The 144,179-nt window shown below is 44.2% G+C and overlaps 1 protein-coding gene and 1 long non-coding RNA gene across 7 annotated transcripts; one reads left to right on the top strand and one right to left on the bottom strand.

Annotated features, from left to right (window-relative positions):
• Window positions 1–28,691: 28,691 nt before the first annotated feature.
• Window positions 28,692–82,855, bottom strand: LOC123390715 (transport and Golgi organization protein 1 homolog). Of its 6 annotated transcripts, XM_045075209.1 has the most exons (16): window positions 82,153–82,855; window positions 60,415–60,478; window positions 54,584–54,715; window positions 50,443–50,464; window positions 48,622–48,710; window positions 48,319–48,393; window positions 47,318–47,381; window positions 47,025–47,151; window positions 44,350–44,451; window positions 36,624–36,684; window positions 36,481–36,516; window positions 36,334–36,401; window positions 36,116–36,210; window positions 35,083–35,147; window positions 31,972–32,125; window positions 28,692–28,870 (listed from the first exon to the last, which is right to left on the bottom strand). In XM_045075209.1, exons 5-16 carry the CDS (start codon window positions 48,688–48,690, stop codon window positions 28,866–28,868), a joined length of 921 nt encoding a protein of 306 aa, XP_044931144.1. In that variant the 5' UTR covers window positions 48,691–48,710; window positions 50,443–50,464; window positions 54,584–54,715; window positions 60,415–60,478; window positions 82,153–82,855; the 3' UTR covers window positions 28,692–28,865. The 6 variants fall into 6 exon arrangements, with proteins under 6 accessions (XP_044931144.1, XP_044931141.1, XP_044931146.1 ...); XM_045075206.1 differs by lacking the exons at window positions 60,415–60,478; window positions 82,153–82,855 and adding an exon at window positions 57,900–58,064; XM_045075211.1 differs by lacking the exons at window positions 60,415–60,478; window positions 82,153–82,855 and adding an exon at window positions 50,216–50,296 and having other exon boundaries at window positions 54,584–54,643.
• Window positions 82,856–84,226: 1,371 nt separating this feature from the next.
• LOC123390714 lies at window positions 84,227–109,419 on the top strand. Its single transcript, XR_006605294.1, has 3 exons — window positions 84,227–84,716; window positions 84,949–85,077; window positions 109,378–109,419. It is a non-coding gene; the product is annotated as an uncharacterized LOC123390714 (long non-coding RNA).
• The last annotated feature ends 34,760 nt before the right edge of the window (window positions 109,420–144,179 follow it).

Below are 144,179 nucleotides of genomic sequence, written 5' to 3'. Positions count from 1 at the left end.
GCTTAGTGGTTTAAAGCATTTGCCTTTGGCTCAGGTCATGATCCCAGAGTCTTGGGATCAAGTCCCACATCAGGTTCTCTGCTCAGTGGGGAGCCTGATACCTCCTCTATTTCTCTCTCTCTCTCTGCCTGCCTCTCTGCCTACTTGTGATCTCTGTCTGTCAAATAAATAAATAAAATCTTTAAAAAAAATACAGACTATAGACATACAAATGTAAAGTAACAGATAACTTTGTTTACCCACCCAAATATTCCTACTACATAAATCACTGACACCCATTACACTATTTTAATTTTTTTTTTCCTTCTTCTTCCTTTTAGAAGAATTTCCAGTCAGGTCAGGGTATATGAAAGTCCACTGAATCAAGACATCATCTAGCACTATGATCTTGAATGTGAGACTTTCTTTTCAACCTTGCCAATAAAGTGTTTCGGGACACATAGGTGGCAGTGTCAAAATGCAAAGCTAGACAGAGCTACACATGCGTTATGAATTTACTGCATGTCTCTTTAGATCATGTTTTCAATGAAAGGGGATTTAGACACGGTAGATGGATAAAATCATTTCCATCAGTCTGGTAAGGAATCAATTTTACCTTCGAGTACTAATTGCCATCTCTTCACTAGCAGAAGAAGGCTTGGTGAAGTAGACGTTTCTGCTTGGATGTAAGAGAAGGCTGCAGGGGTTGAAAACATCCACCTAACATCCTGTGTCAGGATGCTCGTTGGACATAAGGATAATATCTAAGTGTATAATTACCATACATCCATTTCAGATACTTATTTTGTACATACTTCTATATGATATGTACTTGTATCATTATGTATCTATTTCTACATTCAGATGGTTTAACCATCTAAATCTTCTGCATCCTTACTGATTTGGGGTCTGCTTTTTATCAGCTGCTGAGTGAGGGCTGTGAAAATTTGCCTCACGGAGGATTTTATTTTTCTTGGAGTATTTTTTTTAAAGACTGTTTTATTTAGAAGAGAAGGCATGAGTGGGGGGAAGGGGAGATTGAGAAGGAGAAGCCGACTCCCACTGCATGGGGTGCTGGATGTGCGGCTCCATCAAAAGTCCCTGGGATCATGACCTGAGCTGAAGGCAGATGCTTACCTGACTGAGCCACCCAGGTGCTCCTCTACTTGCAGTCCTGTCAAACACTCCTTTATAGGTTTGACGTCTATGTAACTAAGATCCACAGTATTACTTTCCTGGGTAAACTATAGCTTTTTTCATTTTGTACCAACTTTCTTTGTATCTAGCAATGCTTTTGGCCTGATATTACTATAGTCAGAGCAGCATTTCCTTCATTGCTGTTTGCATGGTTCATTGTTTTCCCACTGTTTTATTTTCCAAATATCTATAACGTTAATTATTGGAGGATTATCATATCAAAATTTTACAATGGTTGGTCGGTTGGTTGGTTGATCAAGTTGTGGATTTTTATCTGATCTTCCTGTCCATTCGCATTCATTGGGACCCTTTTCTCTTCAACTTAACATTCACCATCTCATGATCTGCTCTTTATTTGTCCAGAATTCTCTATTTTTGCTTCTTTTGGAAATCAGTTATTATCTGATATCATACACTTCACTTTGATTCTGCCCCATGAGCAACATGGGAATAGCCTAGTTTTACTAGAAGGAAGTGGTGTTAAGTTCCCCATGGTTCCCACAGTCCATGTCTTGTTCTCCAACATCATTTCACCCAAAGACCTTAGCATCTACTGAAAACTGGTGGCTGAACTTTTACATATGCTTTTGCAAGATGATTTCTTCTTTCCACTTTCTACTTCTGTCTTTATTTCTGAGCAATCTTTTGCTTCTCTCCAATCCTGATTCTAAAGGTTCTCTTAAGTAGTACTCTAGATTTACAGATTATTATTCAGTGTTGGGAAAGCACTCCTGCCGTGATACATTTTGGTGCAGGTTGTCTTGATTTGGTCAATGGTGACGCTTTCAAGCTGGCTCCTGCATCCTTTTCACATGAAGATATCCTCCTTCTCAGTCCACACAGTTTCAGGCAAAGAAACCCAGAGGCTGAGGAAGAATTCCCATCTGCTTGGGTAAAAAAGTCTCTCAGTCTATACCAGAGTCCAGGAAGTTTGGGAAACAACCTGAAGGGTCTGATCAAGGTCCTAGTTGATAAGTAACCTCATCAGAGGTGGACTAAAAAGGCCCTGACCTGAGGTCAATATGGCGTCATCCCCCAAGACAAGCACTCTGACTACCCTTTCCTAGGAGGGCCTGATTTTTTTTTTAATATTTTCTCTCCTCCATGGAGAATATTTTGAGTTCTATTAGGATTGAATACCCCGTTTCTCCCTTCACCAGTAACAATCAAGTGGCAAGTGGCGCTACAAAAGCTTAGAGAGTCTTGAGTGGAAGGGAAGTCTCCCTCTTGGTTGATATCCTAGTTTCCTCCCTCCCTAGCTGTGTGCCTGTCTCTGAGCCTCAACGTACTCACTTCCAAAATGGGGAGGACAATGAGATTTATGTACTGTAGGGTACTGTCCCCTGAGAACAGATTGATTGATAAAGGTCTTTGGAGCATACCTGACATAAACATTCAATAACCATGACATCCCATTACTTACATTTCCTTCCCTCGCATTTTTTATCTCCTGGCTTCACAGCTGGATCATCTTTCAGGCAAGGCCTAACCAGACTATATCTCCTGACCTCTACCCTCCCACAAATATGCTGGTGCTCTTTCCGGTGCCCAGCAAAGGCCTACAGTTTAACATATTTGTGATTAATTCAATCCCGTTCTTTGCTATAGACTAATATCCAGGCAATCCAGGACTCCAGACTGTGTCCCATTCCCCCTTTTAGGGCCAGGATATGAGGGAAGGTAGAGAAAGATCTTCATTTATACTCACGCCCCCTCCTACTAATCAGAGGAGAGGAGGAGAGATGGTGGATGCAAGGAACCTCTGACACCTGAAGGGTGGGAGTCTGGAGCCAAGATGGATCTTGGGGAGAAGAAAAGGAGGAAGGGACACAGAAAGTGGGAACAAGGGAGGTGGGGATGGATGGGAGTGAGTCGAGGACTGGATACAAAGATAAGGATGGGGCATGAGTTGAGGGTGAGCACATAGCCAAGAAGTACCATTATGAGCAAAATGGGAGTCAAAGAGGGACGTTCAAGGAATAGGATGTTTGAACTCAGTAACAGTACCACTGATAATGATACTACGGTAAATGTCTCCTTCAACCAGTGTGCTCCACTTTATGCGACAAGTTGAATAATCTCAATATTATCTAGGTCACTCTACTGCCTTGCATGCATAGATTTTAAGTTCTCCTACGCAAGGGAAAAATGTAAGTTGATTTTCATGACTGAGCTTTGAGATCTCCCAAGAATGTTTGTGTTTTAAAAAGTAGATCCTCTCCTGGGGCACAGAGGGACAACACCCACCATTGTTGGCAGCACCAGGAGCTATGAGAGTTTGGGTGCCTCAGAAAGTGACTCTAAGACAAGGATGTGAGTACAAGTAGTTTCTCTGGAAGGATCTTTGGTGGGAAGAAATGACGGGAGCTATGATGTGAAGAAGGAGGGCAGCCAACACACAAGACAGGGTGTTAGTTTAGAGGTCCCTGCTTGGGCAACTCTGTCTCCATCCAGTGGGAACGTTTTAAATACATGCAGAACAGCCCTGAGTCATCCCATCCAAGTGCAAAAAGACCTGCATGGGATGAGTGTTGCTCTTATGGACATTGGTTACCTGGCTCCCGAGCTCACTGCCATGGCCAAAGGAGCCAAGGAAGGCAATGGACACCCTCAGGCAAAGAGCTGCAGGCAACTGCGGGAGGCAGCCACTGTGTGTACAAGACAGGGCTTGCCAGTGAAGACACCAGAGGGCACCAACCCTCTCCTCTCCTCTCCTCCCTATCATGACCCATGGGATCTGAAATACTGAGAAATTAGTGTAGTGCTGCCCATCATACACCAAGTGACTGCCAGGATGCCTTACTTTCCTGATCACTTATAGTCCCAACACTGATACTTCTTAAATAACAAGTAACTTCTGTCCCATGACTACTCCAACCCCACTCTTTCACTCCAGAAGTTTCAGTTCAAGCAACTCTTCTTCCAAGCACTGTTCAAATCTTGCCAGGAACAAAGACATGCACCTTTAACAAGGGATGGAGGATTATCGAAAGTCTATACCTTGTGCCAAGAACAGCGAACAATTTTGTCCTCCAAGAAAAAATTCCCATTCCTTGGAGTCTCAGAAGGCATCGGATTTAAGAGTGCTCACTATCCTTGAAATCATTATTAATAAGCACAGCTTTACAAGCTGAACAGCAATTGACAGTATATTGTGGTAGTGACAAAATAAAAAAATGTAATCATGTTCCCATCCTATAAACATTAACAATTAACTATGCATCTTGAAATCAACCATACATACATACATATACATTATTCATATATATATATACACACACATATATATATATATATACATATATATGAAAGATTTTTTATTTATTTACTTGACAGAGAGCGAGATCACAAGTAGGCAGAGAGGCAGGCAGAGAAAGAGGAGGAAGCAGACTCATGAAGCGCAGACAGCCCAATGAGGGGCTTGATCCAAGGATCATGAGATCATGATCTGAGTCAAAAACAGAGACATGAACCCACTGAGCCATCCAGGCACCCCCCCCCCTTTTTTTTGAGAAAGAGAGAGGGAACAAAGTCTGAATGGGTGGGGTGGCATAGTGGGAGAAAGAGAAACTTTTTTTTTAAGATTTTATTTATTTAATTGACAGAGAGATCACAAGTAGACTGAGTGGCAGGCAGAGATAAGGGAGAAGCAGGCTCCCCACCAAGCATAGAACATGTTGTGGGGCTCAATGACAGGACCCTAAGATCAAGACATGACCTGAAGGCACAGGATTAAACCACTGAGCCACCCACGCACGGGAGAGGGAGACTCTTAAGCAGACCCCATGCTCAGTGTGGAACCTGATTTGGGCTTAGTCTCATGACCCTGAGATCATGACCTGAGGCAAAATCAAGACTCTGATACTTAAGCAACTGAGCCACCCAGGCAGTCTCCCTATCAACTCTATTTTATCCCCTCAGTAACCTCTAAATAGCCTTTGTTGGTATTAACTGTTCTAGTATTATGACCATGATTGTTCTCCCCATGAATAATTAGCCCCTAGAATGCCAGGCACCAACTTCCCAGAGCACCATGGGATGACACATCCATTCTAGATTAGAAAACTACATTATGATAGAATACATAATGTTATATATGTTTTACCTTAACGTAAAACATCTGTAATAGCTCCTTCTGTGATTTCTATATTGTTGTGTATTACTCAATTTCTGTAACATGAATGCTATTATTTAAATAAACAACAGAAGAGAATAGGTGTCCATTACTACTAAGTAATGGTAGCACTAATTATGCAACATTATGTATTAAAAAATAAGAAAAACAATGATTATGAATAAACTTTAAAATAGGTTTAGATTTACCAACAAAACCAAATAGGAAAGACAGGACTGAACATTTCCATACACCTAGCAAAGTTTGCCAACTATTTTCCTTTTCTTTTAATTCCATTATGGTTCACATACAGTGTTCGTTTCTAGAATACAACAGAGGGATTCAACACTTCCATGCATTCTCCATGGCTCATCAGGACAAGCAGCTCCTTCATCCTCATCACCGACTTCACCCATGCTGGCAACCATCACTTTGTTGTCTGTCGTGAAAAGTCTGGAAAAAAAAAGACCTGAGACTGAGGCAGAAATCCATCAAAATCCTAGAGGAGTACACAGGCAGCAATCCCTTTGACTTCATCCACAGAAACTCCTTACTACACACACCTACAAAGGCAAGGGAAACAAAAGCGAAAATGAACTTTTGGGACTTCATCAAAATCAAAAGCTTCTGCGCAGCAAAGGAAAACCATCAACAATCAAAGAGGCAACCCACAGAATGGGAAAAGGTATATGCAAATGACACTACAGACAAAGGTCTGTTATCCAAGATCTATAAAGAACTTCTCAAACTCAACACCCAAAAGACAAATAGTCGAGTCACAAAATGGGCCAAAGATGTGACGATACAGTTCTGCAAAGAAGACATACAAATGGCTAACAGATGCATGAAAAACTGTTCATCATCATTAGCCATCAGGGAGATTCAAATCAAAACCACACAGATACCACCTTCCACCACGTAGAATGGCAAAAACTGACCAGGCAAGAAACAGCAAGTGTTGAAGAAGTTGGGAGAAAGGAGAACCCTCTCAACTGTTGGTGGGAATGGAAGTTGGTACAGCCCATTTGGAGGTTCCTCAAAAAATGAAAAATAGAGGATATGATATTTCACACCAGGGCTGAACCTGTTCGAAAAATTGTATGTGGCCAAGTGATTCATGTTGGCTGGCTCACTTGTTCTCAGGATACCTCATTTTTCTCTCCCTCCCCTTCATCCTCTTTAGCAGTAATAAGATAATGAGATAATAATAAGATAATAATAAGATAATGGAGCAACTGCATTCGAATATTTCAAATTTAAAAAGACATTCCACTTCCCCTTTATCCTCTACAACATTAATAGGACAATCAAATATTTCAAATTTAAAAAGACATTCTAGCCGGGAAGAATGTAGAGTGAGTTCAATGAGTTTCAGGCTGAAGGAAAAAGATGTGACCATGAGGTGGCACTAACATGCAACCCCCTTTCCGGGGTGACTGACAGGATTGCAAGAGGGGTGGTCCATCACAGTAATAATCCTTCCAATACTGGGGATATTGAACAGGATACACATGTGCCTAAGTAATGCCTTTCTGCAGCCTGGCTGGGGGAGCGGGGTCTCTGCATCAGGGATTTAGAAAGCCAACAGTTGTTCAGGGTCTTTTAGAGCTGAAGGACTAATCTGGATTGCTTGATTGGCTCACTGACTTTATTTATGATAAGAAAATATTGGTCACAGTTTCACGACATAAAGAATTGAGGCAGGCAGTCAATAACTAAACATCTGATCTCCAGGATTATGTTTTTAAAAGTCTGCATGTGTAGAAAACAAATCTGACTTAGGCACCAACCACAGGTCTTTAGCTCATGGGTTGCAGCTGCCAATACACAGGGGCCATCTCTGGATCACCGATATCACAGAACAGAAACAGAATCTGTTACAATGATGATGTAATATTTCATCATGAAGGTTTTTTTTCTGAACAAAGTTCACAAATTACTCAAACTCATAATTTATTCCATTATGCTTTGTAGCAAATGAAAAAAATATTTTTAAATGAAAGATTATTTTGGGAGTGATTTAGATGTTACGTTTTGTGCAATAAAAAAATTTACATCTTAGGGGATCACAAGAAAATATTGAAAACACAAACTCTGGAAGGATTCTAAATTTAGAGTATTATAGATTATTATAATGTCTATATGCCTAATCATATAGTGATAATAAGATCTAGTCTTATATGTATAAAAAAATTCTAAATATTTGTAATGCTATTACAACATTATGTTAGACCTGAACCACTATTGAGAATATTCAAAGAAAAATGCTATCCCCTGGTTATTGATGGGAAAAAAGATAAAGCCCATCAGTGAGGAAAAGCTTCAGTTATAAAAGATGTCATATTAAGAATGTCATAAGGCGGCACCTGGGTGGCTCAGGGGGTTAAGCACCTGCCTTCTGCTCTGGTTATCTCTCAGGGTCCTGGGATCTAGCCATGTAGCAGGCTCCCTGCTCAGCAGAGTCTGCTTCTCCCTCTGCCTAACCCCCTCCATGCATTCTCTCTATTTCTCTATCTGTCAGATTAATAAATTCCTAAAAACAAAGAATTGGGTCATAAAAACAGATGATACCTTTGTTGATTTTCTTACCATGGAGAAGAAAAAATGGTATATTAATTTATGAAATCAAAAAATGGTTAAAAAAAGGATACCATCATAAGATTGCTTATATCCATACACTGCATGTTAACTAAGTAGAACTTAAATAAAAATTTGAAAAGAAAAAGTAATTGCCCATATCCAGACATAAGATAATGGAGCAACTGCATCATGTTTGGAAAAGAATGGAAGACATTTTTTTCTTCTCCCACAATGATTACGTCCACTTGCACCTTGCTCAGCAAATAACCTTAACTTAAGAGGGACGTCATCTCCATTTAGGAGATACAAACATTCATCTTTCATATTTCATATTCCAATATGCAAACTTTCAAAATTTAATACTTAGGAGATATGATTTTTCCAAATTCAATGAACTTGAGAGATATTCTCAGACCTTAGTCATGAACAGAGAATCTCGAATAAAGAAATACACTATAATTAAGTGAAATCTTACGATGCATATAGATTACACTTCTTTTGTGAGATGTCAAGGTGGCATGATAATTTCAAATGGGTTGGAAACGTTAACAGAGATGTAAACAACAAATCCTGAAGGGACACAAAGCTGCATGCTCAACAGAAGGTCTGCTTTCTTTACAAGTCACAAAGGAACCTTGAAAGTATGTGTGAGGCATGGAAAACTCAGGAAGGGCTATGAATATGATATCTGAATTAGAAATAAGCAAGAAAGGAAAAGAAAAAAGTGGGAAGTGCATGAATCAGTGGAGCTAAGCAACTATTTTAATATCTTCAACAAACAGGAGCAGCTTTTCTGTAATCACTGATTCACAAATTTTGCTTAGTACAATCTTCCGCATAATGAGAAGTGGTCTTGACACTTGTGAGCGAAGAGGGAAGTGGGGGGAGGTGAGGGAGAGAGAGAATCCCAGATAGGCTCCACACTCAGCACCGAGCCCAACTTGGGGCTCAATCTCAAAAGCTCGAGATCATGACCTGAGCATGAATCAAGATTCTGCTGCTTAACCCACTGAGTCACCCAGGAGCCCTTGTAGGTTCTTTATGTACTTCAACTCCTATTGCTCTAATGACATCAGAATCCAATATGCTCTCTCTATGACAGATTAAAATAAAAGCTGAGGCCCTGAGAAGGCCCCACTGAGAGCTGGTATTTGGACTGAGAAATCTGGAATGCAGGCAAATCTGGACACTGGGACTGAAGTCCCAGAGAAGTGCACAGCTATAGGCAGGGTGGTGATGCAGATGCGGAGGCCTGGTGACAGGGCTCCAGCTAGGGTGGCTCCTGGCCAACCCTGACTCTCCCACTAACAGTCTGACTCGGGCTGAGGCCAGGGCGGCCACCCTTCATTGGTTCTTCATCTTGTCTTCATGTTTTCTCACTGGGGGACTTAAAATCCTGTTAGAAATATTACCCCTCCCAGGGAAGCCCTCTTGAACTATACACAGTGACCAGGAAACCCATTCTACCATGCAGGCTCTCCACCAATTTGCGATGTTTCACTAGTTTTACAATTTCCTTGTACATTACTGTCCTCTATCTTCAAAGTTAGTCTCACACAGTGACCACGTATTGTGGGGACTCATTTGGAAAAATCTACATAGACTTTTCAGCTCCCTGGGTCAAAGGGATTGCTATCCTCCAAAATCTCAAGTCCACCCCTTTTTGGAAATCAGAGTCCCTAGTTGCAGATAGTCACTGGACACTGCGTTCGACCCCTGCCTCTCTGGACCCCCAGTGGGATGTATTTCAATAAAGCAAAGATCGAGTTGCCTCTATTCAACCTAACCACACTGCAGTAGATCAGACTTTTTCATAGTGCACTCCCAGGGGACACTTACGTTGACCGCCACACCTTGCAACCTGGAGATTCTGTTGGGAAGGATCTCCACAAAGATTCTCTCCAACATCCCCCGAGAAGTCTCTCTCCAATACTGCTAATAAAACCTTGCACTCCCAAAAACTCCAGGGAATGGACGCTTGGGTCCACGGGACACCTTTAAAGGAAGAACCAAAGCCTGACTTGACTTATACATCATCTGGTCACAAGAAGGTTAATACTGCACCAACTGAAATACAAATCATCTGGGGAGACAGACTTCCCCACATGTCTGGACCAGGCCTGCATTCCTCTCCTCACTATTGCTCCTTCTCCATATTCTGTGCAAAGAACACGTCATTTTCTGCATCTCTGAGTCTCTTGAAAAAGGAAGAAACTTCTTTGGATTATGCCCTTTCCAGAAAACACTAATTTTGATCTTGTGAGCATTTCTAGACATTTAGATGGTTCAGAATTCAAAAGTCATTCCTTTACCTCTACTATTAACTGAATCCTGATTCTAATCCAAATGCATGGTTTCTGAACTTACAACATAACAGATCACTTTTGATAACACACAGAGTTCTAAACTGTTCTTTTGAAAAGAACAATACTGTTTGGAAATGTCCCGGAAGTATTCCTAGTCTTACAACACGTTCTCTAATGAACGCTTCATGTTTTTCAGTGTACTCTATGTCACCAAACACGCTCCCTGATTTCATTCAGTGCACTCTGACAGTATTTCACTATTTTGCTCATAGCCACTCGTGGAGGACACTTCCAGGAGGCATACAGGATTCTGAGTTGGCCTTCATATGGAGAAACCCTCCCTCCTTCAGTCCAAACAAGTGCCAATATATATTTTTAGCTGGTTCCTATCATATGTAGAGTCCTGGTTTAGAAACAAACATATGGTTAGGAATTGTCTCCTTACTTTGGTCCTGTACTTGCTGTTCCTCAAATCCTTTGTGTTAACACCATGCCCAGTGAGGTGATGCTGGCTCACTGGTTTCAATCTTGAGGAGATACAACCTAACAAGGGGAGTGGGAGAGAGTTTCTCCCTTTTAAACCTCTTTGTTCCTCAAGGCTCACTTGAGTAGTTTGCAACTGTCATGCACATTCAACCAACATGGGATATGCCAACTAGAAAAGGCTTTGCTGGCACTGAAACACAAAACCACTAACTACAAAGAGCTTGACTGTTGATTTGAAATTCCTCCAAGGAAACTTTCCTGAAGTTTTAATTTATAGTACAATTAACTCACACACACTGTTGTATTCATTTCAGGTGTATAATCATGATTCAGAACTTCCATGCAATAGCTGGCATTCATCACAAGAATACAACTCAGTCCCCATCGTCTGTTGAACCCATCTGCCCCACCAACACCTCCTTTCTGATTACCAACAGGTTGTTCTCTATTTAAGAGTCTGTTTCGTAGTGTGCCTCTTTTTAATTTCTCTTCGCTCATATGTTTTATATCATAATTTCCACAAATGAGTGAAATCGTATAGTACCTACCTTTCTCTGACTGACTTATTTCGTTTAATCAGACGGGGCAAAGTCATAAGGGGAATGTCACAGCAGAGGGAAGAGGTTTTGGTAGGGGGTGTTATGACACAGTACCACTCCAAATAAATGGGGAACCAACAGGAGGACATGGACTTGATCTTGCACATGGGTGTCCCACTATTCCAGCTAGCGGAACTCTGTTCTCATCTCTCTATCCAGCCCCCCACCTCCTCCAACAGGCCCCACCCATGAAAAGCCAGAAAGATTTGTACTACCAGATGCCTCCAATGCACTTCTGGTTCTTAACAGCCTTTCAAATTGCCCCCTGTCTCTGACAAGAGTGAACCTCTCCGATGTTCCCCAATGTGCCAAAGGATCAGTCACCGCTTCTTTGGCCTACATTCAGTTTGCCTTCCTTCTCAACAAACCCAACATTTGCTGATACTTTTAATCTTGAAGGTTATAAACTGGACGACACTTTGTTTTTACCTGGGGCTCTGATTGCAGCCGTAATCTGCAAGTTGGTCCCAAGTGCATTCTTCTAAGACACCCTGACAGTCAGCAAGTTGTGTTTTCAGCTCCCTACTACATGCTGCTCCTGTTCCTCTTGAGTCGGGATTTCTCCCAAGAAACAAGCCTGCTTCTGTAACAAACCAACCATGGCATCTCCGGTATGGCATCCCCGTGACCCCTCCATCCAGGGATCCTTGAGTAAAATAGGTGTTGTTCAAATATCCTCGAGGAAAATGAGGACCAAACCGTGGGAACAACACCAAAAATGTAACAATGAGGCGGCTTACCTACCAGCAGGTTTCGGGAAGCCGCCCAGAGCCCCCTCCTCAGCCTTCAGCCAACAGGGCCGCTTCTGCATCGCACCACAGGAGGCACCAACCTGCTGCAAAGCCCCGAGGGTCTCTCCAGGGTAGCATCAGAACTGGCTGCAAATGCAGCCCTGGCCCTCTGAGGGGCCCTGGGCCCTCAGCTGGTGGCAGAAACCCTTCTGACTGTGAGGAACGCAGCGGCAGATGATGCCATGGCGAACCTTCTGCTCCCTAAGTCTGCCGTGGTGCATGTGCAGATAGATAAAGCGCCTCTGCTGGCTTGAGGCGCTTGGGCGCCCTCTGCCCGCTTCCCTGGGAATCCCTGCAATGCTCTAAGCTGGGGCTGCTCAGCGGGAGGCACTGAGGCTACTCTGGTTCCAGGGAGCCTGTTCTCTACACCAGGGCAGGCCTCTGTGTCAGCGCCTCAGACACAAACAAATCACTTCCTTCTTTCTGTGTGAGTGAAGAATGAACCGAACTCGACAATGTCACTACATAATGTGTAGTGCTTGCACCACTGCGTTCAATAATAAAGACTACTGACATATAAAATGGAAAGTTACAGGGGCACCTGGTTGGCTCAGTGGGTGATGCCTCCACCTTTGGTTCAGGAAATGATTTCAGGGTCCTGGGAATGAGCCCTGCATCAGGCTCTTGGCTCAACAGGGAGCCTGCTTCCCCCTCTCTCTCTGCCTGCCCCTGCCTACTTGGGATCTCTGTCAAATATATAAATAAAATATTTTTTTTTAAATGTAAAGATAGATGCGTTTGCCCACCAAAATTGTCATACTACACAATTACACTACTGTAATTTTTCTTTTCTTCTTTTTCCTCTTAGGAATAATTTCCAGTCAGGTCAGGATATATGAAAGTACAATGATACGAGACATCATCTAGCACCATGATCTTGATAGTTTATTTTGACCATGCCAATAAAGTGTTCAATGACACATAGGTGACAGGGTCAAAATGCAAACCTAGAGGGAGCTTCACATGTGTTATGAATTACTGCATGTCTCTTTAGATCGTATTTTCAATGAAAGGTGCTTTAGATAGGGTAGATGGATGAAATCATTTCCATCAGTCTGGTAAGGAACCAATTTTACCTTCGAGTACTAATTGCCATCTCTTCACAGGCAGAAGAAAGCTTGGTGAAGTATGACATTTCTGCTTGGTTGTAGGAGAAGGCTGCAGGGATTGAAGCCATCCACCTAACATCCTGTGTCAGGATGGGCAGTGAACTTGAGGATAGCAACCCCTCATCCTACTGCACATTGCTAGCTCCAGAGGGAGAAGATGGACCTTATTCTCAATACTCTGGGTTGAGATCAGCTGTGCCTCTGTGTCAGTTCCAGGCTGCAGGACCTGGGGCCTGGTTCTGGAACTTGAGATAGGCCCTGCTGGTGCAGGAGGAATTCAGCAGGGACAGGGGCAGGGAGAGAGATGGCTCAGGGCCACCTCCCCACAGGGCAAGCACTAGACACTACCTGCCAAAGAGCAGCATGCTCTCCCTCAAGCCACCTCTCTCCCTGACAGATCCTGAGGCTGGGTCCCACATTTCCAGGCCAAATGACGGGGACTCACCTTCCCAAGTGAAATGGCCACTGGAGGGAGATTGGAGCCCTGGGCTTAGAGAACTCTGATGCTCAGGATTCCTGCCTTTTCTTGCCCCAACACTGAAAGCCCCTCCTCCGTGGGCCATGGTTCCCCCTCCACACTCCTGGGCCACGTCCCACCTGTCTTCATGCAATTCCCCTTTGTCCCTTCCTCTCGCTATCCCTGTTACCTCTGACTCTTCCTCTCCTACTTTCAGACACCTGGTGGTGCCACACTGTCTGGGTGCTGTCCAGAAGTCCATTGACAGAAAAGCATATGATGAACCTGTTGACTTAAATTAGTAAGTGTCATGGAGATCCCACACAGAGCAAGCATGAGAATCAGCTTGTCATTTTCCATGTATGTACATAATGTAAGCTCCACACTGACACCTAATGAAGTTACAGAGATAAGTGGCGTTTCTAGAGATGTTTTAGGTGTAATAACTTCTCTGTTAATATGGGATGATTTGAACACCATAAATCTTTCTATCCAAAGTTGAATTCCCAGGACTGAAGGAAGTCTATATTTTTAAAACATTTTTTTCCATTTATTTATTTTCTGCATAACAGTATCATTATTTTTTCACCACACCCAGTGCTCCATGCAATCCGTGCCCTCTAGAATACCCACCACCTGGTAGCTTGACCGCCCACCGCCCCGCCACTTCAAACCCCTCAGATTGTTTTTCAGAGTCCATAGCCTCTAATGATTCACCTCCCCTTCCAATTTACCCCAACCCACTTCAAACTCCCCATGTCCTCCATGCTTCTTAATATGCTCCACAAATAAGTGAAACCATATGATAATTGACTCTCTCCACTAGACTTATTTCACTCAGCATAATCTCTTCCATGTTGCTACAAAAGTTGGGTATTCATCCTTTCTGATGGAGGCATAATACTCCATAGTGTATATGGACCACATCTTCCTTATCCATTCATCCGTTGAAGGGCATCTTGGTTCTTTCCACAGTTTGGCGACCGTGGCCATTGCTGCTATCAACATTGGGGTACAGATGGCCCTTCTTTTCACTACATCTGTATCTTTGGGGTAAATACCCAGGAGTGCAATGGCAGGGTCATAGGGAAGTTGTATTTTTAATTTCTTGAGGAATCTCCACACCGTTCTCCAAAGAGGCTGCGCCAACTTGCATTCCCACCAACAGTGGAAGAGGGTTCCCCTTTCTCCTCATCCTCTCCAATACATGTTGTTTCCTGTCTTACTAATTTTGGCCATTCTAACTGGTGTAAGGCGATATCTCAATGTAGTTTTAATTGGAATCTCCCTGACGGCTAGTGATGATGAATATTTTTTCATGTGTCTGATAGTCATTTGTATGTCTTTATTGGAGAAGTGTATGTCCATATCTTCTGCCCATTTTTTGATATGATTGTCTGTTTTGTGTGTGTCGAGTTTGAGGAGTTCATTATAGATCCTGGATATCAACCTTATGTCTGTACTGTCATTTGCAAATATTTTCTCCCATTCCGTGGGTTGCCTCTTTGTTTTCCTGACTGTTTCCTTTGATGTGCAGAAGCTTTTTTTTTTTTTAAAGATTCTATTTATTTATCAGAGAGAAAGAGGGGGAGAGAGCAAGCACAGGCAGACAGAATGGCAAGCAGAGGCAGAGGGAGAAGCAGGCTCCCTGCTGAGCAAGGAGCCTGATGTGGGACTCGATCCCAGGGCGCTGGGATCATGACCTGAGCTGAAGGCAGCTGCTTAACCAACTGAGCCACCCAGGCGTCCCAAGAAGCTTTTGATTTTGATGAAGTCCCAAAAGTTCATCTTTGCTTTTGTTTCCTTTGCCTTTGGAGACATATCTTGAAAGAAGTTGCTGTGGCTGATATCGAAGAGATTACTGCCTATGTTCTCCTCCAGGATTTGGATGGATTCCTGTCTCACATTTAGGTCTTTTATACATTTTGAGTTTATCTATGTGTACGGTATAAGAGAATGGTCAAGTTTCATTCTTCTACTTATAGCTGTCCAGTTTTCCCAGCACCATTTATTGAAGAGACTGTCTTTTTTCCTCTGTATATTTTTTCCTGTTTGTTGAAGATTATTTGACCATAGAGTTGAGGGTCCATATGGCTCTCTACTCTGTTCTACTGGTCCATGTGTCTGCTTTTATGCCAGTACCATTCTGTCTTGGTGATCACAGCTTTGTAGTAAAGCTTGAAATCAGGTAACATGATGCTCCCCCATTTAATTTTTGTTTTTCAACATTTCCTTAGCAACTCGGGGTCTCTTCTGATTCCACACAAATTTTAGGATTATTTGCTCCAGCTTTTTGAAGAATACCGGTGGAATTTTGATCAGAATAGCATTAAAAGTATAGATTGCTCTAGGCAGTATAGACATTTTAACAATGTTTATTCTTCCGATCAAAGAGCATGAAATGGTCTTCCATCTTTTTGTGTCTTCTTCAATTTCTTTCATGAGTGTTCTGTAGTTCCTTGAGTACAGATCCAAAGAGGTAATTTGGTTAGGGTTATTTCCAGGTATCTTATGGTTCTTGGTGTTATTGTAGATAGAATCAGATCTCTAATTTCCCTTTCTGTATTTTCATTGTTAGTGTATAAGGAATCCACTGATTTCTGTACATTGACTTTGTATCCTGCCACATTGCTGAATGGCTGTATGAGTTCGAGTAGTTTGGGGGTGGGGTCTTTTGGGTTTTCCATATAAAGAACCATGTCATCTGCAAAGAGAGAGAGTTTGATTTCTTCATTACCAATTTGGATACCTTTTATTTCCCTTTGTTGTATGATTGCTGTTGCTAGGACTTCTAATACTATGTTGAACAAGAGTGGTGAGAGTGGACATCCTTGTCGTGTTCCTGATCTCAACAGGAAGAACGCAAGCTTTTTCCCATTGAAGATGATATTTGCTGTGGGTCTTTCATAGATAGATTTGATGAAGTTCAGGAATGTTCCCTCTATCCCTACACTTTGAAGCATTTTAATCAGGAACGGATGCTGGACTTTGTCAAATGCTTTTTCTGCATCAATTGAGAGGACCATGTGGTTCATGTCTCTTCTCTTATTAATTTGTTCTATCACATTGATTGATTTGCGAATGTTGAACCATCCTTGGAGCCCAGGGATGAATTCCCCCTGGTCATGGTGGATAATCTTTTTAATGTGCTGTTTGATACTGTTTGCTAGGGTCTTGTTGAGAATCTTAGCATCCATATTCATCAGTGATATTGGTCTGAAATTCTCCTTTTTGGTAGGGTCTTTGCCTCGTTTGGAGATTAGGGTAATGCTGGCTTCATAGAAAGAGTCTGGAAGTTTTCCTTCTGCTTCAATTTTTTGAAACAGCTTCCGGAGAGTAAGTGTTATTTATTCTTTGAAAGTTTGGTAGAATTCTCTGGAGAATCCATCAGGTCCTGGGCTCTTTTTTTTTCTGAGGGTTTGAACACCACTTCAATCTCGTTACTAGATATTGGTCTATTCAGGTTGTCAATTTCTTCCTGGTTCAATTTTTCTAGTTTATAGTTTTCCATCCATTTCATCTAGGTTGCTAAGTTTATTGGCTATAACTGTTGATAATAACTTCTGATGATTGTTTCAACTTCTTTGGTGTTCGTTGTGATCTCTCCCTTTTCATTCATAATATTATGTATTTGAGCTTTCTCTGTTTTCTTTTGGATTAGTGTCGCCAATGGTTTATCGATCTTATTGATTCTTTCAAAAAACCAGCTTCTAGTTTCATTGATACGTTCTACTGTATCTATGGTTTCTACCTCATCGAACTCAGCTCTAATCTTGACTATTTCCCTTCTTATGTGTAAAGGTGGTTTGATTTGTTGTTGATTCTCCAGTTCTTTAAGGTGTAGTGAGAGCTGCTGTGTTCTGGATTTTTCAGTTTTTTTGAGGGAGGCTTGGATGGCTATGTATTTCCCCCTTCGGGCCGCCTTTGCTCTATCCCATAGGTTTTGGATGGTAGTATCTTCATTGTCATTGGTTTCCATGAATTGTTTTAGTTCTTCCTTGATCTCCTGGTTGATCCAAGCATTCTTAAGCAAGGTGGTCTCTAGCGTCCAGGTGTCTGAGTTCCTGCGGAACTTTTCCTTGTGATTGAGCTCCAGTTTCAAAGCATTGTGATCTGAGAATGTGCAGGGAATCCTCTCAGTCTTTTGGTATAGGTTGAGTCCTGATTTGTGACCTAGTATGTGGTCTATTCTTGAGAAGGTTCCGTGTGCACTTGAGAAGAATGAGTATTCTGTTGTTTTAGGGTGGAATGTTCTGTATACATTTATGAGGTCCATCTGGTCCAATGTGTCATTCAATGCCCTTGTTTCTTTATTGATTTTCTGCTTGGATAATCTGTGTATTTCTGAGAGAGGCGGGTTAAGATCTCCAATGATTAGTGTATTCATATCAATATGACTCTTTATCTTGATTAACAGTTTTCTTATGTAATTGGCTGCTCCCATATTGGGGGCATAGATATTTACAATTCTTAGATCATCTTGGTGGATAGTCCATTTCAGAATGATGTAGTGTCCTTCTGGATCTCTGACTACAGTCTTTAGTGTTTAAAATCTAATTTGTCTGATATGAGAATTGCTACCCCAGCCTTTTTTTGAAGCCCATTGGCATGAAAGATGCTTCTCCATCCCCTCACTTTCAGTCTACGTGTATCTTTAGGTTCAAAATGGGTCTCTTGTAGACAACATATGGATGGGTCCTGTCGTTTTGTCCAGTCTGCAACCCCGTTCCATTTTATGGGCGCATTTAGGCCATTCACATTGAGGGTGATTATTGATAGATACGTTTTTATTGACATCATGTTACCTTTGAAGTCTTTCTTTTTGTAGATTGTCTCTATATTTCTGTTCAATGCTATTCTTGGGCTTTTTCCTCCTTTAAAGAAGCCCCCTTAATATTTCCTGTAGTATCGGCTTGGTGGTTGCGTAGTCTTTTAAGCCTTGCCGATCCTGGAAACTCTTTATCTCTCCATCCATTTTGAATGTCAGTCTTGCTGGATAAAGTATTCTTGGATGCATGTTCTTCTCATTTAGTGCCCTGAATATATCTTGCCAGCCCTTTCTGGCTTGCCAGGTCTCTGTGGACAGGTCTCATGTTATTCTGATGGGCTTTCCCCTGTACGTAAGGATCTTTGTCCTAGTGCTTTCAAGAGGTTCTGCCTACAAATATAATTCTTCATTCTTACTTTTAGGTGTCTCGAGGACTTTCAAGAATCTGTAATCTTGGGGGGAAACCTTTCGGCCTCTAGTACATAAACTCTGGTTCTATTCATGACATTTGGAAAATTTTCATGAAGAACTTGTTCCACTATATCTTCTAGACTTCTTTCTTTCTCCTCCCCTTCAGGGATTCCAATAATTCTGACGTTGGAATGTTTCATGGCATCATTTATTTCCCTGATTCTGTTTTTGTGGCTTCTAAGCTGTTTGTTCCAGGCTTCCTCCTGATCCTTTCTCTCTGTTTGTCCTCCAGATCACTAATTCTATCTTCTGTCTCAGTTACTCTAGCACTGAGAGAATTTAGATTACATTGGAACTCATTGAGACCATTGTGAAGCTCATCCCTGGTAGCTTTCAGCTCTTCCCTAATATTGAAATCATTGTCTCTGAGCGTTTTCCATTCGGCCCTAATCAATTCCGTTTGGTCACCCATGGCTTTCTCCAACCTAGCTATTTCTTGGATAATTGTTAGCCTGAATTCTCTTTCCAACATATTGTCTATGTTGATAGCCATTAGCTCTGTTGCAGAAGGTCCATCCTCTGTATTTTTCTTCTGTTAGGCATTCCTTCTCCTAGTCATTTTGGTGAGAGATGGCTGAACAGGTGTAGCTGGGTTTATTGACTGTGGTGCAGTCAAGGTGCACCCTGGAATGCTTCTGAGCAATCAGGGTTCCCTCCCCACCCAAATGAGAGGAAAAAGAAAAGAAAAAGAAAAAAAGAGAGAGGGAGAGAGACAGGAATGAAAAGTGAGATCAAAGAGAAGGCTTAGCCAAATGGGTCCTAGGTAAGATTTATGAAGTATACAAACAGACACAGACAAACAAAAAGACTGATAAAAGTATATGACAAGAGAAAAAAAAAAATATATATATATATATTTGCATATATATATGCAAATAAAGGAAGAACCTCATCAAAAAGAACCCTACATATAAGATTTATATACTATCAGGATAAACACAAAATTACAGAAACACTGGTGGAAGAAAAAGATGGGAGAGTGGTTGTAAATTCTCAGTGTGGGTAAGGAAGGTTGTTTTGATTCTTCCTGGATTTGTCTTGATATCTTTGTTAAAGGACTCAACTTTCCTAAGATAAGGACGGATTAGGAATTGGTTTACCTATAGGGGTGGCATTGATTGGGGAAAGGGGCTTACCTTGAAGTTTAACTCTATATAAATATTAGAAAATAAAAATTAAAAAAAGGAATAAACTAAACTAAACTAAAATTTAAAAAAAAGAAATTAAAAAAAATAGAAATGCAAAAGGAAAACACAGGTGTATGTATCAAAAAGTTCAGGTTAGAAGGTTATTATGGAATGTGATGTACTGCACATCTCACTGTGACAGTAAATAGGTTAAAAAATTATCTATATAATAATAAAAAAATTAACTATATAAAAAAATTAGCCAGTATAGTGGGATCAAATTAATAATAAAAATTGTCCTATGAAGTAGTGGTGGTTGTTCTCTTGTCATCTATTTTTTTTTCCCTTTATGGGTTGGTTTTCTGGGGGAGGGGCCCGCCACGTGGGTTTTCAGTCCCTGAAGTTCTCTCAGCTAAGTACTCCTGCCCCCCTCAAGGGGGTGGGCTCTGAGGAAAACTGTTTTTTTTAGGCTTTTGTTCTCTGGAGGTTTTTATATTTGTTCACTTTTGTTTTTCTCTCTTGCCTTGACCGCTTTTGATGGTTTTTGTAGGTTTAGAAGGAAGCAAACTGCACCCTGACCTCCCTCTCAGAAAGAAGCCTCAGTCTGGCTCCAGAGCCCATATAAATCCCCCCTTGGCCGCTGGCAGAGCAGGTTCCCAGTCGTGGTCCCTGGGGACTCAGGATTTTTCGCTGTCTGGGCAGCTCCAGACTGCCAGAGAAGTTCCAAGCAGTGATCACACACAGATTTTCCTGCTGGCCAGGGCTTGGAGTGCCTATTCTTTCCGGTCCTAGAGCACCTGGCTGGCGTTTGTGTGCACCTCTCTCAGGGGAGGGTGCGGGGCATGACTTGGACTCTGATGGCACAGCAGGGCACTTGCGTGGGGACTGAAAAAGACTGTGCTTCTGTTGGCTGGCGAGCCTCCCAGCCCTTCACGGGAGCCGGGCGCACTCTCAGGCCCACTGGTGGTTCAGGGACCGAGACCTGGTTTCTCTGCTGCAGTCTCTCTGGCTCTGTGCCAGGGGTAACTGTCCTGGGTCTGGGGACTTAAGCCCCGACCCTAACAACCCAATCCCAGCAATTCCCTGCCCCCCCACCCCCCGTGATCCTTTGCTCTTTTTGAGTGCTTTCTACCAGATTCTGGAGTTAATGCTGGTCCCCAGGTGCAGGGCACTCTCGTATTGGGATATTACTTTCCAATGCGTCGCTTCTGGTGGCTCCATTTGTTTATCTTCTGATATCTGTCCGACTTTCCCACTCCACTTTACCTGCCCACTGGCGTCTTCTGCTCCAGTTGAGATCTAGACGTGTATAATTCTTATCTCAGGCTGATTTGGTGGGTGATTGGAGATCTTTGGAAGGTAATCAGCTCACTTTAGGGTGCAGGTTGAAAGGGCGCCTCCTCCTACTTCCCCGCCATCTTGTCTCCCCCCTGGAAGTCTATGTTAATACCACATATGCAGTATCATTTTCATTCATATCATACCGGTTATTCCTATGAGATTCCCTTTTGCAGTTTTATTCAAAAAGCTATTCAATTTCCAAATATATGGGAAAATCCTAGTTATCCTTTCTTGATTAATCCAGCACATTTGCAATTATGATGAAAGAACAACTCTTGTGGTTTTCATTCTTCTGAAATATATTGAGACTTCCTTTATTTCCAATGTATAATTATAGTTGAATTCAATTCCTTCTTTGAAATAGACTAATATCCAGGCAATCCTGGACTCCAGACTGGGGCCCATTCCCCCTTGGAGGGCCAGGATATAAGGAAAGGTAGAGCAAGACCTTCATTCATACTCACACCCCCTCCTACTAACTAGAGGGGATCAGGAGAGATGGTGGACCCAAGGTACTTCCAACACATGAAGAGTAGGAGTCTGGAGCCAAGATGGATCTTGGGAAACCTTGTAGAGCAGAAAAGGAGGAAGGGACATGGAAAGTGGGAGCAGGGGATGTAGGGTTGGATGATAGTGAGCCTAGGACTGGATCCAAAGATAAGAACTGGACATGAGTTGAGGGTGAGTATATAACCAAGAAGTACCCTTATGGACAAAATGGAAGTCAAAGAAGAACCTTCAAGAGATAGGATGTTTGAACTCAGTAACAGTACCACTGATAATGATACTACAATGTATGTCTCCTTCCAGCCTGAGCATTCCACTTTGTGTGACAAGTTGAATAATCTCACTATTATCTAGGTCACTCTATTGCCTTGCATGCATGGATTTTCAGTTCTCCTACACAAGGGAAAAATGTAAGTTTATTCTCATGACTGAGCTTTGAGATCTCCCAAGAATGTGTGTGTTTTAAAAGGTAGATCCTCTCCTGGGGCACAGAGAGACAACACCCACCATTGTTGGCAGCACCAGGAGTTATGAGGGGTTGGGTGCCTCAGAAAGTGACTCTAAGACAAGGATGTGAGTATAAGTAGTTTCTCTGGAAGGATCTTTGGTGGGAAGAAATGATGGGAGCTATGATGTGAAGAAGGAGGGCAGCCAACACACAAGACAGGGTGTTAGTTTAGAGGTCCCTGCTTGGGCAACTCTGTCTCCATCCACTGGGAACGTTTTAAATACATGCAGAAGAGCCCTGAGTCATCCCATCCAAGTGCAAAAAGACCTGCACGGGATGAGTGTTGCTCTTATGGACATTGGTTACCTGGCTCCCGAGCTCACTGCCATGGCCAAAGAAGCCAAGGAAGCCAATGGACACCCTCAGGTAAAGAGCTGCAGGCAACTGTGAAGGCAGCCACTGTGTGTACAAGACAGGGCTTGTCAGTGAAGACACCAGAGGGCACCAACCCTCTCCTCTCCTCTCCTCTCCTCCCTATCATGACCCATGGGATCTGAAATATTGAGAAGTTAGTGTAGTGCTGCCCATCATACACCAAAAGACTGCCAGGATGCCTTACTTTCCTGATCACTTACAGTCCCAATGCTGATACTTCTTAAATAACAAGTAATTTCTGTCCCATGACTCCTCCAACCCCACTCTTTCACTCCAGAAGTTTCAGATCAAGCAACTCTTCTTGCAAGCACTGTTCAAATCTTGCCAGGAACAAAGACATGCACCTTTAGCAAGGGATGGAGGACTATCGACAGCGTATACCTTGTGCCAAGAACAATGAACACTTTTGTCCTCCAGGAAAAAATTCCTATTCCTTGCAGTCTCGGAAGTCATAGGATCTGAGGCTTAAGAGCACTCACTATCCTTGAAATCAGTATTAGTAAGTGCAGCTTTATAAGCTGAACAGCAATTGACAGTAGATTGCAGTAGTGACAAAATAAAAAATCTAATTATGGTCCCTTCCTATAAACATTAACAATTAACTGTGTATCTTGAAATCAACCATTTATACATACATACATGCATATACATATACATATACATATATTTTTTTGAGAACGAGAGAAAAAAGACTGAATTGGTGGGGTGTGCTAGAAGGCGATGGAGAATCTTTTTTTAACAAGGTTTTATTTATTTATTTGACAGACAAAGAGATCACAAATAGAGAGGCAGGTAGAGAGAAGAGAGAAGCAGGCTCCCCACCAAGCAGAGAACATGATGTGGGGCTCGATCCCAGGACCCTGAGATCAAGACCTGAACTGAGGGCAGAGGATTAACCCACCGAGCCACCCAGACACCCGAGAGGGAGAATCTAAACAGACTCCATGCTCAATGTGGAGCCTGATTTGGGATTAGTTTCATGACCCTGATATAATGACCTGAGGCAAAAATCACGACTCTGATGCTTAACCAATTGAGCCACCAAGGTGGTCCCCCCATATCAACTCTCTTTTAGCCCCTCCAGTAACCTCTAAATAGACTTTGTTGGTGTTAATCATTCTAGTATTACAGCCATGATTTTTCTCTCCATGAGTAATTAGCCCCTGGAATGGCAGGCACCAACTTCATAGAGCGCCATGTAAGGGCACACCCATTCTAGATTAGAAAACTACATTATGATAGAATACAAAATGTTATATATGTTTTACCTTAACATAAAACATCTGTAATTGCTCTGTGATTTCTATATTGTGTATTACTCAATTTTTTTAACATAAATGCTATTATTTAAATAAAACAACAGGGGTGCCTGGTGGATCAGTGCGTTAAGTCTTTGCCTTTGGCTCGGGTCATGATCTTGGGGTCCTTGGATGGAGACCCACATCGGACTCTCTGCTCAGCGGGGACTTTCTCCCCCCCACCATCCTGCCTATCTGCCTACTTGTGATCTCTCTCTCTGTGTCTAATTAATAAATAAAATGTTTAAATAATATAAATGAATAGATAAATAAATAAAACAATAGAAGAGAATAGGTGTCAATTACTAGTAAGTAGTGGTAGGAATAATTATGCTACATTATGCATTTAAAAATTAAAAAAAAGATTACTAATAAACTTTTCACTTTGTAATAGGTTTAGACTTACCAACAAAACCAAATAGAAAAGACAGGACTAAACATTTCCATACACCTAAAACAGTTTGCAAACTATTTTCCTTTTTTGTAATTCTTTAATTCCAATATGGTTCACATATATTAGTTTCTGGAATACAACAGAGGGATTCAAGACTTTCATGCATTCTCTAGGGCTCATCAGGACAAGCAGCTCCTTCATCCCTATCACCTACTTCACCCATGGTGCCAACCATCACTTTGTTATCTGTCGTGAAAAGTCTGAGTCTGGATAAAAGAGCTCAGACTGAGGCAGGAATCCACCAAAATCCTAGAGGAGAACACAGGCAGCAACCTCTTTGACCTCAGCCACAGTAACTCCTTCCTAGATGCACCTCCAAAGGCAAGGGAAACAAAAGTGAAAATGAACTTTTGGGATTTCATCAAGATCAAAAGCTTCTGCGCCACAAACGAAAACCATCAACAAAACAAAAAGGCAACCCACAAAATGAGAGAACTTATTTGCAAATGACACTACAAAGGGCTGGTATCCAAGAACTATAAAGAACTTCTCAAACTCAACACCCAAAAAACAAATAATCGAGTCAATAAATGGGCAGAAGATGGGACCAGACACTTCTGCAAAGAAGACATACAAATGGCTAACAGATGCATGAAAAACTGTTCATCATCATTAGCCATCAGGGAGATTCAAATCAAAACCACACAGATACCACCTTCCACCAGGTAGAACCGTAAAAACTGACAAGGCAAGAAACAACCAGTGTTAGAGAAGTTGGGAGAAAGGAGAATCCTCTCATACTGCTGGTGGGAATGGAAGTTGGTACAGCCACTTTGGAAAATGGTGAAGAGGTTCCTCAAAAAATGAAAAATGAAGGATACGATATTTTACACCAGCGCTGAACCTGTTAAGAAAATTACATGTGGCCAAGTGATTCATGTTGGCTGGCTCAATTGTTCTCATGATACCTCATTTTTCTCTTCCTCCCCTTCATCCTCTTCAGCAGTAACTAGACAATCAAATATTTCATTTTATAAAGACATTCCAAGAATGTCATAAGGGGGGCGCCTGGGTGGCTCAGTTGTTATGCATCTGCCTTTGGCTCAGGTCATGATCCCAGAGTCCTGAGATCAAGCCCCACATTGGGCTCCCTGCTCTATGGGAAGCCTGCTTCTCCCTCTCCCACTCCCTCTGCCTGTGCTCTCTCTCTCTGTAAAACTAATAAATACAATTAAAAAAAAAAAGAATGTCATAAGGGGAGCACCTGGGTGGCCTTAGAGCCTCTGCCTTAGGCTCAGGTCATGGGTTAGAGCCTCTGCCTTAGGCTCAGGTCATGATCCCAGGGGTCTGGGATTGAGCCCTGCATCGAGCTTTCTGCGGAGCAGGGAGCCTGCTTCCTCCTCTCTCTCTGCCTGCTTCTCTGCCTACTTGTGATCCCTCTCTGTCCAACTAATAAATGGAATCTTAAAAAAAAAAATGTCATAAGGGTGTGCCTGGGTGTTTCAGAGGATTAAGCACCTGCCTTCTGCTATGGGCATTTCTCAAGGTCCTGGGATCTAGTCATGCAGCAGGCTCCCTGCTCAGCAGAGTCTGCTTCTCCCTCTGCCTAACCCCCTCCATAAATGCTCTCTCTTTCTCTGTCTCTCAGATTAATAAATAAAATCCTAAAAACAAAGAATTGGGTCATAAAGATAGATGATACATTAGTTGATTTTCTTAGCATGGAGAAAAAATAAGGATATATTAATTTATGAAATCAATAAATGGTTAAAAAAAGGATACCGTCAAAAGATTGCTTATATCCATACACTGCATGTTAACTAAGTAGAACTTAAATAAAAATTTGAAAAGAAAAAATAATTGCCTATATCCAGACATAAGATAATGGAGCAACTGCAGCAAGTTTGGAAAAGAATGGAAGACATTTTTTTCTTCCCTCACAATGATTACGTCCACTTGCACCTTGCTCAGAAACTAACCTTAAGAGGGACATCATCTCCATTTAGGAGATGCAAACATGCATCTTTCATATTCCATATTTCAATATGCAAACTTTCAAATTTCATACTTAGGATATATGATTTTTCCAAATTCAATGGACTTGGGAGATATTCTCAGGCCTTAGTCATAAACAGAAAATCTCCAATAAATACACTATAATTAAATGAAATCATATAGATGCATATAGATTACACTTCTTTTGTAATATATCAAGGTGGCATGATAGTTTTAAATGGGTGAGAAACGTTAATAGAGATGTAAACAACAAATCCTGAAGGGACACAAAGTTGCATGCTCACCAGAAGGTCTGTTTCCTTTACAAGTCACAAAGGAACCTAAAAGTACTTGTGAGACATGGAAAACTCAGGAAGAGCTATGCATATGATATGTGAATTAGAAATGAGCAACAAAGGAAAAGAAAAAAGTGGGAAGTCCATGAATTGGTCGATCTAAGCATCTATTTTAATATCTTCCACAAATAGCAGCAGCTTTTTTTCAAATGCTGATTCACAGATTTTGCTTAGTACAATCTTTCGCATATTGAGAAGTGGTCTTGACACTTTGAACAGAAGAAATCTCAGTGGAATCCTGCGAAAGAGCTCTTCCTGAACTCTTTAACCAATTTAAAACTGCTGAAGATTGTTACCGACTCATGACAAAATTAGAAAACATAGCAAATCTCAGTTGAAAAGAGATAAGCAGGGGCACCTGCATGGATCAGGTCTTGATGTCAGGATCCTGGGATCGAGTCCCACGTTGGAGTCCCCACTCAGTGTTGAGTCACCTTCTCCCTCTGCCTCTGCCTCCCCCTCCTCACCACTGTACTTGCATAAAATCATTAAAAAAGAAAACAGAGAAAAGGAGATGAGGTAAAAGGCACGTTTTGAAGATATTATTGATGAGTTTCCTTCCAATGATCACGAGAAAGGATCAATAAAACAATTCCTGTTTTCCTTGTAAATTTAACCTTAAAAAAATGAAAGGTTTATGGAATCAGGGACCTGTCAAGTTTGCACTTCTTTTCCAACTACTGTAACATTGTTGGAAAAAAATAAACACTGAAAAGTAATAAAAGCATCAGTGCAGGACAGTCTGTGCTTTTACCTGGGGTACTGGGTCTAGCAGAACTCAGAGAGCAGAATCCCAGCTCCTCCTTCTAGAAGGTCCTGAAGGTCAATGGTTTTTGCATTCCTGGCCCAACCCAATGTAGCTCCAGTTTCTCTGAAGCTGAGTCACGATTTCTCCCCAGAAACAAGTCGGCATTGGTAAAAAACCAACCACAGTATTTCTGTTGCAGTGTCCCGTGACCTCTCAATCCAGAGACCCCTGAGTAAAATAGGGTCTTCAAATGTCCTCAGGGACAATGAGGACCAAACCCTGGGAAGAGCCCCAATATGTCATTGCCTGTACTTTCTCACCTACCAGCATGTTCTGGGGAAGCTCCCAGAGCCCCCTACTCAGCACTCAGCCAACAAGGCCGCTTCTCTGTCACACCTCAGGAGGCAGGAATTTACTGCAAAGGCCCCAGGGTCTCCCCAGGGCATTGGGTGAACCAGCTGGAAATACAGCTCTGGCTCTCTATCCTGGGGCAGTGAGAATGGAGCTGGACCCCATGACCTGGGAAGAAGGAGGGCTTTGCAGGATCCAGCAGCTCTGCTGCAGAAGGGATTGGGAAAAAAGGGCCTAAAAGGGGACAGAAGCATACACACCCAAATCCTCCTGCTGCTGAAGAAGGGATGGGTCTCCTGTCAGGGACCTCTGCCCTGCCCACCCCTCAACAGTGAAACTGTGGGAGGACTGTGGGGCATCATGGGTCTTACCACAAACACTGCCACCATCAGCTCCACTCAAGGTCTCCCTGTGGTTGGGGGGCAGCTGGTTAGGTGAAAACCCTGCACAAAAGCTGGTTTAATGCAGGGCCTCCTCACCAGGCTCTCAGGGCCTCACAAGACCTTCATTCTCTGCTCACTGTCACAGTAGACCACTGCATAGGGACAGCCACCTGTCCTGCTGATCACTACCCCCCTAAAAAAGCAGGTGCCATGTGCTCAAGAGGATCTGTCACCAGAGTTAATACAAACACCATCAGATCTAAATTCAACCTGGGCCCCCTCCCCAGAAAGGTTCCTGGGGTCCCTTGCAGTAGAAGTACCACGAAGGGTAATCTTGCTCTATCCTCCATTCCCCACTGCTGCCAGGGTGTTATCTGTCTGAAGGCTTCACCCTGTGCCCTCGAAGGAGAGGGACTGTAGGTCCCCCCGAAGGGAGATGCTGACACAGAGACAGAACCATGAACAGTTTATTGGGGAGATACCAGGAGAGACAAAGCACAGGGTAGAGGATGGGCAGGGAAAGCATTCAGACCACCAGGAAGAAACATTCATATCTTGACTAGATATAAAAACTCATTGGAGCCTGGTTGTTGGAGGTCAAGGAAGTCTTCAGATTACAAAATGATTACCCTGTAAGGCAAGAGGATTTGGGTTAGTACAATGGGAACTTATGTTTTCCTAAATGCTCTCTGCCTTCCATACTGTATCTGAGGCCTTGGATGAACACTTGGGTGTGTGGCCACATCTGTGAGTCTGTATGTAATAGACAATAACTGTCTTCACATCTCACGTAGAAATATCTGATTGTACCTGTTCTCTTAAGTATATTTTACTACATTGTGGCTAGGACCTGACATTTAATAGAAAAAATGAGGCTCTTTGCCTTGTCTTTGAAATGAGAATTGCCACTACCGGGGCTGAGGTATTACACTCTTAGTGTATTTTATGGACTTAAACAAACATTTTTTGATGCTCATTGGCATGGAGCTATTTTCATTTAAACAGTGAGAATGGTGAATGGTCAGAGCCCAGATTCTTTGCCAATTATTATTATTTTTTTTTTTTCTTTTGAGACAGAGACAGAGAAAGCACAAACTTGTGAGCGAAGAGGGATGGAGGAGAAGTGAGGGAGAGAGAGAATCCCAGATAGGCTCCACACTCAGCACCGAGCCCGACTTGGGCCTCAATCTCAAAAGCTCGAGATCATGACCTGAGCAGGAATCAAGATTCTGTTGCTTAACCCACTGAGTCGCCCAGGCGCCCCAGCAGTTTCTTTATGTACTTCAACTCCTATTGTTCTAGTGACCTCAGAATCCAATATGTTCTCTCTATAACAGATTAAAATAAAAGCTGAGGCCCTGAGAAGGCCCCACTGAGAGCTGGTATTTGGACTGAGAAATCTGGAATACAGGCAAATCTGGACACTGGGACTGAAGTCCCAGAGAAGCGCACAGCTATAGGCAGGGTGGTGATGCAGATGCGGAGGCCTGGTGACAGGGCTCCAGCTAGGGCTGCTCCTGGCCAACCCTGACTCTCCCACTAACAGTCTGACTCAGGCTGAGGCCAGGGCAGCCACCATTCACTGGTTCTCCGTCTTGTCTTCATGTTTTCTTGCTGCGGGACTTAAAGTCAGCCAGACAAGAATCCCCAAAGGCCAAGTTAAATTTCCAAATCTCCACGATACTCTTTCACATGGTTCAGAATTTTCAGAAATTCAGGGAAACAACGCTCTTCACAGACTATGAGTGAAGGGATTCATGGCAAAAACGACATTCTGAGACAAATAACGGCGTGATCCACACTGTGTGAGTGAACACATGCTGCAGTCGGTGTGGACGGCATGGTGTCTTCACACTCACTCTCAAGCTGCTGGCCTGCCAGGAATGGCCTCACCCTCCCTGAGAGAAGCCCAGCCTCTCCCTGAGCACCTCGGGCCTTCTGGGCATCCACAAACTCCTGTTTCTGTGTGACTCAGGGCTCCCTCCCTTCTTTCTGGATACATCTCTAGTTCTTCCCTTATACAGAACACATGGTCTATGTCCTGTCATCAGTGTGTCCCTCACTTCTCTCAGACACACACCTTCAATTCCTCACATTAAGGCCTCATCCCTCCCGGAGCACAGAGCATCGTCTCCATACCATATGTGTGTGAAACCTGCTGTGCCCAGCATTCGGAGAAGGGCAGGTCTCTGCCACCACAAGGAACCTACAACCCTCTCAGTATGACTGGAAGACAGGGTCCATCGATTCTAAGTACAGAACAACCAGAAGAAAGTTACCATGTCTTTAGCAGTCTTCACTCCCTCATGCCACGAGAGGCCTGTGGGCAGCACCGCTGGTCCTTGTAGAGGACGCTCCAGCATCTGTATCTGACTCACACCATGGAAAAGACAGAAGCTTCTCCACCTGGAAGTGACCGAGCAACATTCCAGCAAACCCTCTACACCTGACTCCGGCATCTGCCACTTTTTCTTTCATTCTCACCTCCCAGAGCATTATCCACAAGTTTCTAAGCTACAGAGGACAAGGGCAGACCCCTACGCTAATGAACAATGAAGGGACCACTTCCCTGTGTCAGGCGTTTATACAACTAAGGAAATGACAGCTTAAACCCTACACACTGCAGATGAAGTGAGAGGTGTTTCATCCCTCCCAGAACAACGTATGTGGATGCTGGATGTGTACGAAGGTAAGAGACAGATGTCTGCCATTGTGCAATGGAGACACTTCCTTCCCAACAATGGCAACTGCCCACTGCTTAGTGTGCGCAAATAGCCAGGCACAAGCACGTGTGTCCTGAAGAACTTCAGAATCATACAGCGTCCCCAGCCTGGTTTCCCCTTGAATGTCAAGCCCTGAACACACTCTGCCTTTGCTCCACTGACACAACCAGAAGGTGATGATCTGGAAATAGATGCCTGTAAGCTCTGCATGAAGACTTGCCACTTTGAACGGGAAACGACACCACACACAGACCCCAGGATATACCCAACACACAGAGGTCAGGACACTGTGCTGCCCAGAGAGGAACAGGACTCCAGAAATGGGTACAACTGAAAACGCCCCAGCATTTACTTGGTTCTTCTCTGGGACCTTCTCGGGCATGGTGCTGCTATTGTCCCCTTGAGCTCCACAGGCTTCTGATTGGGACCGAAGGCCGAGAAGGGACAGAGGTGGTTTCAGACTGACGATCACACAGGATTCAAGCCAACCCTCTACCCCTGCCCCAGCCTATTCCCCTCTCTCCTTCCGGAGGGTCCACTGTGTTTCTCACAGGACTCCCCGGACCCCTGTGGACGAAGGCGGGAACTGTCCATCACCCTCGCAGATACAACCACTCTTCCTGGGACATATGTTTCCAGAACTAATCTATAATGCTGGACAACTGGGGGTCTCCACATGTGAGACTGATGTGAAGGTTGTGCTTCGTCCAGCCCAGAGCCCAAAACATTGTGTCTGTGTAGTGTACCTGGGCAATGCTTCTATGTCTGTCCTCTGTGGAATGTCACTTTTCTGCTCCATAGTAGACGCCTGCTGCCCAGTTCTGTATGTTGAACCAGACAGTCCATGAGATGGACGTCAGACAAAGTGGAGGAATGTTACCATGTCCTCACTTGGGCTTATTGCTGCATTGCAAAGCCTTGTGGTACCACCTCTCCATCCTCTCCACCGACAGAAGTGGTTCAACTATGAATAAGCTCTATGACCCATGTCAATTCAGATCAACTCACCTTGTGGTGGAGGAACGAAGTGTGGCCGAGGCCCCCATGTCCACCACTGTGGAGGTGGATGAGGAGGAGGGAAGTCTGGTACATTCCACCCCATGTGGTAGGGCATAGGGAGGAGCCCTGGGCAATGAGGGAACTCTCTCACACCTCTAGTGACCTGCAGAACAGACAAGAAAATATTTTAGCAAAACAGACAAAAGTTGCAACACCAAGAAAAGAAACCAAAAGAAAGAGCTCCCAGCATCCGGCTCCTTCTCCAATACCACCTTCCAGGAGAGCTGCATCATGCTAGAAAACTTACATGTCCCTCCCAGCTGGGGCCAGTACAATGAGGGGGGAGACGGCAATGGCTGTTACAGGAATAGCCTGTCACCACACATCACTGCCCATGTCGGCCCACATTATCCAGCAAGAAGTAGTGTCTTCAAGATGAAAAAGGATCATTGCAAACTAAAGCAGCACATTCCAGACACGGAGGCATCGACATCCTGAACAATACTTCCTCTATCCTCCTCAGCCACCAGAGAAGATTTTGCTTTGGGCAGAATAGAGAGAATGTGACGAAACTGAATGCCCTTTCTCCACAAAGTTTCTGAGCCACTTGAGGGGAATCATTGGCGTATAAGTCCCTGACTCTCCCCACGCTGCCTCGCTCCTGACAAAGGGGTCCTCTACTCTCTACAGTTTCTGTCCATGGCTACAAAGACACTTGAGGAATTAGGGCCTTGTGGTCTGACAGGGGCACTGGCAAAGTGTCGTCCGAGGGACATGATATCAAAAACCTTTATTTACACTGAGCTGCTGTGCTTGTCTTTTTTTTTTTTTTTAATATTTTATTTATTTGACAGACAGAGATCAGAAGCAGGCAGAGAGAGAGAGAGGAAGGGAAGCAGGCTCTCTGCTGAGCAGAGAGTCTGATGTGGGGCTTGATCCCAGCACATAGGATCATGACCTGAGCCTAAGGAGAGGCTTTAATGCATTGAGCCACACAGGCATCCCCTGTGTTTGTCTGAAAACACAGTCATTGGGAAATTTCAACCTACTGAGTTCCAGAGTAATTTTGTACAATGGGAAATGAAGATGGGAAGGCCATATAATAGAATTCACAAAAGGTTATATGCTTCCCAGTGGAAAACTCCACACGTGTGATGAGAAAAGAAATAACCTCTCACAGTAACTTAGGACCAAAGGACCTGTTCCTGGAAACCCAGTTGAAGGGCTGGGAGGCAGTGATCATGCACGTAATCACTGATGTCCCCCTTCAGAACATGTGACCCAGTGTGCGATTATGACAGTGCACATAAGAGCTTTGACACTTCAAAATACTTGTAGAAAGGGTCTTAAGTGGGCTGGTTCTGCAAGGCACGTTTTCCAGCAGAAGTAAAATGGAGATGACTTGTGAAACATGCCCTGAGAACATTGCAGTCTGCAAAGGAGACAGTATAAAATGCAGAGAGAGTTTTCCCCAGTTTCCATTTGTGAGGATTACCAGACCCATCTATCCCCAGCATGAGCACAACACCAGTGCACCTGAACTTAACCTAAAGGGAGTCGGGCTGGCCAGAGCACTTCACTGTGAGGGAGGGGCCCTCCTCCCCCAGTTACTTCCCCGGAGTGCACTGTGGGCAGGCAGGGGTACACATCCGCATACACATCTTCCCACCACCATGTTCCAATACTATAGCATCTGTGCCAGAACACCTATCCGCCCCCTGGGTCTCACCTAGCACCTGGGGTGAAGACATGCCATGGGGAAAACTACTGTCACCACATGTTAATATAGATCTGCACACCTCGACAGAGACAAGAGTGTGACACCAAGGATAATCAACTAAGGAAAAAACTCCATTCACGACAGGCCAGTATCTACAGCTGGGACCACACCTCCCCCATCACAGCAAACAGAGCAGCTCCTTCTATACATTGAGAACAAACACAATGATAGGCCCTGGAAAGCCTGTTGTCCACACGTGGAAGTGCATGTGCTTATGGGTCAACTGGAAGCCCACCAGCATCCCCCCTGAATAGCTCTGCTTCCCTCCCTGACAATGGGATCTCCTACACTCCACAAGGGCTGTCCATGGCCACAGACACTGCTGAGGAGATAGGAGTGTCCGGAGTCCTGCAGAGGACCTGGAAGAGTGCTTTCTGAGAGTAACAGGACCCCTTTGAGTGAGCGAGACCAGCTCTGTGGATCTATGTCCCCGACATTCGGACAGTCCTTAGCTCAGGCACAGAGCAAATGCCTAGTCTTTGGTGCTGAGACCCACTGATGGGCCGATTCGAAACCCCCAAATGGGAACCAGTGTGTCTGGAGAGCACAGGCAATGCTCCCAAGATGGGTCGGGAGAGACCCTATGAGTTGGCACAGCCATCAGACCCCATCAGAACCCGCTCATGGAAGCACAAGTAAAACATGTGTGAGGTGTGGGCCTTGCAGAGAGTCACTGGGATTCCCTCTTCAGGGCTGCTGCTCCAGGGGGTGTTTTCTATGACACACCTGGCACCTGCCAGAGTTCATCATCATCTCACCCAGGGGCCAACTGGAGGGATTCCAGCTGTCGTCTTCATCCACTCAGATGGGATGCACGGGAGGTCACAGCTCACCTTTTCCACAAACGCTCAAGCTGCCCAAAGCATGTGGGGCAAGTGTGACGCGGTCCTGGCTTTTCCCATGTTCCATCTGAGGACCTCTGCAGATACCCTCCCAGGTTAGTCTCCTGACCCGAATACTAAAAATGCTCCAGCTCCCGCAGGAAAGCAAACCGCAAGGAGTCAGCCGGACTAGATGACTTCACTGTGGGGTGAGATGTCACCCTCCTCGAGTTATGTACACACATACATACAAGCACGTCCACACAAACACACACATACACACACAGATGCATGAGGTGAGCATCCTACCATCACGTGTCTCAAAGCATCTACAGCTTTGGGAGGAAGCACAAAATTGAAGATCTCTAATGGAGCAGGCAGAGGCTCCTGGGTGAACAGCGTGCACTCTGAAAGGGATGATCGCAGGACACACACCAAGGCCACAGGCTAGGACAGGGACCTGTCCACACTGCAATCCATTTCAGAAACGGACACAACTAAAAATGCCCAAGCACTTACCGTATGCATCTCTGGGTTGCTTTGAGGGCTAGTGCTGCTGTTCATCCTGGGAACCACTCTAGATGCTAGATCAGGCAAAGGTCAGAGTTTTATATTGGTTTCGTGCCCTCCATGCCTTCCTCTCCCCATCTTGCACTCTTTCCCACACTTGGGTCCCTTATCAGAGGGTTTCACCCGTGACTCAAGTGAGTCCTTTGCAACGAGAGACACCAGTCTCCTCTTGCCTGAGACACTCCAGGGCCCTGGTTCCAGTGTTTCTGTAAGTAACCCATCACGTGTAAACAGGTCGGGGTACAACTGGCTATCAACACTAAAATTGGGGTGCTCAACACACATCAGAAAAAAATCACTTTATCTTCATAGATTAAACACCTAAGTGAGAATAGCCTTGCGTGGGGACATCCACAAACCCTCAACATGAACAGCCCATGTTCTCTTCTCAGGCCACAGGTGGATGGTTCATTTGTCCATCCTGCAGTTGGGACCTAGAATGCGTGACTAGCCAACAAATAAACATTTCAGGGAAGAAACAGACTTTGACATTTGTATAGTCACGAAAAAAGAAATCATAGACAGATTGAGCAATAAAGCAATGGCATTGCACCAATGACATGAGAGGAGTAAAATATATTTCATTGCTCAATATGGTCCTATAGATGACAAATAAAACAAAAATATAGAAACCTCCATAATGAGTAAATAAATGCCCTTTTTCACAAATAGTCTTTTTTTTTTTTTTTTCAAGGTTTGACCACTGAGTCAAGGTGGGAAGGGCGCTCGTCTCGCACCTTCTCAGGCTCAGCTCTTCCGAAGGGGGTAGCAGGGGGAAGGTGTGGAGCGGTGTGAGCTCCACCTGTCATGGGGCAAGTGTCCTGCTGCCTGGGGACATATAAGAAAAGCAACCTCCTGTCACCCCTTCAGACAACCTGCAGGCTGGAGGTGGACACACAGCAATCACCCACAGGAACAGGAAGGACACCGTGTGGTTTCACAGCAGAAATCAGGCTGCTGCATTTCACATCGTGCTCCCTACCTTGCCACACAGGCTTCTGCGACTCAGGCCTTCCCGGCATCAGTTCCCGCCTCACGGATCCCACAGGCAGCATCTCCCTTTGCATCATGCGCAGTCTTGAACACAGAAAAAGAATGGACATCTCTAAGAATTACAACACCACGTCCTCTCCTAGGCAGTAAACAGCATAGCCGTCACCTCTCCAAACACCCGTAAAAACGCACGTCAAACTCTCACACCTGTATTTCAGGTAGGCATTCTCCCTGCTCTGCTGCATAATCCTTGCTTCCCAATACCGAGCCTTCATCTGCGGCAGAAAAACACACCCACCTTCAGTTGTGCCCGACTGTGCCGCAAACGAAGATGAGGAAAAGGAAAATACTAACCCAGTTAGCCAGAGCGTTCCTCTCTTGAACTGCGATCTGAAAAAGCCAACACACCAGAAACCCATGTTCAGGGCTCTAAGGGCCACGACCATCACCTGCAGGGGGCGCCAAGGGGTCAGTGTGTTGGACACAACTCCCATTACCTTGTGGTTGAAGGTGAGGTTAGACTCCTGCAGCTCTTCCCGCATTTCTTCCACTTCTTGTCTGTGAGGGGGACAATTGTTTTCTTCAGACAAAACCCAACACTGAGTGTGGTTTTCAATCATCTGCCAATGTGACCATCCTCCTCTTATCTGTCCCCTCATACAATTGATCCTGACACAGGAAACACTTTCACCTGACTATAATTGGACTGTGGGATCAAAGCTGTTCTTACAGCCTTTCCGTCATCATTTTTCTTTGCCTGCGGGATCAAAACCGACAAAACTTCCTTACCCGTTTTCAATCTTTCCCTCAGTTATCACATGACAAAGGTCTTTTGTCATGAAGCTCTATTCTCCTTTAACTTCTATCCTCACTATGGTTCCCAGGTTTGCAAAGACCAGCACCATCAGATGCCACTACTGGGCTTATGGGAAAGACTCATCCTAGGACAAACTGTTTTCCTCCAAACACCACCTCAAGGACGCTGGTATGGAGCTAGTTTCCACAGTCAGGCCAACCCTGGGGATCCGGATATGTTTAGTAACGTAATTGTTTTGTGCCTTATCTTTCTGTGTCAGTTAATTCGCTCTGGATACATCCTCTGAATTGTAGTGTATATTACTTAATTGAGTCCTCAAAATGTACAAAGATTAACAATCCAAAGGGAGGGAGGAGTCAAGATGGTCGAGAAACAGCAGGCTGAGATGACATCAGGTAGCAGGAGACGAGCTAAATAGCTTATCAAAACATTCCAAACACCTACAAATCCAACAGGAGATCAAAGAGAAAAAGAGCATCAATTTGAGAAACAGAAAATCGACTACTTTCTGAAAGGTCGGACCCACGGAGAAGTGAATCCAAAGCGATGGGAAGAGAGACCCTGGGGGGAGGGTCCGGCTTCTGACAAGCAACAGAGCACAAAACCAGGACTTTTAAAAGCGGTGCGCACTGAGGGACGTCACTCCAGAGGCTAAACCGGGCTGAAGCCCGTGCAGGGACAGCGTTCCCCCAGGTCCTGCAGGGTCACAGAAGGCCCGGGGGTGTCTGAGTGTCATAGAACACGCAGGTATTAGAGCGGGGAAGCCGGGAACAGAAAGAGAGCCAAGGAGTGACCTCTCAACTCAGCGTTACCTTGAACCGTAATCCATGGCACAGGATCTGGGGAAATCCCCCCAAAAGAGCTCAGCGATCTAAGGGTTTCGGAGACTCCAGGTGGAGCTGTGTGCCAGAGACAGAGACACTTGGTCACAGCCTGGGTGAGGTCTGAGCGCAGCCAGAGGCCAGGGAGAGGGAAATGATGAGTGCTTTTCCCTGAGGGCGCACTGAGGAATGGGTCCCTGAGCTCTCAGCTCCTCCAGGCCAGAGATTGGGAGGCCACCACTTTCATTACTGATCTCTGGAACTCTACGGAAAGTGTTCAGGAAACAAAATCTCCTGAAAGCGACCCCAGCGGATTACTTAGCCTGGCCTCTGGAAAGGGTGGTGCAATTCCGCCTGGGGCAAAGAGACCTGCGGATCACTACAACAGGCCCCTCCCTGAGAAGACCAACAAGAAATCCAGTCAAGACCAAGTTCACTTACCAAGGAGAACAGCGGAATACCAGAGGAGGCGAAAGCAAACCATGAATTCACGGCTTTCTCCTCATGATACAAAGTTAATTTTTTTAACTTTACTTTTTTTATCTTCAGCTAATTTTTTTTAACTTTTACCGTATCTTCTTTTAACGTTTTTTAAACTAGTTTATCTTAACAATACTTTCCATTAAAAAAATCTTTTTCGAACCTTCATTATTATTGTTGTATGTTATCCTTCATTGTATCTAACTTCAGTTTCTGTATACACGTAGGGTTTTTTCTTCTAAAAAATTTGGGGTACAACTTCTTCTAATAGATGAAACTACACCCTAAATCTACCACCGGGCTTGTTCTACTCTCCAGCCTGAGCAATTCTTCTCCACTTTCTTTTTCTTTATTCTCCCAAACAACTTACATATCAAGTCTTTCTTTAGAAATTAAAAAAAAAAAATTCTTTCCATCTTAATAGTCATATTCTGTCATTTCATTGTGTTTACTCTTATATATGTTTTCCATTCTTTAAAATTTTGGGAGGTAATTTCTTGTAAGAGACAAAAATACACCCAAAATTAAGTGAATGACCCTGTTCTAGTCACCAGTCTAATATGTATATATAATTTTCTTTTTTATATTATTTCATTATTTGTATTCTTTTAAAATTTTTTTCCCTGAACTTCCTTTTACCCCCTTTCTCTCCCACCATGATTTGGGGTCTCTTCTGATTTGGCTCAAGCACACTTTCCTGGGGTCTTTGCCACCCTTTTAGCATTTTATTTGCTCCTTCAAATATTCTTATCTGGACAAAGTGACAAGGTGGAAAAACTCACCACAAAAAAAAAAAGAACAAGAGGCAGTACCGAAGGCTAGGGACCTAATCAATATGGACATTGGCAATATGTCAGATCTAGAGTTCAAAATGACAATTCCCAAGGTTCTAGCCACGCTCTAAAGAGGCATGGAAGATATTAAAGAAACCCTACCTGGAGATATAAAAGCCCTTTCTGGATAAATAAAAGAACCACAGTTTAACCATGTTGAAATCAAAAAAGCTATTAAAGAGGTGCAATCAAAGATGGAGGCTCTTACTGCTAGGATAAATGAGGCAGAAGAAAGAATTAGTGATATAGAAGACCAAATAACAGAGAATAAAGAAGCTGAGCAAAAGAGAGACAAACAACTACAGGACCACTTGGGGATTATTCCAGAGATAAGTGATACCATAAGACAAAACAACATTAGAATAACTGGGATTCCAGAAGGAGAAGAAGAGAGAGCAGAGCAGAAGGTCTATTGGAGAGAATTATTGGAGAGAATTTCCCTAATATGGCAAAGGGAGCAAGCATCAAAATCCAGGAGGTGTAGAGAACCCCCCTCGAAATCAATAAGAATAGGTCCACAACCTGTCATCTAATAGTAAAATTTACAAGTCTTAGCAACAAAGAGAAAATCCTGACAGCACCCCGGGACAAGAAGACTGTAACATACAATGGTAAAAATATTAGATTGGAAGCAAACGTATCCAAAGTGACCTGGCAGACCAGCAAGGAATGGCAAGATATATTCAGAGCAATAAACGAGAACAATATGCAGCCAAGAATACTATATCCAGCTAGACTATCATTGAAAATAGAAGGAGAGGTAAAAACATTCCAGGACAAACAAAAACTGAAAGAATTTGCAAACACCAAACCAACTCTACAAAAAATATTGAAAGTAATCCTCTAAGCAAAGAGAGAGCCTAAAAGTTGTAGATCAGAAAGGAACAGAGACAACATACAGTAACAGTCATCTTACAGGCAATACAAGGGCACTAAATTTATATCTCTCAATAGTTCCCCTGAATTTAAATGGGTTAAATGCCCCAATCAAAAGACACAGGGTATCAGAATGGATAAAAAAAAAAATACCCAACCATATGCTGCCTACAAGAATCTCATTTTAGACCCTAAGACACATTCAGATTTAAAGCGAGGGTGTGGAAAACAATTTACCATGCTAATGAAAATCAGAAGAAAACTGGAGTGGCAATCCTTCTATCAGATCAATTAGATTTTATGCCAAAGACTATAATAAAAGAGATGAGGAAGGACACTATATTATACTCAAAGGGTCTCTCCAACAAGAAGATCTAACAATTTTAAATATCTATGCCCCTGACATGGGAGCAGCCAACTATATAAACCAATTAATAACAAAATCAAAGAAAGACATCAACAATAATACAAGAAGAGTAGGGGACTTTAACACTCTCCTCACTGAAATGGACAGATCATGCAAGCGAAAGATGAACAAGGAAATAAATGCCTTAAATGACACACTGGACCATCACAGATGTATTCAGAACATTCCATCCCAAAGCAACAATACGTATTCTTCTCTAATGCACATGGAACATTCTCCAAAATAGATCACATTCTGGGTCATAAATCAGGCCTCAACCGGTATCAAAAGATTGCGATCATCCCCTGCATATTTTCAGACCACAAAGCTCTGAAGCTAGAACTCAATCACAAGAGGAAAGTTGGAAGGAACTCAAATGACAGAGAAAGGAAGCTAAAGAGCATCCTATTAAAGAATGGATGGGTCAACCAGGAAAATAAAGAAGAATTGAAAAAAAAATTCATGGAAACAAATGACAATGAAAACACAATGGTTCAAAATCTGTGGGACACAGCAAAGGCAGTGCTGAGAGGAAAATATATAGCGATACAAGCCTTTCTCAAGAAATAAGAAAGGTCTCAAATACACAACCTAACCCTACACCTAAAGGAGCTGGAGAAAGAACACCAAAGAAAACCTAAACTCAGCAGGAGAAGAGAAATCATAAAGATCAGAGCAGAAATCAATGAAATAGAAACAAACAGGGGCGCCTGGGTGGCTCAGTGGGTTGGGCCTCTGCCTTCGGCTCAGGTCATACTCCCAGGGTCCCGGGATCGAGCCCCGCATCGGGCTCTCTGCTCAGCGGGAAGCCTGCTTCCTCCTCCCTCTCTCTGCCTGCCTCTCTGCCTACTGCCTACTTGTGATCTCTCTCTCTGTCAAATAAATACTTAAAATCTTTCAAAACAAACAAACAAACAAACAAATAAAAAAAACAAAACAGAACAAAATCAATGAAACTAGGAGCTGGTTCTCTGAAAGAATTAATAAGATTGATAAACCCCTGGCCACACCTATCAAAGGAAAAGAAAAAAGGACCCAAATTAATAAAATCACAAATGAAAGAGGAGAAATCAAACCAACACCAAAGAAATACAAACAATTATAAGAACATATTATGAGCAACTCTTTGCCAACAAATTTGACAATCTGGAAGAAGTGGGTGTACTAGTAGAGACAATATTATCTACCACAAGTGAGCCAGGAAGAAATAGAAAACCTTAACAGACCCATAACCAGTAGGGAGACTGAAATAGTCATCAAAAATATCCAAACAAATAAAAGCCCAGGGCCAGATTGCTTCCCAGGGGAATTCTATCAAACATTTAAAGAAGAATTAATTCCTATTGTCCCGAAACTGTTCCAAAAAACTGAAATGGTAGGAAACCTTCCAAACTCGTTTTATGAGGCCTGCATCACCTTGATCCCCAAACCAGACAAGGATCCCATCCAAAAAGAGAATTACAGATCAAGATCCTTGATGAACACAGATGCAAGAATTCTCACCAAAAAACACTAGCCAATAGGATCCAAGAGTACATTAAAACGATTATTCTCCACCACCAAGTGGGATTTATTCCAGGGCTGCAAGGTTGGTTCAACATCCGCAAATCAATTAATGTGATACAATACATTAAGAAAAGAACAAGAACCACATGATACTCTCAATAGATGCTGAAAAAGCATTGGACAAAGTATAGCATTCCTTCCTCATCAGAACACTTCAAAGTGTAGGGATAGAGAGCACATATCTCAATATTATCAAAGCCATCTATGGAAAACCCACTGCAAATATCATTCTCAATGGAGAAAAAAACTGAGAGCTTTTCCGCTAAGGTCAGGAACACGGCAGGGATGTCCATTATCACCACTGCTATTCAACATAGTACTAGAAGTCCACGCCTCAGCAATCAGACAACAAAAAGATATCAAAAACATTCAAATCGGCAAAAAAAAAAAAATAGTTAAAATCTCACTCTTTGCAGATGATATGATACTATATGTGGAAACCCCAAAAGACTTCACTCCAAATCTGCTAGAACTTGTACAGGAATTCAGTAAAAGTGTCAGGATATAAAACCGATGCACAGAAATCAGTTGCATTGCTTTACACAACAACAAGACAAAAGGACGAAAATTAAGGAGTCAACCCCATTTACAACTGCACCAAAAACCACAAGATAATTAGGAATACAACTAAGCAAAGAGGCAAAGAATCTATACTAAGAAAACTCTAAAGTACTCATGAAAGAAATTGAGGAAGACACAAAGAAATGGAAAAAGGTTCCATGCACCTGGATTGGAAAAACAAATATTATGAAAATGTCTTTGCTACCTAAAGAAATTCACACATTTAATGCAATCCCATCCATTTTTTTTTTTCAAAGAAATGGAAAAAATAATCCTAAAATTTATATGGAACCAGAAAAAACCTCGAATAGCCAAAGCAATATTGAAAAAGAAAGCCAAAGTTGGTGGCATCACAATTCTGGAATTCAAGCTCTGCTACAAAGCTGTCATCATCAAGACAGAATGGTACTGGAACAAAAAAACTGACACATAGATCAATGGATCAGAAGAGAGAACCCAAAAAATACACCCTCAACTCTATGGTCAACTAATCTTCAACAAAGCAGGAAAGAACGTCCAATGTCCAAATGACAGTCTCTTCAACAAATGGTGCTGGGAAAATTGGACAGCCACATGCATTAAAATTAAACTGGACCATTTCCTTACACTACACAGGAAAATAGACTCAAAATGGACGAAGGACGTCAATGTGAGTAAGGAATCCATCAAAATCCTTGAGGAGAATACAGGCAACAACATCTTCAACCTCAACCACAGCAACTTCTTCCTAGAATCATCATCAAAAGGGAGGAAGTCAAAGGCAAAAACAAACTATTGGAACTTCATCAAGACCAAAAGCTTCTGCACAGCAAAGGAAACAGTTAACAAAACCAAAAGACAACTGACAGAATGGGAGAAGATATTGGCAAACAACATATCAGATAAAGGGGTAAGATCCAAAATCTATAAAGAGCTTCGGAAACTCAAACACCCAAAGAACAAATAATCCAATCAAGAAATGGCAGAGGACATGAAACAGACATTTCTGCAAAGACATCCAGATGGCCAACAGACACATGAAAAATTGCTCCACATCACTCGGCATCAGGGAAATTCAAATCAAAACCACAATGAGATACCACCTCACACTAGTCAGAATGGCTAAGATTAACAAGTCAGGAAATGACAGATGCTGGCGAGGATGCATAGAAAAAGGAACACTCTTACACTTTTGGTGGAAATGTAAGCTGGTACAACCAACTCTGGAAAACAGCATGGTGGTTTGTCAAAAAGCTGAAAATAGAGCTACCCTATGACCCAGAAATTGCACTACTGGCTATTTACCCTAATGATACAAACGTAGTGATCTGAAGGGCCACGTGTACCTGAATGTTTATAGCAGCAATGTCCACAATAGCCAAATGATGGAAAGGACCTAGATGTCCATCAACAAATGAGTGGATAAAGAAGATGTGGTATATATATATATAGAGTGGAATACTATGAAACCATCAAAAGAAATATCTTGCCATTTGCGACGACGTGCATGGAACTAGAGGGAATTATCCTTATCGAAAGAAGTCGACCGGATAAAGACAACTATCATAGGGTCTCCCTGACATGAGGAAGTGGAGATGCAACGTGGGGGGTTGTGGAGTAGGAAAAGAATAAATGAAACAAGATGTCACAAAATAAACTGAGGGATGCTGGGGGGAAGGTTGTAGGGAGAGGATGGTGGGGTTATGGACACTGGGGAGGGTATGAGCTATGGTGAGTGCTGTGAAGTGTGTAACCCTGGTGAATAACAGACCTGTACCCCTGGGGCTAAGAATACATCATAGGTTTATAAGAAAATTAAAAAATTTAAAAAAAAATCCAAAGGGAACTTTTCAGGAGCCAATAGTATGTAGTGTCTGAACTTACCTGTACTTCTCCATTTCTTCTTCAGTTACTTTCAGATATTTATCGGCAGCTAACAGCTCATTCTTAGTTGCATTCAATTCATACAGTTTCTCTTCTAGCTTCCTAAGATGGGAGAGATATATACATTGTCCAGTAGCCACGGTCCTGAATTTTTGCCATTTATTCTTCTAGCACACTTGATGGCCTATGTTGGAATGTCCCTGCTAAAAGCACAGACTGACAACACAACAGGGAAATGAATGAAGGCCCCATTTAGTGTTGAAGAAACATCGAACTTTTGCTGCTGGCCAAGCTCCCTGCAATCGGGGCTGTCTTTTTACTTGTCTACTTTAATTCATTCACCATGTCACCAAATAATATTGCACTCTGTGCCCTCTTGGAATGCGTCTTTGGTTTGAGATGGTGAAGGCTCATTTCAATTCAAAGTGAAAAGCCAAGCCTGACGAGCTACACTCATTAGGATGAATAGGGGCCCATCATTAGTCTCTGTGGGGAGCCCTGATCCTCAGACCAAGGCTGTGCCCCCACATTCAGCCCAAAGGAACTTCCAGAATATGGCTTCACTGGTATGGAAACTCACTCCCACACATCTCTAGGCTTTAGAAGTACAACCCCTAGCCCCTTGTGAAAGATCCTAGTATAGGAAAAGGCCAATCTTAGTGCCGAAAATATGTCCTCATATAATCCATGTGAACTGTCACATACTCAGGGTGTTATCTCAGTGGAACATAGTTCAGATGTAAATCTGTCAACTCCAGTGACTCTAACTTTATTTTTAAAAAAAAAAGATTTTATTTATTTATTTGAGAGAGAGAGATCTCAAGTATGCAGTGAGGTAGGCAGAGGGTGGTGGGGTGAAGCAGGCTGTCCACTGAGCAGAGAACCCAATGCTGGGCTCCATCCCAGGGGGACCATGAACTCAGCCGAAAGCAGAGGCTCTAACCTACTGAACCACCCAGGCCCCCCAAGTCAACCTTCTTGACCAAAACCAGCTTCATGGATGGTGAAGGCAGCAAACGGTGATGCTTAGAAAGTTTGGTCTGCTGGGCTGCCCTCAACTCTTTTGTTCATGGTGTTCATTCACAAGGTTTCAACAGGACACTTGTCAAGAATCTCATGCAGAAAGACTTAGGGATAGACAAAAGCTCTAGAAAGAGAAGGACAGGAGCATCTGCTTCTGGTCTCTCAACCATCCTTCAGCAAATGTCTTCTGGAGCGGCAGTCAGTGTGTGGCTCAGGGATATGGTGTTGAAGAGAGAAAGGTGGTCAGGACATTGGGCCTGCCCCAAGAAGGTCCTGAAGTACGTAAATTAAAAGTAAGACTCCTTTCTTTGCCTGAATTGTGTTCTAACAGCAGAAATAAAAGTAATGAAATATTCTTATTATTAAAATTAATATTATTTCAAAGATTGATTTGAGAGAAGGAAAGAGTGAGGGGAGTGGGTCTTTACCAATGAACAGAACCCAAGTGCCTGTGAGAGAGTGGCCCCCACTCCCGATGTGGGAAGGAATAACACAAAGCTGAGTCTCCAGGGTAGACAGGGAACAGTTTTGCTTTTCCACATGAATGAGGGACTCCAACGTCCTTATCTCTCCTGAGAAATAAAAGGACACACTGGACAAGAGAGCAAACTTGTGAGTGAATGCACCCAATTTCTAAAGAGCACATGAAGAAACATGATAATCAGATGGAGAAGAAGGAAGCCTAGGAGAAAGCCAGCCTGGCAGTGGGAGCCAGTTTCCGGAGGACACATCAGTGAATTCTAGAACAGGCGAGTGAATACAAAGTAAATGAATAAGCAACCTTTTGGGGACAGTTTGGAATGCAACAAGTGAAGCTCTCATCCAGCCAGCAAAGATGAGACTTAGTGAAAATGCAGGCTTTGGTTGGGATCTAAGAGACATACACCTAGAAAATCGTGTGGAGGGGCACCAGGATGGCTCAGTAATTATCTGCTTAAAAGTATTTGGTACAGGTCATGATCCCAGGGTCCTGCAATAGAGCCCCACACTGGACTCCCTGTTTGGCGGGAAGCCTGCTTCTCCCTCTCACACTCCCCCTGCTTGTGATCTCTCTCTCGCGGTGTCTCTTTCTGTCAAATAGATAAATAAAATCTCTTGAAAGAAAGAAAGAAAGAAAAAAAAAAGAAAATCAGGTGGTCAGGAAATACCCTGGCCTTCTAAGGTATTGGGCTGCAGCGAAAGATCTCAGTTGTACACCAGATAAAGGGAACAGTATTGCTGGAGCCCCAGCACACTTCCCACAAAGAAACTTTCCCTGTTTCTGCAGGAAGAGAATTCCATTTTTCTCTCCATGTTCTGGACCCAAGTCTCATACTGAACAAGAAATGGACCTAATGCAGGAGTGGTCAGAGCATGTGATGAGAGTTAAAATGAAAGGGAAATGTAGACTGATCCAGAGGGGATCCATGTATCAAAGTGATTAATGCTGGTACCTTCCCCCTTCTTCCCCAATGAATCACACAATAACATGTGGCAAGTCATTAGAACAGAAAGGAAAATTCAGGTTACACAAATCAAGACAGGAAGGGCAGGCACAATTCTACAGAATACATTTGGCAAAAGTACACAAAGATCCAATTCCAGAAGATCCAAATACTTGCCGCCACGAAAATTCATACAACAATATCTATGACAACACAGCAATGGCTTACTCTTCTGCAGTCAGTTTTCGGTTTTCAGAGAACTCCACCACCATATCCAATTTTTTCTTTAGCAGGTTCAATTCTGCTTCTTTAGAACTCAGGGCATTACACTGGTCTTCCAGGAATGTTTTCCTTTCTGTAAAGGATGAGTTTAATTTTCTATGTTTGTGCCATGACTTGAGAACTTGGTTTCAATGGGGAAAGGAGAAGGGCAAGGCTGTGAAGGCAGAAAGGCATTCTCTCCCTGCCCGATGCAAACTCATTGCCACCATATGGAGATTTCATCCCCCAAAACAAAGTACCTTTCAGTTCTTGGTTTTTTGATGTCAAGGCTCTCAACTCTTGATCCGCCAGTGCATCTTGGGCCTTTAAGACAGATTTGAGAAAAGACATATGAGGGCACCTAACAGGACAGGATCATGGAGGGCAACAAAGAAAGCCCTTGAGGCATAAATGGAATAAGGGGCAAGTAAAGAAACTAGTTCATGTCAAAAACCGCACAAATGGCTTTCTTAGAGGAACTGATATAAAATAATATTCTAATATACATATTGGGCTTGCTATCATCCTTCACTGCTCACGTATTTTGTGGGATTTTCTATGTAACTTGGAGGGCAGCGCTGAGTGATGTGATGATTACCCAGCTGTGAAATAAACCATACTTCCTAGGCCTTGAAATTGCAAATCTCATCGGGGTGGTCCTAAGTGAAATCACAGCTCACGGTTCAGTAGAGGTTGCTGTTCCCAGACGCCCACGCTCTACTGCGCAAACAGCACAGGAGTACACTGCACTCACCTCACCCAAATAAACCAAAAGCCTCCCAAGCCACATTATAGTACAACTAACACCTAACTTTTACCACATCCACATTCTTAATATTCTTTTCTCTCTGAGCTTGTAAGAGAGCCTGTTTACAATGAAGGGAGTCCTTCAAATTTTCATTAATCTCTTCCACCTTTTTGATGTTCTCCTTCAAGAAAACATATTGAATGAGTAACAGTGATTCATTCCTTGGGGCACCTGGGTTGCACCTGGGTGGCCCAGTCTGTGGAGTGTCTGACTCCTGCTTTCGTTTGCCTCAAGTCCTGATCTCAGGGTCATGGGATTGATCCCCGCATCAGGCGAAACACTTGGCACGGTGTCAGCTTGGCATTCTCTCTCTGTCTCCTTCAGAACCCCTCCCCTCACTCTTTCCTTCTCTCAAATCAATCTTTGAAATAATAATAATTTTAATAATAATAATATTTTATTACTTTTATTTCTGCTGTTAGAACACAATTCAGGCAAAGAAAGGAGTCTTACTTTTAATTTACGTACTCCAGCAAGGGAACGCTTATGTTCTCTCTTCGTTTCTGCTTGCTTCTTTGCTTCCCTGGCCTACAAAAAATATGAAAAAGAATCAGAAGTCCAAAATAGCATGTTAAAGAAACGTATATTTCTGCCTCTCCTTTTGTGACAAAGAAAGAGGCAGTACTCTACATTTGTGAAGCTTCTCTTACTCAAGGACCATTTCTGGGTTGCATGATATAGATCGATAGAATGAACTACCAGAGGGTAAGTAACCAATATGAAATCACACAAAAATATTTGAAAGGGCACACATACCTTCTCCTCCCAACTCGCTATGTTTTTTTCAAGATCCCTGTTTTCGTTTTTAAGGTTATTAATCTTCATCTTGATTTGGTCTAAAGTAACTGAAAGGAGAAAAAAGAATTTTAAGATAATTAGCAAAAACAGCGACATTGAATAATCCCAATATATTAGCACCAGAGTACATTCTCTGACACTTGGGTGTCACTAACTTGCTAGCATTCCCATTGTGCCTGAAGGAAGCATGTTGTAGCAGCATTTGAAACCCAAGACATTCTATATCAGTGAGATTCCTACTTAAAAGGTTTTTCAAACATAAAAAAAAGAAACAATCGAAAGCTTTCTCATTTTTCTCCCACCTGTAAGCACCATTCTTGGAAAATTCAAACCTTGCATATGCTAATGTCATCGCCAGAGATGTGACTGAAAAATCAAGCATCCTAGCAACTAACATCTCTCTCCTCCAGTGATTCAGATAGATACAAAATCAGGTCCCTGCAAATAACACATAATGAGTAAAACTATACATTGTTCCTGCTCAGTGGATTGTCCACTTCCAGGTCCTACTTGGAATTCCACACAAGGAAAGCTCAAGATGTCAGGTGAGTGACAACTCACAGGCCTTCAGAAACTTTCTGCTGCTCCCAGATTGCCTTTCATGGACCCCAGGCTGGGGGCTCTGGAGGACAAGATCTCTGCTATAAACACATTTGGGTACAATCTCCACGTTACAGAGAGTCTTTGGAGGCCCTGGATAATGTACAAGCCTGAGAAGACAAGCTTTTTTCATCACAACAGGAGAATGTTACCCTCCACCCTTAAAGGAAAACAATACGCATGAGGAGACTGATGGCAGCTGCATAACACTTGTAAGGTCTAGAACACAGACTCCTCTAAGAGCCACTTAATTTTCTCATCGTGGGGCACCTGGGTGGCTCAGTTGGTTAAGGGTCTGCCTTCTGCTGGGATCAGGATCCTGGGTCCTGGGATCACATCCCACATCCAACTCTCTGCTCAGCAAGGACCTGCTTCTCCCTCTCTGTCTGCCTCCCACTCTGCCAGCTTGTGCTCTCTCTATATATATATCTAGTGAATAAACAGAATCTCTTAAAAAATAATTCTCTCATCTTGCCTCAAAGTGCAAACTTCTCTTCTCCTGACCCACTGTGAGTGCTCTCCTGCTCTGAGACCTCTCTTCTCACCAGAACCACTTCCACACTCACAACAACGAACAATGGCATTCAATGGTTTCCTAAGTGCCAGGTGGCCACCCAGGCCGTCAACAGCCAGCACCATGGAATCACCACAATCCATGATCCCCACACACTATCCATTATCCCCGCTGGCACAGGCTTTATTCCATTCATTCTCCCCTGGCAGGCGACGACCCCTCCACTTCAGACTTAAAACCACAGTTTACTTCTCTCCTGTAACACACGCTCTGTATGGCGATATCTGCCTTCTTCCCTATGTGTAGCCATTTTGCTAGACTCAGAGAGTTTTCTCCTCTTGACATCTCACCAAGAGCCAGCTCATGGTGAAGTACTCACTCCAGACCTCACGCTGTCATCATCACTTGCCTCCTAAACATGTCTCTGCAAAATTACACCTTGTATTCTCCCTAGTCCCACGAAGAGTTCCTTCTCCTGGTCTCTTAGAGATGGCAACTCCCTCCACACTGTCACTTAGACTCCACATGGGGAAGAGAAGCATTTTCAAGACTTAAGTCAGTGAGACATCAGAAGTCACCATATTTATCCCTCATCAAATTAAACACACATCAAATACGGGTACTGAGAATTTTTGGCAAAGAAAAACTGAAGCCCCAAAACTTACCTTCGTATTGTCGAGGCTTTATCTAAGAGAGGAAGAAACAAAGATAAGCTGGATGACAAAACATATTATGAGTAATAATCTATAGTACAGATAGTACCACAATTATAATCCAAAGATATGACAACAATCACTTTGCTTAGCAGTATGAATTCACAGGATTAAAAAGGAAGATAAAATTAGAATTTCTGATGAAGTCATCATGGTTCACAATCAATTTATGATAAAGAGCACAAGTGTGTTTAAACTTATTTTTGCCCCCAAATTCTTGGTCTAAGAGCACCTGGCTTGCATGCACCTCTTTTGGGGGAGGCTGTGGGTCGCTTGCACGTCTCAGGCTCTGAGAACGGGTGCAGGTCCAAAAGCACCAGGCTGGGCCTTCGAGCACCTCTCTCCTGGGAGAGTTTGGGGTGCCTTTGTTAGGCTCTGAAACAATGGCGCATATCAAAGAGCGCTGGCTGGGCCTTTGTACCTCTCTCAGGGGAGGATTGAGGGACATGCACATTAGAGGCTCTGTAGCAGGGCTCACACATTCTGCCATCCTGTGTGGCTCCCATCCCTTTACAGGAGCCAGAACCCATGCAATCTCGGGTTTGCTGGCGGCTCTGGGACCAAGATCTGGTTTCTTTGTCACACTCTCTCTGGCTCAGATGCAGGGGAGGCTGTCCTGGGACCGAGGACTTAAGCCCCTGTCCCTAGCTGCCCCGATTCCAACAATTTACCCCCCACGTTCCTTTGCTCTTTTGGAGTGCTTTCAACCAGTCTCCAAGTTAATGCTGGTCCCCAGACACTGGGCACGCTCGCTCGTATTAGGGTATTACTTTCCAACTGGTCAGCTCTGGTGGCTCCCTCCCCCTTTTGTTTATCTTGCAATATCAGTCCGCCTTTCCCACTCTGCTTTACCTGCCCATTGGCGTCTTCTGCCCCTGTTGAGATCCAGATGTGTAAAATTCTGATCTCATGCTGATTTCATAGGTGATCAGAGTTCTTTGGTAGGTAATCAGCTCGCTTTAGAGTACAGGTTGAAAAGGTGCCTCTTCCTACTTTCCCGCGCCATCTTGTCCCTTCTGTCATTAGTTTTTGATGTAGTGTTCCAGGATACACTGTTTGTGTATAACACCCAGTGCTCCATGAAATCGGTACCCTCCTTATTACCCATCACCAGGCTCCTCATACCCCTCTCCTCTAAAACCCTCAGTTTGATTCCCAGAGTCCATAGTCTCTCATGGTTCATCTCCCCCTCTGACTCTTCCCCCCCCTGATTCATTTTTCCCTTCCTTCTCCAAATATTCCCTATGCTATTCCTTATGTTCCACAAATAAGTGAAACCAAAGGATAATTGACTTTATCCACTGGACTTATTTCACTTAGTATATTTCCCTCACATTTTTGCAACCCAGTATCTGCACTGAAGTACAGAATTTGGGATTATTTTAAAATACTGAAAGAAAGAAAATGGAAGGAAGGAGGAAAGAAGGCAGGCAGGCAGGCACGGGAGCAAAGGCTGTTGTCAAGGATATGCCACCTCTTTCCTTCTCTACAAAGCTATCTTGAAACCTTACAAAGAGTTGGCTGTTTGCTGAATTCACACACAGTTATGACATATCAGGTGCTATGCAGTTTCCCAGACTGTTTAAATGCAGTGTCATCAAAAAGAAGTAAAAGCCATCAGATGAGATAAAGAGTGGCCCATTATGAGAAGAAGCATAAGCCATGACAGAAATGACAGCTGATGGTTCCAAGAAGGGAAGTGAGGCAATTCAGATTTGAGTCACCCTCATGTTATTATAGCTCAACAACATCTAGGCAAGACCTCACTTTGACACCATTAACATATTTCCTGTTTTAAAAGGTTTACAGGATGATGAGAGGCTGGGGCCAACCTGCAAATCTTGCCAGGATATTGGAATATCACCATGCTATCAATAAACCAGTCATAGTATGTTGTTGGGGAGAGTGCATCAGGGGAGGGAAATCAGAAAGCCATGGTTATTCCTTTGATTTCACATGTTGATTAGGAACCTCTGAGCTCCTGTGGCCTATGTCACCAGCCCCATGGGCAGGGGAAGTGGAAAGGTCGATGGCTACACCAAATATATAATATTTTTCTTTTCTCTTTGAAGGGAAGTTTTCTCCATTGTGAGGGAGAGGGGGAATAGTCCCACGGAGAAAGAAACTCAAAAGAGTTCTTTCTTCTTACAAAGGTCTGCCCTCAAATGAAACTATGTCTCCAGAGTCTAAATGGGGGTTTCCCAAAGACTCAGCCACAGAGGTGAGGGAAATCCTCAACTCCAGTGCCATCTCCTCCCTGTCTCACCGGCGAGGACCTCAGTCTAACTCCGAGCCAGAGAAGCAGAAAACCTCACCCTAACTCCCACTTACCTCCCTTCCTTCAGCAGGACACAGTATCTAGCTTTCAACACAACCCTACAAGGCATGCTGCAGGTAAAAACCATGACAGCAAGCACGAGAATCACACTTCCTGTGGCAGAAGTGATGGGGAGAGCAGGCTGGACTTTCAAGTCTCTTTGATGTAAGATACTGGGTCTAAGGGAAAAGTGCACAAGAGGAAGAAGAGATGGTAAATGTGGGCAGAGATAGGAAGCCCTAAGATTGTAACATGTTGTCTAGAAAGACAACAACACCATTATAAAAATCAAGAGTGCTTGCGCTGGCTTCATGAAGAGACTCAAAATAAACCAGAGGAAAGAATCATTGACAGGAAAGAAACTTCCAAAAGAGAAACACAAAGACAAAAATTACACAGACAACACAGAAAACCCAAGACTGATAGGTCATTACAAAATGTGTAACACACACATAACAGGAATACCTATTCCTATAGGAGAGTGGACGGAGAGCTATTTGAAGGAATAATGACAGAGGATTGTCTGAAATTAATGTAGTTACCTAATCAAGATCCAGGAAAATCAAAACATTGAAAGAAGGATAAATACCAAAACACACACACACACACACACACACACACACAAACAATAAACCAAAACCACCAATGTTTCCTAATCTAGAATATTCAGCTACAGATCATTAAAGACAAATAAATTGTTCTGGAAATCTGGAGCAGGGATTGGGAGTGGGTGGGGAAGGGGAGAGGTGAGCAGTAACACCTTACTCCAGAGAAAAGGATAAGAACGACATCACACTTCTTTTCAGAAACCATGCCATCAAGAAGGGTGAAGTGTTTATACTGTTTAAAGGAACATCGAGCTAGAAATCTGTGGCCAGTGAAATGGTCCTTCAACACACACCACACAGTAAGGAAACCCGTCAGGAATAATGGCGGGCATTATTTCAATGATGAAGGGGTCAATTCTCCAAAAAGACACAACAATTTCTAATGTGTGTGCATCAACAACAGAGTGTCAGAGCACATGAAACAGAAACTGAAAATACTGCTGGTGGGAACAGATGAATCCATTCCTACAGCTGGAGAATTCAAAATCCTCTTATCCCTCATTGACAGACCCAGAGATGCAGAAGATCCATGAGAACACAGGTGAACTGACCAGCATCACCCATCCACCCCATCCACTATCATCGGCAGAATATTTCATTCAACAATGAGGTATAGACATTCTGCTCGGGCTGACATGAAACAGTCACTAAGAGAGCCAAAATTCGGGGCCATACAACACATGTGAACCACCAAAGGAATCGAAATCACCGGAACTATGCTCTCAGACCCCAGTTGACTTAAACTAGAGATCGAGAACAGAAAGATAGCTGGAGAAATGACCAGAGAGAGAGAGATTCAACAGCCCACTTCTAAAGAAGACATGGGTGGAAGGGCAGGTGGGTGGAGGGATGGGTGAAGGAGGTGAAGGGAAAGAAGAGCGCACTTCTTCTGCTGAGCACTGAGAAATGTACAGAATTGCGGAGTCATGTTGTACACCTGAAAATCACATTACACGGTTTGCCAATTATGCTTGAACTTAAAAAAAGAACATATGGATCAAGAAGTCACTTCAATAGAAATTTAAAACTACATCAATCTAGGTGATAATCAAAATTGACATATTAGAGGGAAATTTGTAGTACTGAATGGACATAAAAATGTCCAGGGACTCTAACATTTTTTGCTTATTTATGATTGAAAGTACAGAAGTTACATTAATATACTTACAGCGAGGATGGTTCTCCAGAGGTATATGAGAAAGGCACAAGTTCCCAAGAAGGCAGTTAAAATGAGAAGCTTCCACAGAACTTCAATCCCATGAGGGCCAAGACAGAAAGGATCAGGCAAGGAAAGGACAAGCTGAAATACCATTTGAGACAATGAGGAATCTCAAAGACTTTTACTGTGTATCTGTCACAAAATATCAACTTTACAAACCCTCAGTCAGCCTCCAGGAGGTGAGCATACCTCTTAACTAGCTCCTCCTGGAGGAGAAGGAGCACAGAGGCATTTCCAAGGAGCTGGGGCAAACTTTTGGCAGTGATGAGTGTGTTTACCAACTTACCATGATGATGGCTTCCTTGTTGCTTCCCTATGTCAAATATCAACAAAAAGTATTCTTTGAAAAGATGTTGTGATCATATATACATTATGACACACTAAAGATGCAGGCAAAATCTAATAGACAAATCTTAAGAGATTTTATTTTATCTACAAGCACATTGCAACTTTTTTTTCTATAGCTAACAGAACTTGAGAATTTATAAGCCAACATAAAATAAACAAGGTAAGTCAATGTAAACTTAGAATAGGTAAGCAGTCAGTGACTTCTATTGTACATCCATGAAGGACCTGGAAAAACTCCTTTGGACCATTTCCAAAACTACACACAAAATTTATGGACGAATGAGAGAAAGCATGAATAGAATTAGTACTAGAGGTACAAATGAGCACATTATATGGACACATGTTTATAGATCAGGACATAAGTGAGAGAGACAGGAGGCTGCTCGTTAATACGACATGTGATTATTGCCCAATAAAAATAAATCAGAGTTACTGATTAGTTTCTGAAAACATTGATGTTTTCTTTCAATGCTCACTCTGATTCTGAATCGCAAACCCAGATGTCAGATTTCTGAAGTACATAATCAGGTGATCATGTATGTTCTAAGCATATCTGTGAGGGTTAGTATCTCCAAAAAGCCAATGGAAGCAATTCATGTTCCTATTTCTTGGTACTGTAAGTAAATCATGCAAGAGCAGCTTAAAATTTAACTTTCTAAACAGGGAAAATATTAACGAATGTATTTATTTATTTGAAAGAGAGATGGGAAAAGGCAGAGGGAGACTGAGTAGCTGAGTGGCAGCTGAGCAGGGAGCCCAACCAATCCCAGCACCCTGGGATCATGACCCAAGCCTAAGGCAGACACTTAACTGCCTGAACCGCCCCAGGTGCCTGTGAATTCTAATACAAAATTCCTGGATACAAACACCAAAGCTAGGAACACATCATTTTACAAAAACTACACTTAGAAGTATTTCAGGAGAAAAGACACTAACAATGCAATTCATACTAATTCACACCAAGCTTGAATTTTGTGCAAACACACCTCTCTAGAAAGGAGCTACTGAAATCTAAAACATTTTCCTCTTCAGCCCTCACAGCTGAGGTCAGGAAAATGTGTGCTGGTGGGAAACGTACACTGCCTTTAATAGCCAAGGTCTGGAAGAGAGCAGTAGCTGTCAGTACAATGGTTGGTCATGGGGATCAAGTGCACAAAAGACAGAGGCTGTCTTGTCAGGAATGTAAAACACGCCCAGCTGTGGGCACACAGTACATCTGGCAGCTGTCTGGATGCTGATATCAGTAGCTGAGTCTTAACTAGAGGACAGCCAGTGGGGCCAAAAACTCTAGGTTCTCCGACAGTGGCCATGAGCAGGTGGAGGTGGGAAATGCAACACCAGTTCATTTAGGCAAGAGTTCAGAGATGAGGAAGGGTGAGAAAGGTGAACTGATCCATGAGATGCAGCCCAGGTAGAGGGGAATGATTCCAATCCAGACGACCAAGAAATTCCCTCTTCTGAAGACTCAAATGAAACAGAATGGGGTCTACTTTGACTAGAGGTCTTCATGTGGGATGGGTCTGCCTCAATACAAGCATCCTTCTTGACTACTGACACTTCCAGATCCCTCTTCATAATCTGGTGCAAGCGGATCTAAAGTAGTCTACTTATTTCCAGGGGTGTTCCCTAACTGTTGGCTGACTCTCTCTCTTTCTCTCCTGGGGTACAGGGTTTACTTTTTCATGACAGAGTGAAATATTCATGCTGGGAACCACGTATTTCTTTATATTTGGACAATCCTAAGGACATCCAGAACTTTCTTATTTTGGGAAAATCAACACACTGCACATACTTGGTCAAAGAAAGGACAACAACTCATTCACTTCCTAATCACATCACTCCTAGTGATTTTCCTGTGACATATATCCCAGCAGGTTGTGGTCTATTAGTGTCTTCTGGGATTCTCAGGTCTCTATGGACCTGGTGGGACACACAGTCCCTGGGGACAGCCTCCAACCAAGAAGCAGAGCAAAAAGGATATTTCACTTCTTAATACTCTAGTCCCAACACCAATGCTTAAGATACCCAGGGATGTCAAACTTTACAAATATAAACAATGCGCTGACACAAAAACAAACTAAACAGAAGCTGGACCCTGAATTTACCAGGCTTGCAGTAGGATCTTCACCAGGATCCCAGGGGACAATCTAGCACCCCTAGCTCCTACTAAATTAGAGTTCCTGACATTTTTGAAGACAATTTTAAAGAGATATAATGTACATATCACACAAGCCCCCTATTTAGGACAAAGAGCTCAATGGCTTTTCCTATCTTCACAAATCCTTCCTCCTGACACTATAAACCTGGTGCCTTCAGGTTTCCATCCTACCAAAGCTGTGCTTCTTGGATCCAGCAGCACAGACAGGACCCAAAACATGATGGAAATGGCTGTGGCCTCAACACCTTCAGGTTGACCCTGAAACCTGCCCTGTGGTGCCCAGTCATCAGGAAGAACTCTCGTTTCTGAAGTTACCTTCAAGAACCCCATGAAAAAGCTTTGATTAAATAACCCAGTCGGAAGGAAGAAACCACTAGCAGCTTATGGGCACCCAAGTAGCTCAGTCAGATACGTGACCAAGTCTTGGTTTGGATCAAGTCATGATCTCATGGTCCTGAGGTTGAGACCCACTTTGGGCTCTGTCCTCACTGCACAGCTGGTTTGGGATTTTCTCTTTCCCACACTCTCTGCCCCCTACACATGAGCCATTTTTCTCTATTCCTCAAGTAAATCATATCAGAAGAAGAAGAAGAAGAAGAAGAAGAAGAAGAAGAAGAAGAGGAAGAAGAAGAAGAAGAAGAAGAAGAAGAAGAAGAAGAAGAAGAAGAAGAAGAAGAAGAAGAAGAAGAAGAAGAAGAAGAAGAAGAAGAAGAAGAAGGAGAAGAAGGAAGACATGAGTGAAGTGTCACATTTACTCACATTTGGGTTTGGGGAACTGGGACACTGGAGCAAGACAAGCCAGAAGAGTAGCCTTTGCACCATCATGTCCTGGTCCTTTTTAGGGGCACTGTGGGCCCAGGGAGGAAGTGGAGATGGTTGCAGGGCAGGGGAGGGTGGGGTGGGGGTGTTCGGAAGGGGTGGGGAGGGGCAGGGTGGTAATTAGGGAGGGGAATAGGGAGGAAATAGAGGGTAGGATGGGGAAGGTGTTGGTCAGGAGGAGGGGTCAGGGACAGTGTCAGGCGGTGTCAGGGTCAGATTAAGTACTCAAGGGGAAGTAGCACGGTTCAGAAAAGTTAGGAGGTCAGCAGGTTAGTAAAGGACAAGGTCAGCAGGACACATTAGCAGGTCAAGTGAACTCTCAGGAGCAGTTGGTGTGGAGAATCCATCCTCCACCAAGCCTTCCCAGGTTTGAACGTTTCCTTAGCAACCTAGAAACATTCTAATCTCTCCACCAATCCCCTGCCGTTGCCCCTAGTAGCTCAACATGGATGCCACAGGTGACCTCATTGGTACAAATTCCCTTCCCACCTGATACCCCAACACATGCCATCGCAACGACAGATCCTCTCTGGATCTTTAGCCATCCTTCTTGTTTACTTCCTCCAACCCAGGTCCCTGTTCCCTCTTCTGGGCACTCTCTCCTTCCCTTCCAAACTCCCGTCTGAGAGCCACTGGCTGAACAATGTAGAAAGGAAAGGAGAACCAAACTGCAATAACAAGCAAGTACACAACCAGAGTAGGAGGTTTGAGCCTCTCTCAGCAACTCAACCCAGACAGAACATCCACAAGATGTAAATCTTAATGGCAAACCATCTGAATCCCATAGCTGTCTCCATACATCTGTCCACATCCACATCCACTGATTTTAGGCACATAGGAGACCATTACAAAAATACGCCCAATTTACTTTAGCCATAAGGGAAATTTCAATTTTGTTTCAGATGCATCAATTCAGGCAACTACAGAGCATCTTGTGGTAATATAATGTGCTAGAAATCACTAATAAAAAGTGAACTAGAAATTCTCATATGTTTAGAAATTAAGAAGTACCTCTATCATGGGAACAGGAGTAAAGAAATAGAAAAAAGAGGGGCTCCTGGTGGCTCAGGTCATGATCAGGTCCTATGATCAAGCCCCACATCGGGCTCTGTGCTCAGGAGGGAGCCTGCTTTCCCCTCACTCTCTGCCTGCCTCTCTGCCAACTTGTGATCTCTCTGTGTGTGTCAAATAAGTAAATAAAATCTTAAATAAAAAAGAAATAGAAAAGGAAAAGAGCAACACTGGAACTGAATGATACGAGGATGATACAATTGAAATCAAATATGTCTTCTGGGCTGGAATATCCTCCAGTATTAGTCTGAGAAGACTTCATGGTCTCAAAATCATCCCCAATTGGCTGAGACATTGGAACACCTCCGACAGAGTAGATCTGTCACTTCTCTTTGTGACCCTCCTGTGCACTAGCTTCGGCTTTACATGAGGAAACTTTACAGGGAAACAGTCCAATCAGACTCTCATGTCATCTTCTGGGACCTCCAGGAATGAGAGCATTTTAAGAGAAGACTTTCACCAGCTTCTCCCCTGGCGGATCTAGGATAACACCCAGAGAGCTGGCAGCTCCATCTGTGCTGGGTAGGGACAGCCAAGCATGTGGGAGGGCCAGGGACCCAGGAGACTAGACAAACCCCTTGTTATCCTCTCTCCTGGGGCCTGTCCTGAGCTGAACTTCCTAAACTGTGTCTCCCTAGGACTCTCAAATGTTTCCTCAACTCCTTCTGGCCCAAGACAGCTGATTTTCAGTGCTCTACAAACCACCACTTTATTATTGTGTAAATTTCTTGTAAACAGGAACCACTCTAGTACTGCTTAAATAGAACATAAGCTTGTTTTTTCTAATTAACGTATAATGTAGTTTTTGTTTCAGGGGTAGTCTGTGATTCATCAGTCGCACACAGTTCAAGCACTCACCAAAGCACATACCCTCTCCAATGCCCATTCCCCAGCCACCCCATCCTTCCCACCCACTTCCACTCCTGCCACCCTCAGTTACAACAATATCCTAAACATACACATACAGAAACCATAAAAAATAAGCCAACAACAAAACAAGGATAACAAAACAAAGTATTCAATTCTGCTTAGATGCCGCTGTCCACCTCAAGAACCCCAGAGTTGGGCTGCTCTGGTTGTAGAAGGAGACCAGCTATGGAAGGGGTGGAGTCAGACTATCCCAAAAGGGAACAGGAGAGAGGCCCAACCTGTAAGGGGGTCAGGGACTTCCATGGAGATGGCCAGAGTCACCTTGATTAGAACTGGAATCGGGAGCAGGGAAAGAAGCAGGGAATAGAGTTTGGGGGCCTCAAATAGGTGAGATCAGTCATGGAGTTGATGAGGGGTCCCCAAAGCCAGTGTCAGTCTCCCATCTATGAAACCCTTTGTGGCCCCTGGAGACAAGCCAGGAGCCTAGAGTTGGAGATCCAGCTGTCCTGCTTACCTGCTGTTTGGCCTGGTGCTCATTTCCTTCACTGAACCGGGAGTGTCCATGCCCATGTCCATAACTGTGTGGAGGACAAGAAGAAGTCACATGTTGAGAACACGCAGACATTGACGTCATCACCGCCAGGGGCTCAGTGTCTCTGGAGATCCAGTGCCTCATGTCTCACCCCTGTTAATGGCAGCCCAGGTGACAACCACAGGTCCCTCCTGTTTCAGGCCTGTGCTATGCCCTGCCCTTTGCCGACATCAGCATTCCGGCACCAGATGGCAGGAGGACCGCATGAACTGTGGGGTGAGCTCTGGGCCCCTGGCAAGACTGAGAGATTCCTGGACTGTGGGAAAGGTGATCAAGTGAGGGATTATACAGGACTGGACAACTGAGCTCCGGGGCACCCTGAAAGAAATGGGGGATTGGGCACCTCTGGAAAGGGCTGGAGGCATCTTACAAGACTCCTGGGTCCCCACAGGGCAGATCCCTCCTACACTCCTGCTGGTGCTGGCAGGGATCTGGAAACACCAGCAGCACCAGCAGCAGAAGTCGCAGCAGATCAATGGGATGCTGGATGGACCTGGGAAGAATGGTCTGGCAGGTAAGTGGAATCACCAGGCTGGGATGCCCTTGGCCTCCTCCTCCTTCCCCAGCCACCTCTCAACCTCTGACTCTGACTTCACCTTCCAGAAGGGCATGGGAAAGCCAAGCAGAGGTGGACACCCACGGCCAAGGAAGGGTCCCTCCCCAGAGCTCTGTGTCCTTGTTTCTGAACAGACAGAAAGAGTCACCCGGGGCCCCTGGAACAGGGAGGGAGAATCTGGCCCCAGAGCCCTCTCTGATGGGGCCTGGGGAGAATCCTGGAGGGACAGAATGTAGCACTGGTTCGTAGTCTAAAAAGTCTATGTTTATTAAGGAAATGGAAAAAACAAGTTGCCAGTTGAGCCTCTGGAAGAGAACAGGACCAGTTTCCATTCTTCCAATTTCTACTCTTTGCCTGGATAATTACTTCACCTCTCCAAACTTCTGTGTCCTTCTCTGTGATGTGGGGACAGCATGGATTCATTCCTCAGGGCATGGATGCAAAGATTCATCGAGATCCGTCATACAAAGCTAGTTTAAACTGATACTTATACCTATCACTATCATCATTTTTTCTTAAAGATTGAACTTGTTTTTCTCAACATTATGCTAAATAAACTTTTATATTTACTTTCTTCAAAAGATTTTATTATTTGAGAGACAGTGAGCACAAGTCGTGGGCAGACGCAGAGGGAGAGGCAGCCTCCTCTCTGAGCAGGGCTCAGTCTCAGGACAATGAGATCAGGATGCCAGGTAAAGGCAGATGCTTAAATGACTGAGCCACCCAGTCACGGAGGGCCCCTGAGAAAGAGCCCCCAGGGCTGCAGCAGTGGGAACAGCCCCAATCCAGATCCCTAGCGGGAGAGATACATCCCCAGCGCCAGGATATCCTCCAGCCCCGGGAACTACATCTTAGCAATGCCTGCCTCCCCCCACCACGGGTGACCCCAGAGTCCAGCCAGTGCCAGTCCCTGCCTGCCCCCAGCCCTTCCTCCCATTCCACTCCCTCTGCTCCATGCAGGTACCTAGTCAGGCTCTTCTTGTGGCCCATGGTCAAGGATGGGCTGTACCCCCGCCCACCCCCCAAAAGCCGAAACCAGCACTGCTTGGAGGAGTAACGCCATAGGTGGAGTCCTCGTGGTCCGCCCCTCTCCCTTCACAGCCCAGGACCTCAGCCCACCTAGGCCACTGGGCCTTGAGCACCCTTCAGTGCCGCCACTGCCGCCGCCGCCGCCCCTTGAGCCTCCACAGCTGCCAGTCTCCTGAGACCAGCTCCCACCTGCGCTGCCTCTACTGAGTGCATGTCATGGAGTGTGTGCTCCTTGGGGGCGTGCGGGCCTCTTGGTGACCTAGTGGCCCAGCGAGGTGGAGCGTGTGATTCCGGCAAGTGGCGATGGGCTCCAGGCCCTGCAAGTTGCCTTAAGGGGCTGTAGTGGGGACCCAGTCCCGAAGCCGTTGCCAGGGATGCAGTTCCCCACACTGAGGCTTGCAACTGCCAGTGCTGCTTGCTATGCCTCCAGGCTTGGAGTGCCCTGGGAGCCAGCGGGCCTCTTTCTTTTGGCCCCAGTTCCCCTGCTCCCTTCTGCTCTTCTGCCACCAGGAGCTTTGGAGCAGCCTCTCCTAAAGTCCTGGCCTCTTGCCCATACCCCAGGCCGAAGCCCCTTCCCAGGCTCCTGAGGCAGGGAGAAGTGTGCTGACAAAATAAAGACAGCAATGCATACCCTGGAAAGCTAAATCCACACGTGACAACACAGAGACCAAAGGCTTAATTACACGTGCTCCATCAGACCCTGTCCAGACACCAGTGCCCTGTGTGGGGGGCAGTCATTCACAATCTCTCTCCTGCCTGGGACTACTGATTTTAATGATGGCATGGCATGTTATTTTGAGGAATTGTGTAATTTTCTGAATGAGTCAAGTGACAAACAGTACAGTCAGCAGTGTTCTACTACATATTCTCAGCCCATTTTCAGGGCTCAGAGGGTTAAGCGTCCCCCTCCCGACTCTGGCTCACTTCATGATCTCAGGGTCCTGGGATGGAGCCTTCAGTCTGGCTCCTGGCTCAGTGCAGAGTGTACCTGACATTCTTACTCTCTCCCTCTACCCTCCCCATGTCCCGGATGGAGACTCTCAAATAAATAAATATCCTTAAAAGGATAAATAAACCTTTAAAATAAACAAAAAAAACAAAAACAAAAACAAGAACAAAACCCTCCTTACCTAAGAAGGAAGGAGGGAACCATGGGGGCGAAGACGCCACCCACAAAAAGGCCCTCCTGAAAGAGCCAAAGAGAAAGTGAGAGCCAAAGGACTGCAGCACACGTCATTTAGGTGTCGGAGGCAGGCCCCCGACCAGGGCGGCCTCCGCCATTAAAAGATGGCGCCTGGCTAGTTGCCAGGTTAGGATTGCCTCATGAGACTAAGCAGAATGCCCAAAGAGGAAGTAAACAGCATTGGTTGCTAGCAAAGTTGTTCGTTTAGGTGTGCAGCCTGATTCGCTCCCTCCTGTACCCTGCTCGCTGACTGGTCAGGTAAGCGTATATAAGTGTGTAGACTTGCGGAAATAAAGAGAGAGAAGATACATCTGAACTGGGGCTTCTTGTCGTCCTTGCGGGTCGAGGGCGATAAATGGCGCCGGCACCCGGGAACTAAATAAAGGAATCTTGCAAGGTAATTCGCAGGAAAGTGGGGAGTAAAGTTCCGCAGGTCAGCGGGGACATTAGCCACGTTCAAAAGTGGGAATTCCGCGGTAAAGCAGGGAGTAAAGGCCACGTTCAAAAGTGGGAATTCCACGGTAAAGCGGGAAGTAAATGTCGACTGAAGCATATGCGTGTAAACAGTTGATGTGTTAGTTACTGTCTTTAACGTCCGCGTCTGTTGTCTGTGTGTTCATAATGGGATCTGAGTATCTAAAGTGCGGTTGGAAGAGTCTTTAAAAGACCTGCTGAAAGCCAATGGAACTTCACTAAAAGCAAAAACTGCTCGGGCCTTTTTGAATACAGTGGAAAAGGCGGCTCCATGGTTCCTAGATGAAGGCTTGCTAAACATACCTCAATGGGACCACTTAGGGGAGGATTTGAAGAAACAGGACAATAAAACGCCTTTGCCACCTGGGTCCCTGGCAATATGGACCTTAGTCTGGGGATGACTGGTGGGGCCTATATATTAATCAGCTCTACAAGAGGGAGCATTGGCATTGGAGGAAGTGAAAGAGGAGCGGTCTTCTCGTGCCTCAGAGGGGGGTAGTTCTAGTGAAGAGGAAGAAGAAATGTCAGGGGAGGAGTTAGGCCGTAAAATGCATTGCAACTTTGAACAGTTGAAACTATCGACTCCAGTGACGCCTAGTGCCCCTCCGCCATATAATCCTATGGCATGCCAAGGAGCTTGTAGCTGCTGTACCACAAGTGGTAGTGGCAGGGTTTTGAGCTGGAGAGATCATGACCTGGCCTCTGCCTTTCCAGTTTTAGAGGACCAAAACAACCAGCGGTATCATCAGCCTCTTGATTTTAAACTAGTTAAGCAATTAAAGGAAGCAGTCATGCAGTATGGCCCTCAGGCAGCCTTTATGGTATCTTTGTTGGAGACCATAGCAGGAATGAACTTAGTCCCTGGAGACTGGGGTAACTTAGCCTGCGCAACCTTGTCGGGAGGGCAATATCTAGTATGGAAAAAACAGCCTGGCAAGAATACTCAGAGGACACTGCCCGCCGTAATGCAGCGGCTGGAAATCCTCAGTGGGACCTAGAAATGTTAATGGGAATAGGACCGTACATGGGAAAGCAGGCCCAAATACAATACAACCCTGCGGTGTATCTGTAAATAGCCACGGTAGCCACTAAAGCATGGAAGACAATTCAAGGCAGTGGGGATTTACAGGGTCAGCTGTCTAAGGTAATACAAGGACCAAATGAAGCATATGCTGATTTGGTAGCGAGGCTGATGCAAACAGCTGGTCGAATATTTGGGGAGGTAGAGGCAGCCATGCCATTGATAAAACAGCTGGCTTATGAGCAAGCTAATAAATGGTGTAAAGAAGCCATCAGACCTTGGAAAAGCAAAGACTTGAGTACATATATTAAAGTTTGCAGGGATATCAACGACAGTGTTATTCAAGGGCAGGTTATGGCTGCAGCTATCACTCAAGGTTTACAAGGATTTCAGGGAGCTCAACAATATAAACATAGGGGTACTCCTGGAGTTTGCTATTACTGCAAGGAGCCAGGACACCTTAAGCGTGAGTGCCCCGAGAGAAAGGTGTCCTATCAAGAGCCTAAAAAAAACAGGTATCTGCCCAAGATGTGGGAAGGGTGCCCACTGGGCATATGAATGTCGCTCAATAAGGGATATACAAGGAAACTCTCTGCCTCCAAGAGAGGGTCAAAAAATGGGAAGGGGGGGCCCCCACCCCAGGGCCCTCAAATGTATGCGGTGCTCCAACAGGTGGCTCGCTCGCATTATCCGCCGACGAGCCAAGGCGAGCCACAACAGGGAGTGCAGGATTGGACATCCGTGCCACCACCAGACTCATACTGACTCCAGAGATGGGGACCCAGGTAGTCGAATCAGATTTTAAGGGTCCATTACCTGAGGACACCGTGGGCCTCTTGCTAGGACGGAGCTCCATGGCGTTATCAGGACTCCTTGTTCACCCCGGAGTTAGAGATGCTGATTATAAAGGAACGGTGAAAATCCTGGTATCCTCCCCACGTGGAATTACAGCTATTAGTCCAGGTGATAAGATAGCTCAAATCCTGGTATTGCCTAGTTGTCACAAGCTTTTTGGAAGCCATGAGGTTACGCGGGGACAGAAGGGGTTCTGTTCATCTGGAGTTCCTCTAGCATGCGTCACGCTAGGCATGGAAAATAGACCCTTTTACTCTTTTTGGATAAGAGACAAGAAATTCATGGGCTTATTGAACACTGGAGCAGATCGCAGTATCATCAATGAAGCTGATTGGTCTAAGGATTGGCCTGTGCAAAAGGCTGATCAAACACTTCGAGGATTAGGGATTGCTCATAGACCCATGTGCAGTGCAGCTACACTGCCATGGAAGGATGATGAAGGCCACCATGGACTTGTGCAGCCATGTGTCCTTAAGATTCCCATTTCATTGTGGGGACGGGATGTCTTGGCCCAAATGAACCGGAAGTTGACTCCAGAATTATTCTATATTGAGGAAGCTCAAGCCTTAATGACTAAGTCTGGTTATCCTGGAACGGGAGGCCTAGGAAAAACAGCTGCAGGGCACCCCTGAACCTATTCCCTTGACTAATTACTTCTCTCAAAGAATAGGTGGGCCGGGGCTGGGTTTTTTTTTCTTAGGGGCCACTGAACCTCTAAAAATTCAATGGAAAAACAGTAAACCCGTGTGGGTTCCTCAGTGGCCCCTGCCTAAAGAAAAATGTGAAGCTGCCCACACGTTAGTAAAAGAGCAACTTGCCGCAGGGCATATTCGGCCCTCCACATCACCATGGAATATGCCTATTTTTGTGATTAAGAACAAGTCGGGGAAATAGCGATTGTTACATGACTTACGAGCGGTTAATGAAAAGATGGTGGCCATGGGAGCAGTACAGCTGGGGGCTGCCTTTAGTCTCAGCCCTGCCCTCTGGTTGGCCCTCTGTGGTAATCGATATTAAAGACTGTTTCTTTTCCATCCCATTGCACCCCGAGGACACCCAATGTTTCGCTTTCACAGTACCTACCATTGATCATTCTTGTCTGGATCAACACTATGAGTGGGTGGTATTGCCTCAGGGCATGGCCAACAGCCCTACAATGTGCCAATTATATGTGGACCAAGCCCTGAAGGAGGTTAGAACACAATTTCCCCCGCTCATTGTGTATCATTATATGGATGATATTTTGCTGTGCCATAAAAAAGAACAATATATTGAGAAGGCCCTTTCCTTTCTTTTCAAACATTTTGAGAAATTCGGATTACACATAGCACCAGAAGAGGTCCAAATGACGCCCATTAAAGAGTATTTGGGAACTAGGTTAGAGAATACTAAAGTCAGAGCTTTAAAGATAACCCTGCGGACGGATCACCTAAACACGTTAAATGATTTTCAAAAATTGTTAAGAGATATCAATTGGATGAGGCCCTATCTAAAACTCACTGATCAGGAATTGTCACCCTTATTTGAGACACTTAAAGGAGACCCTAACCTCACCTCTCCTCGTCAGTTGACTGAGGGGGCAAAAGAAGCCATCAGTCTGATCCAGAAAAGGCTAGAAGCTGCTCAGATAGACAGAAATGACTACTCCAAACCTTTGCTATTTTGTGTCCTTGCCGAAAAAAAAACGAGCTCCCACTGCAGTTTTTTGGCAATCTGGCCCCATATCATGGGTTAGTTTGACCCACTCTCCAGGGAAGGTCTTGCCCTGGTACCCAAGTGCCATTGCACAAATTATACTTAAAGGGATTAAACTTAGTATAGCAGCATTTGGTAAACAAACAGATACTATAATATCACCATATACGCAGGAAACAAATAAAGTGCCTAGCAGCCTGTGATGATGACTGAGCCATTTTGATAACTATAACGTGCACTCAATTTGATAGCCACTACCCATCACATCCATGGCTACAGTTCAGTTTATCCAATCCAATCATATACCCTAGGATCACTCACCATAAACCCCTCAGTAATGTAAGGCTTATATTCACTGATGGATCTAAGCAAGGAGTAGGAGCTATAGTTACCAAAGAAGAGAGTTGGACCTTCCTATTTCAAAGCTCCTCTCCCCAAGAAACTGAGCTGCTCACAGTGATAAAAGCATTTCAAATGTTTCATCAAGAACCCTTCAACCTTTTATCAGATAGTAGATATGTGGTGCAAGCTGTCTCTATCATTGAAAATGTGGGTTCTATTAATGCCAGGTCTACTATCTCTGAGGCATTACAAGAAATCCAAACATTAGTTTGGGACAGGAAGGCTCCATTTTATATTGGCCACATATGAGCTCATACAACCTTACCAGGCCCCCTGACAAAAAGTAATCGGTTAGCAGACTCCTTAACCAGAGGAGAATTTGTTTTTGCCATTGAGGACCCAGTGCAACAGGCGAGACATTATCATAAGCTGTTCCATGTGAATGCTTTAACTCTTTGCCTCAAATTTAACATAACAAAAGCACAGGCATGGGACATAGTAGTCTCCTGCAGAAATTGCGTGACCTTACTACCTGCACCCGTCCTTGGGGGTTAATCCTAAGGGTTTGTTACCTAATCATATATGGCAAATGGATGTCACACATGTTTCAGAATTTGGAAAGTTAAGATATGTTCATGTCTCTGTAGATACCTGCTCTGGAATAATTTTCACCTCAGTGCATATGGGGGGAAAAATCCAGAGATGTTATCGCCCATTGCCTACAGGGTTTCGTGGCATGGGGAAAGCCACGCCAGTTAAAAACAGATAATGGCCCAGCCTACACCTCACAACCCTTAAAGTCTTCCTACAACAACTTGACATTCACTTGATACATGGAATACCCTATAACCCACAAGGACAGAGTGTTGTGGAGTGTGCACATCTTACAATAAAAAATGCGCTTTATAAACAAAAAGGGGGAATAGGGGACACCTTCAGGTCCCCTAAAGATAAGCTCAACGCCATTCTCTTTATTTTGAATTTTTCAATGTTGGACCAAACGGGTAAATCAGCTGCAGACAGACATGGGAAGTGATGCTGCTGCTCCCCCTAAGCCTTTAGTACTTTGGAAGGACATCCTCACAGGAAAGTGCAATGGAGCAGATCCAGTGTTAGTATGGAGTAGGGGGTCTGTATGTGTTTTTCACACAGGAAAAGGAGGCTCCAATTTGGATCCCAGAGCAGCTGGTGCGTGCAGCCTTGTCTCCGAACACCAGTCATGATGCTGAAGATGCTGATGATAACTCTGGGGATGCTACACCTCCTGTGGCTGACTCAAGCCAGAAAGCTGTGGGCAGTGGTTAAAGCATGGCCATATCCTTTACCAGTGACTATCTCTTCTCTCATATTCCCTCCTCTCCCTTTGATGCATGGCAGGTCTGTAACTTGCTAGGAGCATGTACTGATATCTCAGCAGTGTCCATGTTAAATGGCAAATTCCTCAACTGTTTTATAAACAAAATGACTCTAGTACCTTTGAGGCAACAGTTAATGTGTCTTGTCCCAATAATATTACTTATCAGCCCACTCCAATATGCGTCTCGCAACCATTCCTTTTCCTCGTAACAAATGCTAGCGAGCTGAATGATACGTTAATTGCACTAAGAATTGCTATCTTTCCCAGTGCTGGAATGTAACGGCCTTCAAGCTGGCTGTGATTATACGTATCCCTACCCATGTTCCTATCCCAGTTTCCATTCCAGAGGACAAGTTACCGGTGGTGCTATCCAGAAAGAAGAGAGATTTTGGTATCACAGCCGCCGTTGTGACAGCACTGGCTATATCTACAGCAGCTGCCATGGCAGCAGCAGTCTCACTTGCTACAACTATACCCACTGCAGAAGTTGTGAACACCCCTGCAGAGGAACGGCGGCTGTCCTTCAAACAGTCTCAGATCAATGCACATCTGCAAGCAGGAATCCCGATAGTCAACCAGAGAGTGGATTTGGTTCAAGAACAAGTGGACATATTGGGGGCCCTATTGGGACTGGGATGTATAGCACCCTTCCCGGCAATTTGTGTAACTCCCATAGCCTATACTAATATGAGTGACTTACAGAATGTCTCCTGACAGCTCTCCCAATACTTGCGGGGGAATTAGTCCGCAGAATTCCAAAACTACACTCAGCACCTGCTACTAGGCATAACAAGGATAAAGAACACCAGAGATGAGCTGGCAACCCTCCCAGAGATAATCAAAACATTGCAAGATGTGTTAACCTTTATGAAACAAGCGGCTAGCGTAATTTGTCTGATGATAATCCTCATAGTGGGCTTGATTCTGCTAGTAAGGAAACTGCAAATTTGGAGGCGACAGCAACATAGGCAATGGCAAGCCATGGTGCAGAACTTGTTAGCCATCGAGGCTGGAACATCCCACCAAGTGTGGCTAAGTATGCTGGATCGGTAGTCAACGACGGGTAAGATTGGTGGGGGAAATATACCAACCTAAGACAGGACGCAGATCATTGATATCTGCCGTCTGATGATGGGTAAGGATATTCCGCGCCACTGACAACCTAAGACAGGCACAATCCCTGCCATAATAGAAAAAAGGGGAGAGATGTCGGAGGCAGGCCCCTGGCCAGGGCGGCCTCCGCCATTAAAAGATGGCGCCTGGCTAGTTGCCAGGTTAGGATTGCCTCATGAGACTAAGCAGAATGCCCAAAGAGGAAGTAAACAGCATTGGTTGCTAGCAAAGTTGTTCGTTTAGGTGTGCAGCCTGATTCGCTCCCTCCTGTACCCTGCTCGCTGACTGGTCAGGTAAGCGTATATAAGTGTATAGACTTGCAGAAATAAAGAGAGAGAGAGATACATCTGAACTGGGGCTTCTTGTCGTCCTTGCGGGTTGAGGGCGATATTTAGGGATCCACTATTACCTGAAGTTCTACTCAACTGAGTTAGTGCTGACAACTTCCTCAAGTAGCTGCCGTTTACCAAAAGAGCTTGTAATAATCTTGGAATTTCTTCAGCATTGACAGAAGCACAGGAGAAACCTATGCCACATGAGGAATGCACTCCAACCTCCCATCCCAGTAACTGACAGGATACACTGACAAGTTAGCTGGCCTGGTCTCAGGATGTGGCAGGCAAACTAAGGAAAGGTTGACTAGCCTGTCCACGAAGGTTCCACCTTTAATTCTCCCCAACCCCAGGAGCTAAATGGCAGAGTCTTCAGAAATAACCTACAGAAGTAAACTACCCCTTGCCCCCAAAAGAAAGGAGCATGCACGCTGCCCCAAAAGGCAAAGGTGTACCTTAACTACTGTCTAGAACGAGTTTCTCATCACTGTGTAGTTTCACATTCTGCTCTGATTTCTCAAAACACTTGCCACTGGCCACAATTATTTCACTTTTCTGTTTACTTGCTGAATTTCTCATCTTCTCCACAGTATTCCAAACGCAATGAGAACAAGGACATTGTCTGTTTTTCCACCACTAGACACCAGAGCCCATTTCGTGGTATGCTCCAGAAAAACCTGTCAAATAAGAACAACTACCCAGGTAATTTACTGGAAGGTTACCAAGTAGACAGAAGATCAAGTCAGTATCAATAAATCACTAAGTCCAATGTAATAGCAAATACAAACAAAATTATCACCGTTTTGGGATAAGGGCGATCTTAGAAGCCAAAAGGTTGGGTAAATTAGATGGCTCAGAAGACATGTAGTTTTTCCATGTATTTCATGGAGAAGGTTTATTAAAGACAAACACTACAGTAAAACCCATGTGCCCTAAGGAGCAAAACCACTGTGGTGGATGACCCCAAACCACAGGGAAGAAGCCCTGCTCTACTCCAGGTTAGCTACACCCCAGCCCTGTTTTCTGGGAGTTTTTTTTTTTTTTTTCAATCTGAATCTCATTACCTCAGGGAGATGCACTTTTGAGGCAAGATTCGAACTTTCATGTCTCGCTAAGGATGAATGTTTACCTCGAAAACTTCTAAAGTACTTCATGACTATCCAAGGGCTATTGAGTTGTTAGGCTACCTGAATTTGAGGAGAGAAATGTCCAAAACTTACAACTTCAAAAAATGAGGGAGCTCCAGAAGAAAGGAAATGTTTTACAAACAAAACAGTGTACCAACTTTTCATTCAATATCCTGAGTACCAACTTTTTTTCCTTTTAAGACATAATTTTATGACACATCTAAAGTAAATTCCTCACTTCTCCCTGCAAAAGCTCTACAAACTTCTCAAGGAGATGGTGTGCAAATAAACTCGAGTTGACCCTAGTATCCAAATAAAATTGGGCACTGAAAAATATAAAAGTTCTAAATCCATGGGAATTACCCAACACCAAATTTTACCAACTTTCTAGTGAGTATCACATAAGTGGCAGCTGAGGGTTCAAATGCGGCACTATGATCAAAGAGGCACTAATCATCTCCTGCTGCAGCAGAAGCTTGGCCATCTCTACTTCCAAAAAAGACATGATTGGATTCAGAGAAGCAGCAAGACTGAAGCAAAGTACATCGAATCTAAAACCGAGTCTAAGAAGTTACTCTGCTCAACACTCAAGAATGTCCACTTCACAAAAGGGTTAAATAAAGTTGTTCATTTGCAGGGGTAGCTCATCCTAAAAGCCGATGGCATCATCCTTCATGACACTGGCAAACCCTACTTTATCCGTCTCCTCTTATCACAGAGGAAAAGGACAGATTTTCCTCCCCCCACCACAGCCACCTTCAATATACACCCCTTTATTTCCTATGTTGAAAGGCTTAGGGTAGAGTTCTCTCAGCATGGTGAGGAGGCAACCTTCCTGGCCAGGAGCACGTGACCCCTCCAGGCTCTTAAGTTGTATCACAGAACAAACAGGAGACAACCACAGGATAGGATGGAAATCTTCCCAAACTGGTTTGTGGTGATGCTTGCACAAGTCTTTAAAACAACTGAAATTCAATGAATCGTGCACTTAGCATGAGTGACTTCGACAAGATGGAAATCATACCTCCATGAAACTACACAATAATCACCAGCCAGGGGCAGACTGCGATGACACAGTTAGAAAAAAAAGGAGTGTATCCAAGACCCAAAGAGACCCTCCACATGACTGACACACCCAATATACATCTCTGTTGCTCCCTGAACCTCCGAGGATCCTGTTCAGTATTTCCTCCTGCTTCCCTTCACATGTTCCTCTGGCGCATCTGACCTCCTTCCCATTCTGCTCCAGAGCAGACCTTATGAATCCCTTCCATGAATCCACCTGGAGTATGCAACACATAAAGTACACCTGGCAATAACAATGAAAAGTTGGCAGGGGATCTTGTAGAAATCGATTCCTTTTTTCAGAAGAAGTGGGAAGGAAAAGGAGGCATTCGAATTGACTCCCCTAGCCAGACTGCTCTAATCCCCCACACAGCACCTTATTTATACCTGTCTCCGAGGCTGTAAAACTTGATTCTGCTCATCCTAGTGCCTTTCTAATCAACTCCTTCCCCACCCCTCACCAATATCTTGACCAGTACCTTTCCCCTCCTAGGAATTTCATAAATGCTCTTTGGCGAAGTTATTATTCTCCTCACCTAATTAAGTGACACCTGTTCTATCCTCAAAGGGTAAATACAGTTCTGTGTCCTACTGGACCTACCACTCATCAAACTCTGACTTCCTTCCTAGACTTGGTCGATTATGGCAATAAACACCAAAATGATGAACAAACTCCAAAATGACCACGGGTTAGACCACCGGAGAGGCTGATGTCATAATATGAATATGAAATAAGCTCAGAGCTATAAAACCTAACTTCTACATGAGCCAACAGGTTAACGAATCCCTTTTAAGATTTTTTTAAAGATTATTTATTTATTAATTTGACACAGAGAGAGCTCACAAGTAGGCATAGAGGCAGGCAGAGAGAGAGGAAGGGAAGCAGGCCCCCTGCTGAGCAGAGAGCCCCATGTGGGACTCGATCCCAGGACCCTGAGATTGTGACCTGAGCCGAAGGCAGTGGCTTAACCCACTGAGCCACCCAGGTGCATCCCTTGAAGATATTTAAAGGTTGTTCTAAAATCCCAAATTCTTACCTCCTCCTCAGCATTCAAACCCAACAAGTTTTCTACTGTCATCAATACCAATATGCAAGACAGAAATCATGAAATCTTTGCAGTACCAAAAAAGAATTACAAGAAAAAGACCCAGGAAGATCACAGAGCAGTAACTAGGATGGCAGGGAAATTAACCAACTGTTTCTATACCTCATGACACCTGGATGAAGACCTGTTGAAAGTCCCCTTCCCACAGGAATCCCATTTCTAGCCCAAATGGGGTCTGCTTTCCAATTAAAGATGGCTTCAAGAATGTTTCTCCAAAGCCTAAACACTGACAATAACCGGCAGGTGAAAAAATAATGAATACTGTTATGCTGAAAATAAAGAAATTAATTTAAAAAAAGATGAAACAAAAAGGCCACAGAAAGTTGGTGCCACTTTTCAGAGTGTTAAGTCCTCTGATCTTGGAAATCTGTGTTCAAATCCCACTCAAGCAGAGACCTCAAAAAATTACACAAAAACCCTTAAAGAGAAGAGAGAAGTACCCTTTCCTAAAACAGTCTGACTTCAGTAATCTCCTAGATTCATTAAAAATCGGAATGTCACTCTCAACATCTGTAACTCTGGAACAAACTTCGAACATTTCTATGGCTTTTAAAATCAAAACCTCTCATGTGCTTTCAAAATTTGGTAAATCAGATTTTTTTGTAAGAAACATGTAGAAACTGAAATGCATTTCATTAGAAGATAATTATTCCCTGCAATACATCAGTATAAACTTGAATTTGGTTTTGGTCTTCACTGGTAAATTTCTCAAGTTCTTAGGCGTTTCCTAGCCATTTACTTGAACATCATCTAAGGGAACACTCAAAGCAGTACCACAATAAAGCGGTTTGGCCTCAGCAGGATTCTACATGAAAAAAAAAAAAAACAGGTCACATAAATTAATCACAATCACACTGCTTTACATAACATTTCTAAACTTTCATGCCATTTGATGGAACTCCCTGTTTCGGAGAGCGAAAGAAAATCTATTCAGCTCCCATTAAGTGCTTTTTCTTTTCTTTTCTTTTTTAAAAAGATTTTATTTATCTGACAGACAGAGATCACAAATAGGCAGAGAGGCAGGCAGAGAGAGAGAAGGAAGCTGGCTCCCTGCTAAGCAGAGAGCCCAATGCAGGGATGGATCCCAGGACCCCAGGACCATGACCCCAGCTGTGCAAGGTAGCATGGTCCAGGCCCAGCTGTTGCGGGGTGCCAGTGGGGGCATCCTGTCCACTCCCCAATCCCTGTTTCGGTCCCTAGAAAGAGTGGGTGGGTGGTGGGCCAAGCCATGGTTCCAGCCCAGGAATCCTAGGAAATTGCTATGGCTCACCAGCACCTGTTTTTTGCTGTTTCTCCCCCACTTTTCTCCTGCTCCAGGTCCCCACTCCTAACTCTTCCTAAAGCCAAAAGGATCAGCAAAACTGCCACAGACAAAGGCTTTTGGGATTGGAGCATCTCCACCTTCAGAAGCTGCGCTGAAGCCTTAAAAGGCAGTATCTGCAATGTGAGGGAAGCCACCTCCACCAGATACTTGAAGATCTGGGTTAGCTTTGGCAGAAGGACTTTCGTTGCTTAAGGTGTGGGAGAGGGTGGAGCGCTATCCTTGAGGCCCTCTTTCCAACTTGTTGATGATGGCTTTTTTGCTTTTGGGGGTGGTTGATGTGTGGTTTTGGTTGTGTCTATTTTGTGTGTATTTCCCCACCACAGCCTCTCCCTGTCCCTGGCCCACAGCAAGCCCCCAGCCCTCCCTCCCTTCCACCCACTGAGCTCTGAGCAGGTACCTGGTCAGTGATATGCTGTACCCCCCCCCCCCCCCCCCCCCCCCAAGCGGGAAGTGGAACTGCTGGGAGGAAAAACGCAGTCCCCCTCCCTTCCCCGAGCCCTTCAATGGCCCAACCTCAGCTGGACCTCAGCCCCTGGGACTCAAGCTCCCAGGCCACCTCCGCTTGCACCACTGCAGCTGCCAGTCTCCCTGCCAGTCTCCCTCCAACCTGCACCGCCTTCTCCAAGTGACTGATGAGGGGCAGGGCCAGGCACTGCACTGAGGCATGCAGTGGCGTGGCATGGCACGGCCTGGTGTGCTGTGGCATGTGCCAAGCTGTCGGTGCGCCTGCCTGGGTGGGTGTGCTAGCTTGGGGCGCGGGGGACTTCTGGTGATCCTGGGGTCCGGCGAGGTGGAGGCTGGGAGCCCCACAAGCAGTGATGGGCACTGGACCCCTCGTGTGTCCCTTACGGGGCTGCATTTTCAGTGCCTGAGTTTTGTGATCATGGGTCTTTTAAGTATGAGTTTGCCTGAGTATGTATGACTTTTGTGATTATGTCAAATTTATTCCTAAATCATTTAAGGTTTGATGTTTTTTGTAACTGGGATTGTTCTTAATCTCTTAATTTCATTTTTGCCCTGCTCAATTTTGGTGAATAAGACTACAACTTGTCTTGAGTCCTGATCCTGCATCGTGGAACTATGCTGGACATACTGAGGTCTAATGGCAATTTTGCGGATTAATTTTGTTCTACAGAATTCTACAGAAGAATTTTTTTCTATAGTATCTTATGAAAAAAAAAGACATTTTCACTTCTTCCACTCTTATTCATACTCCTATTATTCCGTTTTCTTGCTAAATACCCAAGACAGAATTTCCAATAAAATGTTGAATAAAAGTGGCAATTGCAGGCTTTTTCCCTTGTTCCTGATCTTAGGAAGGAACCATCTAGCGTTTTACTATTAAATATGTAAGTGTGGGTTTTCATATACAGCTTTTTATTACGTTAAGAAAATTCTCTTTTATTCAGTTGACAGAGTATTATCACCAAATGGTGTTGACATTTAACCACTTTTTTCTTCTATATTTATGGAGGTAATCATGTGGTTTACCCTTTATTAATTTAATATGGTATATTAATTACAGTGATGAAATATAATTTTATTTATTTATTTATTTAAAAGAAAGAGAGAGAGAGAGAGAGAGAGACAATGAGTGAGGGAACACAAGCAGGGGAAGTTGGAGAGGGAAAAACAGGCCCTCTGCAGAGCTGGGAGCCTTATGCAGGGCTTAATCCCAAGACCCTGGGATCATGACCTGAGCTGAAGGCAGATGCCCAATGACTGGGCAACCCAGGTGCCCCTAAATATCACATTTTGAGCAAATTTTGCATATCTGAGATAAATCCTCTTTGGCCATAGCATTTTATGAGTTGCTGAATTCAGTTTACAACCATTAGTATTGAAGACTTTTGTGTCTACAGTTCTAAGAGATATTGGTCTATAATTTCATTTTCTTGTGTTATCTTTACCTGGTTTTGGAATCTGGCTAATACGGACTCTCACAGAATGAATGCGAAGTGTTCTCTCCACTTCTTCTTTTTGAATGATTTTTGAATCTTCCTTAAATGTTTTCACAGAATTCACCAATGTGCCATATGGTCCCAGATTTTTCTTTATGGAAAGTTTTTGGATTACCTGTTCGATTATTTTACTTGTTTAAGTTCCATTCAGATTGTCTACTTTGGGGTTAAGATTAAGGAATTTGAGTCTTTCTAGGAACCTGCCAAATTTCTTTAGTTTTCTAATTTATTAGCATGCAATTGTTCCTCGTATTGCAATTTAATTCTTTTTATTTCTATAAGGCTAATAGGAATGCCTCTCTTTCATTCCAGATTTTTTCAAAATTTGGTATTTTTATCTTATTTTTGGTAAGAATAGCCAAAAAATTGTCAATTGCTCATCTCTTTAAAGAATTAGCTTTTGGGGCACCTGGGTAGCTCAGTGGGTTATAGCCTCTGCCTTTGGCTCAGGTCATGATCTCAGGGTCCTGGGATCAAGCCCCTGATTAGACTCTCTGCTCAGCAGGGAGCCTGTTTCCCTTCCTCTCTCTCTGCCTGCCTCCTGCCTACTTGTGATCTGTCTCTGTCAAACAAATAATAAAATAAAATCTTTTTTTTTTTTTTTTTTAAGAATTAGCTTGGGCGCCTGGGTGGCTCAGTGGGTTAAAGCCTCTGCCTTCAGCTCAGGTCATGATCCCAGGGTCCTGGGATCGAGCCCCGCATCGGGCTCTCCACTTCTTGGGAGAGCCTGCTTCCTCCTCTCTCTCTGCCTTCCTCTCTCTCTGCCTACTTGTGATCTCTGCCTGTGAAATAAAAAAAAAAAAAGAATTAGCTTTTGTATATATTGATTTTCTCTGTTGTGTCTTATTTCATTTATATCTGATCTCATCTTTCAAAATTTCTTTCCTTTTGCTTGCCTTTTAACTCATTCTTCCTTTATCATGTTTTTATTTTTATTTCTTTATTTGAGAGACTGAAAGAGTGAGTGAGAAGGGAAGAGCAGAGGGACAAAAGTCCTCAGGGAGTACAGAGCCCAACACGGGGCTCGACCCCACAACCCCGAGATCATGACCTGAGCCAAAACCAAGAATTGGTCACCTAACCAACTGAGCCACCTCTAAGCCCCTAATTTGTTTTTCATTTTGTCATTTCTTAAGATGATAGGTTATGAAAGTAACACTTTCTTCCTTTTTAAATATATGTTTACAATCCTAAGTTTCCCTCAAAAAAAAAAAAAAACTTAACTGTATCCCATAAGACTTTGTATTTTATATTTTCACTTTCAAGAGATGAGCAAGTGACCGATTTTTGGCTTTCATTCATCTCAAGGTATTTTCTAACTTCTACCGTGATTTCTTTTTTGACTCATGTCTTATTTAGGAGTGTGTTATTTATTTTCCACATACTTGTGAATTTTCTGTTTCCTTTTGTAAACCACTTTTATTTTATTGCATGGAGTTAGAGACCATACATTGAGTGACTTTAGTTCTTCAACATGTATACTACATTTATAGGTCTTTTGGTTTTTCAGACTGGATAATCTCAATTGATCTCTATTTATATTCCCTGATTATTTCATCTATTACTACCACTGAGCTCATCTGGAGAATATTTTGTTTCAGTTATAATGCAACTTTCATTTCATTCTAATTTTATTTTTATTATATTCTTGATTTGGTGTGGCACCATTCTTGTACTTCCTGTGTATTCTTTTTTTTAAGAGTTTATTTATTTATTTGACAGACAGAGATTACAAGTAGGCAGAGAGGCAGGCAGAAAGAGAGAGAGGAGGAAGCAGGTTCCCTGCTGAGCAGAGAGCCCAGTGCTGGGCTAGATCCCAGGACCCTGGGATCATGATGACCTGAGCCAAAGGCAGAGGCTTTAACCCACTAAGCCACCCAGGCACCCCAGTGTATTCTTTAAACATGGTTTTTCTTCAGTTCTTTAACATATGGATACAGAAGAATGACAGTTTTTGTCCACATCTTTATCCATTCAACCTATATCTGGAGTTCTTGGGAAATGGCTTTTATTGAATGTATTTTGTTTTTTGTTTTCCTAGTGTATAGATAGCTATAATTCCCTTTTGCTGGAGTATTGTGCAATTTCTTGAGAAAATTAAGGTTTAAATTATATAATGTGGTAACTATAGAAAGTAGATCCTCACCCTGGGTTTTGAAAGGTAGCCTAAACATCAAGGCCAGATCTCCTGAGACTACATTTCACTCTGTTTCCCCCCTACATACACATATTTGCACACTTCATCTGACTGTATTTTAATTATTAAACTGGGTAGTGGAAAGCATATGTCTATTTACTTATTTACTGCTGTTTAATTTTGATGTTATTTTCTAATTATGCAATGATTGTCTTTTAGCTGCTACTCCATGGAGTGTGCATCAAGAATGCAACAAAATTCTATTGGCTTTCTTACCACAAATGTTGTTTTTCATTTCACAGATGAAATGTGAAATTTTCACAAATGTAGGCTTGCATTTGACTTGAGCTCCCCAATGCACTCAAATCAAGAAAGATTATTAAGTACATAGAAAAATGGGGATTCAAATTGTGTCATGCTTTCTGCCTACGCATAATAGACATGTGATGTAAAACGGATATCGAGACAAAAGATTTAGCTTGGTTTTTAATCGTTGCACCTAAACACTGTCAGACTGCAGACAAATCAATCATTATGTTCTTATTTGTAAACTGCGAATAATATCAGCTCTATTTAATACTTTAATATTTTTACATCAAATGTTACATATTTCTACATAAACGTTATAAAATGCATTTTATTGAGATAAAATGTGTATATTTTCTTGTGTACCTACGTAGTTACTATATAATAGATAGGGTTATAAATTACTTTCCCAAGGTTACACTCTCTTAAATTCTATATCTGAAAGTCAACCTTTTCTTTTTTTGTTTTTTCTTTCCATATGAAACTATGCAAATTTATTGCACAGATGTTCTTAGCTCTATTCACAATGCCACAAACTGGAAAACTACATATATACACAAGTATATGCATACATAAGCACATATGTATATATATACATGTATACACAATGGAATAATGTTTTTTTAAATTTATTTCTTATTTATTTTCAGCGTAACAATATTCATGATTTTTCCACCACACCCAGTGCTCCATGCAATCCAGCGCTCTCTAAAACCCACCACCTGGTTCCCCCAACCTCCCACCCTCCCACCCTCTCCGCCCCTTCAAACCCCTCAGATTGTTTTTCAAAGTCTATAGGCTCTCATGGTTCAACTCCCTTCCAATTTCCCCCAACTCCCTTCTCCTCTCTATCTCTCCATGTCCTGCATGCTATTTGTTATGCTCCACAAATAAGTGAAACCATATGATAATTGACTCTCTCTGCTTGACTTATTTCACTCAGCATAATCTCTTCCAGTCCCTTCCATGTTGCTACAAAAGTTGGGTATTCGTCCTTTCTGATGGAGGCATAATACTCCATAGTGCATATGGACCACATCTTCCTTATCCATTCGCCCGTTGAAGGGCATCTTGGTTCTTTTCACAATTTGGCGACCGTGGTCATTGCTGCTATAAACATTGGGGTACAGATGGCCCTTCTTTTCACTCCATCTGTACCTTTAGGGTAAATACCCAGGAGTGCTATGGCCGGGTCATAGGGAAGTTCTATTTTTAATGTCTTGAGGAATATCCACACTGTTCTGCAAAGAGGCTGCACCAACTTGCATTCCCACCAACAGTGGAAGAGGGTTCCCCTTTCTCCACATCTCCTCCAACACATGTTGTTTCCTGTCTTGCTAATTTTGGCCATTCTAACTGGTGTAAGGTGATATCTCAATGTGGTTTTAATTGGAATCTCCCTGAGGGGAGTGATGATGAACATTTTTTCATGTGTCTGATGGCCATTTATATGTCTTCATTGGACATGTGTCTGCTTTGCACCCAACAGGAAATACACACAACCAAAACCACACATCAACCACCCGAAAATGCAAAAAAGCCATCCTCAACAAGTTGGAAAGAGGACCTCAAGGAGAGCCCTCCACCCTCTCCCACACCTTAAGCAACAAAAGTCCTTCCACCAAAGGTAACCCAGATCTTCAAGTACCTGGTGGAGATGCCTTCCCTCACATGGAAGATGCTGCCTATCAAGGCTTCAGCTCATCTTCTGAAGGTGCAGAAGCTATAACCCCAAAAGCCTTTCTCTGCAGCAGCTTCCCTGGTCTTTATGGCCTTCTGAGGAGTGAGGAGTGGGGGAAATGGGAGGGAAGAGACAGGGATCCCGTTAAAAAGGAGGAGAAACTGCAAAACACAGGCACTGGTGAGCCCTCGCAATTTCCCAGGCATCCAGTCCTTCAAACTTGGTTCAGAGACCGACCACCCACCCACCCATTCCAGGGACTGAAACAGGGACCAGGAGTGCACGGGGCGCCCCCATGCGCACCTCACAACCTCTGGGCCCAGACCATGCTGCCTCCCACAGGCAGCGGAGATGGCAGCGGCCTGAGAGAGGCCAAGGCAGGCATAGGGAGCAGCGGACTTGTGGACTGCAGCGTCGGATTGGGGGGGGGGGGGGGGGCAGGGGAGACACTGGCTGGATCTGGAGGGAGCATGTAGAGGCAGCCAGAGGCCTGTGGCGGGGAATGGACCAGCTCCTTCCCTCTGCTCTCCCAGGCTGGTTCCCTCCCTTCCTCCCTACCTGGGTAAATCTCCCTTTGCCTGGGAGGAATGGCCATGGCAGTGGCAGCGGCCCAGGGCCACTGAGGAGGAGCTGCCAGGGCTGCTGCACTCAGAGCCGCCAGCCTCCAGCAGGAGCGATGGCGCCCACTGCTGCCACAGCCTCCTCCAGCCCCAGGATCTCCATTTAGCGGCGCGGGCCTCCCTCCGCCCTGGATAGCCACGGAAACTTGTCTTCGCCAGGTCCCTCTAGCCCCCAGCCCTCCCTCCCCTTCCACCCTCTCAGCTCAGAGCAGGTACCTGGTCGGGCTCTCCTTATCGCACAAGGACGAGGGTGGGCTCTACCTCCGCACGCCCCCCTCCCAAAGCCCAAAGTGGCGCCACTGGAAGGAAAATGCCCTCCACGAAGTCCTCCCAAACCCGGCCCCCCCCCCTTCTCGGCGCCAGTCCTCAGCCCTACCTCTGCCCTTCCTCAGTTGCTGGCCCTCGAGCTCCCGCTGCCGCCACTTGCACAGCCCCCGCCGCCGCTCCGCCGCTTCCATCTGCGTTGCTGCCATCTGCGCCGCAGCTGCCGCTAGAGTCGCCAACACCGCTTGTGCAGCCGACGCAGTCTGCGCCGACGCCGCTATGTGCTCCACCGCTGCTACCGCCGCCGCCGTCGCCGCCGCTTGAGCCTTGGACGCCCAAGCGGTCGCCGCTGGTGCAGCCCAGCTGTCTGCGCCAGTGCTGCTTGCACCGCTAACACCGTCGTCTGTGTCGCCGCCCCTTCGGCCGCCAACACTGCCTGCGCCGCCGCCGATGCCGCTTGTTCCGTCGAAGCCACCACCGTCTGCACCGCCGCTTACGCCGCCGAAGCCGCTGTCTGCACCGTCGCTGCTACCGCCGCCGCTGAAGCCGCTGCCGTCTGCCCCGTCGCCATTGTGCGCCGAGGCCGCTTGCACCGTTGACGCCGTCGTCGGAGCCGTTGCTGGTTCCGCCGCTGAAATCGTCTGCGCCGCCACCGACGCCGCTTGTGCCGCCGCTGAAGCCGCTGCCGCTGCCACTGCTATCCCCGCCGACGCCAACGCTTATGCCGCTGCGGCCACCGCTTGAGCCCAGGAGGCCTTCGGAGCCGAAGCCGCTTGTGCAGCTACGCCCCTTGGCGACCTCGAAGCCACTGTCTGCGGCGTCACTGCTTCCGCCGCCGAGGCCGCCTTCGCCTCTGACGCTGCCGCTTCCGCCGCCGCCACCATCTGCGCCGCCAGCGGCGTCAGCCCCCATAGCGGCGATGCCGCAGCTGGGGCATCGGCGGCCTAAGCGGCGTCTGAGGCGGTGCAGAGGGCGTTGGCCGGAGAAGAGGCGGCGGCGTCGCCAAACGGGCGGGGACGGCGTTGGCGTCGGCGGCGCAAGCGGCCTGGGCTGTACAAGCGGCGTCGGGGTTCAAGTGGCGGCGGCGGTGCAGACGGCGGCGGCGAAGCGTCGGCGGTGGCGCCGCAGACGGTAGCGGCGGCGGCGGCAGAGTCGGTAACAGCGGCGGTGCAGACAGCGGCGTTGGCGGCGGTGCCAACGGCGGTGGCTTGGTGGCGGCGGCATTGGCGGCGGCGGCAGCAGCGGCAGCGCAGACGATTGCGTCGGCGGTTCAGGCGGCCTCGGGGCAGACAGCGGCGGCGGTGCACAAGGCGGCGGCTTCGGCGGCGGCGACAGAGTCGGTGGCGGCGGCGGTAGCAGCGGCGGTGCAGACAGCGGGGTCGACGGTGCAAGCGGGGCGGAGCAGAGGGCGGTGGCTTCCGCGGCACAGGCGGCATCGGCGGCGGCGCAGGCGGTGTCGGCGGCGGAAGCGGCGCAGGTGCAAGCGGCGTGGGCGCAGACAGCGTCCGCTACACAAGTGGCAACGGCTTAGGCGTCGAGGGCTCAAGAGGCGACGGCGGCGGCAGCATAAGCGGTGTTGGCGGCGGTAGCCGTGGTGGTGCGGACAGCGGGGTTGGCAGCGCATGTGGTGGCGGAGCAGATGGAGGTGGCTTCCGCGGCGGCGGCACAAAGGGCGGTGGCGGCGGCGCAGGCGGTGTTGGCGGCGGCACAGATGACGGAGTGGGCGGTGCGAGCGGCATTGGCGCAGACAGCTGGGCTACACAAGCGGCAACCGCTTGGGCGTTTTCAGCTCCAGCAGCCGCAGCGGCGGCGTCGGCGGCGGTAGCAGCGGTGGAGCAGACAGCGGCCTCGGTGCAGACTGCGTCGGCTGCACAAGCGGTGTTGGCGACTCAAGCGGCGGCTGCGGCGCAGATGGCAGCAACACAGATGGCGGCGGCGGCGAAGCGGCGGCGGGGGGGGCCACGCAAACTTCAGCAGCGGCAGCTCAAGCGAGGGCCAGCAACTGAGGAAGGGCAGAGGTAGGGTTGAGGACTGGCGCCGAGAAGGGAGGGGCAGGTTTGGGAGGAATTCCTGGATGGCATTTCTCCTTCCAGTGGCGCCACTTTGGGCTTTGGTGCGAGCGGGCGGGGGTAGAGCCCACACTTGTCCTTGCGCGATAAGGAGAGCCCGACCAGGTACCTGCTCTGAGCTGAGAGGGTGGAAGGGGAGGGAGGGCTGGGGGCGAGAGGGGGCTGGCGACGACCAGTCTCCCTGGCTACTCAGGGCCTAGGGAGGCGCGCGTTGCTAAAATGGAGATCCTGGGGGCTGGGGGAGGCTGTGGTGTCAGCGGGCGCGGTCGCTCCCCTGAGGGGCTGGCGGCTCTGGTGCAGCAGCCCTGGCGCCGGCTCCTCAGCGGCCCTCCGCCGCCGCCACCGCCAAGGCCATTCCTCCCAGGCAAAGGGAGATTTACCCAGGTGAGGAGGGACGGAGGGGGCCAGCTTGGGAGCGGGGAGTGAAGGAGCCGGCCCACTCCCGGCCACTGGCCTCTGGCTGCCTCTGCGTGCCCCGTCCAGATCCAGCCAGAGTCTCCTCTGCTGCCCCCGCCCCCAGCCCCACGCTGCAGTCCACAAGTCAGCCCGCTCCCCGCGCCCACCACGGCCTCTCTTGGGCCGCTGCCATCTCCGAAGCCTGTTCAAGGTAGCATGGTCTGGGGCCTGAGGTTGCGGTGTGCCCTTGGGGACGCCCGGAGCACTCCCCGGTCCCTGCTTCTGTCCCTGAAAAGGGTGGGTGGGTGGTCTCCGAGCCAAGTTTGCAGCACTGGATGCCTGGGAAATTGTGAGGGCTCACCAGTGCCTGCGTTTTGCTGTTTCTCCTATTTAACTGGATCCCTGTCTCTTCCCTCCCCTTTCCCCCACTCCTCACTCCTCAGAAGGCCAGAAAGACCAGGGAACCTGCTGCAGAGAAAAGCTTTTGGGGTTAGAGCATCTGCACCTTCAGAAGCTGTGCTGAAGCCTTGATAGGCAGCCTCTGCCATGTGAGGGATAGGCACCTCCACCAGGTACCTGAGGATCTGGGTTAGCTTTGGTGGGTGGACTTTTGTTGCTTAAGGTGTGGGAGAGGGTGGAGGGCTCACCTTGAGGTCCTCTTTCCAACTTGTTGAGGATGGCTTTATTGTATTTGCAGGTGGTTGATGTGTGGTTTTGGTTGTGTGTATTTCTTGTTCAGTGCAAAGGGGTCCTATTCACAGCATGACTTGAGGGAGTACATTTGTCCAAGTTTTTGTCTCATTTCTAACGGGCTGGATTGGTTTGACACTTGTGTCCATTGGGTTATTGGTATGGATGGGCTCAAAAAGAGAGGAAGCAGGGATTTTTCTGTGGATTGGAGGAGTTTAGACGTTTTCTTTTGACCATGTGTAGAGTGGTTTTAATTTGCCTGTCCTGAATTACATTTTCTTCTCCTGAGCGATTTGGTGGTGGAGGTACAGTTATGCTGGTTGTTGTGCTTTTCCTGTTTTGAGTGGCAAATGTGTGTTCCTTTCTTGTGTTTTAAGAAAAACGTTGGGGTTGGATAAAGAAAGTGTAATTTTTTGGAAAGCTGAACTGTCAGTTTGTGTTTGTTTGTTTTCTGATGATCACTGCAGTGGGGTGATGGGTGTCTTTCTAGACAGCGTTAAGGTACACATTTGTCTTTTTGGGCAGCACACAATCTCCTCTCTCTTGTGGCAAGGGATAGTTAATTCTGTAGGTTATTACTGTAGGCTTTGCCATTTAGCTCATTGGGTTGGGGATAATGTAAAGTTGAGACCTTTGTGTAGAGGCTAGTCTGCTTTTCCTTAGTTGCCTGCCATTTTCTGAGGCCAGGCCAGCTAACTTGTCAGTATATGCTGTCAGTTGCTGGGACTGGAGGTTTCAGTGAAATAGGTTCATCCTGTGCTTCAGTCAATGCTGAAGAAATTCCAAGATGAATAAAAACAATTTTGGTAGGGACGCCTGGGTGGCACAGTGGGTTAAGCCACTGCTTTCGGCTCAGGTCATGATCCTGGGGTCCTGGGATGGAGTGCCCCATCGGGCTCCTGGCTCGGCGGGGAGCCTGCCTCTCTCTCCACCTCTGCCTGCCTCTCTGCCTGCTTGTGTGCTTTTTCTCTCTCTTTATGACCAAAAAATCCAAAACCAAAACCAAAAACAAAACTATTTTGGTGAATGGCAGCTGGGTGAGGAAGTTGTCAACACTAACTCAGTTCGTTAGAACTTCAGGTAATAGTGGATCCCTGGATGTCTCCTCTGTAGTCTGAACTGAAACATGCTGTATTCTTTGGCTCTCAGTTTCTCTATGGCTCTGTCCCCTGGGCCCCTTTGGTTGTGTTGTCTTCCTCCCCATGGGGAAGTTCTCTTCTTCTTTTTAAGGGAAGGGGTTTTTTGTTTGTTTGTTTTTAAGGCCTATTTATTATCTTAAATATGCTTGTTTCCTTGAGAGAGTCTCTGTGGGGGCAGGGGAGGGCAGAGAGAGACAGAGAGAGAAATGTCAAGTACACTCTGCACTGAGCCAGGAGCCAGACTGAGGGCTCCATCCCAGGACCCTGAGATCATGACCTGAGCCAGAGTCAGGAGTTGGATGCTTAGCCCATGGAGCCACCCAGGCACCCCTTTAAGTCAACTTTTTGAACCTCAGCATATATACAGAGAAGTGCACAGATCATAAGCCAAAAGCTTGAGGAACCTCCACAAGGGGAACACACGATGCGACTTTACACCCCCAGGATCCCAGAGTCTGTGATAACCCTCTTGAGGGTCACTTCTGCCACGGTTCTTGACTGCCGTTGCTGGGGAGCTGTTGTGCATGTTCCTGAATTTGGTGTACGTGGAGTCATCCAGTTGGATGCACTCCTGGGCCTGCCTTACGGAGAGTCATCCGTGTTTGAGTGTGTGGTGGTGAGTTGACCAGTGCTGCTGTTTCATCCTCAGACTATTTTAGAGCTCCACTCTGCTTGTAGACCCTTAGACATTCTAGAAATAGGATAGCTCCTTGGTGCCTTTTAATTACCTGCATTAAAACAGGTAATTTTTTAATGAACAAAAGGTGTTCATTTGAACACAGGTGTCTTCTTTCAGCTGTAGTGTAAGGATCAAGCCTGGTGTGTGGAACTTTTCTACAGCCCATAAACAGAGAAAGCTTTTGCCTCCTCAGTTGTAGAGTTCTATCAGTCACTGCTCTTTCAAGTCATTGGTGAAGTGGATAGAAAATGCCTGCTTTCAGGGAACCGAACGGATGTTGAAAAGGTGAGACAAAAAAGGTCTTCAGTGGTGGGAGGCGCACCCTTGGAATAAGTGAGTCCATGGGAGACATAGTTGGTCTGTGTGGGTACATGGGGAAAGGCTTTACTGAATCTGGGATTTATGATTCTTGGAGGTCATTTGTTGGGCAGGCCAATACACGTTAGTTTTTTGTTCCCTCCTCCATCCTTTTTCAGCTCTTCCTTCACTTCAGAGGTCATCCACACCTTTCCACTTCTTCCCACAGGCTGGTAACTCCCATTTACTGTATAATAACCATCACCAGCCTTATGCGTCCGGGCCCGAGGCAGGCAAATCCAACTCTCTCTGCTTGGTCCACTGGCAGTTTTCATGCCTTTTCTTTTCTTTCTTTCTTTCGTTTTTTTTTTTTTTTTTTTAAGATTTTGTTCATTTATTTGACAGAGATCACATGTAGACAGAGAGGCAGGCAGAGAGAGAGAGAGAGAGAGAGAGAGAGGCAGGCTCCCCGCTGAGCAGAGAGCCTGATGTGGGGCTAGATTCCAGGACCCTGGGATCATGCCCTGCACCCAAGGCAGAGGCTTTAACCCACTGAGCCACCCAGGTGCCCCTCTCGTTGCCTTTGAAATAAAGTCCAAATGCCAAGCATCACGAGGGGCTCCTGATTCAGTTCTTTTGTGTTCCTTTAGGATTTCTGCAAGCAGACTGCCACCAATCCCCATCTGCCCTCCACATATAGGGGTCTGTGTTTCCTGCCAACTGCTTTTGTCTTGGGCTTGGACCATGGGACCTCATTTCCATACCTTCACACCTTCTCTTCCTCTGGATTTTCTCTGAAATGCTTTACCTTGCTTCTGTGTCCTGCCTCACTACCATTTGGACTCCTAAATGTCTCGGGAAGCCTTTTCATCAATCCAGTCAGGTGTAGCTCATCTTTGTAACACTCGAGTTGTATTTTTATTGGCTTACCTCACCCTCCAAATCATGTACAATTCGTTTAACACTTGAACAGAAGTTTTATTGGATCACCTATTACATTTTACCATTTTTGAGGGTAGGACCTTTTGAAAACAAAACAAAACAGAACAGAACAAAGAAACCTAATGATTTTGAGGGGGGTGGGGACAGAGGGAGAGAGAAAGTTTTAAGCAGTCTTCATGCAGACTCTGAGCCCCACATGGGGCTCCGTCTGATGACCCTGAGATCCTGAGCGTCTGACCCTTAACTGATTTGAGTCCTGTCAAAGAAGAATTGTCAGTAAAGACGCTGCAAGAAACCTGCAGTGTTAGTCAGAAATCAGGAATAGTGGAAATCATAAGGTAAACAAGGGAAATTTTAATTTTTCAACAGGATTAGATAATGCTCTCTTTTCCCTCCCTTTCTCAGTTTAGAAAAACTATTTAAGTGATCCTTTGGTTGAGAAAAGAAACTGGTAGAAGGGATACGTTAAAAATAATCTTACTTAAATCTTCATATTAAGAGCATTCGCAGTACATTTTAAGATGAAGTTACTTTTGCGGGGGACAGGAAATTAAAGGGGATGTAGGCTGCCAGTATTATCAGCCTGTATTGGATCTTCAAATCTGTCGAGTACTTGGTGGTTAGTCAGGGAGAAAACAAAAGAAAACCAAACATAAACCTGATGACTGCTTTCTGAGAAGAGATGAGATTTCCTATGTACGGTAGAAGGTTTATACACTGTTCATTCTTTTCTAGAAGTAAAAGTTGTCGAATATCATAAGTCTGCCAGAATATTCGAGGTTTCAAGAAATAAAAATTCAGCTTAAAACGACCTTCAGTCAAAACCAAACCGTTCTGTGGTCTTGGGGTGCCTGGGTGGCTCAGTTGGTTAAGCATCTGCCTTTGGCTCACGACAGGATCCTGAGGTCCTGGGATTGAGCCCCACATCGGGCTCCCTGCTCAGAAGGTCTTACTTGGAGGGAAATGGGGCACTTACCCAGGTGGATAGGAGGTAGCTACCGTAGTAACACCTGCTTGTAACCAGGTTAATACCCATGTGTTCACTTCGAATTTCAAACTTTAATAAGCATGAAGGTTGGAACTCGGTTTATCTGGTACTACCAAAGCCTCTTTTGAATTTTTATCCCGTGAAGGAGAGAGATTATCAGCACATTGGTCAAATTTAAAAAATAAGTGATGTATTTGTAGGGTATGTTCCTGTATCATTCCATATATTCCTGATTCTCCTTTCTTTTGGTTGTGAAGGTGGTAAGGTGGTAATACATGCTTGGATGGAATTAGGGGACAAAACAACATGAAGGTCACTTTTATGCTGCCCATGCAGAATTACTTTTATTTGACCAATTTATTTGTTTATTCCCTGGACCACAAATATTTGCATAATTATAGTTTTCCTGCTGCTGTTTAATATGCTAGTTCATTGAATTTTGAACGTGCTATAGGTTGTAGTTCCATGTAGAAATGTGGGTATCAGGCAGTGTATGATACAAAACTAATTGAGTCTCTGGTTTGAAAGACATCAGTTCTGACCTGTTGGTTCTCTGTGGTTCATTTTGGGTTTTTCTTCTCTAAGGAAATTTTTTTGTGATCACTTCATAGTTTTAGGGATTCCTTTTTGTAGGAAATAAAGCTAACATCCAGTTTCCAGTTTTCTTTTTGTTTTGTTTTGTTTTGCTTTGGGGGAGAATGAAAATATGTCTCTGGATTCTTAGGATCTGTGGCATGATTAACTTTGCTGAAGTCTTTCATGAAAAGAAAAAGTATGGAAGACAATCCAGATTTAATGTTTTTCTACTAAATTTGTTTAACATTGTGGAGCTCCAACGTTCCTATGTATCGGAATCCCCTGGAATGCTTGTTGAAACACATTGCTTGATTTCCGGCTCTACCCACCACCTTCTGGGTTTTTTTATGAAGTAGGTCTGGGGTAGGGCCTGTGAATTTGCATTTATTTCTTAGAAGTTACTAGGTGATGTTAGTGCTGCTAGTGCTGGTCTAGAGAGCGCTATTGGGAACTATTGGTTAGATGACCTTAAATGCGAAAGAGAGGCCAGCCATGTTTCTTAATGAAACTGGAGATAGTTTTATTGTTACAGAAAATTGACATCTTGGTATTTCACAGGGAATTTAAGAGAAGTGATATGCATTCACGTTTTAGTTAATTAATTAATTAATTAAAATGATTTTATTTGTCGGGGGAGGTGGGGGAGAATGAGGAAGCACAAGCAAGGAGAGAGGCAGGCAGGCAGAGGCAGAATCAGGCTCCCTGCTAAGTGGGAAGCTCCATGCGGGACTTGATCCCAGGACCCTGGGATCATGACGGGAGCTGAAGTCAGTTGCTTAAGTGCCTGAACCACCAAGGCTTCGCTGCATTCATTTTTTTTTTCACTTAGAGCTGGAATTAGATGCAGTTTCTTAATGAAGACATTGTGTGTAGTAGAAGAGCACTTATCAATTGGGGAACCATATCCACTAAATTTTTATCGTCCACATTGAAAAGTCAGATATTGTCTTGGGCTACTAATATGTGTTGGATTTCAGATACATGTAGTTTTAAAGGATGTTTCTTTTTAACATATGTTTGAGCCAAGTTTGTTAGTCAGTAAACTAACCTTTCAAAAGAATATTGGCCAAAGAATATGAATAGGTAGTTAAAGAATGACAAATTAAGTCCAGCAACATGAGAAATATATAACTTCTATTACTTCAATACAAAACAATCTTTTTGGGAAGTCAAATTTTAAAGACTACAAAATTGTTAGTGCATCTAGTAAGAAGTGGACATTGTAACAGCCTTGGTGGCTAAGATAAGCTGCTTTACATTTTCTGAAGGCCAGTTGGTAGCAATTCCTTTAAAAATATTTGTAGCTTGTGACCCATCATTTGCACTAGGAATTAGTGTTCTCTGCATATATATTTTCTGTGTAAATTTATTTGTTACATCATTGTTACAACAAAAAATAGCTTCCTGGCCAATATACTCATTAAATGTTGGTAGTTTGCTTCATGAGGGGCAGGTCTTTTGCTAAGACAACAAGGGTCTGTGGCCCAAAAAGTAGAGTTTGATAGTAATTCTTGCTGCAAGTTAAAAACAACCAAACAAAACAGTCTACATAGAGGTCAGGGAATTGATACAAAACTGTGTAATAGTTACAAATATTTTGCAGGTCTTAAAAATGTCAGCTTTACTTTTTGTATGGTAAAACTGGAAATAACCCAAATGTCCTTCTGTAGAGGAGTGGCACATCCATACCAGATGGAATACTTCTCAGCAATTAAGAAGGAACAAACTCTGGATGCATGCAACAACTAGTGTGGATTTCAAGGGCATGATGCTGAATGAAAAAAAAAAGCAGTCTGTACAGGTCACACACTGTAGGCAGCCATTCACGTTTTTGTTATCACAAAGTTAGATTAGCAGTCACCAAAGGGTTAGGGCTGGTGAGGTTGGGGGTGGGGTGGGTGGTTGTGACTGGAAAGGGTTACCAAGAGGGAACGTTTTTGTGTTGATGAAATCTGATCTTGATTGTGGTGGTTGTTACCTGAATCTACACTTGTGATAAGGTGACCTAAAATGGTACACATGTGTTCCAATGTCAGTTTCCTGGTTTTCATGTACTGTAATCCAGAGGATGCAACCCTGTCTGGGAAATGGGGTGCAAATTATATGGGACTTGATACTGTTTTTTGCAACACCCTGTGGTTCTGTAGTTATTTCAAATTAAAATGTGAAGTTTTATAAAGAATATATAATAAAAGGAAGTGTTCCTAGGGAAGTGGGCGGTAAGGATCCCATGTGTTGGAATGTCATATATAGACCATGATGGGTTTCAGTCTTTACTGTTTCACATCAGTGTCTTCTCCAAATGACATAAAGCTATGAAATTGGGTAATTTCCCCTTGCCAAACATTTCCCATGGGTTAAAAATTGCAGGGCAGCCACACAACATTTAGAGTATAGGATGGCACAATATCCTAGTCCATTCACCGGGCACCCATCTGTAGCCGAGGATGCAATGGGGAAGAAGAGGGGTGCTGGAACCCCTCCAGGGCCTTTTATGGCAGGAATGCCTTCCCGAGAAGGTAGAATGGTGATCAATAGCGAGGTCTTGAGGGACACCTTCTTGAGGGTGGCTTTTGACATATGGGCAGCTCTGACATATCCTGTGTGGGACACCACCCAGGCATCAGGGGGGATTTGGTAATGGACCTTCGTTTCTTTTCTGGGAGCATGGCCTTAGTAGGCTTCTTCAGTCCCAAGGACTCTACCATGGGATGCTTTTGAACGCACTGGAAATAATTTGGATTGCAAAACTTAGGAGAGGACTGAGCTCCTGTAACACTGCATGGCCTCAGTGGGATCTATCAGTTAGATCTCCTGTGCAGGAAAAGGGGTGAATGAGCCTAGGGTGCCTTCATTGTTCATGCCTAGGCCATCATCGCTCTACACTAGGACCCCGACCTAAGGGCGTTTTGCAGAATGTGTTTGCCTGAACGAGTGAGCTAGTCAACTCCCTCCTGACATATTGGGTGATAATTACGTCAATAAGCCTTCTAGTAAACCCAGGTTGCTAGGCCACAACTAGGAAAGGGGACTCTGACTTTCCCTCTCTCTGTTTCTCCTCATAGATGGGGGGGGGGCTTCTCCTTTACTCATTTCTGTGTTAATGGCTATAACTGGAGGCAACTGGGGTTAGTCTAACTCGAGATGGAGACTTTGAGGAATATTCCCAGGCAGCTGCCCAAACTCCCTTTGTTTCAGGGAAATTCCCTTTCTTCTTTGGCCTGACATGGACTACTTAACCCCTCCTTCCTGGCGGGAAAACATGGCTTTTGCTCCTCTGTTCGAGCTGTCCTTTTAACCATTGCTGGTTCTCTAAGGTTTGCTCTTCCAGACTAAGGAAACTTTATTCTTAAGAGGTCTGTGATTTAGAGCTATGTAAAAATATTTATTTTTAAATAAAGCCTTCAACTTTTCTATGTGAACCCTCTAAAACTCAAAAGGTCTCAGGAAGTATTTTCCTCCATCGCAATCAGTCTTTTTAATAAGTTCAATAAGAATCTGTTCTCCTTGTAACAGAACACCATGGGAAACATGGGATATTTTGCCAAGGCTTTGACTGGAATGCCCTATTTGAGAAAGACAAAAAGAACAACCCAGATATGACCAGACAGCTTTAAGGAACTAAGGTTGCCTTTTTGAAACCTGGAGCCATAAAGCCCCTTGAAACTGTTGGCCCAATACCTGGCTTACAGTGTTCCCAGCAGCCTCACCAGGTGAGTAAAGAATGTCACTTTCTGGCAGGTGCTGGAACCTCGGGATACCCTGGGGGGACCTCAAGAAGAGGAATTCACCCAAATCCACAGGTATTGCAGGCATGTCTGATGGCAAGTACATGGCTTGGCTTCTGGCCTGGAGAGGCTATAAAAAGTTCAACCTAGAAATTCCTTACAAGAAGTTCCAGTAAAGCAGATTCTAAAAGATCTATATGATCGCTCACTGTTCTTGCTGAGCTTATGTAAATAATTAGGCCACATCTGTTAAAACTGGACTTGTTTTTCAAATAAACTAGTCCTGATTTGCCTATCTCTGGAAATGAGGGTTATTTTAGAGAGAAATTTACGTTTTAATAACACACCTTTATGAAGGTTACATTCTAGATTGAATTGTCTTTAAATGTTTGTTTACCTAAGCTAGAGAATTTGAGGTGCACTTCAGAAAAGTTGCACAATAGCTCATTCCGAGGATCTCTTTGCATTTTTATTCTGTGGGGATAATAACAAGAGCCCATGGCACTTGGTTAAACCACTGGAAAATAAAATTGATTCCCAAACAGTTGTATAACTTAACTATCACCTTGACCATTGTACTTCTCTATAGAGCATAACTGTTCAGATGTTACTGATCTTGCTTACTGTATTTGGCCAGATTTAAGATGCCCCTGTTTAAAATACAAATGATAGTTGGTTTACTGATGCCATTAGTTTTCATGAAAAGAGTAAGAAAATCTAGGTGTGCCATAGTGCCCATTAGCACTTTGTAATTGCCAAAGCCTTAAAAAGTTAAATATATCCTGCATTTAGCCTGGCATCCAAAATCTTCTGGAAAGGTAGAAAAAACTAATCCTACTTTACAATGTCATATTACTAAGCTTAGTCTATAAACCCAGGAAAATTAAATTACTCTCCTACCAATAGGACTTCTCACGATGAGAACTGCTCCAAAATAACCTGTAGGACTCAGCCCTTTTGACTTACTACATAATAATATTATATAATAATTATTATAATTATTATATAGGAATGAGTTATTATATATATATGTATATAAAATATCTCTTTCCATAGATCTGTTATTAGATGAAGATTATAATGCCTTATTAAATACTCACTAGAGGCTGGTTTAACTTATAAGATACTAATCATGTACTCCCCAAACCTGATTTAATTATAGTTGAAAACCCAGCCCATGTAAATCTCAGAGACATGGTTTATTTAAAAAACAAAACTGGAAGACACATACAACAGAAAGCCTACATCCAAACTGGAAAGGTCCATATCGGGTCATACTATGTATCCCCACTGCAGGAAAGCTAGAAAGATACTCTTCATGGGTGCGTATATCTAGAGTAAAACCCTAACCTCCTTCACAGAAACCGAGTGAGCAAAGGAATGTGCCTTCTTACTCCTCTGAGCCCATAGAAGACCTCAAACTTCTCTTCAAACCAAAATGAAGGTTGTAATTCTCTTTATCTTCCTTTCACCTATATCTTAACTGACCGTTCCTTTCTACAGTGGGCACAGCAGTATACTGAACTACATAATCAGTTTGTTGGATATGTGGAATTTTGCCTATGTCAAGTACATCCAGGTTACCCTGGTGTGTTTTGCCTTTACAGGGCACTGATTGGCATTCTCTGCAGGATTATATTTCAGATGTACTATATGGAGAAATTATGTATCAGGATAACTCTATCACTAATCCAGATGTTTCTTCCTGGCCCATCCTCAGCGAAACATAGAGTTCACCAGGACTCCATGACCAAACTTTTTCATACTCTCAAGCTATTAATGTCTTACCTGACCTTATAAGCCTACAAATTAATACCCAACAACTAGGGCCTAAGCCTAAGATACAAAACCCTCCTCGTTGCTATATCAAGGATGGCATATATCAAATTTGGGATACATATTTGTGGGTCCTACCCACCATTGGACAGCTCAGTCAAAAGGCAGTTTTATGTCAGGAACAAAGAAATCATACATATGATACATGGGCAAAATGCACACGACATCTAGGACGGCTATCATTAGAAATATGTTCTGAAATAATAGTACTCCAGGCTACTGACTGGTTTGCTACTGATTGGGTAAGGTGTCCTGGCATTAGATGGACAGCTCCAGACGGAACCCACTGGATATGTGGAACTAACCTGTGGCCCTGGCTTCCTCCAGGGTGGATAGGTTGCTGCACCTTAGGATTTGCCTGGATTCATGGGCGCGATACTAAAATCATCACTACTCCAGCTAATCTCCCAGTTTAAAGCAAAGATGGACACGATCTGTTTTTAAGTGCTATGATCACTTCACATTCATTTTTGCTCCATCTGTGGGACAAGAGGATGTCATCTGGCATGTAGAAGCCCTTATATACTGCAAAGGCACTCAGTGATTCACTAAATAGCATCTCCTTACTTAATATTGAAGTCTCACAGATGCGCAAGGCAGTCCTACCAAATAAGATGGCCTTAGATGTCCTGACAGCAGCATAGGGTGACACATGTGCAATTATCAAAGCAGAATGTTGTGTGTACATCCCAGAATATCACAGAAATGTCACAGGACTAATAAAAGATAATATTACCCAGATTGAGACTCTTCAGGATCTCTCTCTCTCTCTCTCTCTCTCTCTCTCTCTCTCAGTGATTGGTTAAGTTCCTGGTTTAAAGGAGGACTGTGGCCAACAATTAAATATCTCCTTTTTGGCGTTCTCAACCTTATGGCCTTGATAATCTTAATGTGTTGCCTTGTTCAGTGTTTCTCTGCTTGGTGCCGAGCTCCATTGCTGCAATGACTTCATGACGACAGATGATACTTACCACACACAGAGACACTTCCTCACTGTCAGTGCTGGATTCAGCTGCCTCCCTCTTTTGTAACTTCCTTACACATTCCTCAGCTGATCAATGTTGACCCGAGTAGGTAGGGACCACTCTACTCCCCTATTCAGCAGGAAGAAGTTACAGAAGATGAGACCTTCCATCTTCAACTAACGTAAAGATTTAAGGGTCAACATAGTTCAGGGGGGGGATGATGTGGGAAACAGAGGCAGAAGAAAAATTATTAAATTTTCTTACCTACTGACAAGCCCTTAGAACAGGCAGAGTGACCCTCCTCTAGGGACTCAACTACCCCCCCACCTTAAGGCTTTGCTAAGGGCAAAGGGCAATCCTAGCCTGCCTGACCTCTACCCCCAACCAGGATCCTATAAATCTACTTTAACAATTCCTTTGGAAACTTTATATCTAAACCTCCAAGATAGTGTTGACAAACATTCCCAAGCATATGGCCCACTGGTAGACATCGAAAGGGTCTCACATAAAGGTTTAATTACTGGTAATGAATAACCTTTTCCCCAAAACAATAGCTAGCCCCTCAGGTCCTAGAAACTTGCTTCCATAATTCCTTAGAGACTGACACCATCCCTAACTTATTCCCTCCCCAACTTATAAGTACATAATAGACCACTCCTGATAACCCCAGGGCCTCTCTTCTTATCTACCAAGCCTGTAAATGTACAAAGAACGCCTCAGCATTCTTGATGAAGAACTCATTTCTGATTTTGGTGAATCTTAGCAGCATGAAATTCTGCAATTAGAGTGTTTTTTTTTTCTTTATTGAACATTTGTGAGGATTGTGGAATGTGGCTGTCCAGACTAAGTGAAATTTGGTATAATGATGTTTCATAGATTTTTTGTTTTTTTTTTCTCAGTACTTTAGGGTGTCGTAAAAGTTTCAGTATACAGTTTCTGTTTATTGCCATTACTTTGTGGATAAAAGCTTAAAAAATATCACATTGAAGGATATTATGTATGTGTAGACACATATGCAGGTTGGGATTTTAAACGCTGGGTTGCAGTTAATTGAAGTTCAATGAAATTCATGGAACTGGATGATTTCTTGGTTCTGCCAGTTATGCTGTGATTTATGTCAGTTTTGGCAGTTTCTAATGCAATAATGAAATATCTTGATGCCAAATTACTTGTCTAAAGTTTATTGAAAATAATTTATTGGTAATGTCTCACTCCTCCACCCCCAGGATATGTCAGTAGCTATTTATACATTTCCAAATCTCTGAATAGTAAGGTTTTCTCTGTTAAAACTTGTTGGCAAGAGTATGTGTAGTTGGAGATGCCGGGTGGGTCAGTCAGTTTAAGCGGATGCCTTTTGCTCAGGTCATGATCCCAGGGTGCTAGGATTAATTCCCTCATCGGGCTACTTTTTAGGCGGGGAGCCTTCTTCTCTCTCTCTCTCCTTTGCCTGCCACCCTGCCTGCTTATGCCCTCTCTGTCTCAAATAAATAAAATCTTTTTAAAAAAAAGTATGTACAGTGGAAATTTCCTTAGTTTAAGTTATAATTAAGCTTTATATTTTGAAATCCTTCACTAATAATCCTTCATTTATGGACTTAAATATATTTGCCCTTCTCTTTCCCAGTCTAAGAACTTAAACTCATCACAGACTGACCAGATGACTAGATGCAGTAATCCTCCTATTTACAGATCTTTAAGATAAGAGTTTTCTGTCAAAACACCTGGTGTGGAAGGTGTATTCCCTACAGACTTCCTGTACTACAGCCCGAGGGGTCGTCATAGTCTTTGCTGTTTAATTAAGAGAAAGACTCAGGGCTTCGCTTTTTTCTTTTATCGTTCATTCTTTTTTTTTTTTTTTTTATTTTGTTTTTGGAAAGTGTATTACTGAAATAGTTAATACTTTGTGATGCCCCAAGGTAACGTTTGGTTCTGTTAAAACAGGTGAACATTTGCACTTTTTCATGCTTAGTGTTTATTGAATGGCCATTATTTTTTTTAACTATTTTATTTATTTATTTGACAGACAGAGATTACAAGTAGGCAGAGAGGCAGGCAGAGAGAGAGAGAAGAGTTAGCAGGCTCCCTGCAGAGCAGAGAGCTCCATGCGGGGCTCGATCCCAGGTCCCTGGGATCACGACCTGAGCCAAAGGCAGAGGCTTTAACCCACTGAGCCACGCAGGCACCCCTTGAATGGCCATTATTGAGGGAGTAATCAGAACAACAGATGGAGAAGGAGCTTCACTGGGTAACAGGAAGAAGAGTGGGACACCTTATCAAGTCTTCATCTGTAACGTACACTCACCCTAATACGAATGCTGATAAAGGCCACCACTTAACCTGCATTTAATAAATGGGCAGTATATTAAGCCTATTTCATGGATTGTCTCATTTAATCCTTTTAAGGGTATGATACTTCGCTCCATTTTGCAGATAACAAAATGAGCCTTAGAGTTTACATTTCCAGCTGGGTTTATATTGTACTATTGCACTTGATTCAGATCTTTTCCTACTTCACGTTCATATTGTTTTTAATAAATTTTTTTTCTGAAAACGGTATTGCCATCACTACAGCCACCAGTCTGTACGCATCATTAGACACCCACTGTAGCGGTCAGATGCCAAATTCTGTTGTTTTATTCTTCCTAAGGTCACTACCACCTTCATTTAAGTCCTCATTCTTTAATTTTTCAGTTCAGTGTGAACTTCATTAATTGCAAATCTCTACAGTACAGACCTACACCTGGACTCTTGGAGTAGCTTTGTTCAGCCAGGTGTCCAGTGATCTCTCTAGGAAACATAGAGCTCAAGTAGCTTGTCTGCCTAGAATTCTTGGTTGCTGCCTGATGGCTGCCTGATTGCCTGAGGAGGTATTGCCTTTTTTCCTTGAACGACCTGGGAGGCCTGGTCACGGTCTGGCTCTGTCCTACCTACCAGCTCATCTTTGCCACTTCTTCCCATACATCTTTGGGTTAAGCTTGTGTTCCTCAGCATGTTCTCTCATGTCCCTGTGTTTCCTGAAGACTTTCCACCTCTTAGTTTTACCGGTAAAAGCCACTTTTAGATGTAAGACCCAGCTCATGTAAACTCTTTTGGGAAACCTCTTGATTCCTTTTTTTCTGTGGTCACTGAAGAAGTATGTGTATTTTATTTTATGGTGGAATTTACTTTTTACATTTTTGCCCCAGATTTAAATTGGAAGCCCACATGGCCAAGGATAGTGCCTCTGACAACTATTAAATCTTCAGAGGCAAGGTCCTAATGTGCTACAGCATTTGTACTCTTAGGTATAATTTTAAAGTGTAATCCATTCTCCCAATCTCTAGTTTTAAAATGTTTCCTTTTAAAAATAATGTCCTATATTGGTCAGTTTTTTCTGCAAATAGGGCATGTCTATTAAAAATTTTAAAAGGCACTGGTGGGGGGGCACCTGGCTGGCTCAGTGGGTTGAACCGCTGCCTTCAGTTCAGGTCATGATCTCAGGGTACTGGGCTCGAGTTCCGCATCAGGCTCTCTGCTCAGCAGGAAGCCTGCTTCCCTCTCTTTCTCTCTCTCTCTGCCTGCCTCTCTGCCTACTCTGTCTGTCAAATGAATGAATAAAATCTTAAAAAAAAATTCTTAAAAAAAAAAAGCACTTGGGGGGCACCTGGGTGGCTCAGTGGGTTCAGCCTCTGCCTTCAGCTCAGGTCATGATCTCAGGCTCCTGGGATCGATTCCCCACAGCAGGCCCCTGCTCCACGGGGAGCCTGCTTCCCCCCACCCCAGCCCTCTCTCTTTGCCTCTCTGCCTACTTGTGATCGTTGTCTATCAAATAAATAAATAATATCTTTTAAAAAAAAGCACTTGGCAAATGACTTAGATACACTGCCAATATTCGTTTACTTCCTCTCTTTAGTTTTTAATTTTACTCTTTGTATAGCCCCTCTTTAAAATTTTGTTTGTTTTTATTTAATTTCTTTTCAGTGTAACAGATTTCATTGTTTATGCACCACACCCAGTGCTCCATGCAATACCTGCCCTCCATAATACCCACCACCAGCCTCCCCCAACCTGCCACCGCCCCACCGACCCACCTGCCCTCCATAAACCCACCACCCCTCCCCCAACCTCCCACCGACCCACCCCTTCAAATTGTTTTTCAGAGTCTATAGTCTCTCATTGTTCATCTCCCCCTCCAATTTCCCTCAACTCCCTTCTCCTGTCCATCTCCCCATGTCCTCCATGTTACTTGTTATGCTCCACAAATAAGTGAATCCATATGATAATTGACTCTCTCTGCTTGACTTATTTCACTCAGCATAATCTCTTCGTTTTCATGTTGATACAAAAGTTGGGTATTCATCCTTTCTGATGGAGGTATAATACTCCGTAGTATGTATGGACCACATCTTCCTTATCCATTCATCCGTTGAAGGGCATCTTGGTTCTTTCCACAGTTTGGCGACCGACCGTGGCCATTGCTGCTATTAACATTGGGGTAGAGATGGCCCTTCTTTACACGACATCTGTGTCTTTGAAGTAAATACCCAGTAGTGCAATTGCAGGGCCACAGAGAAGCTCTATTTTTAATTTCTTGAGGAATCTCCACACTGTTCTCCAAATTGGTTGCACCAACTTGCATTCCGTCCAATAGTGTAAGAGGGTTCCCCTTTCTCCACATCCTCTCCAACTCATATTGTTTCCTGACTTGCTAATTTTGGCCATTGTAACTGGTGTAAGGTAGTATCTCAGTGTGGTTTTAATTGGAATCTCCCTGATGATGAACATTTTTTCATGTGTCTGATAGCCATTTGTATGTCTTCATTGGAGAAGTGTCTTTTCATGTGTTCTGCTGCCCCCATTTTTTTTTGACATGATTACCTGTGTGTATTGAGTTTGAGAAGTTCTTTTGTAGATCCTGGATATCAGCCTTTTTGTCTGTATATTCATTTGCAAATATCTTCTCCCATTCTGTGGGTTGCCTTTGTTTTGTTGACTATTTCCTTTCTTGTGCAGAAGTTTTTGATATTTGACAAGGATTTCTTACATGCAGATATGATTGTGTTTCTTTTTTTGTAAATATTGTAGTCTTTGCCTTTATAAAGAGACCATTTTGGGTTTTTTATGATTATTGATAGGATTTGTTTTAAAACTGTCTTGCTATTTGTTCTCTGTTTTTTTTTCCACCCATCCTCTTTCCCCTTTTCTTCTACTGTCTTTGGCTTAGTTGAATTGGTTTTTGTTTTTGTTTTTAAATCCAGTTTTTATCATTTCTTCTTAGCTATAACTCTCTGGTTTTAGTTGTTCGTTTAGTATACCTCTTTAGTATGTATCTAAGGCTATCTTCCAGATTTTTTCCCTATCCAGGTGACCCCTGACCAGCTTGGGGATTAGGGATGCCAGCCCCATATAGAGTTGAAATCCCAATATAACTTATGAGTCCCCCAGAACGTACATACTTCCAGCCTACTGTTTACAGGAACACTTACCAATAACATAAGCAGTCAGTTAACGTATTATGTATGCTGTCTATGTTTTACAGTGTATAATGTGGTGAATTAAGTTAGAGAAAAGAAAATACGAAGAAAATCATAAGGAAGAGAAATACTGTATGAAAAATACAGTATTTTTCATACCATGTATTTTTTGAAAAGAAATCCACTTGTAATTGAACCCACGTAGTTCAAACCATGTTGTTCAAGGTTCATCTGTAGTTGAAGAGTACAGGTATGTGGCCACTTTCCTGTAACTAGCCTTTCTGCGATAGTGCTGTTGTAATCCTCCGTAAAAAAAAAATTTATATAGTCACTTATCTTTTAAAGTGATTGCAAAATATAAAAGAAGAAATCTTTCCTATTTTCCCACATACGTACCAGTTCTGGTGCTCTCCATTCCTTTGTGTAGAGCCAGATTTCCATGGGGAATGTTTTCATTCTGCCTGAAGGACCTCCTCTAACATTCTTTTTTTTTTTTTTAAAGGTTTTATTTATTTATTTGACACAGAGATAGATCACAAGTTGGCAGAGAGGAAGGCAGAGAGAGAGGGGGAGGCAGGCTCCCTTCTGAGCAGAGAGCCTGATGCAGGACTCGATCACAGGACCCTGAGATCATGCCCTGAGCCGAAGTTAGGGGTTAACACTCTGAGCCACCCAGGTGCCCCTTCCTGTAACATTCTTATAGTTTGCGTCTGCCAGTGATTCATTCTTCTGTTTATTTCTCAGTTTTTATTTTGCTTTTCTTCTGATAACAGCTTTTTGAGCTTTAACGCATATATAGTACGGTTCATCTAGTTAAAGTGTGTGGTTCATTGGTCTTGAGTGTATTGGCAGAATTATGAACTGTGGCCTCATTTCATCACCCCCAAAAGGAATCCCCTGGTTTTTCCTTGTCACTGTTCAGGGTGCCCCCAGTCCCAGTGCACACAGCCATCCCCAGTGCTAGGGAACCCCTGATAAACCCTCTCTCTAAAGATTCAGGGTTCTGGGTATTCTGTATAAATGGAATCAGATGACATGTGGTCTCTTGTGACTGGGTCCTTTCACTATCATCATGTTTCTAAGGCTCACCTTGGAAACATGCATGTTGTAGCATGTATCAGTACCTACACCTGTTAATAGCCAGATGATATTCTGTTGTATAGGTAAACCACCTTTTGGCTATGAATGAATAATGCTGCCATGAACGTGAGTGTACACGTTTTTGTATGGATCCATGTTTTAATTTCTCTGGGATTTAGGCTTAGACTCGGAATCACTGGGACAAATGGTAACTCGTTAACCTTTTGAAGTATAGGCTGTTTTCCAATGTGGCTGCACCATTTCATATTGCCAACGGTGTATGAGGCTTCCAGTTTCTGTCCTTGTTTTGAAAGACGTTTTCAGTGGGTATAGAATTCTGGGTTCAGTTTATTTCTTTCAGTACCTTAAAGGTGGTGTTCCACTGTTTTCTGGGTTTCATTATTTCAGATGAGTAATCTGCTGCCATCTTCCACCCCCCCCCCCCTTTTTTCCTTGTCTACAAGGTGTGTCTTAGTCGCTTCTAAGATTTCTCTTTATCCCTGGCTTTTAGCAGTTTATGATGGTCCTTGGTGTTGTTTTCTACATGTTTCTTGTGCTTAGGGTTTGTTGAGCAGCACTGAGCTTTCTACTTAAAGCCTGTAGTCTGTTGGGAAATAAATAAGGAACATTTTTATAAAATGAACTAATGTTCAATCTACATACCTAATGACTATAGTTGCAGCTGGCCCAGAAGAGCTAGAATTCTTTGAATTGCCCTGGGTACTGTTTTTCCTCCATGGAAAAATTGCTTTAGAATGGACCTTAGAGATCATTTTATCCAGTCATTACATCCAGGAATCCAGTGAGCTTAAGTGACTGGCCCCAAGTCATGAAACAGGTTAGTAGTAATAGAACCTGGACTAGACTTCTCGACTAGTTTTGTCCTCTTCTGCCAAGTCGTATCACCTTTCTGACAGACCAAGCATTAGGAAGATGATAAGAGGCATTCCTCTGTACTCTGCAGTATGAGTGCTATTATGCCTTAGATTTTATGGTTTCTTTACATTGAAGATTCAGAACTGTGGTAGACACGTGTGTATTTCATAACGAAATAAGAACTGTTTCTTCTCAATTCCAGCTCTCATTTTTCTCTGTAGAAAGCACTTCCGTGAAATACTCCCCATTACAGTCTGAACTATCTTAGACTTCCAATACTTGGGTGCTGTCATAGGAAGCCCTGTGATTTGGTTTGCACAACAGGGAAATTTGATACAAGGGGATTCAGGGTGTGAATTAGCTTTCTCTTGATTTGTCTGTGGACCTAATGTCTCCCAGTGGGAGAGATGTATTAATGTGGGTGGTGATTTGTAGTTGTTGCCATCACATGCATAAAAGTCCCTAAGATTTCCTTTGTTTTTCGACTCCTTTCCTTTGATGATTCTTCTCGTATGATTTTCTTCATAGATGATTGTGGAGCTCCTGTAGTACTTTGGCAGAGGCGGAATGTTTACATGCTTTTATCCTTTTTGAAGTTTATGAGATTAGCTCTACAAAACATGCATTGGAAATACTAGATTGTCTCGTCATATGGAACATCTGGTTTTCTTGGAGTTGAAGTTTGATCAGTATGCTTATATGATGCTTTCAGAAGTACATTTAGAAGTACATGATGAGAGTATTTGTTAGAGAAGTTTGAATGGAGTTTGGAAAACTGAAATGTTAAAATATTTTAAAGAATATAATTAAGAAAAGGATGTTTTTTTAAAGGTTAGATATACATATACAGAATAGTCAGATTAATCCTTCTTGGTGTACAGGTCTGTGAATGTTCATGAACTTATTAACCCTGTAATTACAAGCAGTAATAATATTTGCATCATCCCCAAGAGAACCATTTTGTTTTTCATCATCAACAGTGTAGAGTTTGTTTGTGCATCCTCAGTATTTGACATTGCTGGTTCTTTGTCCTTTTGTAATACCAATATAATAGATTTAATGGTCTATCTTTGTAGTCTTAATTTGCATTGCCTTAATGACTAATGATAAGTGTCTTTTAATGCGAGGTTTTTTTTAAGATTCAATTTATTTAACAGAGATCACAAGTAGCCAGAGAGGCAGGCAGAGACAGAGAGGGGGAAACAGTCTCCCCACTGAGTGGAGATCCCTAGGTGGGGCTTGATCCCAGAACCCTAGAATCATGACCTGAGCCGAAGGCAGAGGCTTTAACCCACTGAGCCACCCAGGCACCCCATCCTTTCATGTGTTTTTATGCAAGTCACCCATCTATCTCTGGGGAAATGCCTTCAGATATATTTTTTTGCCCATTGCATTTATTACTCAGCTTTCATACAGGTTTTCATATATTCCAAATAACAGTTTATTAGATACATATTTTGCATATTTTCTCTCCTAGTCATTGGCTTTTCATTTCCTTCGTGGTGTCTTTCAGTGGGAGAGGGAATTTGAGGAAGGTGGTCAAAAGTCACAAATGCCAAGTTAGAAATAAGTACTAAGGATGAAATGTACAGCATCATGACCATGAGTCTGTTGTATTATGTATAGGAAAGTTGTTAAAGGAGTACATTCTGAGAGTTCTTACCCAAGGAGAACTTTTTTCCTTTTTATTGTATTTAGAGAAGATGATGGCTGTTCCAAACTTGTGGTAATCATTTTATGACATATGTAAATCAAATCTTCATGCTGTTCACCTTAAACTTTTATAGTGGTATGTGTCAATTATTTCTCAAACCTGGGGAAATGCCCTCTTTCAGAAAATGGAGATTTTTAATTTTTTGAAAGTCAATATATGTATTTTTTTCTTTTGCAGGTTATGCTTTTTATGTTTTGTTTTTTTGAAGATTTTGCTTATTTGACAGAGATCACAAGCAGGCTGGGAGGCAGGCAGAGAGAGGGGGGTGTGGGGAAGCAGGCTCCCTGCTAAGCAGAGAGCTCGATGTGGGGCTCCATCCCAGGACCCTGGGATGAGGACCTGAGCGGAGGGCAGAGGCTTTAGCTCACTGAGCCACCCAGGCGCCCCTGCTTTTTATGTTTTATCCAAGGAATCTTTGCATAGACATGGTCCTAAAGATTTTCCTTTATTTTTTCTCAGAAGTTTTATAATAACTTTAGTTTTACAATTAGGTATTTAATCCATTCTTATATATGGATAAGAATATGGATTGAGGTTCTTAATTTTTATGTATGGACATCCCACCTTTATCATTACCAGTTATTGAAGACTCTCTTTTCTCTAATGAGTTAAATTGGTATCTTTGTTCATAATCAAATGATCCTATGTATGCGTGTATATGTATCTGAACTTTGTGTTTTTGCCAATACCACACCATCTTTAATTACTATTAGCAGTCATCATAATTCATGAAATCCAGTAACATCAGTCCCTCAGCTGGGTACTACTTTTTCAGAATTTTAAAAAAATTACTTTCTTACTCATTTAGAGTCTGTGAGGTCCTCTTTTTTCATCCTCATTTCTGTGAAATTTGGTGAGATTGTGACTGGATTGCATTGACTCTGTAGCTAGCACTGTCCAGTAGCAATAAGAACTTCTTGTAATGAGGGGGATGTTTCCCATCTACACTGTCCAGTATGGCAGTGATGGACAACATGTGACTTGAGCACTTGAAAAGTGATTAGTGAAATTGAGGAAACGAATTTTAAATTTTATGTGATTTTAATTAAGTGCAAATGTAAATAGCCATGTATCTAGTGACTGCTGTGTTGTGTATCATAACTACAGGTCATTTTGAGGAAAATTGATTTTAACATTAATAAGTTTTCTCACCTACAAGCATGGTATAGCTCTTACTCAGTTAAGTCTCTGATTTCTCTCATCAGTGTTTCGTATATTGTAGCGTACAGATCTCCTACATATCTTTTTACATTTATCCCTGAATAGTTAATGTGTTTTTTATGCTATTAAGTTGTACTTTATGTTTTATTTCCAGTTGTTGGTAATATGTCAATAATATTGTATTTATTTTAGTATTTTCATGTTTCAGGTATGAAAGAACTTTGCACTCCTGGTATAAACTCAATTCTTTATTACATTTTACCCTTTTTATGTATTGCTGGATTCAATTTTCTAATTTCTTAAGGAGTTTTGGTTCCATATTCTAGCATGCATAAACAGAATTCCAATTTTTTTTAGAATACCAACAGTTTGGGGTTATCAGGTTTCAGGTGTAGAAAGAGATTGGCAAATGGGAGGGTGGTAAATTGTATTCGAATCTTTTACTGTACATTTTCCTTATCCAGAAGTATAAACTTCTTTTCGTATGTTTGTTAGCTGTTTGAAATTCTTCTGTTTGTTAACTGTGTTGGAATGTTAAGAAAGTATAATCTTCTGGACATTGTTCCCAGAGTTATAATTTGAACGTTGGTGTTCCTTTCATTTAGTGCCTTTATACACTTTTCTTATGTTTTCTGTCCTTTGTCTTGTTACCTGTAATTTCAGGGTGCAAAAGGACCAGAGTATGTGCCCGTCTTGATTTTCTTTCTTTTATAAGTTTCAGGTAATGTAAGGATGTTACAGTTTTCAGATGGCTCCTTTACTGTTGCTTGTTACTTTGAAATGGGAAGGAAAGCTTCTCCACCTTTACTCTCTGCCTTTCTTTGTCTGGCAGCATCCATTGCATGTGAAGACTTGCTGGGTGCCATCAGTAGGTCACCAGGTGGAAAGGGGATAGCTTTGCATGCTTTATGTGGAGTTAAGAGACAAATCGGGCTCCCAAAAGATTTCCACTAACCAGATATCCCATCAGATGGGAGTTGAAGGTGTCAAGGGGCTAAGAACCTAGTTTGGTGATTTGAACTGAGATGGTAAACTTGGAATTAATAATAAAGTGTATGCCTTTGTGTGTGTCCTACAATCTCGAAGGCATGGCTGCATCTGTACCATACCTTTCTTTCTTTTTTTTTTATTAATTTTTTATTTTTTATAAACATATATTTTTATCCCCAGGTGTACAGGTCTGTGAATCACCAGGTTTACACACTTCACATCACTCACCAAAGCACATACCCTCCCCAATGTCCATAATCCCACCCCCTTCTCCCAAACCCCGTCCCCCCAGCAACCCTCAGTTTGTTTTGTGAGATTAAGAGTCACTTAAGGTTTGTCTCCCTTCCAATCCCATCTTGTTTCATTTTTTCTTCTCCTACCCACTTAAGCCATACCTTTCTGATTGAAGAGATTGTTCCAGGGTTTTTGGTTAAAAATTTAAATCCACCTCTAGAGATTGTTTTTTGCAGCTCGATGTAGAAGTTTTCAGTGCTGAATTTCTTTCCTGTGTTTGTTCTCTGGTGTTTAAGAATCAGTAGGTAATGGTTTTTTGAAATCACTTTTCTTTGGTCTGCTGTGTGGAGAGTTTATACCCCATAAAAAAGATTCATATATTGCAAGACTTCAAACGTGATGCAGCCTCAGAATATGTGAGCTACTGGTATTCTTTAGAGGTAGCAGTGCAAATATACTATGTTGAAATTTTTTTAACTTTAAAAAAATTTTATCTTGAAATACTTGTAGATTTATATGCAGTTATAAGAAATACTAGAGACATCTCACATCTCCTATAACCTTTATCCTGTTTTTCCCAGTGATAATGTCTTGAATGACTGTAGGAAACTAACACATCCAGAAACTTGACACTGACACAATCCAGACTTTATTTAAATTCCCAAGTTTTACTTAGACCTATCTGTGACATTGTCAGGTAGAAGAAATGAGAAATAAAGAGAGTGTATGCATAATTAGTTGTAGGTACTGTTACCATACATGTAGTTTGGAATGCCACCATCACAGTGAAGATACAGAGGAAGTCCGTCATAAGAATCCCTACAGCCCAGTCCTCTGCTCCCAGCCTCTTCGGCAACCACTCATCTGGCCTCTCTCCAGTGATGTTGTCATTTCAAGAAGGTTTTGTAGATGGAATCCTATATATGTTACCCATTAAGAGTGGATTTTTTTCACTTAATTATAATTTATTTAAGTTGAATTCAAATTGTGTGTTTTACTAGTTATCCCTTTTTACTCTTCAGTTGGTATTCCATGCTGTGGACATACTGTGGCTATAATATCCACCCATTGTAGGGTATTTGAGTTGTTTTCAGTTTTGGGCTATGATCAGATAAAGCTGCTAGAAACACTTACGTAAAGGTTTTGGTGTGAAAATAGGTTTTTCTTTCTTTAGAATAAATGCCCAAGAGTATACTTACTGAGCAATGTATTGACTGTGTTTTCGCTTTTTTTTTTTTTGACCATGTAGATGAGAATGAAATACCTGCTGTTAGACATTGCTAAACAATACACCTTAAATGGAAAACTTTCATCTTAAGTTCCTTTTAATTCTATTACAGTTTGTGTTTGAAAATACAATCTTTTGCCTTTGGTAACTGTGAGAATTTGTTGAAAACTAAATTACCTTCTACTAAAAATTTTGGAGGGTTGGGTTTTCACTTATAACAGCATTTTTTTAATATTATTATACACAATTCACCTGTCAAACAATATAGCGAGTTTATACATGTGTCCATTAAACAGATATTTATGGAGAGAGGGAGAGAGAATCCTGAAGCAGACTTCCCACTCACGATGAAGTCCAATGCCGGGCTGGATCCCAGGACCCTGAGATCGGGACCTGAGCTGAAACCAAGAGCTGACCGCGCATACCATTTGGTTTAAATGGTAAAGATGTTTCTTAATTCCCAAGATACCCATTGAAGGGCAAAGGTCAAAATGCCCCCCCCCCTTGGAGCCCTGGGTACCTGGGTTCCCTGAGGCAGCGAGTCAGCAGCCTGCCTGCCTTCTTTCTCTGCATGGGCTGGCATGTCCAGAGTGCTTCCCAAGTAGGGTGTGGTGAGCATCTTTTCAGTTTTTGTTTCAACATCCAGTCTGTTGTGGATGATACTGTATAACATACAACAAAAAAGATTTCCTAGAAATAAAATGCAAGATAACCTGTAAAGTACAAGCTCAAATGATTTATTAGGAGAATCAATAGACACAGAACTCCTATATCACATTGCAGTACATTTCTAAATGCTGCTGAGGTTTTGTTCTTAAGATAGTTACACTTTAAGCAACAGGGCTATAGAACACAGATTTTATCTTCCTTTCCCCCTTTTATTCGCCATCCCCTTTACCCAAGCTCCTCACCCTGGAGCTGAATAAGTCCATTTTGGGGGCAATGTTTGCTCGTGCCTTCCTCTCCTGCAGTCAGTCTGTGAGGTCAGTTTATAAACATAGAGAGTTTTACCCACACAGGTTGGAGATGAAGGGAACATGGTAAGAAATACGTCTTTATTTTATTTCATTTTGCTTGGACATTTATCTGCCCCATATTCTGACTGCAAAATATTATAGCGTCTTGATCTCGCATGTTGATGTTGAGCTGAGTCCTCAGTAGTTTGCACCTGGGCACGAAAAGCATATTTCGAAGAGGAACATTAAGATCTGATGTTTTGATGTAAAACACTTGTCTTTCCTGTGGACAATCATGGGACATTTTATGGTAATCTTTAAAGATTTCCTTTATTTATTTATTGGAGAGGGAGAGCATGAGTGGGAGAGCTAGAGGGAGAGGGAAAAAAAAACAGGCTGTCATCAGAGCAGGAAGCAGATCCTGACCTGAGCCAAAGGCAGATGCTTTACCGACTGAGCCACCCAGGTGGCCCAAGGGACATTTTTATTTCTAAGATCTTTATTTCCACCATTAAATCATTAAATAGATTGTAGTTACTTTGGTTCCAGCAGGTTTAAGTTAAAAAGAAGAGAATGCGAAAGTCTTGATTTCTCCCATGAGTCCGCAGGAAAATCACTGACCCCAAAGAAGAGCAGCCGAATCCTCATTGGCTCTTCTCCTAGGGCGGGCTCTGCAGGGATGCTTTCTATCTCACTGAGCGATAACTTGTCTCTGTGTCTCTGTCTCAGGATATTTTGCTCGAGTCCATGGCGTCAGTCAGCTGGTAAGGGCATTTCTGCAGAAGACAGAATGTCATTGTCAAATTCTAAATCTTGGGACTGGGATGGAGACCACCTTCTGGAGATTAAAGGTAAGTGAACATTCGCCCTCTTCTTTTTTTTTCTTTTTTTTTTTTTTCATTCATTCGCCCTCTTCATTCTCGAATTGTTTCATTTGTGAAGGTGGCCGCCTGGTTCAAAATGTTAAAAATGTATTAGGAGGTGACTGCCTCTCTCCCACGCCTGTCCCCAGCTACTTGCGCCTGCTGCCACCGTCAGCCACGTACTTGATGTCACCGGGTCCCCGGTGAAGAATGGGTGCCTGGCTTCTCATCCTTTGCTGTTATCAACAGGGCTCCTGATAAAAACCCTTATCGACGTGACCTCTGCATGAGTGGAAGACCCTGCCAGTGGGACTGTGAGCACTAGACCCCCGTGTCTGCTGTATTCACAATCACGAAGATTTTATTGTCAGCGTGACAGTGTCTTAAGTACAGTTTAGAGATGTGCAAGGCTGGTGATAGTGATATGTACAAAGGCCTTTCATAGCTGCTCCCTGATTTCATCCCTCACCTGCTCGGTTAACGATCAAGAACAGTTTTATCTTCTCTCACAGGAAATGAGACGGGTCGCGTTAGTGGCAGAACCAGGACCGAATAGACTGCAGGTCCCACAAGTCCAGGTTGCTTCCGTGTTTCTCTGTACAGATCCTTGTGCTTGCTCAGTGAGGTCTTTGTGGTCCATCAGTCAGTGGTGCCTGTACCTCAGTGGCCATCGTGTGGCGGAAGGAGCTGGATCAGAATGCAGGGGCAGATCGTGTGCAGTAGGAACAGATGCGACTGGAGAAATGCCCTCTCAGCCCCACGTCCTTTCAAATTGGTCCCGAGGTTTGTTTTCTCCTTCGTGTCATATAGTTGGGTTGATCAGGAATACATCTGACATTTTCATTTCTGGTCCAGGTACACTGAGTCTTAGGTACCCCTTCCAAGGATAAGGTTATCTGCCAGTAGTAAGGACGGCAAATAGCACAGGGTAGAACAGATTTAGTGGAGGTGTTTTGGATCGGTCCAAAGGGTTTTTTAAAAAACTCAAGTCCCCTTGAAACAAAAGAATGCCTGTTCCAACCATCTTCATGTTCATTCCCTGCTAGAGGGTAAAAAAACTACTTGACACTTGCCACTTGACAATGGCAAGGTCTCCAGTATCTTGTAGGTCTTCCTTAGCATAGGAAAGTTCTTTTGAAACCCTTCCCTCTCCTTACCTCCCCCACCTTTCAGGGGTGTATCAGTTCCCCCCACAACACTGATGCCACTCTTTCTGTGCACGGATCCTGTCCCTGTGCTTTAATAAAACCACTGTTTTGCACCAAAGAGGTCTCAAGAACTCTTTCTCGACATCGGCTCTGGACCTCACCCCACCAAACATCACCTACATTCCAAACCTCTATGACTGCTCCCCTGTCTACCTGCCGTTTGGCATTATTTCTATCTTTTCCTACAAATGACGTCAAAGGAGGCACTGCTAGGCTTTAGGGGACAGGCATCAACTCTGGAACAGGATCAGTGCACACTAAGATCATGGAGTGGAGTAGCAACCAAATTAAACACAAAACAAAGCCACTAAGCGAAAAGTTATGGGGCAGGGACCCGCAAACCCTCAATTGCAAGTTTAGAAAATGAGAGGGGAAGGAAAAGCATTTTGGTACACGCACACCAGAAGAACTGTCACGTATGCTTTGGCCAAACCTCACTCCCCATTTGATCCAGTCGTTGGGGGAAAAAACAAAAATGCAATAGCTGTGGAAGACTCACACTTGGGTATCTCATCCAGAATAAGCAGTCAGTAGGTCCAGTACAGCCAGCAGCCCTAAGGACCTTGAAAGCTGTGCCCCAGATAACTGGGCATATGACCATCACCTCCAGGAGCTCTCAAAACCACCAGTGAGTGATTCCTATTCTAACAGCCAGAAGGTCTACAAACCCGGGTGTCTGCTGTCATTTCATAGTGGATATTGTTTCCCATCAGGCATTAAAGCAGAAACCAAAGAAACTTTGAGAGGATCTGCATCCATACCCAGAGGGAGAAAGGATTTTTTAAAAGCTCTTTAAAAAAATAAAAAGAAAAATAAACCTAAAAGTCGGCGCAAAGCGTTTCCACAGTTCTATCCTCCCAGAGGCCTGGGTTTGGAGGCAGCAGCACCTCTACGGTCCCTCCATGGATAGCAGGAACTCCGGAGGCAGATCCTATGGGCCCGGACCTCCAATTACTTCTTTCTTGCAACTAGGCACTTGGAGGCTGAGGATCTGCAGAGGTAGGGTGCCCCCGAAAGGCAGAGAACACCTCCCCCAGAGCACAGCATCCATGGGGCCTCAGGCATATCAGTGCCCAGAGTTTTTGCCCAGGGCAAACCCTGGTGTGGGGGGCAGGGGAAGGCTCAGGTACAGTCCCCCCAGGGCGATGCTGGGCATGGCCAGGACAGAGGGCAGTGGACACCCCCTGCAGGGGTCGTCTTGGAAAGGCCAATCCACCAAGTAGCTCTTCCCAGAGTCTGGCACCGGCCCAAGATGGCCTCCAGTCTGTGGCTTGGCGCAGACCCAGACCAGGACCCCTTTTGCCTGGTGCGTGGTGGTGGCAGGGGACGGGAGCTTGCCACCAGGAGAGCCGCCAGCCCTCCCATTCTGGCTCCTGACCTCACCTGGCACAATCCCAGCCCGAATGGGCGTATTTACAGGCCAGGGTCTGGTTGGCCAGCTGCTTCACGCAGCAGAATTGCTTCTTCATCATGGCGATGGGTGGGCAGCGGGGCTCCCACGGGGCAGCTGCCAGCGCGGTTCCTAACCCTATCCCCTGGACTAGCATGAGTCAGGACTGGCAAGGTGGGTGGAATCAGGCCTCTGCTGCTGCACACCTGCCACTCTGTGCAGTCGGAGGACCCGCGGACCAGGCGTATCCACCATTCTGCCCTACTGTCTGCCTGGTCTAGGTGCACAGCTGCGGGAGGTGATAGAGGCGCAGCGTGGGCAGTGGCCAGTGCACCGCCAGAGCAAATCATGACCAAGCTGTCCCTGAAGAACTGATGGGGCAAGGAGGGACAGAGCACTCTGGAGCCACTGGAGGCTGGAAATACACAAAGTCTCCATGAGGGCCATCCTCTGTGTGGATATAGACCTCTGGAAGTGCTCTGAGGATCCTCTCTCCTAGCTGGATGGATGTGTGTGACCCTGTAATTTACACCAGAATGAAAAATGTACCATTGGGTGGAAGGACCATACCACAGGACTTTGTGTATTGTGATCCCACTTAGGGGAAGTAGAGGGCCATGTGCATTTTCTGGGGCCAGGCACCTGGGTACAGTCAGGCGCGATCATGCACTAGGGGCACACCCTGGACAGGTACCAAGGAGGACAATGGGCCCAGGCCTGGGTGGGAAGTTGTGGGGATGAGCTGTGGGGACAGGGACCCGGACCAGTGGCCAGAGGGCCTTGGCTGTTCGGAGCTACCTGACCAGCAGAGGCGTGTGGGAGTGAGAGGCAGGAGGTGGGGTGGGGGGGTGGAGGGGTAGGGAAGGGGCATGCAGCCATTGCCTGGAAAGGTCTGTATGCTTAGGCACAAGGAAGCTCTGGAGAGGGGGGGGGGGGGGGGGGGGGTATGCAGGCTTTGCCTGGTAACTTCTGTATGCTTGGGTACACCTGAGCTCACAGAAGGGGGCGGGGGAGGGGCATGCAGGGGTTGCCTGGTAACTTCTGTATGCTTAGGTACACCTGAGCTCACAGAAGGGGGCGGGGGAGGGGCATGCAGGGGTTGCCTGGAAACGTCTGTAGTCTTTTGATTCTTAGCCTTGCGCAGCTTGGGGTTCTGGGACACTTGGCGGGGTAGTCCGACTGGGCTGGACGCTTTTGTACCGCGGACCAGGACAGTTGTATGACCGTCAGATGTTCTCCTGGGCTGGTAGGCTGGGCTCGGGCCTAGGCCATTCCCTAGGGGCCGTGGACAGCAGCCAAACCTCTTTGACCAGGGACATCGATATTAAGAGACATGTGCTGGGGAAAGGGACTTTCCCTGGGGATGCCAGGGATTTGGCTGATGTCATCTTAACCCAGACACAGATCAGTAGACTCCTCCATGAGATTGAAACATTGGAGGCTGAAGTGATTCATTGGAAGTTGTGCCAGTGTTCCACCCAGGGACCAAATACCATCAACACAGAAATACTGTGGAAACTGAAGAGCCACATCAGGGACCTAGAGCAGCGGCGGCAGCGGGAGCTGGACAAACATCAGCTGGAGGTGGCGGGGTTGCAAAACACCCACTGGCGGAAGCTAGCAGACCTCACTGAACGGCACTGCCAACAACTTAGAGACTATCAACGGATGGATCGGCTCTCCAAAGAGAAGATTGGGAAACTCACTCAAATTATCCAGCAAAAGGATTTGGAAATTCAGGATCTTTCTAGGAAAATCTCTGTGGCTTCTCACTGCCAGAATGGGCACGTGGAACAACTTCAGCGCCAATTGCAAGAGTGTACTTTGAAAAGCGAACAGGTCTTGGTGGTCCTAAATGAGAAGACGAGGGAGAATAGCAATCTGAAAAGGAACTATCACAGAATGACCAATCGACTTGCTGCCAAAGAAGAGGAACTCCAGATGAAGATACAAGAGGAAAATCAAAAACTGTCCACTAGAATAGAAAGCAGTGACATAGAGGTGTTTAGAGAAATGATTTGGAATTTGTCACACATTATTCGAGAAAAAGACCTGGAAGTGGATGCGTTAAGTCAAAAATGCCAGACTTTAATGAAAATCCTGCAGACACCCAGCACTGGTAATACGGTTGGAGGAGTTTCTATTGATCAGTTCCTGCAGCTTCCACAGGAACGGGACACATTAAGACAGCGGGTGACGATTATGGAGGAGTGGAAAGAGCAGGTGCTGACCACGGTCCAAAATATGAGGCGCGAGTCATCCCAGCTTCAGAGAGATCTGCGACAACTCCAGGCATGGGCTTGCACCAACAGCGAGGTTTTGAAACTGCAGACGACCTCTCTTGACCAGATCCACACTTACCAAGGACATGAAATAAACTTACAAGAGCTAGAGAAGGAACTAGCACAACTTCAGCTCCGCATCAGGGAGCTCTGCAATGCCAAGGACCTCCTTTTAGGGAACCTTGACGCGATTTTCCTCCGGCCCTCTAGCGACTCTGCAGAGGCAGCCGACTCTCTGAAGGCCGTGAAATCTGACCGAGTGAGTGAGTCTTCTCAGGTGCTCCGAGAGGAGGTAGAAGAGCTCAGAAAATCAGGGCAAGGAAAAGATAAAAAGATTGAAACCCTCCAGGAAGATCAGCAGAGACGGATTGCTTCAGGGGCTGCTCCGGGGGAAGGAGAAGGCAAGCCACAGGAACACAGCGATTCTGATTCCCACATGGAGCAGCAGAAGGAGAAACAGGCTGTTCTACAAGATTTCCCTCAGGCTCAGGACCTCCGAATCCCAGCAAAAAGTGAGGAACTGCTTTCTTTACAGGAGAAGCTCAGGGGCCAACTGAGTGAGAATGAGCTGCTGAGGCAGGCAGTCACCAGCCTGAAGGAGAGGATAACAGATTTTGAAATGGATGTGTGTCGGCTGAAAGAGGAAAGTGGAAAGATGGTGGAAACATGTAGAGAAAAGGACATGGAAAAACAGGCCTTGCAAGAGACAAATCGGCTGCTTTCAAAGATGCAGAGGGAGGAGGAATCCCAGCCTGCCGTGATGAAAGAGAGGGCACTTTCTCTGGAGCAACTGCTGCGAGAGAAAGAACACAGCGAGAGCGGGGAATTGAACCGGCATATGGACGTCATTCAGTCAAGGCAGGAAAAGGCAGTTGTGGGTCAACAGGAGAGAGATGATGTCGTGTTGGCACAGAAACAGAAAGAAACGGAAACCTGTGCCCACCAGAAGGAGGGTCACCAGTTACATGAGAGAGAATTGCGCCTAACCCAGGAGCTGGAGAGAGGATGGCATCTCGCTGCAGAAGCCCAAGATTCTCGTTGCCCGGAATGTTTGGCTTCAGAAGACCAAGTGGCTCAGATAAGAGAGGAAGTGACCGTCCTGCAGGGAAAACTCGTTTTGTCTTCCGCTGCCATGGAAAAGGACAACCATAGAGCCAGTCTGCAGGTGGAGTTGCTGCGGGAGCAATTGCACACGGTCACCCAGCAGAAAGAGGAAGCTGCGCTCCGGCTTGCTGCCTCCCAGGAAGAGGGAAGGCACTATGATCGAAGGCTAGCGAACCTCAAGCTGGAACTCGCTGAATGGATGGAAAAGGCAGACACCCTAGAAGGAAAACTGAAGTCGTTATAGGGATGATGGCATCAAACAAATGCCAACTTGGAGGTGAAGGAGGACCAACTCCAAGAGTTCAAGAAACAGAATGAGGCCTTTATTTCCTTGCTGATCTTTTGCTTGGATGACCTGTCCATTTCAGTGAGGGGAGTGTTAAAGTCCCCTACTATTATTGTATTATTGTTGATGTGTTTCTTTGATTTTGTTATTAATTGGTTTATATAGTTGGCTGCTCCCACATTGGGGTCATAGATATTTAAAATTGTTAAATCTTCTTGTTGGACAGACCCTTTGAGTATGATATAGTGTCCTTTCTCATCTCTTATTATAGTCTTTGGCTTAAAATCTAATTGATCTGATATAAGGATTGCCACTCCTGCTTTCTTCTGATGTCCATTAGCATGGTAAATTCTTTTCCACCCCCTCACTTTAAATCTGGAGGTGTCTTCGGGCTTAAAATGTGTTTCTTGGAGGCAACATATAGATGGGTTTTGTTTTTTTATCCATTCTGATACCCTGTGTCTTTTGACAGGGGCATTTAGCCCATTAACATTCAGGGTAACTATTGAGAGATATGAATTTAGTGCCATTGTATTGCCTGTAAGGTGACTGTTACTGTATATGGTCTCTGTTCCTTTCTGATCTACCACTTGTAGGCTCTCTCTTTGCTTAGAGGACCCCTTTCAATATTTCCTGTAGAGCTGGTTTGGTATTTGCAAATTCTTTCAGTTGTTGTTTGTCCTGGAAGCTTTTAATCTCTCCTTCTATTTTCAATGATAGCCTAGCTGGATATAGTATTCTTGGCTGCATGTTTTTCTTGTTTAGTGCTCTGAAAATATCATGCCAGCTCTTTCTGGCCTGCCAGGTCTCTGCGGATAAGTCAGCTGCCAATCTAATATTTTTAACATTGTATGTTACAGACTTCTTTTCCCGGGCTGCTTTCAGGATTTTCTCTTTGTCATTGAGACTTGTAAATTTTACTATTAGGTGACGGGGTGTGGGCCTATTCTTATTGATTTTGAGGGGCATTCTCTGAACCTCCTGAATTTTGATGCTCGTTCCCTTTGCCATATTGGGGAAATTCTCCCCAATAATTCTCTCCAGTATACCTTCTGCTCCCCTCTCACTTTCTTCTTCTTCTGGAATCCCAATTATTCTAATGTTGTTTCGTCTTATGGAGTCACTTATCTCTCGAATTCTCCCCTCGTGGTCCAGTAGCTGTTTGTCCCTCTTTTGCTCAGCTTCTTTATTCTCTGTCATTTGGTCTTCTATATCACTAATTCTTTCTTCTGCCTCATTTATCCTAGCAGTTAGAGACTCCATTTTTGATTGCACCTCATGAATAGCTTTTTTGATTTCAACTTGGTTAGATTTTAGTTCTTTTATTTCTCCAGAAAGGGCTTTTATATCTCTCGAGAGGGTTTCTCTAATATCTTCCATGCCTTTTTCGAGCCCGGCTAGAACCTTGAGAATTGTCATTCTGAACTCTAGATCTGACATATTACCGATGTCTGTATTGATTAGGTCCCTAGCCTTCGGTACTGCCTCTTGTTCTTTTTTTTGTGTTGAATTTTTACGTCTTGTCATTTTGTCCAGATAAGAGTAAATGAAGGGGCAAGTAAAATACTAAAAGGGTGGCAACAACCCCAGGAAAATATGCCTTAACCAAATTAGAAGAGATCCAAAATCGTGAATGGGGAGAAAGGGGATAAAAAGAGGTTCAAAAAGGAAGAAAGAAAAAAAAAAAAAAAAAAAAAAAAAAAGAAAAGAAAAGAAAAGAATTTTTAAAAAAAGAAAACACCTAAGAAAAATGTAAATATATATATATATATATATAGATAAACTAGTAAAAAATCGTTAAAAAAGAAAAAGGTAACAGGTAAAAAAAATTTTACCCGAAGGCGAGAAAAAAAAAAATGAAAAAGAAAAAATTAAATTAACTGCAAGACTAAAAAAATCACAGGAAAAAAGCCATGAGTTCCGTGCTTGGCTTTCTCCTCCTCTGGAATTCTGCTGCTCTCCTTGGTATTGAAACCGCACTCCTTGGTAGTTGAACTTGGTCTCGGCTGGATTTCTTGTTGATCTTCTGGGGGAGGGGCCTGTTGTAGTGATTCTCCAGCAGGAAATACTGGAGGACACAGAGAAGAAACTCTTCACCTTAGTAAGTAAGGCTGAAGGAATGGTGGACAAAACCCTCCTAAGGAGACTCTTTGTGGGATCTTTCCAGGCAGCTGATGTGGAACGGCAAGAAGCATTGAGGTTGATGGCAAGCACACTGGGGATCCAAGAAGACCAGCTGTGGCAGCTGCGTGGTCAAGAGCCTGCGGGTGTGCCCAGTGGGGTGACTGGGGAGCCTGGATCCAGAAGCGCCCCCAATGCACCTGGGAAGCCAAATCACCAAGCTGTGGCCAATTCTTTTTCAGGACTTTTTGTCCAGTTTCTACAAGCGGAGTCTCATTCAGCTTTTCCATCACCAAACTCCTCTGCTCATGACATGAAACCCCCAGATTCAGGAGGAACAGGACAACTGCCTAAGAAACAAGGCCCACCATGACTGAATGCTACCCTGGGATCCACACCCGGAAAAAAAAGATGTCAAGCCCCGAACCACAGCTGTGTCTCTTATTAACCCACCTGGACCGGAAATGGATAGGTCGGAGCACCTTCTTCTAAATGTTATCTCTGATTCTTTACCCAGATACATGCCCTATATACTGTCACCTGCCAAGAAGGTTGGAATGGCGGCCAAAGACCTCTCAAAAAATAGATGATTGTCAAGCCAGAGAGGAGACCATGCTTTGAAGATCCCAAGTCACTCTGTGTCTACCTTAACCCCAAATGCCCTTTTTCAAAGTGTAAACTATTTGCAGTTCTGCTTTCAGCTTAATAAACATAGTATTTTATGACTTAACAAAAAAAGGGGTCATTTAATAACTGCAGAAGTATTTGCCAAAGTGAAAACAGTGGTGACTTCTTTTTCTTTTTTTAAGATTTTTTTTTTTGACAGAAATTGGGGGCACACAAGCAGAGGAAGAAGCAGAGGGAGAGAGAGAAGTAGGTTCTCCACTGAGCAAGGGAACCTGTGACCTGATCCTAGGACCCCGGGATCATGACAAATAATGTCTGTAATGCTTTAAGGTTTTCACAAGGGTCAGGTGTCTTCGTATATCTGATCTAGGGAACACATCAACTTGTTTTAGTCTTCCAAATTTATCAAATAAATGAGTACACACTTCTTATATGGGAAACAAAGTGAATCGCATGAAAGTACAAGATGAATATAAGGTTAAAAAAAAAAGACAAGTTTGCTTTTCCCAGGTAAGTCTCATTTCTCTTACCTTATTTTTTAGTTTCTATTTTTTCAAAATCATTTCCTTTTCTGTGGTCTGCAAAAGCACTCTATAGGTAACCTGAGTCCTCTTGGGCCTTATGTATATTTGTCTAGTTAGGAGTATTGTATTCTCTGACTTGTTTTATTTTTTTTTCCCTCCAAATCACTCTGCCTTGGAGACCATTTGAAATTTCTTTAAAAGAAAATCCACTGCTTATGGTTCTACCCTACATTATGCAAATAGCTCCCCTTGATTAGCATTTAAGCGGTTTTTACCTGGAATGTCCATGGTCAACTCCCTTGTTCATTTCTTCAAAAGCCCCTTCAAATCTTCCTTTGCCCTTCGAGGCGAATTGTTCCATTGCCCCTTGGAAAGGATCCATTCAGATTTCCTTAAGGACCTCATTCCATTTTCCATTCTGCTCTCTCTTCAGCCTGCCAAATATGGTCATTCCTTCCCTGCTTTCCTGTTGTCAGTGCTGTGATTCACCCACTGCTGTCTCAGACTGGTGCAGTAGACTCCCTAACAATCTTGCTGGTTCCACTCTTAGCCTCCCTTGAATCCATTCTGAACTCTGCTGTCAGGAAGAACTGAGATGAACATGTGATGTTGCTTCCCTGCTGTAATTACTGGAGGGTTTCCCCACTGCCTGGAGTTTGACCTTTAAGAGAGCATCCAAGCCCTTGCCTTTGCAGCCTTCCTTCCTCTTCATCGTTCACATAAAGGCTGCCCTTTAGCTCCAGGTGAATTCTTGTAAGCCCCAAATAGATTATTATCCAAATAACTTCAAGTCCATGAGCCTCCTCTTTGTGCCTTGACAAAGGTACAAGTGAGAAAGATTTCATCCTCTTCTTCACCCGTTGGGGAAGGGAGGGATTCCAACCCTAAAGCTATGCAATGTCCGCATGCAACATAGCTGAGATCCACCGTGATTTGTTACCGACCTATCCTCATGGCCCAGGGAAGGAGGACACACACATCATGCAGGGCCATGGGGGACGTTGCACCTGGGAACAGAATGGACAAGGGCTGTGGGTGCAGACTATGTAGTACGAGGAGAGTGAAGGTGAGCCCTACTTCCTGCAGGAGGGAATGACTGGCTTGCTGGATCATTCCACAGGCTGTCAGGGAACTGGAACTTACTACTTGGGGAGGAACTGTGCCTGGTACCTGTGCTTAGGAGGCCTTGTTGGCCAGAGGATCTGATCTGTGGGAGCAGAGTGGGAAGAGAACATGGAGTGAGGCCATTTGAGGCCATCTGAATCTTAATCAAACTCGGGCTTTCCATCACAGTGGACTCTGATATTTGGACATCCATTTCATCTGAGACCCTTAAGGCATAGGAAAGGTGCTTCTCCAGGACGTGAAGCTGTCATGGGAGCAGGAGGGAGACGTGGTCATCAAAACCAAAATGTAATATCTTCCATAGATGTTCATGCAGTTGATCCCAAGGAAATCCCTGGGTGGCCAATGGGTAGAAGGAAGAGCTGAAGTCCTCCAGCACCATGGAATCTGGCAATGCACTGTGGACTGAAGCCTCCACCTCCACCTGCAGGTAGGATAAGCAGACTTTGGCTTCAGCCTGTAGCAAGTAGGCCTTGGTGACTCTATTAAGCTGGTGGGGGTGCCATGACCCAGAGAATAATAGACAGCTGGATAGGAAGGCTCAGAGCCTGTGAGAGACTCTATTTCCAGGAGAGCCCAGTGCATGGCCAGCAACTGCTGCTTTCATGGTCTATAACCCAGGGCCAAGGAGGGCCGTTTCTTGCATTGGGATCCCATGGACAATTGACAGATAGCATGCGTGGTCCAGGGACTCCAGGAAGGAGAGAGGAGGCTGCTGAAGCCTTTTCTCCTGGGCAATAACAGGTGATTTTTTAAAAAAAGATTTTATTTATGTGGTTAAGGGAGAGCTCTGGCTGGAAGAGGGTGTGGAAGGGAGAGGGAGAAGCAGGCTCCCCACCAAGCAGGGAACCCCCCTGCCAGGCTTGATGTCAGGATCCTGAGATCAGGACCTGAAACTAAGGCAGATGCTTCACCAACTGAGCCACCCCGTCACCCTCAACAGGTCATTTTTACTTGCACATTTTTTTACTTGCCTTTTGTTGAGGGGAGACCCTCCTGCCTTCGTTGTGAGCTCATGGGCAAGTAACAGCCTAAATGGGCTTCTGTAAAATTTATAAACAAGGAATATGTTGCCTCAGAACCCAAAATTGACTGAAAGATGTTCGACTTCTAAGTCCTCTTTACTTTTTTAAAGATTTAATTTGTTAGTTGATAGAGCAAGAGAGAGAGAGAGAAGAATAGAAGGGGCTGGCAGGGGCAGAGGGAGAGGGAGAAGCACGCTTCCCGCCGATCAGGGAGCCTGATGCAGGGCTTGTTGCAGGACCCTGAGATCAGGACCTGAGCTGAAGGCAGACACTTAACTGACAGAGCCAGCCAGGAACCCCTGCATTTGTAGATCCTTAACAAGTTTGCCAAATAAATTTCCTCACAGTAGGATGTCTTTTTTTTTTTTAGATTTTATTTATTTATTTGTCACAGAGAGAGTATCGAGAGCAAGCTCAGGCACACAGAGTGGCAGGCAGAGGCAGAGGGAGAAGCAGGCTCCCCGCCAAGCAAGGAGCCCAACGTGGGACTCGATCCCAGGACGCTGGGATCATGACCTGAGCCAAAGGCAGCCGCTCAACCAACTGAGCCACCCAGGCGTCCCACAGTAGGATGTCTTAAATGTGATGTCACACCTATGGTCCTGGAGAAAGATGGGTGTAGGAAGTTCCTACCCAAAAAGGTTGCCTATGATAGCAGAGCGGTTTGGATGCCCTTTGTATAACAAGGTATATCATGTGTCCTTCAAGGTTGAGGCACACATGCCTGTGAGGATGTTGAAATAGGCACTGATCAGAACATCTTGGCCAAATCTATGATAGCGAAGTATTCACCATCTTTAAATTGGTTGGGCTCCCTCATTTTTTTTTTTATTTTTTAAAAATAATTATTTATTTATTTTGACAGAGAGAGATCAGAAGTAGGCAGAGAGGAAGGGGGGGAGTAGGGGAAGCAGGCTCCCCACTGAGCAGAGAGCCCAATGTGGGCCCGATCCCAGGACCCTGAGACCATGACCGGAGTTGAAGGCAGAGGCTTTAACCCACTGAGCCACCCAGGTGGCCCACCACTCATGGTTTTTTAAATGACCTTATTTCTTTATTTTAAAGAGAGAGCAAGAGAGAGAGAGATAGCAAAGGAGCGGGGGTAGGGGGTGGTGGTGGGAAGGGAAGGGCAGAGGCAGAGAAAATCCCAAGTGGACTCCACCCCGAGCATGTAGCTGGACATGGGACCCAATCCTATGACTCTGAGATCATGACCTGAGCCAAAAGCTTAACCTACTGAGCCCCCCAGGTGTCTCAGATGTTTTAAGGGGACTGGGGTTTATTTTAACCAGGTATGGTAAGACAGGCAGATACACAAGTAACTCTCAGAATGGAAGAAGTGTTTTTGGACTCACAGATCCCATGAAAGGAGGTGCTGGGAGGCAATGGAGGGCCGCCCCGGGAAGCACCAGGCTTGGTCAGGAGAAAGCGGAAGTGAAGGGACAATAGGGGGAAGACCCTTTATCATGGATTCCGTGGGAAGGGGCAGGGGAGTCTGGGTAAGCACGTTTAAGACTGCCTAGTTTGTGTCATCTCAGTGGGTTCTGGGACACAGTGGTGTCTGGAGTAGTCTGTCCTTACCCCTGGGGTGATCAGGGCAGGGCATAGTGGCCCAGAGTGTAAGAGTTTCTTACAAGAGATGGTTGGGGGTAAAGCCTCTGATTTGGTTGCTTTACCTGTGAAAGGTTTGCTGGCAGGCAAGCTGCTGACCATCTCTAGGAATTCAGTAAGCCTGCCAAGGACAGTCCCTCCAAAGTCTGCAAGGCCTGAGATGTCAAAGCATTAAATACAGAGGATAGAAAATATGGTTATTATATTTGCTATAAACAGGATTTGAGCCCTCGTAATAAGTCCATTAAGGTTAGGCAACCAGTGCCTTCTAGCAACATTAAAGTTCACTCAGAACCTATGATGTAGAGGCACAAAAGCCAGTCGGCCTCCTTTTATTTTTGCCAATTGAATTATTTCAGTAAATTTTGGATTTCTTTTTTTTCAAAGATTTTAATTATTTATTGGAGAGAGAGAGAGCGCGCGCGCACAAGTACGTGTGATAGAGCAGGCCTCAGGGGGAGTAGCGGGGAGAAGCAGAGTGACTCCTTGCCCAGCAGGGAGCTTGATATGCGGCTCTATCCCAGGATCCTGGAATCAAGACCCAAGCTAAAGTCATTGACTAACCATGTGAGCCCCCCAGGTGCCCCTGTAAATTTCGGATTGACAGTTGGGTCAAATTTTGAACCTATGTTGAATTAGTCAGGGCAGGTGGGGGGTGGGTTCTGCCTCCTGTATTCAGATTTCTCTCTTCCACTCCTCCTATGCTTGGGTCTGTTTCTTCCTGGAAGAAGAAACCCCTGTGGGGTGGGGGAATGTCTCATTACCCTGCTGCTCTTTCCCGGTTTTTTTTTTTTTTTTTCCAGAGTGTCCCAAATCAGCATCATCAGCCTTGGAGCTTCTGTTGTGGCAATAGTTGTATGGTTTCAAGTCTCCTGGTGTAAGTCAAGTGGGAATTGATCCCCTAACTGTACCACAGGGGTCCCCTGTATGTTTCCCCCATAATCCTGAGGATCAGGATCCTGTGCCAAACAGATTAGGCAATGGGGTGGTCAGTGGAAAGGCACAAGACCCACAACCTAGTCGTTGATGAAGTAAAACCATATTCTGCTACAGCCCTACCTTCTCTCATTATAGACTGTTTCCCTTCCCCCCTTCTGCCTTTGGCTCAGGTCATGATCTCAGAGTCTTGGGATGGAGCCCCACATTGGGCTCTCCCCTCAGCAGGGAGCCAGCTTCCTCCTCTCTATCTGCCTGCCTCTCTGCCTACTTGTAATCTCTGTCTGTCAGGTAAATAAATAAAATCTTCAAAAAAAATATTTTTTTAAAAAAGAACAGAGCAGAACAAGGAACCCAGGAATAGTCCCCACAAATAAGCCCAACTGTGTTTTAAAAAGGGCACTAAAGCAACTCCAATGGGAGAAAGCTGGGTTTGTACTCTCTACAGCCTTCTAAAGCTTGTGGAAGTCAGAGAGGCCAAACTCAGAAATAGCAGCAGCAGAGACGAATGATGGTGGTGTGACCCAGGCCCTACCAGGTGGGAATGGGGAAGGAGAGAGATTGGGTGACCTGGCTTGTGTGGGCGGGGTCCAAAGAGTTTTCCAGTGATGCTTTCCAAAGTCGTTAGAGAGCTGGGAAACTGTCTAATCAGCATGTGGGCACAGGGGCCAATGAGGGGGATGATTGTTAGGATAGCTGACAGGGGGTGGGTCAACAAGATGCCTCTTCTGAGTGCGGGGCGACCAGCTCCCATTTTCCAGCCTTCTGTGAGGCTTGCTTCTTGCCTGGCATCTCCGGATCCCGCTTCCTTGCCCCAGTGGGTGCAGAACCTCCAGATCATGGCCACTGGCCTGAGGACGCTCTTTTTCACCTCCTGTACTTCCTCTTCAAGGTCGACGCAGAGGATGACAGATTGAGCGGCCCCTGGGAAGATGCCTCTCTGTGCAGAGGTACCTTGGGGGGCTGGGGCCTTGCTGGATGGCAACCTGTGTCTCAGGAATACACTGGATTGACAAAATGTATCTGTCAGCTCCTGTGCCCCTCGTTTCCCATCTGTGAGGAGCCCAGAGCAGGGCTTCATTTATGGAGCTGCTAATTATCTCAAGTGTGTTGTGAGAAAGGAGGAGTGGGAATGCGGCCTGAACCAGGCACATGGACATTCGGCCTTCTTGGGGCTAAAGTCCTTGTAAAAACCCGACGTGAAGCGAGTAAGTTGTAGTTTTGATGAGGGAGAAGTTTCGGTTCTCCCTCTTGAATAGTTGCATTCCACTAGGGGTTGTCAGGATCTCCACTGTGCACCTGAGATAGGGCCAAATAGGGGTGTGTGTGAGTGTGAGTGTGTGTGTGTGTGTGTGTGTGTGTGTGTGTGTGTGTGTGTGTGTGTGTGTGTGTAGGGGGAATGGCCTTTTGGATGGGTGGTGGGCCTTCAGTGACTGGAAAGCATGATCAGTAGGACTGACAGGATGTGTGAGGGACTCACCAACTGGTTGGAAAAGACAGGAAGGAAATAATGATCCGTGAAATTCATCATTACTATTTTGCTTTGAGTGCTGAAAATAGAGCGTGCGTTAGAGTTTATCCTTTACTGAGTAGTGTTGAAGCTGAGACCAGAAGGCTAAGAAATAAAAGGCGGATGTGGGAAGGTGTTCAGTGAGAGCAGGGAAGGATGTGTACTGTTACAGGAACTGAGAGAATGTCCTTGAATCTCGGGCCACGTGGGGACTGTAGGGTGGGGAAAACCAAGGTTTGGGGTGAGGACTTGGACTTTTTGTAGGTTCTTGGAGACTAATCATAGTGATTTAAAACATGATGCCCAGGCCCAAGCTGATCCTAGCTCTGCCTCTTATGAGCCGTGTTACTCTACCATTGTAGGTCTCAGTTTCCTGAAGGAAGAAATGGGGGTGATAATAATCCAACTTCATAGATGATTGTAAAGATGAAATGATATTTAACATTAATAAAACACTCAGAGCCATGTCTGACATGTAATAGGTGTCGGTGGTTGATTCAAGAAATAAATAGGGGCCCCTGGGGACTCAGTGGGTTATAGCTCTGCCTTTGTCTCAGGTCATGATCCCAGGGTCCTGGGATCCAGCTTCACATTGGGCTCTCTGCCAACAAGAGTTTGGATCCCAGGACCCTGAGATCAGGACCTGAGCTGAAACCAAGAGTCGGATGCTTTGCCAAACTGAGCCACCCAGGCACCCTTACAGGGCCTGTTGCCTTAGGAAAATAAATTGCAAGGGTAAAGAAAGAGGAGGGAGAAAGTGAGGCCTGTAATTAAGAGGGGCTTGAGAGACTTGTTAACCAATTGCATGGTATGGATCTTATCCTCACTCAGGATTTAACAAATACAGAGAGTCAAAATATTTATGACATAATCAGCTAAATTTCTTATTTTCCCCAAGATTTTACTTATTTAGACAGAGATCACAAGTAGGCAGGGGCAAGGTGGAGAGAGAGGAGGAAGCAGGTGCCCTGCTGTGCAGGGAGCCCGATGCGGGGCTCGATCCCAGGACCCTGGGATCATGACATGAGCCGAAGGCACAGGCTTTAACCCACTGAGCCACCCAGGCGCCCCAATCTGCTAAATTTGAACTGTGACTTGACATGTCATGATATTGCGAAATTATTTTGAAATGTTTAAAGAGTGAGTATAGTTTTGCGGGCATATATATGTGTGTGTCCATTTAGGGCAGTTTTGCTCCCTAGATGTTTTGCAAAGTCTAGGTCATATTCGGTGGTCATAAGCACAAGTGAGGATGAGGCTCTCTGCACCTCATGTATGGAGACCAGGGGTGCTGCTAAGCTTCGTAGTATACTCAGGACAGCGCCCTCAGCAAAGAATGATGGGGCCCAAGATGTGGGTCATGCCAAGGTTGTGTAAGCCTGTTCTGGAGACAGGTGTTGACGTAGCCATGGGTTCAATGATAGGATGAAGATAGTTGTTTCAAAATGTTATGGGGGCTGTTGGGATGGGCTGTGAGCTGAGAATTATTTAAGATAGTGATGGGAGTTCCTTATACCATTCTCTCTATTTGGGTGTGTGTATATGTATCTATCTGTATGTTTATATCATGTGTGTGTGCAGTATGTGTGTATATTATATGCAATTGTATATTTCCATAACAAAAGCTCCCAAGCTTGCTAGGGGTGATGTAGAGTCTGTGTTCACGTGGCATCTGGTGCCAGCAGGTGGGGAGGGTGGACAAGCTGAGACAGGATTTCGCAGGAGCGGCAGCAGTGGCGTCCTTAGCAGGCTTGGTCTGCAGTGGAATGTTGGTGGTGTCTGGCTGTCGAGCTTCCCTTTATCCCTGTTGGTTTTTTTTTTTTTATTTGTCTTGTTCTTTGGCCTTCCTAATAGCCTTCCAATAAATTCTTTTTCTGTTAAATTTAGTCAGAACCAGTTTCTGTGAAGCAAGAATTCTGACTTACACAAAAAAAGGGCTAAGCTGATGTATAGAGAAAAGGTGATCTGACAGACTGTGGGAGGAGAGAGAGGAATTAGGAGAAACAGATATATAAAAATATATGTCATTTATATATCTAACAACTAAAATGTACAGAGTATAGATAGATAGATAGATAGATAGATAGATAGATGTAGATAGATAGATTTATCTATATGCACATACATATGTATATAATATTTGAGAGAAAGAGAATCTCATGGTTTCTGTTTTTCTTGTTCTTAACTTCTATCCCTCTCAAGACCACAGTTTAATTCTTGTCCAGGGATATTATGAGATAGCCCCATTTTTTTAATATAAGAAACTCTCATTTCTACTTCAATAAATGCAAGTGATCTTCTGTCACCTACAACCCACAGAAGCTCAGCATAGTTTAGATGGTGATGTGCTCACCTAACCACCTTGTTGCTATACTTGCTTTTGCTCACTGCTGTGCAGAGGTTCCACAAATGTCTGTTTCATGGGCACACGATTGTCATTTGGCTCCAGACAAGGAATGAATGTGCTGTTCATGGCAGCAGAGGCACTCTGGTCTTCCTGGCCTTTCCAATAATCATTGTAAGTGGACACACTTATTGAGACTTCATTCTGTCAATTGTGCCTGTCTTTCATAAGTTTTGCCAGTAAGCCTCAGTCTCTCTGAACACCCCTGACTGTAGGGTCCTCAATCCTTGGGTTTGTGAGGCACAAGGAATGAATGAATCCAGCGGGGTCCCTTGAGAGACAGCCTGCCGGCCTCTCCTGGTGGGTCCTATACTGACAGACAAAGGCCATTGCAACTTCATTGAGGAAGGTGGCATATAATGTGAAAGAGTGTACAGGCAGGATAGCCTGGGTTTTCTGAGAACAGGCTTTGAGTCAAATAGCCTTAGACTATCACCCTATTTCTACCCTGTGCTCCTGTGCTTCCTTAGACATGTTTTTGACCTCTCTATCCTCGGTTTTCTCGTCTGTAAAATGGACTGTCTTATGGATTAAATGAAAAAAAATGTATACATATGTAAATTCACAGAGAAGATGGCCTATGGGGAGCCGTGTAGAAATGGTATTTTTATTATTACTCAACATTGTGGTTAATATTATCATAGGAAAGTTCTTCCGGTATAAAGAGCATGAAGCACGAGATGCTCCATTTGGCCCCTTCCAGGCCCTGTGGTTTCCATGATGCCACTTACTCATGAGCTTCGTGATCTCATGCGTGGGTGACCCCTTCTGGGCCAGCACATTAATTATGCAGCCTTGGTAGCTCCCAGGGGCCTGGTCTTGTGGGGAGGGTTTTTGTGTTGGAGCTGTTGGTTCCTGGCTACCTGGACTCTATCACCTTCTACCTGTGTGACACTCGGGACCTAATCACCGTGTGACAGGAAAGCAATTCGGGCTGTTCCTTAGGGTTGTTGATGATGATTAGATGGAATGATACATATAAAATGCCTGGAACATGTCAAGAAATGTTTGACCTCATTCCATTTTCTTACTCTTTTTTACTAGCTCCCAGAACATTTTCTTACTCTTTTTTACTAGCTCCCATTTCTGTTTCAGAGAGGTGAGGTGATTCTGCGAAGGCCATAGTGTTAGGCGAATAAGGTGAGGAAAAGACATTGCAGGTGTCATGAAGAGCATGAGTAAAAACTGGGGAGTAAGAACCCGCTGTGAAGCTGCAGGTAACCGGGCGTGGCCTGAGAGCCAGATGTGGGTGAGGGAAGGGTGAGGGATGAGTTTAGGAAGGACTATGGATGTTGTGCTGAAAGACAGTGGGTCCCTGAGGGACTTTTAAGTTGGAGTGACCTCGTTTAATTTGCATTGTCAGAGCATTCCAGAGGAGAGGTTGGAGGAGGAGCCAGTAGAGACAGAGTGACTCCAGAGGAGGAGGATCTTCTCTGAGGGATCATGGCAGCCAGTGCAGAGGGTTTGAAGCAGAAGTGAAAGGATCTGGGTCCTTAAGAAGGCACATCCCACTGGGGAAGAAGAGGCCTGCATGGGAGGGAAAATGATGTAGTACAGTGCCCAGCATGGATGCCAAGAGCATGCAGCCTGGAACTGCCAGTCACAAAGGCCTATGGTGCCGGGTCCCATATTCACGGAGCAGTGCATTCAGATCAGATGGGATCAGAGCAATAGATTCTGCCAGTTCTGCTTTGGTCAGTTAAACTCAGGATTTAGCTTCCTAAAGTCCTGCTTTGTTAGGACTGCTCTCTCTTCTCAAGGGGTATATGTGTGTATTGGAATAAGGGACCAACGTCCTAGTTACAGAATCAGGAGAGAAACCTTATTTTTGTCTGTGAGATTCTACCTGCCTCCAGCCCTCAAATGAGAGTGCAGCAGTTTTTGTCATCAGGCAGATGTGATTCCAAGTTCACACCCTGCCACGTCACTGTATGACCTTGAGAAGAAAACCTCATTTCTGGGTCCTCGGTTTTCTTATATAGACAGTGGGAGTTATTATGCTGTCTTCTTCCTAGAGTTGCTGTAAAGATGATATACTGCATGTGTGTTTGTTATCTCAGAACATAGCGTGAAGTGCAAAATGGACATTAAGCATTGTTTCTTGCCTTGTCATTCGTGGCCTTGTGCCCAGGTCAGATAGTTTGGGTTCCCATCCTGACATCAAGTTGTGAGAGCCATTTTTTTTCTATACAGATTTCAGTGACTACAAGAGAGAGTCTGAATACATGACCAATCAGACTTGATTTGTCCTCAGTGGTCCAGAGCCTCTGATTTCCAGGAATGGTTCAAGGATCCCCCTGGGGGCATAGCCCACGTGGAACTCACTCAGAAGCTTTCTGGGACTTGGTGATCCTTCTCACTGTGATAATGGCACAGCTGAATTTCCCAGAAGGGATCATTAATCACAGCAGCCACTGATCCCACAAAGGACAGAGCTGAGCTCTTTGCCAGGCATCTAGGACAAATAGGATTCTTGCTTATGATTCTTGGTTTCAGTCCACCAAGGAGAGGAGGAGAAGCAGACTCCCCCTTTCCATGGAGTAGGTCATGGTTAGATATAGACCATGGATTAGCTTGCAACTTCCCTTACCTCTAAACTCAGCCCTTGCTTCCTTCTACCCTGTCTACCCCCAAATCAGAACAAATGCTGACCTGCTGGGATATATGATGGGGCTGAGAAGGAGGAATGCCAAAAAGTAGAGAAAGGATATATCCTATATGTTCTTGCATATTCACTATATGTCCACTCCAGGTTTTTGAACCTGTGATGAATAAGAAAAAGAAATAATAAATGGAACTTCATGAGTCTATGCTTTTCTTCACAGCATCCTTCTTTTCAAATAAAATCCAGAAGCCATAAGCAACCATGCCAAAGTATCTGTGTCACTCAAGTGTAGAGCCCGTCTCCTGCAGTGAAACATGCAGATCAAACGTGAATGCTTTTCTGTTGCTGTCTAAAGCTGCTTTCCACCAGGATGGCACTGCAGAACTCATTGCTTTGAGGAAAGGACAAACATGGAAAAATTAGTCCTCAATTTCAGTTCACAAAAGGGAAACTGAAGATCTCTTGCACGCAGAATAGAACCAGGACGTATAGACTCTGCTGAAGAATTGATGATCTTGAGTATATCATTGACATTGGCCCCAGTTTTTTTGTCTGTAAAATGGGGAGATGAAGTTAGATCAAGTGTCCCAGTAGGTATAGTCTTTGCTCTTGGCATTCTGGGTTGGATAATTCTCATTGTGGAAGCTGTTCTGTGCATCGCAGAATGTCTAGAAGCACCCCTGGCCTCGACTCAGTAGACGTCAATAGGATTTCCCTTACGGTGACCAATGGTGTCTCTAGACGTTGCCAGATATCCTTTGGACATAAAATCACCCTGGTTGAGAACCACTGAATTATATATGTTAGATGATAAGCTATTTAAAATTTTCCAAGCTGGAGTGAGAGTCGGGGCTCTGCTATCTCCTGGTACCTAGCCCTGTGTGTGGCATTGTGGCAAGCATTCAGTACAAGCTGAACGAGTGAGATGAAAGAGACAGCTCCTTCCAGTTCTAGATCAGTTCTTTGGCAGCAAGAGAATCACTAGATGGTGATGATCTTATCACCCATGTGACTGCCTCTATTTGGGTACTGTTTAACGTTCCTGGATAGAAGTAGACTAAAAATACCACCCGGTGCTATGAAACAAATAGGTCTGTCTGGCAGTTTAGCAACAAATAGTGACTATAATTATCAAGGAGGGTCCACTCAATTTCGACAGCAATCTTAGATCGTGTCCCCTGAAAGTTAACTCTGAATTTTATGAATATGACAAAAAATTTAGTTGAGAAAAATGAGTCCAGATCTTGGAATATCATGATCTAAACCAAAGTCAGACACTTATCCTGGTGAGCCACCCAGGTGCCCTCAGCCTGTTTTTTAAAATGGGATTTTACTGGAATACTGCCATACTCATTCATTAACAGATTGTTTAGGGCTTCTTTGATAACACCAATGGCAAAGTGGAATCCTTGGGACAGAGAATCTTTAGCAAGTAAAGTCCAAAGTATTGACCATGTGGTCCCCTTATAAAGAAGCTTACTGGCCCCTGTTGTAGATCACAAGTTTTCTCAGGGATGCCCAGTCTCAGGACTCTGAGATCATGCATGTGAAGAAAATGTGATTATATTTAATGAGCGTGTGTTAGGTTGTGCCATATTAAATTGTCATCTTTGTAGGTCAAAATGGTGAGATATTGGCACTTATGTATATGGTCCACATAATGTAACTTTCCAAGCATTGATACTAGGAGTACAGTCTGTGCCCTTAAGGACATGCACATAGGTACACACATGCACACATGCTACTGCTGTCAGTGAATGTAGGAATCATTATACTAGAGGCACAAACTCAGTATTTCAGGAGCACAGAGTAGCGTGTGCACGGTTCTTACCAGTAAGGGTGAGGGAAAGGGACTAGAAGCTTGAGAGGCCTCCAGAGAAGTGGCTGTGTTTCTGGCTGCTGTGCATTTGAGCTGCACTTCATGGCACCTGTAGGATTTGTATCGGGTCAAAAGAAGCGTTTTCTACAGGGGTGGAGGTGGGATTGACATTGAGCTATAAGAAACATGCTGCATTCTTTCGTTCAAGCACAATTGCAGTTCATCCTGGAAAACAGTTGCTTAGAATTAGAGGACATTAAAGATCGAGTGAGCATGACTCCCTAATTTTTAGATGAAGGTTGGAGGCCAAGGGATCGGTTCAAGGTCTCCCTGCTGTTGACCAGTTGTTTTATTGGCAGGACTAGAGCCTATGTCTTCTACGCCCCACCTCAAGGTGATGTCCATCAGGCCACTCGGATGTCCAAGGCAAGAGTCAGAGAAATCACCTACTAGGGACAGTGGTGGCAGACAGGCCTGGGCTTGCATTCTGGCTCTGGTACTTACTGTCTCTGTTACTCATCACAGGGTTTGTGAGCCAGAATTGCCTCCTACACAGACACCCTCAGAGTAGAGGTTTAGAAAGCTCAGAGTCTGAAACCAGACTCTCTGAGTTTCATCCCCGCACCACTATGTGCTAGCTATGTCACCCTGGGCACATTACTTAACTTATCTGAGCAGTAATATAGAGATAGTACTACTACGTACCTCACTGAGCTATAGGACTGAGTGATTTTTAGGATTAAATGCAGGCATAAGGCACACAGAAAAATGCCTGGGACATGCTGAGTTCTATATGCTAACCTTATTAGAAGAAAAACAGTGGATTGGGACATCTCAGTGGCTCAGTTGGTTAATAAGTGTGTGCCTTTGGTGCAGGTCATGATCCCTGAGTCCTGGGATGCAGCCCTGCCATGGGCTCCTTGCTCAGCAGGGGGCCTGCTTCTCCCTCTACTACTGTTCTCTTTGCTTATGCTCTCTCATTCTCTCTCAGACAAATAAGTAAATAAATAATAAAATCTTTCAAAAAAGAAAACAACAGTGTATCCTAGGACTGTTCTAAGAACCAAGGAGAGTAATTTAGGGGAAGCCTTTTTCCATACTTGTAGAACAATGCAAGTAGAAATGTATTTTTCTTCTCTTTGTGAATTGAAAGACTAGCATCCTGGAGATTGATGGTGATGATTTTCATTTCTTACAGCCTTACTATTTGCCAGGGACGTGACTTCTGTTAGTTAAGCATCACAAGATCCAGAGATGGTTCTTAGTTTTGGCTGACAATTGTGACTGCGTAGCAGAGTGTAGGAGGACAGTGTGCTGCCGACTCTGGGACCAGGCTGCCTGGGTCTGAATCCTTGCTCAGCCTCTTACTGGCTTGTGAACCCAGCTGTGTTGCTTACACCCTGTGCCTTGGGTTTCTAGTCTATAAATGAGAATGATGAATATAGTGGTTTTGAGGATTAAAGGAGATAATTTTGTGAAGTGCTTAGGACAGTGTTTGATGTATACTATTTGTTTAAGGAAGGATGAAAGCGAGAAGCAGACTCCTTGCTGAGAAGGGAGATGGATACAGGGCTCAGTCTCAGGACTCTGAGATCATGATGTGAGTTAAAGGCAGATGCTTAACTGACTGAGCCGCCCAGGTATGCCTGTCATCACCATTTTCACTATTTCTGTAGGTAGAGTGCTGTGGGCATTCAATATATGCTGGGGATGAACTCTGTTGGTATTATTGATATCACTAGTAGAGCACAGGGCCTGTGCACAGTAGGCACTCAGCACACAGGGAATCAATGAATGCATACTCTAGAGCCAGTCTGCTCAGATTCCCATTCCGGCTCCACCACTTTAGAGCTTTGTGATCAGGCAACTTATTTAATCTCCTTATGCTTGTTTCTGTCTCTGTAAAAGAGGGTCTCAAAGTCCTAAATTAATGGGGTTGCTGTGAGCTGGATGTAAGCCAGCCCATGCGCGCGCGCGCGCACACACACACACACGCGCGCGAGCACACACACACACATGTGAGGCCACACTGCCCTCTGCTAACCACCCCGTGTAAATGCACATGCACGTCCCCTGGGCCTCCTTCCACCCTAGGTCCAAGGCATCCCTGTACCTGCCTTAATGTGCACAGACACAAGGACGGGCCTCTGTGTCCTCCTTACGTCCCTTCAAGTCGGGTCCGGGCTGCTCCCCACAGCTGATTCAGCACCTCAGGATGTTCGCTCAGGTCGTTCTCCCCCTCCATGGGCCCGGTGAGGTTCCTGCAGGATCGATGGCTCTTGCTTGGTTTCTGAGCAGCTGCCCAGGCCAGGAGACCCAGGCCCTCAGGACTCGGGTTTTGAAGGCTCCCATCTACCTCTGGCCTGCAGGAAAACTGTCGCAGGGAGCCAGATACCTGGGACCTGGCTCTGTCATGGGCCCCAGACATGAAGAATGCGCACTCCATGATGAGGAATACAGCACTCGCACGCTCCCCAGAATTTCTCACCTCACTGCCTCCGCTCAGAGAGGTGGGTGAATATTTAACCCTCCCCAAGCTCTAGGTCTTGACTCTAGCAGCTTCCCGTGGCCTGAAACGTAATGGAACTCTCAACCTTTAACTTAAATATTGATGCAAATTGTGCATACTCTTCCCCGTTAGATTAGCATGTTTCCATCTGAACCCTGCATTTAGCCCATCCATGTCTGAGCCTTTCAGGGACTCCTACGGTGTCAATCCGCACTATTGGTCAGAGGGAGGGTCTTGCCACACTTGCCAGCCAGTCCTGGAAAGTGGTTGCAGGACCACGTGAGGGTTCACGTGGTTTAGAGCAGAATGCTGGACACCAAGACCGCTGCTCTCATCCAGGAAAGAGGATGTATGACACACCATTAGAATTTTCGTAGGAATTGCACTGAATCTATAGATTGTTTTGGGTAGTATGGGCATTTCAATCATGGTAATTCTTCCAACCCATGAGCATGGAGTATGTTTCCATTTGTTTGCATCTTCTTCGATTTCTTTCAGCAGTTTCTGGTAGTTTTCAGTATACAGGTCTTTGTTTAATTAGACTCTAGGTATTTTTTTTTTGATCCATTTATAAATGGGATTGCTTTCTTACTTTATCTTTCTGATAGTTCATTTGCCTTTACCGCTAACTGGTCTCAAGTTTTACCTTTATCTCTCTTGCCATCAGTAACCATTATTCTGACTTCTAAAACCATAGATCAATTTTGCCTTCTCACTTATACAAATGGAGCCATACAGTCTGTGCATCTTTGTGTCTCACTTCTCTCCAAATAATGCCTGTGAGATTTATACATGTCATTGTCTGTATCTGTACCAATAGTTCATTCTTCATCATTTTGTAGAATCCCATTCTTTGAACATACCTAAAATGTACTTCACTCTACTTTTGGTAAGAGAATGGAATTGTTTCCAATCTGGGATAACATGAATAAAGTTGCTATACATATTATAGTACATGTCTGTTGCTGAATACTTGCAGAGATTTTATGATTGATATATATCCAGGAGTAGAGATGCGGAATCGTAAGGTGTACATAGTTGAAGTTTGATTAAGTTATTACCACACAGTTTTTTAATGCCTAACATATACTCCTACCACAGTGGAAGCTGAATAAAATTGAATAAAAGTTCCAATTGCATAATTATGCTGAGCAAAATAAGTCAGAGAACGACAAATATCATATGATTTCACTCATGGGAAATCATTGATGAGCACTGGATTTTGTACTGTGTGCTGAATCACTAAATCCTACACTTGAAACTAATATTATACTTTATGTTAACTAACCAGAATTTAAAATAAAATTTAATTAATTAAAAAGTTCCACTCGCTCCATACCCTCAACAACACTTGTTATTATAAATCTTTCAAACTTTAGTTATCCCTATAAGCATGCAGTATTATTTCATCAGAGTTTTCGTATAATTTTAAGGGCCATGTAGTAGTTCCTTCTGTCAAGATGATAAAGTTTTTTAGTTTACTAATCTTTAATTGTTGGAGGCTTGTTTTTCTTTTCTTTTTAATTCTTTACAAAACACCTGGATGATCATTCTTTAATATAAAATTTTTCTGTACCAATATCAGAAATGAAAAGAGAGTTATCACTACAGAGGCAACTGGGTGGCTCAGTGGGTTGAAGCCTCTGCCTTCGGCTCGGGTCATGATCCCAGGGTCCTGGGATTGAGCCCTGCATTGGACTCTCTGCTCAGCGGGGAGCCTGCTTTCTCCTCTCTCACCCTGCCTCTCTGCCTACTTGTGATCTCTGCCTGTCAAATAACTAAATAAAATTTTTTAAAAAAAGAGTTATCACTACATATCTTACACTTAAAAAAGTTAGGGGTGCCTGGGTGGCTCAGTTGATTAAGTGTTTGCCTCAGCAGTTTTGGCTTAGGTCATGGTCTCAGGGTCATGGAATCGGGCCCCAAGTTGGGCTCTGTGCTCAGGAAGGAACCTGCTCGAGATTCTCTCTCTCCCTCTATGCCTGTACCAATTTCTCACAATTTCTCTCTAACATACATAAATCAATCTTCTTTAAAAAAAAAAAAAAATAACAAGACAATACTATGAGCAGTTTTATGTCAACAGATTCAACAATGTAGACGAAATGGAAAGATGCCTTGAAAAATATACCTTAGTGGTGCCCGCGTGGCCCAGTGGGTTAATCCTCTGCCTTCGGCTTTGGTCATTATTTCCGGGTCCTGGGATTGAGCCCAGATTGGGCTCCCTGCTTCCCCCTCCTCTGCCTGCCTGTCGACTTGTGATCTCTCTCTCTCTCTCTCTCTCTCTCTCTGTATCAAATAAGTAAAATCTTTAAAAAAATATATAACACCACAAAATAAAACAAAATCTGAATGATTCAATATCTATTTTAATAATTGAAATAATTATTAACAACTTTACCAGAAAGAAAGTCCCAGATCCAAGTAGTTTTACTGGCAAAACCTATCAAACATTTATGGAAGAAATAACACCAAAATTACAAAAACCCTTTCAGACAGTAAAGGAGCAAGTAACACTGGGTGTTATGAGGTTTTAAGCCTTTGCCAATGTGAAAAGTGAAATCACTTTAATCTTATTTGTCCTTTCATTAGTAATAAGATTGGATATTTTCTTAAAGATTTTTGTTTGTTTTTTCAGAGAGAGACAGTGAGAGCAGGAACACAAGCAGGGGCAGTGGGAAAGGGAGAATCAGGCTTCCCACTGAGCAAGGGATATGGGGTGTGATCTAGCCATGACCTGAGCCAAACGGAGATGCTTAACAACTGAACCACCCAGGGGTCCCAAAATGTTTCCTTTTTAAAAGGAAATGTATTTATTTGAGAGAGAGAGAGATACCACAAGTAGGCAGAGGGGCTGGCAGAGAGAGAGCAGGGGTAGCAGGCTCCCTGTTGAGCAAAGAGCCTGATGTGGGTCTCCATCCCAGGACTCTGAGATCATGACCCAAGCTGAAGGCAGAGGCTTAACCCACTGAGCCACCCATGTGCCCCAGATTGAAGTTTTTTGTATATTTGCTGTCCTTTTCCCATTTTAAAATCTTTGAGAGAGGGAGAGAGAACAAGGGAGAGAGAACCCGCGTTTGGAGGGGAAGGCAGAGGAAGAGAAAGAGTCAGAGAAGAGAGAATCTCAAGCAGGTTCCCCACTGCATGGGGAGCCTGGCACTGACATGGGGCTCAGTCTGACAACTTAAAGTTCATGACCTGAGCCAAAATCCATCAAGAGTTGGACCCCTAACTGAGTGAGAATGAGCAGAGGGTGGTGTACTCATTATGAAAGTAAAAGTCCTCAGTTCACAGTCCCTCTACCTCCACACTATGGTCTAAAATACCTGCTTCTCATTAGAGCACTTTTGACCTAAGGTATCATTCAGAGACTGCAACTGTGGAGAGACGGATCATGAATTCAGTCACTCCTCATTTACTAGATTTTCAGGCACAAGGTGACAAGGTAGTTTGGTTTTGATGGAGAAAGGAGACAGGTCGTGAAAAACCAGAATATAAAAATGATAAAACACGGTCCTGAAGGAGGCCCCATGCAGCCTGATAAGTGGAGTTAAAGAAGCAAAACAAGCCCTCTGGCGAACTATTTCATTACGGACCAAGGCCTGTACCATATTTATCTGGGGGATAATCTGTTCAGGGAACCAGAAATGTAATAAGACAAAGAAAAGTGCAGGATTATAATTCTTCTTGGAGAGACTGAGAGTGTGTGGCTGGAAGTAATTTGGGATATTGTCTAAGAAACCCATAAAGGACACATGAGTCAAAGGAGGAAGTTGCTAACCACTTACCTGAGCAAAGTAGATCAGACCAGCTGCAGGGCTTTGCTTCTGACTGAGAAGGGCATGTGAGTTTAGGGCCAGAAGTGCTTTGCTTGGCACTCTAGGGATGAGGCTGCACACTGTCGCCTCTATCTTTCTTTTTCATCCTTCCCCATGCAGCAAACAGCTTTTCCTCCAAACAGATGTTGAACAAGTGTCTAAAGGATGTTGGTTAAATTTTCGTTATGAAGAATATCAGGGTCCATGAAGGGTTGCCCATCTCAGTCTCACCCTGGCTGCAGGAAGGTGGAGAGAAGAGAAGTGGAGAGATGCCACACTTTTCCTGGTACTCACATGAATCCTCAAGCTCTCCAGCTTGCTCCCTCCTCCATTCCTGACAAAACAAAGAGATAAAGAAGAAAAGGGTAAAAGTCAGAGGATGTATTTGGTTATAAAATACCAGAACTCCTTTCCCCTGCCTATAATGTAAGGGTGATAGAGCTCCGATATCTCCAATCCCCCATTCCAAAATTGGAGAAGCTCTGAAAAATAAAACTGCTTCTCATATCTCATTTGATGCAAAACCTGACCTATCAGGAAGAGAAACTCTCTGAGGTCTTTATCCTAGTCAGTAGACATATTCATATATTTCAATGCAGAAATATTTACTGGTATGATTTCAAGATGTAGCTCCATGGTTTTATGTACCATATCACCTTTATAAAAGCTGAGAAACAATTAAATCTAAAACACGTTAGCCATCTCCCTCTGACTCTGCCTTCCACTCTGTCTGCCTGTGCTCGCTCTCACTCTCTCTCTCTTACAAATAAATAAATAAAATCTTTTAAAAAAAAAAAAAAGGGACGCCTGGGTGGCTCAGTTGGTTAAGCAGCTGCCTTCGGCTCAGGTCATGATCCCAGCGTCCTGGGATCGAGTCCCACATTGGGCTCCTTGCTCCGCAGGGAGCCTGCTTCTCCCTCTGACTCTGCCTTCCACTCTGTCTGCCTGTGCTCGCTCTCACTCTCTCTCTCTTACAAATAAATAAATAAAATCTTTAAAAAAAAATAAAAAAAAATAAAACACGTTAGCCCTATGGTTTTCAGGTGAGAAATAATATTGAAAGATATTTCAGAAGCGATAAGTGAGAGAATGTTCACAAAGCACCCAGAACATGCCTGACAGCCAAGAAACAGGAATTTCATTTCCTTCTGCCCATGTTTGGCTTGTTTGGAGAAGGAGCCCTTCTTCAGAAATTAGCTCCAGGCTGGATAACGGGGATCAGATATTACCAATGAGGTACAGAGTGAAAATATTTGCAATTTCTACAACAGAGATCTAATATCTCTAACATATCCAGAACTCTTAAAGAAGAAAAAGACCAAACGTGGTAGGAAAATGGGAAAACTACACGAATAGATAGTTTACAGGAAATGATAAGCAAATGTTCCTTAAACATTTAAAAAAAAAAAAACCACAGAGGGTTACAAAAGGGAAGAGATGGGGTGAAAGGGTAATTGGGTGATCGGTCCTGAGGAGGGCAGCTGTGGAGATAAACACTGGGTGTTACATGCAACTAATGAATCTTTGAACACTACATCAGAAATTAATGATGTAGTATATGTTGGTTAATGGGACATAATAACAACAATGATGATAATAATAATAATAAATAAGCCACCCTTGGAAGACTTCTTGTTTTCTGCTCCCTTCAACCCAGGTCCCTGTTCCCTCTTCTGGGTGCTCTCTCCTTCCGTTTCAAACTCCTGTCCGAGAACCACGAGGTGAACGATGTAGAAAGCAAAGCAGGACCAAACTGCAACAACAATCAAATACACAACCAGAGTAGGAGGTTCCAGCCCTCTGTCAGCAACTCAGCGCAGTCTACAGAGCATCCATAAAATACAGATCTTGATGGCAAACCATCTGAATCCCACAGCTGTCTCCATACATCTGTCCACATCCACTGTGGAGGACACGTTGATTTTAGGCACAGAAACCATTAGAAAAATGTTCCCGATTTACGTTGGCCATAAGGGAAATTTCAATCTGTTTCAGAGGCATGAAATCACACAGAGCATGTTGTGGTAACATAATGTGCTAGAAATCACTGATAAAAAACTAACCAGAAATTCCCATATGTTTAGACATAGAGAAGTACCTCTAACAATGAAATAGGAGTAAAGAAATATAAAAGAAAAAGAGGTACATTGGAACCAAATGATATGAGCATGATACAATCATAATCAAATGTGTCTTTGGCTGAGAATATCTTGGAAATGTGGTGTGTGTGAGAAACACTATATGGTCTCAAAATCATGTCTCATAGACCGAACCCTATAAATCCTATTTTATGAAGGAGATCACAAACCCATCCTGACATAGGCCTCTTGTCATTTGCTACCAATATCCCACGTCCCTCCTCCGACCCTGCACAGTCCCCCAGATGGACTGGCACCATGTGGTATCCCCAAGAGGCTCCACCAAGCATTTCAGGCATTCCTCTGACTCAGGAAGTTGGAGGCAGTCCTGTAGACATGCTATGACCAGTAATATGTGTGAGGCAGTGAGACGTGCCATCTCGAACAGAACACCTGGGACTGAATCAGGTTCCCCCTCTGTCTATCTCATATAGCACCCGGCAGTTACCTATAGTGGGTGCTCTTTTTTTTTTAAATTTTTTTTTTTTTTTATAAACATATATTTTTATCCCCAGGGGTACAGGTCTGTGAATCACCAGGTTTACACACTTCACAGCACTCACCAAGCACATACCCTCCCCAATGTCCATAATCCCACCCCCTTCTCCCAAACCCCTCCCCCCAGCAACCCTCAGTTTGTTTTGTGAGATTAAGAGTCACTTATGGTTTGTCTCCCTCCCGATCCCATCTTGTTTCATTTATTCTTCTCCTACCCACTTAAGCCCCCATGTTGCATCACCACTTCCTCATATCAGGGAGATCATATGATAGTTGTCTTTCTCTGCTTGACTTATTTCGCTAAGCATGATACGCTCTAGTTCCATCCATGTTGTCACAAATGGCAAGATTTCATTTCTTTTGATGGCTGCATAGTATTCCATTGTGTATATATACCACATCTTCTTGATCCATTCATCTGTGGATGGACATCTAGGTTCTTTCCATAGTTTGGCTATTGTGGACATTGCTGCTATAAACATTCGGGTGCACGTGCCCTTTTGGATCACTACGTTTGTATCTTTAGGGTAAATGCCCAATAGTGCAATTGCTGGGTCATAGGGCAGTTCTATTTTCAACATTTTGAGGAACCTCCATGCTGTTTTCCAGAGTGGCTGCACCAGCTTGCATCCCCACCAACAGTGTAGGAGGGTTCCCCTTTCTCCGCATCCTCGCCAGTATCTGTCATTTCCTGACTTGTTGAGTTTAGCCATTCTGACTAGTGTGAGGTGATATCTCATTGTGGTTTAGATTTGTATTTCCCTGATGCCGAGTGATATGGAGCACTTTTTCATGTGTCTGTTGGCCATCTGGATGTCTTCTTTGCAGAAATGTCTGTTCATGTCCTCTGCCCATTTCTTGATTGGATTATTTGTTCTTTGGGTGTTGAGTTTTCTAAGTTCTTTATAGATTCTGGACACTAGTCCTTTATCGGATATGTCGTTTGCAAATATCTTCTCCCATTCTGTCAGTTGTCTTTTGATTTTGTTAACTGTTTCCTTTGCTGTGGGAGAAGGGGGTGGGATTATGGACATTGGGGAGGGTATGTGCTTTGGTGAGTGCTGTGAAGTGTGTAAACCTGGTGATTCACAGACCTGTACCCCTGGGGATAAAAATATATGTTTATAAAAAATTAAAAATTAAAAAAAGAAAGGTATCCAAATTGGCAATGAAGAAGTCAAACTCTCTCTCTTTGCAGATGACATGATTCTTTATATGGAAAACCCAAAAGACTCCAGCCCCAAAATACTAGAACTCATACAGCAATTCAGCAATGTGGCAGGATACAAAGTCAATGTACAGAAATCAGTGGCTTTCTTATACACTAACAATGAAAATACAGAAAGGGAAATTAGAGAATCGATTTCATTTACTATAGCACCAAGAACCATAAGATACCTGGTAACAAACCTTACTAAAGAGGTAGGATCTGTATTCGAGGAACTACAGAACACTCCATTCCAATCAAAATTTCACCAGTATTCTTCAAAGAGCTGGAGCAAATAATCCAAAAATTCGTATGGAACCAGAAGAGACCCCGAATCTCTAAGGACATGTTGAAAAACAAAAATAAAACTGGGGTCATCACGCTACCTGATTTCAAGCTTTACTACAAAGCTGTGATCACCAAGACAGCATGGTACTGGCATAAAAACAGACACATAGACCAGTGAAACAGAGTAGAGAGCCCAGATATGGACCCTCAACTCTATGGGCAAATAATCTTCAACAAAACAGGA

The sequence above is a fragment of the Mustela putorius genome, unplaced genomic scaffold (genome assembly GCF_011764305.1).
Source record: "Mustela putorius furo isolate JIRA1106 unplaced genomic scaffold, ASM1176430v1.1 tig00000139_pilon_pilon_pilon, whole genome shotgun sequence".
Lineage (NCBI taxonomy): Eukaryota > Metazoa > Chordata > Mammalia > Carnivora > Mustelidae > Mustela > Mustela putorius.
Note: the sequence above shows the minus strand (reverse complement) of the source record. Positions and strands in the feature narration are given on the sequence as shown.

Bases quoted from the DNA above. Each gene is read 5' to 3' on its own strand.
- LOC123390715 (XM_045075206.1), bottom strand. From the start codon at position 57,965: ATGATGGTGCAAAGGCTACTCTTCTGGCTTGTCTTGCTCCAGTGTCCC. The intron at 54,716-57,899 runs GTGAGTAAATGT...ATGGTATTTCAG, and splicing joins CCAGTTCCCCAAACCCAAAT to CTTGTCCTTTCCTTGCCTGA. The intron at 35,148-36,115 runs GTAGGGAGCACG...TGCCTGATCTAG, and splicing joins GCAGAAGCCTGTGTGGCAAG to CATCTAGAGTGGTTCCCAGG.